Genomic DNA, 141,806 nt, shown 5'->3' on the forward strand with positions numbered 1-141,806 from the left:
TTCAGCAAATCAAGTCTCCTTCATGCCTGGACTCTTTTTGTCATTGTCTGCTACCATGGGCAGCTGGGCAAAGCCTTGCCTGAATTTAAAAAAACACTGAAAAAGTACTGCAATCATTTTAAATATACATAAATCACGCTATAATAATACTATGATAGCTCTATTTTATGATAAATAATATTGAAACAACACAGGGTCATAACACCGGCACACCAGCTTCTTCTATTAATTGTTTCATGAAACATGCATGATTCTGGAAGCATGCTGTTTGGAAATTAGCAACTTTCCCACCATTTCCTACATGTTTTGCGTTCATGTAATTTTCATCTGCTTGGCAAACACAGGCTGGGATTGTTGTGGCTAAGAGACTTCATCTATTGCTTGGTTCATGCGGCTTTCAGATCAGCGCTTCCTGTGATCTGCCTTCAGCATGACCAAAATCTCTTGCAGCCTGTAACTTGCTTGAGAGTGGTCAAAGAATGTGAAGAGGGACTAAAGGGATCACAGCCTTTTCTGGGGGCAGCTCCAACCTTGGCAGAAATAAGCTAACCTATGACCCTCTGGCATGAGGCTTTCCCAATACCACTGGCCCCAGCAAAGCCAATTCTCCTGTCCCATGGCTGAAGGTAGAAGTAAAAATGAGGAGAGCACAGGGAAAAGCAGCTGCAAAAGGTTGAGCGCTAGAGTGAAGTTGCTATGAATGACTATGAAATGACCTTACAAAATATTTTTGGGGTTGAAACCAGCTCCCCATCACAGTAATATGGAATTGTTTAGGTTGAAAAAGATGTCTAAGATTGTAGAGAGTCCAACCACAAACCTGACACTGACAAGTCTACCTTGAAACCATGTCTCCAAGTACTACATCCACACATTCCTTAAGAGCCTCCAGGGATAACACTACCACTAATACCACGGGCAGCCTTGACAACCCTTAACAACCCTGTCAGAGAAGAAAGTTTTCCCTAATACCCAATCTTAACCTCCCCAAGTCAACTTGAGGCCATTTCCTCTTGTCCTATCCCTTATTCCCTGGGAGCAGAGCCTGACCCCCACCTGGCTGCTCCACCCTTCTGTCAGGGAGGTGCAAAGAATGAGAAAGTCCCCCCTGAGCCTCCTCTTCTCCAATCTCAGAGATCTCCAATCTCCAATCCCAGCTCCCTCAGCTGCTCCTCATCGGACTTAATCTCCAGAGCCTTTCCCAGCTCTCTTCCCTTCCCTCTGCTCAGGCCTTTGCCATCACTGCTTTGGGACCTGTTGCAGCATTTCTCACTCCACACGGGCATGTTTTTATCTAACCCTTGCTTCCTCAGAGAGATTAACCCCCTTTCTTTGCAGTGACCTAACTTGCAGTCTGCTTGCTGGCTCTGTTTGTGTTTGTTTTCTTGCATTTTGCATCACCCCCACAAAAGAAAGGATCACAAAAGAAACAGCTGCTAGAGGGGAGTAGAGAAAGTCAGCAAGTACTTTGTGAGCAATTCACATCCTTTAATTATCAGTAAGTGTGATTTAGGCTAGTCAAACGATTGGAAACTGTTGTTTCCCTCTTCCCCTACTCAGGGTGCTTTAACAAGGCTAGGAATCAGCTAGAGACAAGGAAAGATTGATGTCCTGGAGAGGCCAAGCAATCTGCAACCATTCACTCGTTCTGCTTCTCCAGGACCAGAGTGGAATATGTAAACCTCTGGCTCCAGCTAGAGGCCACTCGTGGCTGGGTTTTTAAGCTGAACAGAGCTCTCCTTAGGAAGTATCCTGTTAAGGTGTATGGTACAATAGGCTCAGTCTCGAGAAGACCAGAGAACAGAGAAATTGCTTGCTTCCCAGGAAGTGGCTGAACATTTCTTTTCTATGAGAAGTAGAGAATAAGTGTTTTTTTTCCTCCTTTACTTTTGTGTGCACAAACTCTCAGCTTTTTCACTTCAGTAAACAGCTTTATCTCAACTTATTACTTGTTTTCCATCTTATTTTCTCTCCCCTGTCTCATTAGGAAGGGGAGTGATAGATGGCTTAATGAGCACCAGGCATTCAGGCAAGCTGAACCCACTACACCCATCTTAAAAGAGGGTAGAAAGGAGCACTCTGGAAATGACCAATGTGTCAGCCTCACCTCTGTGCCTGGGAAGACCACAGAACACATCCTCCTTGAAGCTATGCTAAGGCACATGGAGAACAGAGAGGTGATTCTGGACAGCCAAGAGTGAGTCCTGCCTGACGCACCATTGAGTGTCCTTCAGTGATGGAGTGAGTACATGAAGGGACAAGGGAAGGGCTACAGTTGTCATTCATCTGGACTTCTGTAAAGCCTTTACATGATCCTCACAACATCCTCTGTGAATTGGAGAGAGATGGATTTCATGCCTGGACTGTTGGATGGATAAGAAATTGCATGCACGGTTTCTTCCAGAGGACAACAGCTCAGTGTCAGGATGGACATAAGTGACCAGTGGTGTCCCTAAAAGGTCTGTTCTGGGAGCAGAGTTTCTTAATATCTTCATTAATGACATACACAAAGGGATCAAGGTTTTCCTCAGCAGATTTACTGATGTCACCAAGCAGAGTGGGGCAGTTGCCACACCTGAAGAATAATATGCCAAACAGAGAGATGTGGATGTGCTGAAGGAGTAGAACCATGGCAATCTTACGTGGTTCAAAAAGACCAAGTAGGAGGTGTTGCACCTGGGTCAGGGCAGCCCCAGGATACACCCAGGTGCAGTGTGGGCTGTGAGTGCAAACAGGATGGGAGCTCCTGCCTGTGTCCTCTCTGTCTGTTGGGTCTCGCCCAGGACAGCCAGGCTGAGGACCCTTCCAAGCCAAGCCATTCAGTGACTGTGTGATGATCACAGGGGCCGGGGGCAGCTGGGCTTGATTTCTGATTAGGACCAGCTCAGCACTGTCAGTTTGGTTGAGTTCAAGCAAGCAGCTCACGAGCCCAGATTCTCAGCAGGTGACTTTTACCAACACTCGAGGTCTGGCTGAGATCAATAAAGATTTGCACAATTCCAATTCTCCAATATTGTATTTTATTGAAACAAGATCAAAGGAGTTTCCAGGTTGCTGCTCATAAATGCACTAATTATAGAGCATTAATATGGGTCACCACAGATAGCGACCCTAGATACAGCTTTACTTGTATATAAAAATTCCATCATGTACATATTTTGTATAATATACATTATATAGTTATATTAATACATAACGACTATAGTATATCTATATCTACATCTTATGTGTTATAAATATATCTATTTGATGCAAATGTTCCTACACTTAAATGCGCTAAGAGCACTAGGACGTATCACAACAGATAGCGACACTAAATATGCGCTCTGTTATTTCAGAATTTCGGGTCGGCTCCGAGACAGTTTGTGCAATGCTGGTCTAAAGGTGTCCTTTCAGTGGACAAGGAGAGACACTGTCCATTGACTGATCCCGGCCAAGCAGCGCTGATTTTTCATCTTGGTCTTCTTTGTCCCGTTGCTTGCTTCTTTTTCTGTCCCCCTCTCCCGCTTCTTTCATATTCCAAATCTCGGTCATTCTCAACGGCCGGGAACAAGTGCATGTTGCAGGTGGGCTTTGGTGACTTTGGCCCTGCATGCACGGCGTGTCATCTCTTCACGCTCGTTCTTAGGAGTGGGGAAGTTGCAGCAGGGCTCTATGCAGATGGGGGTGCCTTTTTTGGAAATTGAAATGATCCAAGGAGGCAGAATAAACCCTGCTGTGGCTGTCCACCTGCTGAGGCGGCAGGAGAGGCTGTGGGAGCTTCGGCAGAGCCTTTGCACGCATCCTCTTCTCCTTAAAGCACCAGATTTGTATTATGAGGTGGCTCTGTGCTGCCGGCTGCGAGCAGCACGGGCACAGCTCTGTGCAGGCAAACCTCTTTCAATCATCAGGTTTGAGGACTGCCATGAGCTGTCGTTGCAGATGCCGGTAGTCGCCCATCCCCTGGGAGTGGGCCACAGGATCCATGGCCAGGTGGTGGAAGAGGTTGGGTGGCTCAGCCGTTTGAACATCCTGGGGCAAACGGATCTCCTCAGGAAGCCTCCGGTTGCCCACAATAAAGTGGTCGAGGCGCTTCACTTCCAGGGATAAGCGCAGAGTGTCGCTGATATCCATCAGTCGCCTCAGGAAATGTCTCCTGCACCACTTTGACACAGGAATGGTGATCAGGAGGTGCATGACGACGGTTTTCATGGTGTAGGTGGAAAAGCCTAGGCCCAGCAGAAGACAGGTGAAGAGCTGCAGGCATCTCAGGTGCAAACTGTCAGGGGGTGCCTGCCTGGCGATGTGCTGGAAGAACTTCATCTCTGCCACAGCACAGGTCTCAGGCCACAGAGTGCTTGGGGTTCCGGCATATGCAGGCAGGCTGCTCACAAAGATGTCGGAGTCGCCTCTCCGCACCCCAAACTGCATCTCAATCCTGAAGCTTTCTCGGCCATTGGTCACCCTGAATTGGCAGCAGCGTCTGGAGGGCAGCAGCGTTAAATACCAGTTGTGTGACTGAGGCAAAGCTGGCCAGATTGCTCTCACCAGCTGGTGGAACCAGCGGGCAGTTTTGTGCACATCGAGGTAGGAGTCGGTGCACTGGGTGTCTAGGAGGCTGGGATCCTGACTCCTCCTCAGCTCCTCCTCGGGCTGGTGCAGGAAGCACAGCACGTTCTCCCCCTGCTGCTCCTTGGTGCAGGTGCACTCCAGCTGCACGCGGACACGGAAGTTCCTCACCTGCCTGTGCTCTGCAGAGTCCAGCTCCAGGTGGAAGCTGTGGCCTCGGGGAGGAGTCATGGGTATGAGCACCTGGTACACAACATCCTGCTCACGGGGACTCCAACCTTCAAAGGCGCTGCCCACCCCGACGGCTCGTTGCAGGACGGGGTAGAAACTGTTTGCCAGGACATGTCTAAAATAGATGGCATATTTGCCCATCAGGTCAGTTGTCCACTCGCAGCCTTTCAGCAGGTCCTGTACAGGCCACTGTATGCGCTCCGCTAGCATCCTTCCTACTTTCCTTTGAAGACGTTTATCTACTTGATTTCCAGCATCGTCTCCTTCGTTTGCATTCACATTTTCTTCTTCATGCTCCTTTTGCACCACATCAGCCATAGGACCAAGACCAGGATCAGGAGCACAGCAACAGCCAGGAGCTGCAAGGACTGCTCCACTCCACTCTGCTTCAGGGCCAGCTGCTCCACCTGCCACTCCAGCCAAATCTTCTCCCATTCCATGTACTTTGCATGCACTTCCACGCGCAGACGTGTTTCCTCATCCTGAACATCACCCACGAGCTGTGGGTACTGGATGAGGGTTTTCAAGAGCACGAAGAGCAATACCAGGGAATTCATGGTCTGCGGGAGGATGGACAGAAGGCCTTGAATGGGGCTGTGAGGGAGGCAGCTAGCAGTGGGGGCAGCAGGGACAGGAATGCTCAGGGGTTTGAGGACATGAAGCACAGGGCACCACACAGCTGGCAGGCAGCAACGCCTGTCCCTCTTCCCCAGCAGCAGCAGCAGCAGCAGCAGCAGCGTATCCTGCCCAAGGCTCTCCCATCAGGGCTGTCCCTGCATGCAGTGGGAGAAGCCAGCCCCAGGTTCAGCGTTTCTGGGCTGGCCCTTGTGCCCAGCCCAGCCTCCCCACCACGTGTGCACTCACCGCTTGCTCAAGCAATGCAGGGCCAGCGTTGCCTGCTGCGGCCTTTTATAGCGGCCCCCATTGTGACACGTCCCCGTGGTGTCACAGGTGTCACAGCACATCACAAGGCAGCCAACCACACCCTTTGTCCCCGCCCTGGCTCAGCCACCCAGAGTGGCCCTGGTGTCCTGCTTAAGGCTGCATTTGACTGAATCTTTTTCAAAGAACTCCCACTGCGCTTTCTTTTGGATTGATTTCCATCTGCCCTCCAGTGGCAGTCTCCTCGATATCCATGTTAGAGAGCACCCTTGAGGATCATTGAGTCTAAGCTTTGGCACTACACTGGTTGACCTACACTTCAACCTCGGAGTCAGCGAGGTTGAAAAAGTCCCTGCAGATCACACAGTCCAACAGCAAACTCAACACTGCCTATTGCACCAATCAGCCAGGTCCCCAGTTGCCTCATCCACGTGACTTTTAATCCTTTCTGAGGTTGGGGACTCAGCCATTTCCCTATCCAGCCTGTTTCCCAAGCTTCGTATCCCTTTTGTTGAAGGAATATTTCCTAGAGATCCAATTGAAACCTGCCATGGATCAACCTGAGGTCATTTTCCTCTGCTCATTGGGTTTGTTCCCTGGGCTAATACAATGACCCGCACGTAGCTAAAAGCTCCCTTCAGGGACCATCTGCATTGTGTTAGGCCCTTGGGCTGAGAATCCAGCTCCTTTCAGGGGAGAGAAAGGTGGTGCTTTTGCACTGGGCTTCCTTCCCATGGTCCAGTGGGACAAAATGGGTTGCTGGTTGCTGGAAGAGTTTCAGGTTGCCTGGGAGCATTTCCATGTGAGGAGAACCATTGTGCCAAATCTATCAACCAAGGGAATCCAGCCCCTTGCAAGCAGAAGGAAAGATCCGAATTTTCCCAGTCGAAAGTGGAAAGGTTTGGAGTGAAAGTCGGTGCAGGAATGTCCCCGTGTGTGCCTGTGGGATTTGCTAAGCTGCAAGGCCAGACTGTGAAGAGGGGATCCCGGCAGACAAGAAATGCCCTCTTTGCTCTGGGGCCTTCCATGGCACCGGCAGCACAAGTGAGAGCCCTTCCTTGGCCTGTGCCTTCAGCAAGGCCCCAGTTTGGGCAAAGCCTGAATGGCCTGTGAAAGCAGCTCAGATTTACGCTGCCCAGCCTGGAGGAGGGATGCCAGAGCAGACACAAGCTCCACCAGGTCCGAGTGCAGCCCAGCTTAGGCCGCAGCTTTCTGCCCTTGTGTCTCTGGAGCCTTGGAGGGGAAGGCTGCGTGGCTTGCAGTGACTTTCCCCAGCTCTCCTGCTCACAGCGCTGGGCACCCCAAGGCTGTTTGGTCTCAGCACACGCAAGAGCAGGAAGAAATCCTCACCTGGCTTTGCAGACCCCTGAGATGAGCAAAGACCAGGAGTGTGCAGAGAAGAGACCATCAGGACTGCACAGCAACTTCTCTCCGCCCGCAGTCACAGAAAATTCAAACACTACTGTTTTGGTGTGGGGTTTTTATTGTCTTTTGTTTGCATCCTTTCCCCCCTCCGCAGGAAAACCTGTGACATTTTCTGTGCTGGAGAGCTGGATTTGAGTGGTCCCCTCTTGGTGCTGCCTGGATGGAACTCACAATTGTGCCTTTGCCCCTCTCTTTGCTCTCTTACCATGTGTCAGTCCAGGAGGTTGATGGGTTACAACATTTCTCTTTTCTCACCTTGTGCTCAGGAGCTGGGAGAATCACTGAGCCCTCTCCACTGCCCCAGCTTGACCCTGAAAGGGTTCTGCAGCAGGGGAAGGTGGCATGTTGCCCGTGGCTCAGCTGCCAGCATCTGGGCTGAGAGGTGCCCCACATCCATGCTGCCATCAATTCAGTGGGCACAAACCTGACACTGACAAGTCCACCTCATATGCATGTCCCCAAGTGCCACATCTACACATTCCTGACAGTGACTGCGGCCACGTGTGTCCCTGTGGCCGTGCCGGGCACTGCTGTCCCTGCTGTCCCTGCTGTCCCCGGTGCCAGAGCCCTGCTGTCCCTGGGCAGGGCCGTTCCCTCCCCGGGCACAGCCCCATGAGGTGCTCCCTGCTGCGGCCCGGCCTGGCCCCAGAGCAGGGTCCCCCTGCGGGTGGCCCCGGGGTGGCCGCGTGTCCCCAGCCGGCTGTGCCTGGGCAGCTGCCTCAGCCGTGAGGGATGCAGAGCTGCGGGAGCCCACGGCTCCGTGCCGGCCGCACTCCAGAGCTCCCTGCTCCTGCTGCCGGGGCCTGGGCGCCCGCCCTGTGCCCTCCCTCCCCGACGGCCGTGCCAGGCCCCGCTTGCTGCCCTCATGGTGGCGCTCCCGGCCCCAGGGCTGTCCCAGGGCTTCTCCAGGGACACCTTCCTGCAGCCATTCAGGGCCTGCGGGGGCCCAGCACAGGCCTGCAGAGGGACTGTTTGCAAGGGCCTGCAGGGACAGCGCCGGGGCCGGCGGCTTCCCAGTGCCACAGGGAAGGCTTAGGCTGCAGATGGGGAGGACATTGTGGCCTCTGAGGCTGCTGAGGCCCTGGCCCACGCTGCCCAGGGAAGCTGCGGCTGCCCCATCCCTGGCAGTGCTCCAGGCCAGCCTGGCTGGGGCTTGGAGCAACCCGGCCCAGTGCAAGGTGTCCCTGTCCTTGGCAGCAGGGCTGAACAAGGCAATTTCTAAGGAGCCTTCCAAGCCAAGCCATTCAGTGACTGTGTGATGATCACCGGGGCCGAGGGCAGCTGGGCTTGATTTCTGATTCGGACCAGCTCAGCACTGTCAGTTTGGTTGAGTTCAAGCAAACAGCTCACGAGCCCAGATTCTCAGCAGGTGACTTTTACCAACACTCGAGGTCTGGCTGAGATCAATAAAGATTTGCACAATTCCAATTCTCCAATATTGTATTTTATTGAAACAAGATCAAAGGAGTTTCCAGGTTGCTGCTCATAAATGCACTAATTATAGAGCATTAATATGGGTCACCACAGATAGCGACCCTAGATACAGCTTTACTTGTATATAAAAATTCCATCATGTACATATTTTGTATAATATACATTATATAGTTATATTAATACATAACGACTATAGTATATCTATATCTACATCTTATGTGTTATAAATATATCTATTTGATGCAAATGTTCCTACACTTAAATGCGCTAAGAGCACTAGGACGTGTCACAACAGATAGTGACACTAAATATACGCTCTGTTATTTCAGAATTTCGGGTCGGCTCCGAGACAGTTTGTGCAATGCTGGTCTAAAGGTGTCCTTTCAGTGGACAAGGAGAGACACTGTCCATTGACTGATCCCGGCCAAGCAGCGCTGATTTTTCATCTTGGTCTTCTTTGTCCCGTTGCTTGCTTCTTTTTCTGTCCCCCTCTCCCGCTTCTTTCATATTCCAAATCTCGGTCATTCTCAACGGCCGGGAACAAGTGCATGTTGCAGGTGGGCTTTGGTGACTTTGGCCCTGCATGCACGGCGTGTCATCTCTTCACGCTCGTTCTTAGGAGTGGGGAAGTTGCAGCAGGGCTCTATGCAGATGGGGGTGCCTTTTTTGGAAATTGAAATGATCCAAGGGGCAGAATAAACCCTCCTGTGCCTGTCCACCTGCTGAGGCGGCAGGAGAGGCTGTGGGAGCTTCGGCAGAGCCTTTGCACGCATCCTCTTCTCCTTAAAGCACCAGATTTGTATTATGAGGTGGCTCTGTGCTGCCGGCTGCGAGCAGCACGGGCACAGCTCTGTGCAGGCAAACCTCTTTCAATCATCAGGTTTGAGGACTGCCATGAGCTGTCGTTGCAGATGCCGGTAGTTGCCCATCCCCTGGGAGTGGGCCACAGGATCCATGGCCAGGTGGTGGAAGAGGTTGGGTGGCTCAGCCATTTGAACATCCTGGGGCAAACGGATCTCCTCAGGAAGCCTCCGGTTGCCCACAATAAAGTGGTCGAGGCGCTTCACTTCCAGGCATAAGCGCAGAGTGTCGCTGATATCCATCAGTCGCCTCAGGAAATGTCTCCTGCACCACTTTGACACAGGAATGGTGATCAGGAGGTGCATGACGACGGTTTTCATGGTGTAGGTGGAAAAGCCTAGGCCCAGCAGAAGACGGGTGCAGAGATGCAGGCATCTCAGGTGCAAACTGTCAGGGGGCGCCTGCCTGGCGATGTGCTGGAAGAACTTCATCTCTGCCACAGCACAGGTCTCAGGCCACAGAGTGCTTGGGGTTCCGGCATATGCAGGCAGGCTGCTCACAAAGATGTCGGAGTCGCCTCTCCGCACCCCAAACTGCATCTCAATCCTGAAGCTTTCTCGGCCATTGGTCACCCTGAATTGGCAGCAGCGTCTGGAGGGCAGCAGCGTTAAATACCAGTTGTGTGACTGAGGCAAAGCTGGCCAGATTGCTCTCACCAGCTGGTGGAACCAGCGGGCAGTTTTGTGCACATCGAGGTAGGAGTCGGTGCACAGGGTGTCTAGGAGGCTGGGATCCTGACTCCTCCTCAGCTCCTCCTCGGGCTGGTGCAGGAAGCACAGCACGTTCTCCCCCTGCTGCTCCTTGGTGCAGGTGCACTCCAGCTGCACGCGGACACGGAAGTTCCTCACCTGCCTGTGCTCTGCAGAGTCCAGCTCCAGGTGGAAGCTGTGGCCTCGGGGAGGAGTCATGGGTATGAGCACCTGGTACACAACATCCTGCTCACGGGGACTCCAACCTTCAAAGGCGCTGCCCACCCCGACGGCTCGTTGCAGGACTGGGTAGAAACTGTTTGCTAGGACATGTCTAAAATAGATGGCATATTTGCCCATCAGGTCAGTTGTCCACTCGCAGCCTTTCAGCAGGTCCTGTACAGGCCACTGTATGCGCTCCGCTAGCATCCTTCCTACTTTCCTTTGAAGACGTTTATCTACTTGATTTCCAGCATCGTCTCCTTCGTTTGCATTCACATTTTCTTCTTCAGGCTCCTGTCTCATCAGGCTCCTTTTGCACCCCATCAGCCATAGGACCAAGACCAGGATCAGGAGCACAGCAACAGCCAGGAGCTGCAAGGACTGCTCCACTCCACTCTGCTTCAGGGCCAGCTGCTCCACCTGCCACTCCAGCCAAATCTTCTCCCATTCCATGTACTTTGCATGCACTTCCACGCGCAGACGTGTTTCCTCATCCTGAACATCACCCACGAGCTGCGGGTACTGGATGAGGGTTTTCAAGAGCACGAAGAGCAATACCAGGGAATTCATGGTCTGCGGGAGGATGGACAGAAGGCCTTGAATGGGGCTGTGAGGGAGGCAGCTAGCAGTGGGAGCAGCAGGGACAGGAATGCTCAGGGGTTTGAGGACATGAAGCACAGGGCACCACACAGCTGGCAGGCAGCAACGCCTGTCCCACTGCCCCGGCTGCAGCAGCAGCGTATCCTGCCCAAGGCTCTCCCATCAGGGGCTGTCCCTGCATGCAGGGGGAGAAGCCAGCCCCAGGTTCAGCGTTTCTGGGCTGGCCCTTGTGCCCAGCCCAGCCTCCCCACCACGTGTGCACTCACCGCTTGCTCAAGCAATGCAGGGCCAGCGTTGCCTGCTGCGGCCTTTTATAGTGGCCCCAATTGTGACACATCCCCGTGGTGTCACAGGTGTCACAGCACATCACAAGGCAGCCAACCACACCCTTTGTCCCCGCCCTGGCTCAGCCACCCAGAGTGGCCCTGGTGTCCTGCTTAAGGCTGCATTTGACTGAATCTTTTTCAAAGAACTCCCACTGCGCTTTCTTTTGGATTGATTTCCATCTGCCCTCCAGTGGCAGTCTCCTCGATATCCATGTTAGAGAGCACCCTTGAGGATCATTGAGTCTAAGCTTTGGCACTACACTGGTTGACCTACACTTCAACCTCGGAGTCAGCGAGGTTGAAAAAGTCCCTGCAGATCACACAGTCCAACAGCAAACTCAACACTGCCTATTGCACCAATCAGCCAGGTCCCCAGTTGCCTCATCCACGTGACTTTTAATCCTTTCTGAGGTTGGGGACTCAGCCATTTCCCTATCCAGCCTGTTTCCCAAGCTTCGTATCCCTTTTGTTGAAGGAATATTTCCTAGAGATCCAATTGAAACCTGCCATGGATCAACCTGAGGTCATTTTCCTCTGCTCATTGGGTTTGTTCCCTGGGCTAATACAATGACCCGCACGTAGCTAAAAGCTCCCTTCAGGGACCATCTGCATTGTGTTAGGCCCTTGGGCTGAGAATCCAGCTCCTTTCAGGGGAGAGAAAGGTGGTGCTTTTGCACTGGGCTTCCTTCCCATGGTCCAGTGGGACAAAATGGGTTGCTGGTTGCTGGAAGAGTTTCAGGTTGCCTGGGAGCATTTCCATGTGAGGAGAACCATTGTGCCAAATCTATCAACCAAGGGAATCCAGCCCCTTGCAAGCAGAAGGAAAGATCCGAATTTTCCCAGTCGAAAGTGGAAAGGTTTGGAGTGAAAGTCGGTGCAGGAATGTCCCCGTGTGTGCCTGTGGGATTTGCTAAGCTGCAAGGCCAGACTGTGAAGAGGGGATCCCGGCAGACAAGAAATGCCCTCTTTGCTCTGGGGCCTTCCATGGCACCGGCAGCACAAGTGAGAGCCCTTCCTTGGCCTGTGCCTTCAGCAAGGCCCCAGTTTGGGCAAAGCCTGAATGGCCTGTGAAAGCAGCTCAGATTTACGCTGCCCAGCCTGGAGGAGGGATGCCAGAGCAGACACAAGCTCCACCAGGTCCGAGTGCAGCCCAGCTTAGGCCGCAGCTTTCTGCCCTTGTGTCTCTGGAGCCTTGGAGGGGAAGGCTGCGTGGCTTGCAGTGACTTTCCCCAGCTCTCCTGCTCACAGCGCTGGGCACCCCAAGGCTGTTTGGTCTCAGCACACGCAAGAGCAGGAAGAAATCCTCACCTGGCTTTGCAGACCCCTGAGATGAGCAAAGACCAGGAGTGTGCAGAGAAGAGACCATCAGGACTGCACAGCAACTTCTCTCCGCCCGCAGTCACAGAAAATTCAAACACTACTGTTTTGGTGTGGGGTTTTTATTGTCTTTTGTTTGCATCCTTTCCCCCCTCCGCAGGAAAACCTGTGACATTTTCTGTGCTGGAGAGCTGGATTTGAGTGGTCCCCTCTTGGTGCTGCCTGGATGGAACTCACAATTGTGCCTTTGCCCCTCTCTTTGCTCTCTTACCATGTGTCAGTCCAGGAGGTTGATGGGTTACAACATTTCTCTTTTCTCACCTTGTGCTCAGGAGCTGGGAGAATCACTGAGCCCTCTCCACTGCCCCAGCTTGACCCTGAAAGGGTTCTGCAGCAGGGGAAGGTGGCATGTTGCCCGTGGCTCAGCTGCCAGCATCTGGGCTGAGAGGTGCCCCACATCCATGCTGCCATCAATTCAGTGGGCACAAACCTGACACTGACAAGTCCACCTCATATGCATGTCCCCAAGTGCCACATCTACACATTCCTGACAGTGACTGCGGCCACGTGTGTCCCTGTGGCCGTGCCGGGCACTGCTGTCCCTGCTGTCCCTGCTGTCCCCGGTGCCAGAGCCCTGCTGTCCCTGGGCAGGGCCGTTCCCTCCCCGGGCACAGCCCCATGAGGTGCTCCCTGCTGCGGCCCGGCCTGGCCCCAGAGCAGGGTCCCCCTGCGGGTGGCCCCGGGGTGGCCGCGTGTCCCCAGCCGGCTGTGCCTGGGCAGCTGCCTCAGCCGTGAGGGATGCAGAGCTGCGGGAGCCCACGGCTCCGTGCCGGCCGCACTCCAGAGCTCCCTGCTCCTGCTGCCGGGGCCTGGGCGCCCGCCCTGTGCCCTCCCTCCCCGACGGCCGTGCCAGGCCCCGCTTGCTGCCCTCATGGTGGCGCTCCCGGCCCCAGGGCTGTCCCAGGGCTTCTCCAGGGACACCTTCCTGCAGCCATTCAGGGCCTGCGGGGGCCCAGCACAGGCCTGCAGAGGGACTGTTTGCAAGGGCCTGCAGGGACAGCGCCGGGGCCGGCGGCTTCCCAGTGCCACAGGGAAGGCTTAGGCTGCAGATGGGGAGGACATTGTGGCCTCTGAGGCTGCTGAGGCCCTGGCCCACGCTGCCCAGGGAAGCTGCGGCTGCCCCATCCCTGGCAGTGCTCCAGGCCAGCCTGGCTGGGGCTTGGAGCAACCCGGCCCAGTGCAAGGTGTCCCTGTCCTTGGCAGCAGGGCTGAACAAGGCAATTTCTAAGGAGCCTTCCAAGCCAAGCCATTCAGTGACTGTGTGATGATCACCGGGGCCGGGGGCAGCTGGGCTTGATTTCTGATTCGGACCAGCTCAGCACTGTCAGTTTGGTTGAGTTCAAGCAAACAGCTCACGAGCCCAGATTCTCAGCAGGTGACTTTTACCAACACTCGAGGTCTGGCTGAGATCAATAAAGATTTGCACAATTCCAATTCTCCAATATTGTATTTTATTGAAACAAGATCAAAGGAGTTTCCAGGTTGCTGCTCATAAATGCACTAATTATAGAGCATTAATATGGGCCACCACAGATAGCGACCCTAGATACAGCTTTACTTGTATATAAAAATTCCATCATGTACATATTTTGTATAATATACATTATATAGTTATATTAATACATAACGACTATAGTATATCTATATCTACATCTTATGTGTTATAAATATATCTATTTGATGCAAATGTTCCTACACTTAAATGCGCTAAGAGCACTAGGACGTGTCACAACAGATAGCGACACTAAATATGCGCTCTGTTATTTCAGAATTTCGGGTCGGCTCCGAGACAGTTTGTGCAATGCTGGTCTAAAGGTGTCCTTTCAGTGGACAAGGAGAGACACTGTCCATTGACTGATCCCGGCCAAGCAGCGCTGATTTTTCATCTTGGTCTTCTTTGTCCCGTTGCTTGCTTCTTTTTCTGTCCCCCTCTCCCGCTTCTTTCATATTCCAAATCTCGGTCATTCTCAACGGCCGGGAACAAGTGCATGTTGCAGGTGGGCTTTGGTGACTTTGGCCCTGCATGCACGGCGTGTCATCTCTTCACGCTCGTTCTTAGGAGTGGGGAAGTTGCAGCAGGGCTCTATGCAGATGGGGGTGCCTTTTTTGGAAATTGAAATGATCCAAGGAGGCAGAATAAACCCTCCTGTGGCTGTCCACCTGCTGAGGCGGCAGGAGAGGCTGTGGGAGCTTCGGCAGAGCCTTTGCACGCATCCTCTTCTCCTTAAAGCACCAGATTTGTATTATGAGGTGGCTCTGTGCTGCCGGCTGCGAGCAGCACGGGCACAGCTCTGTGCAGGCAAACCTCTTTCAATCATCAGGTTTGAGGACTGCCATGAGCTGTCGTTGCAGATGCCGGTAGTCGCCCATCCCCTGGGAGTGGGCCACAGGATCCATGGCCAGGTGGTGGAAGAGGTTGGGTGGCTCAGCCGTTTGAACATCCTGCGGCAAACGGATCTCCTCAGGAAGCCTCCGGTTGCCCACAATAAAGTGGTCGAGGCGCTTCACTTCCAGGGATAAGCGCAGAGTGTCGCTGATATCCATCAGTCGCCTCAGGAAATGTCTCCTGCACCACTTTGACACAGGAATGGTGATCAGGAGGTGCATGACGACGGTTTTCATGGTGTAGGTGGAAAAGCCTAGGCCCAGCAGAAGACAGGTGAAGAGCTGCAGGCATCTCAGGTGCAAACTGTCAGGGGGCGCCTGCCTGGCGATGTGCTGGAAGAACTTCATCTCTGCCACAGCACAGGTCTCAGGCCACAGAGTGCTTGGGGTTCCGGCATATGCAGGCAGGCTGCTCACAAAGATGTCGGAGTCGCCTCTCCGCACCCCAAACTGCATCTCAATCCTGAAGCTTTCTCGGCCATTGGTCACCCTGAATTGGCAGCAGCGTCTGGAGGGCAGCAGCGTTAAATGCCAGTTGTGTGACTGAGGCAAAGCTGGCCAGATTGCTCTCACCAGCTGGTGGAACCAGCGGGCAGTTTTGTGCACATCGAGGTAGGAGTCGGTGCACAGGGTGTCTAGGAGGCTGGGATCCTGACTCCTCCTCAGCTCCTCCTCGGGCTGGTGCAGGAAGCACAGCACGTTCTCCCCCTGCTGCTCCTTGGTGCAGGTGCACTCCAGCTGCACGCGGACACGGAAGTTCCTCACCTGCCTGTGCTCTGCAGAGTCCAGCTCCAGGTGGAAGCTGTGGCCTCGGGGAGGAGTCATGGGTATGAGCACCTGGTACACAACATCCTGCTCACGGGGACTCCAACCTTCAAAGGCGCTGCCCACCCCGACGGCTCGTTGCAGGACTGGGTAGAAACTGTTTGCCAGGACATGTCTAAAATAGATGGCATATTTGCCCATCAGGTCAGTTGTCCACTCGCAGCCTTTCAGCAGGTCCTGTACAGGCCACTGTATGTGCTCCGCTAGCATCCTTCCTACTTTCCTTTGAAGACGTTTATCTACTTGATTTCCAGCATCGTCTCCTTCGTTTGCATTCACATTTTCTTCTTCAGGCTCCTGTCTCATCAGGCTCCTTTTGCACCCCATCAGCCATAGGACCAAGACCAGGATCAGGAGCACAGCAACAGCCAGGAGCTGCAAGGACTGCTCCACTCCACTCTGCTTCAGGGCCAGCTGCTCCACCTGCCACTCCAGCCAAATCTTCTCCCATTCCATGTACTTTGCATGCACTTCCACGCGCAGACGTGTTTCCTCATCCTGAACATCACCCACGAGCTGTGGGTACTGGATGAGGGTTTTCAAGAGCACGAAGAGCAGTACCAGGGAATTCATGGTCTGCGGGAGGATGGACAGAAGGCCTTGAATGGGGCTGTGAGGGAGGCAGCTAGCAGTGGGGGCAGCAGGGACAGGAATGCTCAGGGGTTTGAGGACATGAAGCACAGGGCACCACACAGCTGGCAGGCAGCAACGCCTGTCCCACTGCCCCAGCTGCAGCAGCAGCGTGTCCTGCCCAAGGCTCTCCCATCAGGGGCTGTCCCTGCATGCAGGGGGAGAAGCCAGCCCCAGGTTCGGCGTTTCTGGGCTGGCCCTTGTGCCCAGCCCAGCCTCCCCACCACGTGTGCACTCACCGCTTGCTCAAGCAATGCAGGGCCAGCGTTGCCTGCTGCGGCCTTTTATAGCGGCCCCCATTGTGACACGTCCCCGTGGTGTCACAGGTGTCACAGCACATCACAAGGCAGCCAACCACACCCTTTGTCCCCGCCCTGGCTCAGCCACCCAGAGTGGCCCTGGTGTCCTGCTTAAGGCTGCATTTGACTGAATCTTTTTCAAAGAACTCCCACTGCGCTTTCTTTTGGATTGATTTCCATCTGCCCTCCAGTGGCAGTCTCCTCGATATCCATGTTAGAGAGCACCCTTGAGGATCATTGAGTCTAAGCTTTGGCACTACACTGGTTGACCTACACTTCAACCTCGGAGTCAGCGAGGTTGAAAAAGTCCCTGCAGATCACACAGTCCAACAGCAAACTCAACACTGCCTATTGCACCAATCAGCCAGGTCCCCAGTTGCCTCATCCACGTGACTTTTAATCCTTTCTGAGGTTGGGGACTCAGCCATTTCCCTATCCAGCCTGTTTCCCAAGCTTCGTATCCCTTTTGTTGAAGGAATATTTCCTAGAGATCCAATTGAAACCTGCCATGGATCAACCTGAGGTCATTTTCCTCTGCTCATTGGGTTTGTTCCCTGGGCTAATACAATGACCCGCACGTAGCTAAAAGCTCCCTTCAGGGACCATCTGCATTGTGTTAGGCCCTTGGGCTGAGAATCCAGCTCCTTTCAGGGGAGAGAAAGGTGGTGCTTTTGCACTGGGCTTCCTTCCCATGGTCCAGTGGGACAAAATGGGTTGCTGGTTGCTGGAAGAGTTTCAGGTTGCCTGGGAGCATTTCCATGTGAGGAGAACCATTGTGCCAAATCTATCAACCAAGGGAATCCAGCCCCTTGCAAGCAGAAGGAAAGATCCGAATTTTCCCAGTCGAAAGTGGAAAGGTTTGGAGTGAAAGTCGGTGCAGGAATGTCCCCGTGTGTGCCTGTGGGATTTGCTAAGCTGCAAGGCCAGACTGTGAAGAGGGGATCCCGGCAGACAAGAAATGCCCTCTTTGCTCTGGGGCCTTCCATGGCACCGGCAGCACAAGTGAGAGCCCTTCCTTGGCCTGTGCCTTCAGCAAGGCCCCAGTTTGGGCAAAGCCTGAATGGCCTGTGAAAGCAGCTCAGATTTACGCTGCCCAGCCTGGAGGAGGGATGCCAGAGCAGACACAAGCTCCACCAGGTCCGAGTGCAGCCCAGCTTAGGCCGCAGCTTTCTGCCCTTGTGTCTCTGGAGCCTTGGAGGGGAAGGCTGCGTGGCTTGCAGTGACTTTCCCCAGCTCTCCTGCTCACAGCGCTGGGCACCCCAAGGCTGTTTGGTCTCAGCACACGCAAGAGCAGGAAGAAATCCTCACCTGGCTTTGCAGACCCCTGAGATGAGCAAAGACCAGGAGTGTGCAGAGAAGAGACCATCAGGACTGCACAGCAACTTCTCTCCGCCCGCAGTCACAGAAAATTCAAACACTACTGTTTTGGTGTGGGGTTTTTATTGTCTTTTGTTTGCATCCTTTCCCCCCTCCGCAGGAAAACCTGTGACATTTTCTGTGCTGGAGAGCTGGATTTGAGTGGTCCCCTCTTGGTGCTGCCTGGATGGAACTCACAATTGTGCCTTTGCCCCTCTCTTTGCTCTCTTACCATGTGTCAGTCCAGGTTACAACATTTCTCTTTTCTCACCTTGTGCTCAGGAGCTGGGAGAATCACTGAGCCCTCTCCACTGCCCCAGCTTGACCCTGAAAGGGTTCTGCAGCAGGGGAAGGTGGCATGTTGCCCGTGGCTAAGCTGCCAGCATCTGGGCTGAGTGGTGCTCCACATCCATGCTGCCATCAATTCAGTGGGCACAAACCTGACACTGACAAGTCCACCTCATATCCATGTCCCCAAGTGCCACATCTACACATTCCTGACAGTGACTGCGGCCACGTGTGTCCCTGTGGCCGTGCCGGGCACTGCTGTCCCTGCTGTCCCTGCTGTCCCCGGTGCCAGAGCCCTGCTGTCCCTGGGCAGGGCCGTTCCCTCCCCGGGCACAGCCCCATGAGGTGCTCCCTGCTGCGGCCCGGCCTGGCCCCAGAGCAGGGTCCCCCTGCGGGTGGCCCCGGGGTGGCCGCGTGTCCCCAGCCGGCTGTGCCTGGGCAGCTGCCTCAGCCGTGAGGGATGCAGAGCTGCGGGAGCCCACGGCTCCGTGCCGGCCGCACTCCAGAGCTCCCTGCTCCTGCTGCCGGGGCCTGGGCGCCCGCCCTGTGCCCTCCCTCCCCGACGGCCGTGCCAGGCCCCGCTTGCTGCCCTCATGGTGGCGCTCCCGGCCCCAGGGCTGTCCCAGGGCTTCTCCAGGGACACCTTCCTGCAGCCATTCAGGGCCTGCGGGGGCCCAGCACAGGCCTGCAGAGGGACTGTTTGCAAGGGCCTGCAGGGACAGCGCCGGGGCCGGCGGCTTCCCAGTGCCACAGGGAAGGCTTAGGCTGCAGATGGGGAGGACATTGTGGCCTCTGAGGCTGCTGAGGCCCTGGCCCACGCTGCCCAGGGAAGCTGCGGCTGCCCCATCCCTGGCAGTGCTCCAGGCCAGCCTGGCTGGGGCTTGGAGCAACCCGGCCCAGTGCAAGGTGTCCCTGTCCTTGGCAGCAGGGCTGAACAAGGCAATTTCTAAGGAGCCTTCCAAGCCAAGCCATTCAGTGACTGTGTGATGATCACCGGGGCCGAGGGCAGCTGGGCTTGATTTCTGATTCGGACCAGCTCAGCACTGTCAGTTTGGTTGAGTTCAAGCAAACAGCTCACGAGCCCAGATTCTCAGCAGGTGACTTTTACCAACACTCGAGGTCTGGCTGAGATCAATAAAGATTTGCACAATTCCAATTCTCCAATATTGTATTTTATTGAAACAAGATCAAAGGAGTTTCCAGGTTGCTGCTCATAAATGCACTAATTATAGAGCATTAATATGGGTCACCACAGATAGCGACCCTAGATACAGCTTTACTTGTATATAAAAATTCCATCATGTACATATTTTGTATAATATACATTATATAGTTATATTAATACATAACGACTATAGTATATCTATATCTACATCTTATGTGTTATAAATATATCTATTTGATGCAAATGTTCCTACACTTAAATGCGCTAAGAGCACTAGGACGTGTCACAACAGATAGCGACACTAAATATGCGCTCTGTTATTTCAGAATTTCGGGTCGGCTCCAAGACAGTTTGTGCAATGCTGGTCTAAAGGTGTCCTTTCAGTGGACAAGGAGAGACACTGTCCATTGACTGATCCCGGCCAAGCAGCGCTGATTTTTCATCTTGGTCTTCTTTGTCCCGTTGCTTGCTTCTTTTTCTGTCCCCCTCTCCCGCTTCTTTCATATTCCAAATCTCGGTCATTCTCAACGGCCGGGAACAAGTGCATGTTGCAGGTGGGCTTTGGTGACTTTGGCCCTGCATGCACGGCGTGTCATCTCTTCACGCTCGTTCTTAGGAGTGGGGAAGTTGCAGCAGGGCTCTATGCAGATGGGGGTGCCTTTTTTGGAAATTGAAATGATCCAAGGAGGCAGAATAAACCCTCCTGTGGCTGTCCACCTGCTGAGGCGGCAGGAGAGGCTGTGGGAGCTTCGGCAGAGCCTTTGCACGCATCCTCTTCTCCTTAAAGCACCAGATTTGTATTATGAGGTGGCTCTGTGCTGCCGGCTGCGAGCAGCACGGGCACAGCTCTGTGCAGGCAAACCTCTTTCAATCATCAGGTTTGAGGACTGCCATGAGCTGTCGTTGCAGATGCCGGTAGTCGCCCATCCCCTGGGAGTGGGCCACAGGATCCATGGCCAGGTGGTGGAAGAGGTTGGGTGGCTCAGCCGTTTGAACATCCTGCGGCAAACGGATCTCCTCAGGAAGCCTCCGGTTGCCCACAATAAAGTGGTCGAGGCGCTTCACTTCCAGGGATAAGCGCAGAGTGTCGCTGATATCCATCAGTCGCCTCAGGAAATGTCTCCTGCACCACTTTGACACAGGAATGGTGATCAGGAGGTGCATGACGACGGTTTTCATGGTGTAGGTGGAAAAGCCTAGGCCCAGCAGAAGACAGGTGAAGAGCTGCAGGCATCTCAGGTGCAAACTGTCAGGGGGCGCCTGCCTGGCGATGTGCTGGAAGAACTTCATCTCTGCCACAGCACAGGTCTCAGGCCACAGAGTGCTTGGGGTTCCGGCATATGCAGGCAGGCTGCTCACAAAGATGTCGGAGTCGCCTCTCCGCACCCCAAACTGCATCTCAATCCTGAAGCTTTCTCGGCCATTGGTCACCCTGAATTGGCAGCAGCGTCTGGAGGGCAGCAGCGTTAAATGCCAGTTGTGTGACTGAGGCAAAGCTGGCCAGATTGCTCTCACCAGCTGGTGGAACCAGCGGGCAGTTTTGTGCACATCGAGGTAGGAGTCGGTGCACAGGGTGTCTAGGAGGCTGGGATCCTGACTCCTCCTCAGCTCCTCCTCGGGCTGGTGCAGGAAGCACAGCACGTTCTCCCCCTGCTGCTCCTTGGTGCAGGTGCACTCCAGCTGCACGCGGACACGGAAGTTCCTCACCTGCCTGTGCTCTGCAGAGTCCAGCTCCAGGTGGAAGCTGTGGCCTCGGGGAGGAGTCATGGGTATGAGCACCTGGTACACAACATCCTGCTCACGGGGACTCCAACCTTCAAAGGCGCTGCCCACCCCGACGGCTCGTTGCAGGACTGGGTAGAAACTGTTTGCTAGGACATGTCTAAAATAGATGGCATATTTGCCCATCAGGTCAGTTGTCCACTCGCGGCCTTTCAGCAGGTCCTGTACAGGCCACTGTATGCGCTCCGCTAGCATCCTTCCTACTTTCCTTTGAAGACGTTTATCTACTTGATTTCCAGCATCGTCTCCTTCGTTTGCATTCACATTTTCTTCTTCAGGCTCCTGTCTCATCAGGCTCCTTTTGCACCCCATCAGCCATAGGACCAAGACCAGGATCAGGAGCACAGCAACAGCCAGGAGCTGCAAGGACTGCTCCACTCCACTCTGCTTCAGGGCCAGCTGCTCCACCTGCCACTCCAGCCAAATCTTCTCCCATTCCATGTACTTTGCATGCACTTCCACGCGCAGACGTGTTTCCTCATCCTGAACATCACCCACGAGCTGTGGGTACTGGATGAAGGTTTTCAAGAGCACGAAGAGCAATACCAGGGAATTCATGGTCTGCGGGAGGATGGACAGAAGGCCTTGAATGGGGCTGTGAGGGAGGCAGCTAGCAGTGGGGGCAGCAGGGACAGGAATGCTCAGGGGTTTGAGGACATGAAGCACAGGGCACCACACAGCTGGCAGGCAGCAACGCCTGTCCCACTTCTCCAGCTGCAGCAGCAGCAGCAGCAGCAGCGTGTCCTGGCCTAGGCTCTCCCATCAGGGGCTGTCCCTGCATGCAGGGGGAGAAGCCAGCCCCAGGTTCGGCGTTTCTGGGCTGGCCCTTGTGCCCAGCCCAGCCTCCCCACCACGTGTGCACTCACCGCTTGCTCAAGCAATGCAGGGCCAGCGTTGCCTGCTGCGGCCTTTTATAGCGGCCCCCATTGTGACACGACCCCCGTGGTGTCACAGGTGTCACAGCACATCACAAGGCAGCCAACCACACCCTTTGTCCCCGCCCTGGCTCAGCCACCCAGAGTGGCCCTGGTGTCCTGCTTAAGGCTGCATTTGACTGAATCTTTTTCAAAGAACTCCCACTGCGCTTTCTTTTGGATTGATTTCCATCTGCCCTCCAGTGGCAGTCTCCTCGATATCCATGTTAGAGAGCACCCTTGAGGATCATTGAGTCTAAGCTTTGGCACTACACTGGTTGACCTACACTTCAACCTCGGAGTCAGCGAGGTTGAAAAAGTCCCTGCAGATCACACAGTCCAACAGCAAACTCAACACTGCCTATTGCACCAATCAGCCAGGTCCCCAGTTGCCTCATCCACGTGACTTTTAATCCTTTCTGAGGTTGGGGACTCAGCCATTTCCCTATCCAGCCTGTTTCCCAAGCTTCGTATCCCTTTTGTTGAAGGAATATTTCCTAGAGATCCAATTGAAACCTGCCATGGATCAACCTGAGGTCATTTTCCTCTGCTCATTGGGTTTGTTCCCTGGGCTAATACAATGACCCGCACGTAGCTAAAAGCTCCCTTCAGGGACCATCTGCATTGTGTTAGGCCCTTGGGCTGAGAATCCAGCTCCTTTCAGGGGAGAGAAAGGTGGTGCTTTTGCACTGGGCTTCCTTCCCATGGTCCAGTGGGACAAAATGGGTTGCTGGTTGCTGGAAGAGTTTCAGGTTGCCTGGGAGCATTTCCATGTGAGGAGAACCATTGTGCCAAATCTATCAACCAAGGGAATCCAGCCCCTTGCAAGCAGAAGGAAAGATCCGAATTTTCCCAGTCGAAAGTGGAAAGGTTTGGAGTGAAAGTCGGTGCAGGAATGTCCCCGTGTGTGCCTGTGGGATTTGCTAAGCTGCAAGGCCAGACTGTGAAGAGGGGATCCCGGCAGACAAGAAATGCCCTCTTTGCTCTGGGGCCTTCCATGGCACCGGCAGCACAAGTGAGAGCCCTTCCTTGGCCTGTGCCTTCAGCAAGGCCCCAGTTTGGGCAAAGCCTGAATGGCCTGTGAAAGCAGCTCAGATTTACGCTGCCCAGCCTGGAGGAGGGATGCCAGAGCAGACACAAGCTCCACCAGGTCCGAGTGCAGCCCAGCTTAGGCCGCAGCTTTCTGCCCTTGTGTCTCTGGAGCCTTGGAGGGGAAGGCTGCGTGGCTTGCAGTGACTTTGCCCAGCTCTCCTGCTCACAGCGCTGGGCACCCCAAGGCTGTTTGGTCTCAGCACACGCAAGAGCAGGAAGAAATCCTCACCTGGCTTTGCAGACCCCTGAGATGAGCAAAGACCAGGAGTGTGCAGAGAAGAGACCATCAGGACTGCACAGCAACTTCTCTCCGCCCGCAGTCACAGAAAATTCAAACACTACTGTTTTGGTGTGGGGTTTTTATTGTCTTTTGTTTGCATCCTTTCCCCCCTCCGCAGGAAAACCTGTGACATTTTCTGTGCTGGAGAGCTGGATTTGAGTGGTCCCCTCTTGGTGCTGCCTGGATGGAACTCACAATTGTGCCTTTGCCCCTCTCTTTGCTCTCTTACCATGTGTCAGTCCAGGTTACAACATTTCTCTTTTCTCACCTTGTGCTCAGGAGCTGGGAGAATCACTGAGCCCTCTCCACTGCCCCAGCTTGACCCTGAAAGGGTTCTGCAGCAGGGGAAGGTGGCATGTTGCCCGTGGCTAAGCTGCCAGCATCTGGGCTGAGTGGTGCTCCACATCCATGCTGCCATCAATTCAGTGGGCACAAACCTGACACTGACAAGTCCACCTCATATCCATGTCCCCAAGTGCCACATCTACACATTCCTGACAGTGACTGCGGCCACGTGTGTCCCTGTGGCCGTGCCGGGCACTGCTGTCCCTGCTGTCCCTGCTGTCCCCGGTGCCAGAGCCCTGCTGTCCCTGGGCAGGGCCGTTCCCTCCCCGGGCACAGCCCCATGAGGTGCTCCCTGCTGCGGCCCGGCCTGGCCCCAGAGCAGGGTCCCCCTGCGGGTGGCCCCGGGGTGGCCGCGTGTCCCCAGCCGGCTGTGCCTGGGCAGCTGCCTCAGCCGTGAGGGATGCAGAGCTGCGGGAGCCCACGGCTCCGTGCCGGCCGCACTCCAGAGCTCCCTGCTCCTGCTGCCGGGGCCTGGGCGCCCGCCCTGTGCCCTCCCTCCCCGACGGCCGTGCCAGGCCCCGCTTGCTGCCCTCATGGTGGCGCTCCCGGCCCCAGGGCTGTCCCAGGGCTTCTCCAGGGACACCTTCCTGCAGCCATTCAGGGCCTGCGGGGGCCCAGCACAGGCCTGCAGAGGGACTGTTTGCAAGGGCCTGCAGGGACAGCGCCGGGGCCGGCGGCTTCCCAGTGCCACAGGGAAGGCTTAGGCTGCAGATGGGGAGGACATTGTGGCCTCTGAGGCTGCTGAGGCCCTGGCCCACGCTGCCCAGGGAAGCTGCGGCTGCCCCATCCCTGGCAGTGCTCCAGGCCAGCCTGGCTGGGGCTTGGAGCAACCCGGCCCAGTGCAAGGTGTCCCTGTCCTTGGCAGCAGGGCTGAACAAGGCAATTTCTAAGGAGCCTTCCAAGCCAAGCCATTCAGTGACTGTGTGATGATCACCGGGGCCGAGGGCAGCTGGGCTTGATTTCTGATTCGGACCAGCTCAGCACTGTCAGTTTGGTTGAGTTCAAGCAAACAGCTCACGAGCCCAGATTCTCAGCAGGTGACTTTTACCAACACTCGAGGTCTGGCTGAGATCAATAAAGATTTGCACAATTCCAATTCTCCAATATTGTATTTTATTGAAACAAGATCAAAGGAGTTTCCAGGTTGCTGCTCATAAATGCACTAATTATAGAGCATTAATATGGGTCACCACAGATAGCGACCCTAGATACAGCTTTACTTGTATATAAAAATTCCATCATGTACATATTTTGTATAATATACATTATATAGTTATATTAATACATAACGACTATAGTATATCTATATCTACATCTTATGTGTTATAAATATATCTATTTGATGCAAATGTTCCTACACTTAAATGCGCTAAGAGCACTAGGACGTGTCACAACAGATAGCGACACTAAATATGCGCTCTGTTATTTCAGAATTTCGGGTCGGCTCCGAGACAGTTTGTGCAATGCTGGTCTAAAGGTGTCCTTTCAGTGGACAAGGAGAGACACTGTCCATTGACTGATCCCGGCCAAGCAGCGCTGATTTTTCATCTTGGTCTTCTTTGTCCCGTTGCTTGCTTCTTTTTCTGTCCCCCTCTCCCGCTTCTTTCATATTCCAAATCTCGGTCATTCTCAACGGCCGGGAACAAGTGCATGTTGCAGGTGGGCTTTGGCGACTTTGGCCCTGCATGCACGGCGTGTCATCTCTTCACGCTCGTTCTTAGGAGTGGGGAAGTTGCAGCAGGGCTCTATGCAGATGGGGGTGCCTTTTTTGGAAATTGAAATGATCCAAGGAGGCAGAATAAACCCTGCTGTGGCTGTCCACCTGCTGAGGCGGCAGGAGAGGCTGTGGGAGCTTCGGCAGAGCCTTTGCACGCATCCTCTTCTCCTTAAAGCACCAGATTTGTATTATGAGGTGGCTCTGTGCTGCCGGCTGCGAGCAGCACGGGCACAGCTCTGTGCAGGCAAACCTCTTTCAATCATCAGGTTTGAGGACTGCCATGAGCTGTCGTTGCAGATGCCGGTAGTCGCCCATCCCCTGGGAGTGGGCCACAGGATCCATGGCCAGGTGGTGGAAGAGGTTGGGTGGCTCAGCCGTTTGAACATCCTGGGGCAAACGGATCTCCTCAGGAAGCCTCCGGTTGCCCACAATAAAGTGGTCGAGGCGCTTCACTTCCAGGGATAAGCGCAGAGTGTCGCTGATATCCATCAGTCGCCTCAGGAAATGTCTCCTGCACCACTTTGACACAGGAATGGTGATCAGGAGGTGCATGACGACGGTTTTCATGGTGTAGGTGGAAAAGCCTAGGCCCAGCAGAAGACAGGTGAAGAGCTGCAGGCATCTCAGGTGCAAACTGTCAGGGGGCGCCTGCCTGGCGATGTGCTGGAAGAACTTCATCTCTGCCACAGCACAGGTCTCAGGCCACAGAGTGCTTGGGGTTCCGGCATATGCAGGCAGGCTGCTCACAAAGATGTCGGAGTCGCCTCTCCGCACCCCAAACTGCATCTCAATCCTGAAGCTTTCTCGGCCATTGGTCACCCTGAATTGGCAGCAGCGTCTGGAGGGCAGCAGCGTTAAATACCAGTTGTGTGACTGAGGCAAAGCTGGCCAGATTGCTCTCACCAGCTGGTGGAACCAGCGGGCAGTTTTGTGCACATCGAGGTAGGAGTCGGTGCACAGGGTGTCTAGGAGGCTGGGATCCTGACTCCTCCTCAGCTCCTCCTCGGGCTGGTGCAGGAAGCACAGCACGTTCTCCCCCTGCTGCTCCTTGGTGCAGGTGCACTCCAGCTGCACGCGGACACGGAAGTTCCTCACCTGCCTGTGCTCTGCAGAGTCCAGCTCCAGGTGGAAGCTGTGGCCTCGGGGAGGAGTCATGGGTATGAGCACCTGGTACACAACATCCTGCTCACGGGGACTCCAACCTTCAAAGGCGCTGCCCACCCCGACGGCTCGTTGCAGGACTGGGTAGAAACTGTTTGCTAGGACATGTCTAAAATAGATGGCATATTTGCCCATCAGGTCAGTTGTCCACTCGCGGCCTTTCAGCAGGTCCTGTACAGGCCACTGTATGCGCTCCGCTAGCATCCTTCCTACTTTCCTTTGAAGACGTTTATCTACTTGATTTCCAGCATCGTCTCCTTCGTTTGCATTCACATTTTCTTCTTCAGGCTCCTGTCTCATCAGGCTCCTTTTGCACCCCATCAGCCATAGGACCAAGACCAGGATCAGGAGCACAGCAACAGCCAGGAGCTGCAAGGACTGCTCCACTCCACTCTGCTTCAGGGCCAGCTGCTCCACCTGCCACTCCAGCCAAATCTTCTCCCATTCCATGTACTTTGCATGCACTTCCACGCGCAGACGTGTTTCCTCATCCTGAACATCACCCACGAGCTGTGGGTACTGGATGAAGGTTTTCAAGAGCACGAAGAGCAATACCAGGGAATTCATGGTCTGCGGGAGGATGGACAGAAGGCCTTGAATGGGGCTGTGAGGGAGGCAGCTAGCAGTGGGGGCAGCAGGGACAGGAATGCTCAGGGGTTTGAGGACATGAAGCACAGGGCACCACACAGCTGGCAGGCAGCAACGCCTGTCCCACTTCTCCAGCTGCAGCAGCAGCAGCAGCAGCAGCGTGTCCTGGCCTAGGCTCTCCCATCAGGGGCTGTCCCTGCATGCAGGGGGAGAAGCCAGCCCCAGGTTCGGCGTTTCTGGGCTGGCCCTTGTGCCCAGCCCAGCCTCCCCACCACGTGTGCACTCACCGCTTGCTCAAGCAATGCAGGGCCAGCGTTGCCTGCTGCGGCCTTTTATAGCGGCCCCCATTGTGACACGACCCCCGTGGTGTCACAGGTGTCACAGCACATCACAAGGCAGCCAACCACACCCTTTGTCCCCGCCCTGGCTCAGCCACCCAGAGTGGCCCTGGTGTCCTGCTTAAGGCTGCATTTGACTGAATCTTTTTCAAAGAACTCCCACTGCGCTTTCTTTTGGATTGATTTCCATCTGCCCTCCAGTGGCAGTCTCCTCGATATCCATGTTAGAGAGCACCCTTGAGGATCATTGAGTCTAAGCTTTGGCACTACACTGGTTGACCTACACTTCAACCTCGGAGTCAGCGAGGTTGAAAAAGTCCCTGCAGATCACACAGTCCAACAGCAAACTCAACACTGCCTATTGCACCAATCAGCCAGGTCCCCAGTTGCCTCATCCACGTGACTTTTAATCCTTTCTGAGGTTGGGGACTCAGCCATTTCCCTATCCAGCCTGTTTCCCAAGCTTCGTATCCCTTTTGTTGAAGGAATATTTCCTAGAGATCCAATTGAAACCTGCCATGGATCAACCTGAGGTCATTTTCCTCTGCTCATTGGGTTTGTTCCCTGGGCTAATACAATGACCCGCACGTAGCTAAAAGCTCCCTTCAGGGACCATCTGCATTGTGTTAGGCCCTTGGGCTGAGAATCCAGCTCCTTTCAGGGGAGAGAAAGGTGGTGCTTTTGCACTGGGCTTCCTTCCCATGGTCCAGTGGGACAAAATGGGTTGCTGGTTGCTGGAAGAGTTTCAGGTTGCCTGGGAGCATTTCCATGTGAGGAGAACCATTGTGCCAAATCTATCAACCAAGGGAATCCAGCCCCTTGCAAGCAGAAGGAAAGATCCGAATTTTCCCAGTCGAAAGTGGAAAGGTTTGGAGTGAAAGTCGGTGCAGGAATGTCCCCGTGTGTGCCTGTGGGATTTGCTAAGCTGCAAGGCCAGACTGTGAAGAGGGGATCCCGGCAGACAAGAAATGCCCTCTTTGCTCTGGGGCCTTCCATGGCACCGGCAGCACAAGTGAGAGCCCTTCCTTGGCCTGTGCCTTCAGCAAGGCCCCAGTTTGGGCAAAGCCTGAATGGCCTGTGAAAGCAGCTCAGATTTACGCTGCCCAGCCTGGAGGAGGGATGCCAGAGCAGACACAAGCTCCACCAGGTCCGAGTGCAGCCCAGCTTAGGCCGCAGCTTTCTGCCCTTGTGTCTCTGGAGCCTTGGAGGGGAAGGCTGCGTGGCTTGCAGTGACTTTCCCCAGCTCTCCTGCTCACAGCGCTGGGCACCCCAAGGCTGTTTGGTCTCAGCACACGCAAGAGCAGGAAGAAATCCTCACCTGGCTTTGCAGACCCCTGAGATGAGCAAAGACCAGGAGTGTGCAGAGAAGAGACCATCAGGACTGCACAGCAACTTCTCTCCGCCCGCAGTCACAGAAAATTCAAACACTACTGTTTTGGTGTGGGGTTTTTATTGTCTTTTGTTTGCATCCTTTCCCCCCTCCGCAGGAAAACCTGTGACATTTTCTGTGCTGGAGAGCTGGATTTGAGTGGTCCCCTCTTGGTGCTGCCTGGATGGAACTCACAATTGTGCCTTTGCCCCTCTCTTTGCTCTCTTACCATGTGTCAGTCCAGGTTACAACATTTCTCTTTTCTCACCTTGTGCTCAGGAGCTGGGAGAATCACTGAGCCCTCTCCACTGCCCCAGCTTGACCCTGAAAGGGTTCTGCAGCAGGGGAAGGTGGCATGTTGCCCGTGGCTAAGCTGCCAGCATCTGGGCTGAGTGGTGCTCCACATCCATGCTGCCATCAATTCAGTGGGCACAAACCTGACACTGACAAGTCCACCTCATATCCATGTCCCCAAGTGCCACATCTACACATTCCTGACAGTGACTGCGGCCACGTGTGTCCCTGTGGCCGTGCCGGGCACTGCTGTCCCTGCTGTCCCTGCTGTCCCCGGTGCCAGAGCCCTGCTGTCCCTGGGCAGGGCCGTTCCCTCCCCGGGCACAGCCCCATGAGGTGCTCCCTGCTGCGGCCCGGCCTGGCCCCAGAGCAGGGTCCCCCTGCGGGTGGCCCCGGGGTGGCCGCGTGTCCCCAGCCGGCTGTGCCTGGGCAGCTGCCTCAGCCGTGAGGGATGCAGAGCTGCGGGAGCCCACGGCTCCGTGCCGGCCGCACTCCAGAGCTCCCTGCTCCTGCTGCCGGGGCCTGGGCGCCCGCCCTGTGCCCTCCCTCCCCGACGGCCGTGCCAGGCCCCGCTTGCTGCCCTCATGGTGGCGCTCCCGGCCCCAGGGCTGTCCCAGGGCTTCTCCAGGGACACCTTCCTGCAGCCATTCAGGGCCTGCGGGGGCCCAGCACAGGCCTGCAGAGGGACTGTTTGCAAGGGCCTGCAGGGACAGCGCCGGGGCCGGCGGCTTCCCAGTGCCACAGGGAAGGCTTAGGCTGCAGAGGGGGAGGACATTGTGGCCTCTGAGGCTGCTGAGGCCCTGGCCCACGCTGCCCAGGGAAGCTGCGGCTGCCCCATCCCTGGCAGTGCTCCAGGCCAGCCTGGCTGGGGCTTGGAGCAACCCGGCCCAGTGCAAGGTGTCCCTGTCCTTGGCAGCAGGGCTGAACAAGGCAATTTCTAAGGAGCCTTCCAAGCCAAGCCATTCAGTGACTGTGTGATGATCACCGGGGCCGAGGGCAGCTGGGCTTGATTTCTGATTCGGACCAGCTCAGCACTGTCAGTTTGGTTGAGTTCAAGCAAACAGCTCACGAGCCCAGATTCTCAGCAGGTGACTTTTACCAACACTCGAGGTCTGGCTGAGATCAATAAAGATTTGCACAATTCCAATTCTCCAATATTGTATTTTATTGAAACAAGATCAAAGGAGTTTCCAGGTTGCTGCTCATAAATGCACTAATTATAGAGCATTAATATGGGTCACCACAGATAGCGACCCTAGATACAGCTTTACTTGTATATAAAAATTCCATCATGTACATATTTTGTATAATATACATTATATAGTTATATTAATACATAACGACTATAGTATATCTATATCTACATCTTATGTGTTATAAATATATCTATTTGATGCAAATGTTCCTACACTTAAATGCGCTAAGAGCACTAGGACGTGTCACAACAGATAGCGACACTAAATATGCGCTCTGTTATTTCAGAATTTCGGGTCGGCTCCGAGACAGTTTGTGCAATGCTGGTCTAAAGGTGTCCTTTCAGTGGACAAGGAGAGACACTGTCCATTGACTGATCCCGGCCAAGCAGCGCTGATTTTTCATCTTGGTCTTCTTTGTCCCGTTGCTTGCTTCTTTTTCTGTCCCCCTCTCCCGCTTCTTTCATATTCCAAATCTCGGTCATTCTCAACGGCCGGGAACAAGTGCATGTTGCAGGTGGGCTTTGGCGACTTTGGCCCTGCATGCACGGCGTGTCATCTCTTCACGCTCGTTCTTAGGAGTGGGGAAGTTGCAGCAGGGCTCTATGCAGATGGGGGTGCCTTTTTTGGAAATTGAAATGATCCAAGGAGGCAGAATAAACCCTGCTGTGGCTGTCCACCTGCTGAGGCGGCAGGAGAGGCTGTGGGAGCTTCGGCAGAGCCTTTGCACACATCCTCTTCTCCTTAAAGCACCAGATTTGTATTATGAGGTGGCTCTGTGCTGCCGGCTGCGAGCAGCACGGGCACAGCTCTGTGCAGGCAAACCTCTTTCAATCATCAGGTTTGAGGACTGCCATGAGCTGTCGTTGCAGATGCCGGTAGTCGCCCATCCCCTGGGAGTGGGCCACAGGATCCATGGCCAGGTGGTGGAAGAGGTTGGGTGGCTCAGCCGTTTGAACATCCTGGGGCAAACGGATCTCCTCAGGAAGCCTCCGGTTGCCCACAATAAAGTGGTCGAGGCGCTTCACTTCCAGGGATAAGCGCAGAGTGTCGCTGATATCCATCAGTCGCCTCAGGAAATGTCTCCTGCACCACTTTGACACAGGAATGGTGATCAGGAGGTGCATGACGACGGTTTTCATGGTGTAGGTGGAAAAGCCTAGGCCCAGCAGAAGACAGGTGAAGAGCTGCAGGCATCTCAGGTGCAAACTGTCAGGGGGCGCCTGCCTGGCGATGTGCTGGAAGAACTTCATCTCTGCCACAGCACAGGTCTCAGGCCACAGAGTGCTTGGGGTTCCGGCATATGCAGGCAGGCTGCTCACAAAGATGTCGGAGTCGCCTCTCCGCACCCCAAACTGCATCTCAATCCTGAAGCTTTCTCGGCCATTGGTCACCCTGAATTGGCAGCAGCGTCTGGAGGGCAGCAGCGTTAAATACCAGTTGTGTGACTGAGGCAAAGCTGGCCAGATTGCTCTCACCAGCTGGTGGAACCAGCGGGCAGTTTTGTGCACATCGAGGTAGGAGTCGGTGCACAGGGTGTCTAGGAGGCTGGGATCCTGACTCCTCCTCAGCTCCTCCTCGGGCTGGTGCAGGAAGCACAGCACGTTCTCCCCCTGCTGCTCCTTGGTGCAGGTGCACTCCAGCTGCACGCGGACACGGAAGTTCCTCACCTGCCTGTGCTCTGCAGAGTCCAGCTCCAGGTGGAAGCTGTGGCCTCGGGGAGGAGTCATGGGTATGAGCACCTGGTACACAACATCCTGCTCACGGGGACTCCAACCTTCAAAGGCGCTGCCCACCCCGACGGCTCGTTGCAGGACTGGGTAGAAACTGTTTGCTAGGACATGTCTAAAATAGATGGCATATTTGCCCATCAGGTCAGTTGTCCACTCGCGGCCTTTCAGCAGGTCCTGTACAGGCCACTGTATGCGCTCCGCTAGCATCCTTCCTACTTTCCTTTGAAGACGTTTATCTACTTGATTTCCAGCATCGTCTCCTTCGTTTGCATTCACATTTTCTTCTTCAGGCTCCTGTCTCATCAGGCTCCTTTTGCACCCCATCAGCCATAGGACCAAGACCAGGATCAGGAGCACAGCAACAGCCAGGAGCTGCAAGGACTGCTCCACTCCACTCTGCTTCAGGGCCAGCTGCTCCACCTGCCGCTCCAGCCAAATCTTCTCCCATTCCATGTACTTTGCATGCACTTCCACGCGCAGACGTGTTTCCTCATCCTGAACATCACCCACGAGCTGTGGGTACTGGATGAAGGTTTTCAAGAGCACGAAGAGCAATACCAGGGAATTCATGGTCTGCGGGAGGATGGACAGAAGGCCTTGAATGGGGCTGTGAGGGAGGCAGCTAGCAGTGGGGGCAGCAGGGACAGGAATGCTCAGGGGTTTGAGGACATGAAGCACAGGGCACCACACAGCTGGCAGGCAGCAACGCCTGTCCCACTTCTCCAGCTGCAGCAGCAGCAGCAGCAGCAGCGTGTCCTGCCCTAGGCTCTCCCATCAGGGGCTGTCCCTGCATGCAGGGGGAGAAGCCAGCCCCAGGTTCGGCGTTTCTGGGCTGGCCCTTGTGCCCAGCCCAGCCTCCCCACCACGTGTGCACTCACCGCTTGCTCAAGCAATGCAGGGCCAGCGTTGCCTGCTGCGGCCTTTTATAGCGGCCCCCATTGTGACACGACCCCCGTGGTGTCACAGGTGTCACAGCACATCACAAGGCAGCCAACCACACCCTTTGTCCCCGCCCTGGCTCAGCCACCCAGAGTGGCCCTGGTGTCCTGCTTAAGGCTGCATTTGACTGAATCTTTTTCAAAGAACTCCCACTGCGCTTTCTTTTGGATTGATTTCCATCTGCCCTCCAGTGGCAGTCTCCTCGATATCCATGTTAGAGAGCACCCTTGAGGATCATTGAGTCTAAGCTTTGGCACTACACTGGTTGACCTACACTTCAACCTCGGAGTCAGCGAGGTTGAAAAAGTCCCTGCAGATCACACAGTCCAACAGCAAACTCAACACTGCCTATTGCACCAATCAGCCAGGTCCCCAGTTGCCTCATCCACGTGACTTTTAATCCTTTCTGAGGTTGGGGACTCAGCCATTTCCCTATCCAGCCTGTTTCCCAAGCTTCGTATCCCTTTTGTTGAAGGAATATTTCCTAGAGATCCAATTGAAACCTGCCATGGATCAACCTGAGGTCATTTTCCTCTGCTCATTGGGTTTGTTCCCTGGGCTAATACAATGACCCGCACGTAGCTAAAAGCTCCCTTCAGGGACCATCTGCATTGTGTTAGGCCCTTGGGCTGAGAATCCAGCTCCTTTCAGGGGAGAGAAAGGTGGTGCTTTTGCACTGGGCTTCCTTCCCATGGTCCAGTGGGACAAAATGGGTTGCTGGTTGCTGGAAGAGTTTCAGGTTGCCTGGGAGCATTTCCATGTGAGGAGAACCATTGTGCCAAATCTATCAACCAAGGGAATCCAGCCCCTTGCAAGCAGAAGGAAAGATCCGAATTTTCCCAGTCGAAAGTGGAAAGGTTTGGAGTGAAAGTCGGTGCAGGAATGTCCCCGTGTGTGCCTGTGGGATTTGCTAAGCTGCAAGGCCAGACTGTGAAGAGGGGATCCCGGCAGACAAGAAATGCCCTCTTTGCTCTGGGGCCTTCCATGGCACCGGCAGCACAAGTGAGAGCCCTTCCTTGGCCTGTGCCTTCAGCAAGGCCCCAGTTTGGGCAAAGCCTGAATGGCCTGTGAAAGCAGCTCAGATTTACGCTGCCCAGCCTGGAGGAGGGATGCCAGAGCAGACACAAGCTCCACCAGGTCCGAGTGCAGCCCAGCTTAGGCCGCAGCTTTCTGCCCTTGTGTCTCTGGAGCCTTGGAGGGGAAGGCTGCGTGGCTTGCAGTGACTTTGCCCAGCTCTCCTGCTCACAGCGCTGGGCACCCCAAGGCTGTTTGGTCTCAGCACACGCAAGAGCAGGAAGAAATCCTCACCTGGCTTTGCAGACCCCTGAGATGAGCAAAGACCAGGAGTGTGCAGAGAAGAGACCATCAGGACTGCACAGCAACTTCTCTCCGCCCGCAGTCACAGAAAATTCAAACACTACTGTTTTGGTGTGGGGTTTTTATTGTCTTTTGTTTGCATCCTTTCCCCCCTCCGCAGGAAAACCTGTGACATTTTCTGTGCTGGAGAGCTGGATTTGAGTGGTCCCCTCTTGGTGCTGCCTGGATGGAACTCACAATTGTGCCTTTGCCCCTCTCTTTGCTCTCTTACCATGTGTCAGTCCAGGTTACAACATTTCTCTTTTCTCACCTTGTGCTCAGGAGCTGGGAGAATCACTGAGCCCTCTCCACTGCCCCAGCTTGACCCTGAAAGGGTTCTGCAGCAGGGGAAGGTGGCATGTTGCCCGTGGCTAAGCTGCCAGCATCTGGGCTGAGTGGTGCTCCACATCCATGCTGCCATCAATTCAGTGGGCACAAACCTGACACTGACAAGTCCACCTCATATCCATGTCCCCAAGTGCCACATCTACACATTCCTGACAGTGACTGCGGCCACGTGTGTCCCTGTGGCCGTGCCGGGCACTGCTGTCCCTGCTGTCCCTGCTGTCCCCGGTGCCAGAGCCCTGCTGTCCCTGGGCAGGGCCGTTCCCTCCCCGGGCACAGCCCCATGAGGTGCTCCCTGCTGCGGCCCGGCCTGGCCCCAGAGCAGGGTCCCCCTGCGGGTGGCCCCGGGGTGGCCGCATGTCCCCAGCCGGCTGTGCCTGGGCAGCTGCCTCAGCCGTGAGGGATGCAGAGCTGCGGGAGCCCACGGCTCTGTGCCGGCCGCACTCCAGAGCTCCCTGCTCCTGCTGCCGGGGCCTGGGCGCCCGCCCTGTGCCCTCCCTCCCCGACGGCCGTGCCAGGCCCCGCTTGCTGCCCTCATGGTGGTGCTCCCGGCCCCAGGGCTGTCCCAGGGCTTCTCCAGGGACACCTTCCTGCAGCCATTCAGGGCCTGCGGGGGCCCAGCACAGGCCTGCAGAGGGACTGTTTGCAAGGGCCTGCAGGGACAGCGCCGGGGCCGGCGGCTTCCCAGTGCCACAGGGAGGGCTTAGGCTGCAGATGGGGAGGACATTGTGGCCTCTGAGGCTGCTGAGGCCCTGGCCCACGCTGCCCAGGGAAGCTGCGGCTGCCCCATCCCTGGCAGTGCTCCAGGCCAGCCTGGCTGGGGCTTGGAGCAACCCGGCCCAGTGCAAGGTGTCCCTGTCCTTGGCAGCAGGGCTGAACAAGGCAATTTCTAAGGAGCCTTCCAAGCCAAGCCATTCAGTGACTGTGTGATGATCACCGGGGCCGAGGGCAGCTGGGCTTGATTTCTGATTAGGACCAGCTCAGCACTGTCAGTTTGGTTGAGTTCAAGCAAACAGCTCACGAGCCCAGATTCTCAGCAGGTGACTTTTACCAACACTCGAGGTCTGGCTGAGATCAATAAAGATTTGCACAATTCCAATTCTCCAATATTGTATTTTATTGAAACAAGATCAAAGGAGTTTCCAGGTTGCTGCTCATAAATGCACTAATTATAGAGCATTAATATGGGTCACCACAGATAGCGACCCTAGATACAGCTTTACTTGTATATAAAAATTCCATCATGTACATATTTTGTATAATATACATTATATAGTTATATTAATACATAATGACTATAGTATATCTATATCTACATCTTATGTGTTATAAATATATCTATTTGATGCAAAAGTTCCTACACTTAAATGCGCTAAGAGCACTAGGACGTGTCACAACAGATAGCGACACTAAATATGCGCTCTGTTATTTCAGAATTTCGGGTCGGCTCCGAGACAGTTTGTGCAATGCTGGTCTAAAGGTGTCCTTTCAGTGGACAAGGAGAGACACTGTCCATTGACTGATCCCGGCCAAGCAGCGCTGATTTTTCATCTTGGTCTTCTTTGTCCCGTTGCTTGCTTCTTTTTCTGTCCCCCTCTCCCGCTTCTTTCATATTCCAAATCTCGGTCATTCTCAACGGCCGGGAACAAGTGCATGTTGCAGGTGGGCTTTGGTGACTTTGGCCCTGCATGCACGGCGTGTCATCTCTTCACGCTCGTTCTTAGGAGTGGGGAAGTTGCAGCAGGGCTCTATGCAGATGGGGGTGCCTTTTTTGGAAATTGAAACGATCCAAGGAGGCAGAATAAACCCTCCTGTGGCTGTCCACCTGCTGAGGCGGCAGGAGAGGCTGTGGGAGCTTCGGCAGAGCCTTTGCACGCATCCTCTTCTCCTTAAAGCACCAGATTTGTATTATGAGGTGGCTCTGTGCTGCCGGCTGCGAGCAGCACGGGCACAGCTCTGTGCAGGCAAACCTCTTTCAATCATCAGGTTTGAGGACTGCCATGAGCTGTCGTTGCAGATGCCGGTAGTCGCCCATCCCCTGGGAGTGGGCCACAGGATCCATGGCCAGGTGGTGGAAGAGGTTGGGTGGCTCAGCCGTTTGAACATCCTGCGGCAAACGGATCTCCTCAGGAAGCCTCCGGTTGCCCACAATAAAGTGGTCGAGGCGCTTCACTTCCAGGGATAAGCGCAGAGTGTCGCTGATATCCATCAGTCGCCTCAGGAAATGTCTCCTGCACCACTTTGACACAGGAATGGTGATCAGGAGGTGCATGACGACGGTTTTCATGGTGTAGGTGGAAAAGCCTAGGCCCAGCAGAAGACAGGTGAAGAGCTGCAGGCATCTCAGGTGCAAACTGTCAGGGGGCGCCTGCCTGGCGATGTGCTGGAAGAACTTCATCTCTGCCACAGCACAGGTCTCAGGCCACAGAGTGCTTGGGGTTCCGGCATATGCAGGCAGGCTGCTCACAAAGATGTCGGAGTCGCCTCTCCGCACCCCAAACTGCATCTCAATCCTGAAGCTTTCTCGGCCATTGGTCACCCTGAATTGGCAGCAGCGTCTGGAGGGCAGCAGCGTTAAATGCCAGTTGTGTGACTGAGGCAAAGCTGGCCAGATTGCTCTCACCAGCTGGTGGAACCAGCGGGCAGTTTTGTGCACATCGAGGTAGGAGTCGGTGCACAGGGTGTCTAGGAGGCTGGGATCCTGACTCCTCCTCAGCTCCTCCTCGGGCTGGTGCAGGAAGCACAGCACGTTCTCCCCCTGCTGCTCCTTGGTGCAGGTGCACTCCAGCTGCACGCGGACACGGAAGTTCCTCACCTGCCTGTGCTCTGCAGAGTCCAGCTCCAGGTGGAATCTGTGGCCTCGGGGAGGAGTCATGGGTATGAGCACCTGGTACACAACATCCTGCTCACGGGGACTCCAACCTTCAAAGGCGCTGCCCACCCCGACGGCTCGTTGCAGGACTGGGTAGAAACTGTTTGCTAGGACATGTCTAAAATAGATGGCATATTTGCCCATCAGGTCAGTTGTCCACTCGCAGCCTTTCAGCAGGTCCTGTACAGGCCACTGTATGCGCTCCGCTAGCATCCTTCCTACTTTCCTTTGAAGACGTTTATCTACTTGATTTCCAGCATCGTCTCCTTCGTTTGCATTCACATTTTCTTCTTCAGGCTCCTGTCTCATCAGGCTCCTTTTGCACCCCATCAGCCATAGGACCAAGACCAGGATCAGGAGCACAGCAACAGCCAGGAGCTGCAAGGACTGCTCCACTCCACTCTGCTTCAGGGCCAGCTGCTCCACCTGCCACTCCAGCCAAATCTTCTCCCATTCCATGTACTTTGCATGCACTTCCACGCGCAGACGTGTTTCCTCATCCTGAACATCACCCACGAGCTGCGGGTACTGGATGAGGGTTTTCAAGAGCACGAAGAGCAATACCAGGGAATTCATGGTCTGCGGGAGGATGGACAGAAGGCCTTGAATGGGGCTGTGAGGGAGGCAGCTAGCAGTGGGGGCAGCAGGGACAGGAATGCTCAGGGGTTTGAGGACATGAAGCACAGGGCACCACACAGCTGGCAGGCAGCAACGCCTGTCCCACTGCCCCAGCTGCAGCTGCAGCGTGTCCTGCCCAAGGCTCTCCCATCAGGGGCTGTCCCTGCATGCAGGGGGAGAAGCCAGCCCCAGGTTCAGTGTTTCTGGGCTGGCCCTTGTGCCCAGCCCAGCCTCCCCACCACGTGTGCACTCACCACTTGCTCAAGCAATGCAGGGCCAGCGTTGCCTGCTGCGGCCTTTTATAGCGGCCCCCATTGTGACACGACCCCCGTGGTGTCACAGGTGTCACAGCACATCACAAGGCAGCCAACCACACCCTTTGTCCCCGCCCTGGCTCAGCCACCCAGAGTGGCCCTGGTGTCCTGCTTAAGGCTGCATTTGACTGAATCTTTTTCAAAGAACTCCCACTGCGCTTTCTTTTGGATTGATTTCCATCTGCCCTCCAGTGGCAGTCTCCTCGATATCCATGTTAGAGAGCACCCTTGAGGATCATTGAGTCTAAGCTTTGGCACTACACTGGTTGACCTACACTTCAACCTCGGAGTCAGCGAGGTTGAAAAAGTCCCTGCAGATCACACAGTCCAACAGCAAACTCAACACTGCCTATTGCACCAATCAGCCAGGTCCCCAGTTGCCTCATCCACGTGACTTTTAATCCTTTCTGAGGTTGGGGACTCAGCCATTTCCCTATCCAGCCTGTTTCCCAAGCTTCGTATCCCTTTTGTTGAAGGAATATTTCCTAGAGATCCAATTGAAACCTGCCATGGATCAACCTGAGGTCATTTTCCTCTGCTCATTGGGTTTGTTCCCTGGGCTAATACAATGACCCGCACGTAGCTAAAAGCTCCCTTCAGGGACCATCTGCATTGTGTTAGGCCCTTGGGCTGAGAATCCAGCTCCTTTCAGGGGAGAGAAAGGTGGTGCTTTTGCACTGGGCTTCCTTCCCATGGTCCAGTGGGACAAAATGGGTTGCTGGTTGCTGGAAGAGTTTCAGGTTGCCTGGGAGCATTTCCATGTGAGGAGAACCATTGTGCCAAATCTATCAACCAAGGGAATCCAGCCCCTTGCAAGCAGAAGGAAAGATCCGAATTTTCCCAGTCGAAAGTGGAAAGGTTTGGAGTGAAAGTCGGTGCAGGAATGTCCCCGTGTGTGCCTGTGGGATTTGCTAAGCTGCAAGGCCAGACTGTGAAGAGGGGATCCCGGCAGACAAGAAATGCCCTCTTTGCTCTGGGGCCTTCCATGGCACCGGCAGCACAAGTGAGAGCCCTTCCTTGGCCTGTGCCTTCAGCAAGGCCCCAGTTTGGGCAAAGCCTGAATGGCCTGTGAAAGCAGCTCAGATTTACGCTGCCCAGCCTGGAGGAGGGATGCCAGAGCAGACACAAGCTCCACCAGGTCCGAGTGCAGCCCAGCTTAGGCCGCAGCTTTCTGCCCTTGTGTCTCTGGAGCCTTGGAGGGGAAGGCTGCGTGGCTTGCAGTGACTTTCCCCAGCTCTCCTGCTCACAGCGCTGGGCACCCCAAGGCTGTTTGGTCTCAGCACACGCAAGAGCAGGAAGAAATCCTCACCTGGCTTTGCAGACCCCTGAGATGAGCAAAGACCAGGAGTGTGCAGAGAAGAGACCATCAGGACTGCACAGCAACTTCTCTCCGCCCGCAGTCACAGAAAATTCAAACACTACTGTTTTGGTGTGGGGTTTTTATTGTCTTTTGTTTGCATCCTTTCCCCCCTCCGCAGGAAAACCTGTGACATTTTCTGTGCTGGAGAGCTGGATTTGAGTGGTCCCCTCTTGGTGCTGCCTGGATGGAACTCACAATTGTGCCTTTGCCCCTCTCTTTGCTCTCTTACCATGTGTCAGTCCAGGAGGTTGATGGGTTACAACATTTCTCTTTTCTCACCTTGTGCTCAGGAGCTGGGAGAATCACTGAGCCCTCTCCACTGCCCCAGCTTGACCCTGAAAGGGTTCTGCAGCAGGGGAAGGTGGCATGTTGCCCGTGGCTCAGCTGCCAGCATCTGGGCTGAGTGGTGCCCCACATCCATGCTGCCATCAATTCAGTGGGCACAAACCTGACACTGACAAGTCCACCTCATATCCATGTCCCCAAGTGCCACATCTACACATTCCTGACAGTGACTGCGGCCACGTGTGTCCCTGTGGCCGTGCCGGGCACTGCTGTCCCTGCTGTCCCTGCTGTCCCCGGTGCCAGAGCCCTGCTGTCCCTGGGCAGGGCCGTTCCCTCCCCGGGCACAGCCCCATGAGGTGCTCCCTGCTGCGGCCCGGCCTGGCCCCAGAGCAGGGTCCCCCTGCGGGTGGCCCCGGGGTGGCCGCATGTCCCCAGCCGGCTGTGCCTGGGCAGCTGCCTCAGCCGTGAGGGATGCAGAGCTGCGGGAGCCCACGGCTCTGTGCCGGCCGCACTCCAGAGCTCCCTGCTCCTGCTGCCGGGGCCTGGGCGCCCGCCCTGTGCCCTCCCTCCCCGACGGCCGTGCCAGGCCCCGCTTGCTGCCCTCATGGTGGTGCTCCCGGCCCCAGGGCTGTCCCAGGGCTTCTCCAGGGACACCTTCCTGCAGCCATTCAGGGCCTGCGGGGGCCCAGCACAGGCCTGCAGAGGGACTGTTTGCAAGGGCCTGCAGGGACAGCGCCGGGGCCGGCGGCTTCCCAGTGCCACAGGGAGGGCTTAGGCTGCAGATGGGGAGGACATTGTGGCCTCTGAGGCTGCTGAGGCCCTGGCCCACGCTGCCCAGGGAAGCTGCGGCTGCCCCATCCCTGGCAGTGCTCCAGGCCAGCCTGGCTGGGGCTTGGAGCAACCCGGCCCAGTGCAAGGTGTCCCTGTCCTTGGCAGCAGGGCTGAACAAGGCAATTTCTAAGGAGCCTTCCAAGCCAAGCCATTCAGTGACTGTGTGATGATCACCGGGGCCGAGGGCAGCTGGGCTTGATTTCTGATTCGGACCAGCTCAGCACTGTCAGTTTGGTTGAGTTCAAGCAAACAGCTCACGAGCCCAGATTCTCAGCAGGTGACTTTTACCAACACTCGAGGTCTGGCTGAGATCAATAAAGATTTGCACAATTCCAATTCTCCAATATTGTATTTTATTGAAACAAGATCAAAGGAGTTTCCAGGTTGCTGCTCATAAATGCACTAATTATAGAGCATTAATATGGGTCACCACAGATAGCGACCCTAGATACAGCTTTACTTGTATATAAAAATTCCATCATGTACATATTTTGTATAATATACATTATATAGTTATATTAATACATAATGACTATAGTATATCTATATCTACATCTTATGTGTTATAAATATATCTATTTGATGCAAAAGTTCCTACACTTAAATGCGCTAAGAGCACTAGGACGTGTCACAACAGATAGCGACACTAAATATGCGCTCTGTTATTTCAGAATTTCGGGTCGGCTCCGAGACAGTTTGTGCAATGCTGGTCTAAAGGTGTCCTTTCAGTGGACAAGGAGAGACACTGTCCATTGACTGATCCCGGCCAAGCAGCGCTGATTTTTCATCTTGGTCTTCTTTGTCCCGTTGCTTGCTTCTTTTTCTGTCCCCCTCTCCCGCTTCTTTCATATTCCAAATCTCGGTCATTCTCAACGGCCGGGAACAAGTGCATGTTGCAGGTGGGCTTTGGTGACTTTGGCCCTGCATGCACGGCGTGTCATCTCTTCACGCTCGTTCTTAGGAGTGGGGAAGTTGCAGCAGGGCTCTATGCAGATGGGGGTGCCTTTTTTGGAAATTGAAATGATCCAAGGAGGCAGAATAAACCCTGCTGTGGCTGTCCACCTGCTGAGGCGGCAGGAGAGGCTGTGGGAGCTTCGGCAGAGCCTTTGCACGCATCCTCTTCTCCTTAAAGCACCAGATTTGTATTATGAGGTGGCTCTGGGCTGCCGGCTGCGAGCAGCACGGGCACAGCTCTGTGCAGGCAAACCTCTTTCAATCATCAGGTTTGAGGACTGCCATGAGCTGTCGTTGCAGATGCCGGTAGTCGCCCATCCCCTGGGAGTGGGCCACAGGATCCATGGCCAGGTGGTGGAAGAGGTTGGGTGGCTCAGCCGTTTGAACATCCTGCGGCAAACGGATCTCCTCAGGAAGCCTCCGGTTGCCCACAATAAAGTGGTCGAGGCGCTTCACTTCCAGGGATAAGCGCAGAGTGTCGCTGATATCCATCAGTCGCCTCAGGAAATGTCTCCTGCACCACTTTGACACAGGAATGGTGATCAGGAGGTGCATGACGACGGTTTTCATGGTGTAGGTGGAAAAGCCTAGGCCCAGCAGAAGACAGGTGAAGAGCTGCAGGCATCTCAGGTGCAAACTGTCAGGGGGCGCCTGCCTGGCGATGTGCTGGAAGAACTTCATCTCTGCCACAGCACAGGTCTCAGGCCACACAGTGCTTGGGGTTCCGGCATATGCAGGCAGGCTGCTCACAAAGATGTCGGAGTCGCCTCTCCGCACCCCAAACTGCATCTCAATCCTGAAGCTTTCTCGGCCATTGGTCACCCTGAATTGGCAGCAGCGTCTGGAGGGCAGCAGCGTTAAATGCCAGTTGTGTGACTGAGGCAAAGCTGGCCAGATTGCTCTCACCAGCTGGTGGAACCAGCGGGCAGTTTTGTGCACATCGAGGTAGGAGTCGGTGCACAGGGTGTCTAGGAGGCTGGGATCCTGACTCCTCCTCAGCTCCTCCTCGGGCTGGTGCAGGAAGCACAGCACGTTCTCCCCCTGCTGCTCCTTGGTGCAGGTGCACTCCAGCTGCACGCGGACACGGAAGTTCCTCACCTGCCTGTGCTCTGCAGAGTCCAGCTCCAGGTGGAAGCTGTGGCCTCGGGGAGGAGTCATGGGTATGAGCACCTGGTACACAACATCCTGCTCACGGGGACTCCAACCTTCAAAGGCGCTGCCCACCCCAACGGCTCGTTGCAGGACTGGGTAGAAACTGTTTGCTAGGACATGTCTAAAATAGATGGCATATTTGCCCATCAGGTCAATTGTCCACTCGCAGCCTTTCAGCAGGTCCTGTACAGGCCACTGTATGCGCTCCGCTAGCATCCTTCCTACTTTCCTTTGAAGACGTTTATCTACTTGATTTCCAGCATCGTCTCCTTCGTTTGCATTCACATTTTCTTCTTCAGGCTCCTGTCTCATCAGGCTCCTTTTGCACCCCATCAGCCATAGGACCAAGACCAGGATCAGGAGCACAGCAACAGCCAGGAGCTGCAAGGACTGCTCCACTCCACTCTGCTTCAGGGCCAGCTGCTCCACCTGCCACTCCAGCCAAATCTTCTCCCATTCCATGTACTTTGCATGCACTTCCACGCGCAGACGTGTTTCCTCATCCTGAACATCACCCACGAGCTGTGGGTACTGGATGAGGGTTTTCAAGAGCACGAAGAGCAGTACCAGGGAATTCATGGTCTGCGGGAGGATGGACAGAAGGCCTTGAATAGGGCTGTGAGGGAGGCAGCTAGCAGTGGGGGCAGCAGGGACAGGAATGTTCAGGGGTTTGAGGACATGAAGCACAGGGCACCACACAGCTGGCAGGCAGCAACGCCTGTCCCACTGCCCCAGCTGCAGCAGCAGCGTGTCCTGCCCAAGGCTCTCCCATCAGGGGCTGTCCCTGCATGCAGGGGGAGAAGCCAGCCCCAGGTTCGGCGTTTCTGGGCTGGCCCTTGTGCCCAGCCCAGCCTCCCCACCACGTGTGCACTCACCGCTTGCTCAAGCAATGCAGGGCCAGCGTTGCCTGCTGCGGCCTTTTATAGCGGCCCCCATTGTGACACGTCCCCGTGGTGTCACAGGTGTCACAGCACATCACAAGGCAGCCAACCACACCCTTTGTCCCCGCCCTGGCTCAGCCACCCAGAGTGGCCCTGGTGTCCTGCTTAAGGCTGCATTTGACTGAATCTTTTTCAAAGAACTCCCACTGCGCTTTCTTTTGGATTGATTTCCATCTGCCCTCCAGTGGCAGTCTCCTCGATATCCATGTTAGAGAGCACCCTTGAGGATCATTGAGTCTAAGCTTTGGCACTACACTGGTTGACCTACACTTCAACCTCGGAGTCAGCGAGGTTGAAAAAGTCCCTGCAGATCACACAGTCCAACAGCAAACTCAACACTGCCTATTGCACCAATCAGCCAGGTCCCCAGTTGCCTCATCCACGTGACTTTTAATCCTTTCTGAGGTTGGGGACTCAGCCATTTCCCTATCCAGCCTGTTTCCCAAGCTTCGTATCCCTTTTGTTGAAGGAATATTTCCTAGAGATCCAATTGAAACCTGCCATGGATCAACCTGAGGTCATTTTCCTCTGCTCATTGGGTTTGTTCCCTGGGCTAATACAATGACCCGCACGTAGCTAAAAGCTCCCTTCAGGGACCATCTGCATTGTGTTAGGCCCTTGGGCTGAGAATCCAGCTCCTTTCAGGGGAGAGAAAGGTGGTGCTTTTGCACTGGGCTTCCTTCCCATGGTCCAGTGGGACAAAATGGGTTGCTGGTTGCTGGAAGAGTTTCAGGTTGCCTGGGAGCATTTCCATGTGAGGAGAACCATTGTGCCAAATCTATCAACCAAGGGAATCCAGCCCCTTGCAAGCAGAAGGAAAGATCCGAATTTTCCCAGTCGAAAGTGGAAAGGTTTGGAGTGAAAGTCGGTGCAGGAATGTCCCCGTGTGTGCCTGTGGGATTTGCTAAGCTGCAAGGCCAGACTGTGAAGAGGGGATCCCGGCAGACAAGAAATGCCCTCTTTGCTCTGGGGCCTTCCATGGCACCGGCAGCACAAGTGAGAGCCCTTCCTTGGCCTGTGCCTTCAGCAAGGCCCCAGTTTGGGCAAAGCCTGAATGGCCTGTGAAAGCAGCTCAGATTTACGCTGCCCAGCCTGGAGGAGGGATGCCAGAGCAGACACAAGCTCCACCAGGTCCGAGTGCAGCCCAGCTTAGGCCGCAGCTTTCTGCCCTTGTGTCTCTGGAGCCTTGGAGGGGAAGGCTGCGTGGCTTGCAGTGACTTTCCCCAGCTCTCCTGCTCACAGCGCTGGGCACCCCAAGGCTGTTTGGTCTCAGCACACGCAAGAGCAGGAAGAAATCCTCACCTGGCTTTGCAGACCCCTGAGATGAGCAAAGACCAGGAGTGTGCAGAGAAGAGACCATCAGGACTGCACAGCAACTTCTCTCCGCCCGCAGTCACAGAAAATTCAAACACTACTGTTTTGGTGTGGGGTTTTTATTGTCTTTTGTTTGCATCCTTTCCCCCCTCCGCAGGAAAACCTGTGACATTTTCTGTGCTGGAGAGCTGGATTTGAGTGGTCCCCTCTTGGTGCTGCCTGGATGGAACTCACAATTGTGCCTTTGCCCCTCTCTTTGCTCTCTTACCATGTGTCAGTCCAGGAGGTTGATGGGTTACAACATTTCTCTTTTCTCACCTTGTGCTCAGGAGCTGGGAGAATCACTGAGCCCTCTCCACTGCCCCAGCTTGACCCTGAAAGGGTTCTGCAGCAGGGGAAGGTGGCATGTTGCCCGTGGCTCAGCTGCCAGCATCTGGGCTGAGTGGTGCCCCACATCCATGCTGCCATCAATTCAGTGGGCACAAACCTGACACTGACAAGTCCACCTCATATCCATGTCCCCAAGTGCCACATCTACACATTCCTGACAGTGACTGCGGCCACGTGTGTCCCTGTGGCCGTGCCGGGCACTGCTGTCCCTGCTGTCCCTGCTGTCCCCGGTGCCAGAGCCCTGCTGTCCCTGGGCAGGGCCGTTCCCTCCCCGGGCACAGCCCCATGAGGTGCTCCTTGCTGCGGCCCGGCCTGGCCCCAGAGCAGGGTCCCCCTGCGGGTGGCCCCGGGGTGGCCGCGTGTCCCCAGCCGGCTGTGCCTGGGCAGCTGCCTCAGCCGTGAGGGATGCAGAGCTGCGGGAGCCCACGGCTCCGTGCCGGCCGCACTCCAGAGCTCCCTGCTCCTGCTGCCGGGGCCTGGGCGCCCGCCCTGTGCCCTCCCTCCCCGACGGCCGTGCCAGGCCCCGCTTGCTGCCCTCATGGTGGCGCTCCCGGCCCCAGGGCTGTCCCAGGGCTTCTCCAGGGACACCTTCCTGCAGCCATTCAGGGCCTGCGGGGGCCCAGCACAGGCCTGCAGAGGGACTGTTTGCAAGGGCCTGCAGGGACAGCGCCGGGGCCGGCGGCTTCCCAGTGCCACAGGGAGGGCTTAGGCTGCAGATGGGGAGGACATTGCGGCCTCTGAGGCTGCTGAGGCCCTGGCCCACGCTGCCCAGGGAAGCTGCGGCTGCCCCATCCCTGGCAGTGCTCCAGGCCAGCCTGGCTGGGGCTTGGAGCAACCCGGCCCAGTGCAAGGTGTCCCTGTCCTTGGCAGCAGGGCTGAACAAGGCAATTTCTAAGGAGCCTTCCAAGCCAAGCCATTCAGTGACTGTGTGATGATCACCGGGGCCGAGGGCAGCTGGGCTTGATTTCTGATTAGGACCAGCTCAGCACTGTCAGTTTGGTTGAGTTCAAGCAAACAGCTCACAAGCCCAGATTCTCAGCAGGTGACTTTTACCAACACTCGAGGTCTGGCTGAGATCAATAAAGATTTGCACAATTCCAATTCTCCAATATTGTATTTTATTGAAACAAGATCAAAGGAGTTTCCAGGTTGCTGCTCATAAATGCACTAATTATAGAGCATTAATATGGGTCACCACAGATAGCGACCCTAGATACAGCTTTACTTGTATATAAAAATTCCATCATGTACATATTTTGTATAATATACATTATATAGTTATATTAATACATAACGACTATAGTATATCTATATCTACATCTTATGTGTTATAAATATATCTATTTGATGCAAATGTTCCTACACTTAAATGCGCTAAGAGCACTAGGACGTGTCACAACAGATAGCGACACTAAATATGCGCTCTGTTATTTCAGAATTTCGGGTCGGCTCCGAGACAGTTTGTGCAATGCTGGTCTAAAGGTGTCCTTTCAGTGGACAAGGAGAGACACTGTCCATTGACTGATCCCGGCCAAGCAGCGCTGATTTTTCATCTTGGTCTTCTTTGTCCCGTTGCTTGCTTCTTTTTCTGTCCCCCTCTCCCGCTTCTTTCATATTCCAAATCTCGGTCATTCTCAACGGCCGGGAACAAGTGCATGTTGCAGGTGGGCTTTGGTGACTTTGGCCCTGCATGCACGGCGTGTCATCTCTTCACGCTCGTTCTTAGGAGTGGGGAAGTTGCAGCAGGGCTCTATGCAGATGGGGGTGCCTTTTTTGGAAATTGAAATGATCCAAGGAGGCAGAATAAACCCTGCTGTGGCTGTCCACCTGCTGAGGCGGCAGGAGAGGCTGTGGGAGCTTCGGCAGAGCCTTTGCACGCATCCTCTTCTCCTTAAAGCACCAGATTTGTATTATGAGGTGGCTCTGGGCTGCCGGCTGCGAGCACCACGGGCACAGCTCTGTGCAGGCAAACCTCTTTCAATCATCAGGTTTGAGGACTGCCATGAGCTGTCGTTGCAGATGCCGGTAGTCGCCCATCCCCTGGGAGTGGGCCACAGGATCCATGGCCAGGTGGTTGAAGAGGTTGGGTGGCTCAGCCGTTTGAACATCCTGGGGCAAACGGATCTCCTCAGGAAGCCTCCGGTTGCCCACAATAAAGTGGTCGAGGCGCTTCACTTCCAGGCATAAGCGCAGAGTGTCGCTGATATCCATCAGTCGCCTCAGGAAATGTCTCCTGCACCACTTTGACACAGGAATGGTGATCAGGAGGTGCATGACGACGGTTTTCATGGTGTAGGTGGAAAAGCCTAGGCCCAGCAGAAGACGGGTGAAGAGCTGCAGGCATCTCAGGTGCAAACTGTCAGGGGGCGCCTGCCTGGCGATGTGCTGGAAGAACTTCATCTCTGCCACAGCACAGGTCTCAGGCCACAGAGTGCTTGGGGTTCCGGCATATGCAGGCAGGCTGCTCACAAAGATGTCAGAGTCGCCTCTCCGCACCCCAAACTGCATCTCAATCCTGAAGCTTTCTCGGCCATTGGTCACCCTGAATTGGCAGCAGCGTCTGGAGGGCAGCAGCGTTAAATGCCAGTTGTGTGACTGAGGCAAAGCTGGCCAGATTGCTCTCACCAGCTGGTGGAACCAGCGGGCAGTTTTGTGCACATCGAGGTAGGAGTCGGTGCACAGGGTGTCTAGGAGGCTGGGATCCTGACTCCTCCTCAGCTCCTCCTTGGGCTGGTGCAGGAAGCACAGCACGTTCTCCCCCTGCTGCTCCTTGGTGCAGGTGCACTCCAGCTGCACGCGGACACGGAAGTTCCTCACCTGCCTGTGCTCTGCAGAGTCCAGCTCCAGGTGGAAGCTGTGGCCTCGGGGAGGAGTCATGGGTATGAGCACCTGGTACACAACATCCTGCTCACGGGGACTCCAACCTTCAAAGGCGCTGCCCACCCCGACGGCTCGTCGCAGGACTGGGTAGAAACTGTTTGCCAGGACATGTCTAAAATAGATGGCATATTTGCCCATCAGGTCAGTTGTCCACTCGCAGCCTTTCAGCAGGTCCTGTACAGGCCACTGTATGCGCTCCGCTAGCATCCTTCCTACTTTCCTTTGAAGACGTTTATCTACTTGATTTCCAGCATCGTCTCCTTCGTTTGCATTCACATTTTCTTCTTCATGCTCCTTTTGCACCCCATCAGCCATAGGACCAAGACCAGGATCAGGAGCACAGCAACAGCCAGGAGCTGCAAGGACTGCTCCACTCCACTCTGCTTCAGGGCCAGCTGCTCCACCTGCCACTCCAGCCAAATCTTCTCCCATTCCATGTACTTTGCATGCACTTCCACGCGCAGACGTGTTTCCTCATCCTGAACATCACCCACGAGCTGTGGGTACTGGATGAGGGTTTTCAAGAGCACGAAGAGCAATACCAGGGAATTCATGGTCTGCGGGAGGATGGACAGAAGGCCTTGAATGGGGCTGTGAGGGAGGCAGCTAGCAGTGGGGGCAGCAGGGACAGGAATGCTCAGGGGTTTGAGGACATGAAGCACAGGGCACCACACAGCTGGCAGGCAGCAACGCCTGTCCCACTGCCCCGGCTGCAGCAGCAGCGTGTCCTGCCCAAGGCTCTCCCATCAGGGCTGTCCCTGCATGCAGGGGGAGAAGCCAGCCCCAGGTTCAGCGTTTCTGGGCTGGCCCTTGTGCCCAGCCCAGCCTCCCCACCACGTGTGCACTCACCGCTTGCTCAAGCAATGCAGGGCCAGCGTTGCCTGCTGCGGCCTTTTATAGCGGCCCCCATTGTGACACGTCCCCGTGGTGTCACAGGTGTCACAGCACATCACAAGGCAGCCAACCACACCCTTTGTCCCCGCCCTGGCTCAGCCACCCAGAGTGGCCCTGGTGTCCTGCTTAAGGCTGCATTTGACTGAATCTTTTTCAAAGAACTCCCACTGCGCTTTCTTTTGGATTGATTTCCATCTGCCCTCCAGTGGCAGTCTCCTCGATATCCATGTTAGAGAGCACCCTTGAGGATCATTGAGTCTAAGCTTTGGCACTACACTGGTTGACCTACACTTCAACCTCGGAGTCAGCGAGGTTGAAAAAGTCCCTGCAGATCACACAGTCCAACAGCAAACTCAACACTGCCTATTGCACCAATCAGCCAGGTCCCCAGTTGCCTCATCCACGTGACTTTTAATCCTTTCTGAGGTTGGGGACTCAGCCATTTCCCTATCCAGCCTGTTTCCCAAGCTTCGTATCCCTTTTGTTGAAGGAATATTTCCTAGAGATCCAATTGAAACCTGCCATGGATCAACCTGAGGTCATTTTCCTCTGCTCATTGGGTTTGTTCCCTGGGCTAATACAATGACCCGCACGTAGCTAAAAGCTCCCTTCAGGGACCATCTGCATTGTGTTAGGCCCTTGGGCTGAGAATCCAGCTCCTTTCAGGGGAGAGAAAGGTGGTGCTTTTGCACTGGGCTTCCTTCCCATGGTCCAGTGGGACAAAATGGGTTGCTGGTTGCTGGAAGAGTTTCAGGTTGCCTGGGAGCATTTCCATGTGAGGAGAACCATTGTGCCAAATCAATCAAGGGAATCCAGCCCCTTGCAAGCAGAAGGAAAGATCCGAATTTTCCCAGTCGAAAGTGGAAAGGTTTGGAGTGAAAGTCGGTGCAGGAATGTCCCCGTGTGTGCCTGTGGGATTTGCTAAGCTGCAAGGCCAGACTGTGAAGAGGGGATCCCGGCAGACAAGAAATGCCCTCTTTGCTCTGGGGCCTTCCATGGCACCGGCAGCACAAGTGAGAGCCCTTCCTTGGCCTGTGCCTTCAGCAAGGCCCCAGTTTGGGCAAAGCCTGAATGGCCTGTGAAAGCAGCTCAGATTTACGCTGCCCAGCCTGGAGGAGGGATGCCAGAGCAGACACAAGCTCCACCAGGTCCGAGTGCAGCCCAGCTTAGGCCGCAGCTTTCTGCCCTTGTGTCTCTGGAGCCTTGGAGGGGAAGGCTGCGTGGCTTGCAGTGACTTTCCCCAGCTCTCCTGCTCACAGCGCTGGGCACCCCAAGGCTGTTTGGTCTCAGCACACGCAAGAGCAGGAAGAAATCCTCACCTGGCTTTGCAGACCCCTGAGATGAGCAAAGACCAGGAGTGTGCAGAGAAGAGACCATCAGGACTGCACAGCAACTTCTCTCCGCCCGCAGTCACAGAAAATTCAAACACTACTGTTTTGGTGTGGGGTTTTTATTGTCTTTTGTTTGCATCCTTTCCCCCCTCCGCAGGAAAACCTGTGACATTTTCTGTGCTGGACAGCTGGATTTGAGTGGTCCCCTCTTGGTGCTGCCTGGATGGAACTCACAATTGTGCCTTTGCCCCTCTCTTTGCTCTCTTACCATGTGTCAGTCCAGGAGGTTGATGGGTTACAACATTTCTCTTTTCTCACCTTGTGCTCAGGAGCTGGGAGAATCACTGAGCCCTCTCCACTGCCCCAGCTTGACCCTGAAAGGGTTCTGCAGCAGGGGAAGGTGGCATGTTGCCCGTGGCTCAGCTGCCAGCATCTGGGCTGAGAGGTGCCCCACATCCATGCTGCCATCAATTCAGTGGGCACAAACCTGACACTGACAAGTCCACCTCATATCCATGTCCCCAAGTGCCACATCTACACATTCCTGACAGTGACTGCGGCCACGTGTGTCCCTGTGGCCGTGCCGGGCACTGCTGTCCCTGCTGTCCCTGCTGTCCCCGGTGCCAGAGCCCTGCTGTCCCTGGGCAGGGCCGTTCCCTCCCCGGGCACAGCCCCATGAGGTGCTCCCTGCTGCGGCCCGGCCTGGCCCCAGAGCAGGGTCCCCCTGCGGGTGGCCCCGGGGTGGCCGCGTGTCCCCAGCCGGCTGTGCCTGGGCAGCTGCCTCAGCCGTGAGGGATGCAGAGCTGCGGGAGCCCACGGCTCCGTGCCGGCCGCACTCCAGAGCTCCCTGCTCCTGCTGCCGGGGCCTGGGCGCCCGCCCTGTGCCCTCCCTCCCCGACGGCCGTGCCAGGCCCCGCTTGCTGCCCTCATGGTGGCGCTCCCGGCCCCAGGGCTGTCCCAGGGCTTCTCCAGGGACACCTTCCTGCAGCCATTCAGGGCCTGCGGGGGCCCAGCACAGGCCTGCAGAGGGACTGTTTGCAAGGGCCTGCAGGGACAGCGCCGGGGCCGGCGGCTTCCCAGTGCCACAGGGAGGGCTTAGGCTGCAGATGGGGAGGACATTGTGGCCTCTGAGGCTGCTGAGGCCCTGGCCCACGCTGCCCAGGGAAGCTGCGGCTGCCCCATCCCTGGCAGTGCTCCAGGCCAGCCTGGCTGGGGCTTGGAGCAACCCGGCCCAGTGCAAGGTGTCCCTGTCCTTGGCTGCAGGGCTGAACAAGGCAATTTCTAAGGAGCCTTCCAAGCCATGCCATTCAGTGACTGTGTGATGATCACCGGGGCCGAGGGCAGCTGGGCTTGATTTCTGATTCGGACCAGCTCAGCACTGTCAGTTTGGTTGAGTTCAAGCAAACAGCTCACGAGCCCAGATTCTCAGCAGGTGACTTTTACCAACACTCGAGGTCTGGCTGAGATCAATAAAGATTTGCACAATTCCAATTCTCCAATATTGTATTTTATTGAAACAAGATCAAAGGAGTTTCCAGGTTGCTGCTCATAAATGCACTAATTATAGAGCATTAATATGGGTCACCACAGATAGCGACCCTAGATACAGCTTTACTTGTATATAAAAATTCCATCATGTACATATTTTGTATAATATACATTATATAGTTATATTAATACATAACGACTATAGTATATCTATATCTACATCTTATGTGTTATAAATATATCTATTTGATGCAAATGTTCCTACACTTAAATGCGCTAAGAGCACTAGGACGTGTCACAACAGATAGCGACACTAAATATGCGCTCTGTTATTTCAGAATTTCGGGTCGGCTCCGAGACAGTTTGTGCAATGCTGGTCTAAAGGTGTCCTTTCAGTGGACAAGGAGAGACACTGTCCATTGACTGATCCCGGCCAAGCAGCGCTGATTTTTCATCTTGGTCTTCTTTGTCCCGTTGCTTGCTTCTTTTTCTGTCCCCCTCTCCCGCTTCTTTCATATTCCAAATCTCGGTCATTCTCAACGGCCGGGAACAAGTGCATGTTGCAGGTGGGCTTTGGTGACTTTGGCCCTGCATGCACGGCGTGTCATCTCTTCACGCTCGTTCTTAGGAGTGGGGAAGTTGCAGCAGGGCTCTATGCAGATGGGGGTGCCTTTTTTGGAAATTGAAATGATCCAAGGAGGCAGAATAAACCCTGCTGTGGCTGTCCACCTGCTGAGGCGGCAGGAGAGGCTGTGGGAGCTTCGGCAGAGCCTTTGCACGCATCCTCTTCTCCTTAAAGCACCAGATTTGTATTATGAGGTGGCTCTGTGCTGCCGGCTGCGAGCAGCACGGGCACAGCTCTGTGCAGGCAAACCTCTTTCAATCATCAGGTTTGAGGACTGCCATGAGCTGTCGTTGCAGATGCCGGTAGTTGCCCATCCCCTGGGAGTGGGCCACAGGATCCATGGCCAGGTGGTGGAAGAGGTTGGGTGGCTCAGCCATTTGAACATCCTGGGGCAAACGGATCTCCTCAGGAAGCCTCCGGTTGCCCACAATAAAGTGGTCGAGGCGCTTCACTTCCAGGCATAAGCGCAGAGTGTCGCTGATATCCATCAGTCGCCTCAGGAAATGTCTCCTGCACCACTTTGACACAGGAATGGTGATCAGGAGGTGCATGACGACGGTTTTCATGGTGTAGGTGGAAAAGCCTAGGCCCAGCAGAAGACGGGTGCAGAGATGCAGGCATCTCAGGTGCAAACTGTCAGGGGGCGCCTGCCTGGCGATGTGCTGGAAGAACTTCATCTCTGCCACAGCACAGGTCTCAGGCCACAGAGTGCTTGGGGTTCCGGCATATGCAGGCAGGCTGCTCACAAAGATGTCGGAGTCGCCTCTCCGCACCCCAAACTGCATCTCAATCCTGAAGCTTTCTCGGCCATTGGTCACCCTGAATTGGCAGCAGCGTCTGGAGGGCAGCAGCGTTAAATGCCAGTTGTGTGACTGAGGCAAAGCTGGCCAGATTGCTCTCACCAGCTGGTGGAACCAGCGGGCAGTTTTGTGCACATCGAGGTAGGAGTCGGTGCACAGGGTGTCTAGGAGGCTGGGATCCTGACTCCTCCTCAGCTCCTCCTCGGGCTGGTGCAGGAAGCACAGCACGTTCTCCCCCTGCTGCTCCTTGGTGCAGGTGCACTCCAGCTGCACGCGGACACGGAAGTTCCTCACCTGCCTGTGCTCTGCAGAGTCCAGCTCCAGGTGGAAGCTGTGGCCTCGGGGAGGAGTCATGGGTATGAGCACCTGGTACACAACATCCTGCTCACGGGGACTCCAACCTTCAAAGGCGCTGCCCACCCCGACGGCTCGTTGCAGGACTGGGTAGAAACTGTTTGCTAGGACATGTCTAAAATAGATGGCATATTTGCCCATCAGGTCAGTTGTCCACTCGCAGCCTTTCAGCAGGTCCTGTACAGGCCACTGTATGTGCTCCGCTAGCATCCTTCCTACTTTCCTTTGAAGACGTTTATCTACTTGATTTCCAGCATCGTCTCCTTCGTTTGCATTCACATTTTCTTCTTCAGGCTCCTGTCTCATCAGGCTCCTTTTGCACCCCATCAGCCATAGGACCAAGACCAGGATCAGGAGCACAGCAACAGCCAGGAGCTGCAAGGACTGCTCCACTCCACTCTGCTTCAGGGCCAGCTGCTCCACCTGCCACTCCAGCCAAATCTTCTCCCATTCCATGTACTTTGCATGCACTTCCACGTGCAGACGTGTTTCCTCATCCTGAACATCACCCACGAGCTGCGGGTACTGGATGAGGGTTTTCAAGAGCACGAAGAGCAATACCAGGGAATTCATGGTCTGCGGGAGGATGGACAGAAGGCCTTGAATGGGGCTGTGAGGGAGGCAGCTAGCAGTGGGAGCAGCAGGGACAGGAATGCTCAGGGGTTTGAGGACATGAAGCACAGGGCACCACACAGCTGGCAGGCAGCAACGCCTGTCCCACTGCCCCGGCTGCAGCAGCAGCGTATCCTGCCCAAGGCTCTCCCATCAGGGGCTGTCCCTGCATGCAGGGGGAGAAGCCAGCCCCAGGTTCAGCGTTTCTGGGCTGGCCCTTGTGCCCAGCCCAGCCTCCCCACCACGTGTGCACTCACCGCTTGCTCAAGCAATGCAGGGGCCAGCGTTGCCTGCTGCGGCCTTTTATAGTGGCCCCCATTGTGACACGTCCCCGTGGTGTCACAGGTGTCACAGCACATCACAAGGCAGCCAACCACACCCTTTGTCCCCGCCCTGGCTCAGCCACCCAGAGTGGCCCTGGTGTCCTGCTTAAGGCTGCATTTGACTGAATCTTTTTCAAAGAACTCCCACTGCGCTTTCTTTTGGATTGATTTCCATCTGCCCTCCAGTGGCAGTCTCCTCGATATCCATGTTAGAGAGCACCCTTGAGGATCATTGAGTCTAAGCTTTGGCACTACACTGGTTGACCTACACTTCAACCTCGGAGTCAGCGAGGTTGAAAAAGTCCCTGCAGATCACACAGTCCAACAGCAAACTCAACACTGCCTATTGCACCAATCAGCCAGGTCCCCAGTTGCCTCATCCACGTGACTTTTAATCCTTTCTGAGGTTGGGGACTCAGCCATTTCCCTATCCAGCCTGTTTCCCAAGCTTCGTATCCCTTTTGTTGAAGGAATATTTCCTAGAGATCCAATTGAAACCTGCCATGGATCAACCTGAGGTCATTTTCCTCTGCTCATTGGGTTTGTTCCCTGGGCTAATACAATGACCCGCACGTAGCTAAAAGCTCCCTTCAGGGACCATCTGCATTGTGTTAGGCCCTTGGGCTGAGAATCCAGCTCCTTTCAGGGGAGAGAAAGGTGGTGCTTTTGCACTGGGCTTCCTTCCCATGGTCCAGTGGGACAAAATGGGTTGCTGGTTGCTGGAAGAGTTTCAGGTTGCCTGGGAGCATTTCCATGTGAGGAGAACCATTGTGCCAAATCTATCAACCAAGGGAATCCAGCCCCTTGCAAGCAGAAGGAAAGATCCGAATTTTCCCAGTCGAAAGTGGAAAGGTTTGGAGTGAAAGTCGGTGCAGGAATGTCCCCGTGTGTGCCTGTGGGATTTGCTAAGCTGCAAGGCCAGACTGTGAAGAGGGGATCCCGGCAGACAAGAAATGCCCTCTTTGCTCTGGGGCCTTCCATGGCACCGGCAGCACAAGTGAGAGCCCTTCCTTGGCCTGTGCCTTCAGCAAGGCCCCAGTTTGGGCAAAGCCTGAATGGCCTGTGAAAGCAGCTCAGATTTACGCTGCCCAGCCTGGAGGAGGGATGCCAGAGCAGACACAAGCTCCACCAGGTCCGAGTGCAGCCCAGCTTAGGCCGCAGCTTTCTGCCCTTGTGTCTCTGGAGCCTTGGAGGGGAAGGCTGCGTGGCTTGCAGTGACTTTCCCCAGCTCTCCTGCTCACAGCGCTGGGCACCCCAAGGCTGTTTGGTCTCAGCACACGCAAGAGCAGGAAGAAATCCTCACCTGGCTTTGCAGACCCCTGAGATGAGCAAAGACCAGGAGTGTGCAGAGAAGAGACCATCAGGACTGCACAGCAACTTCTCTCCGCCCGCAGTCACAGAAAATTCAAACACTACTGTTTTGGTGTGGGGTTTTTATTGTCTTTTGTTTGCATCCTTTCCCCCCTCCGCAGGAAAACCTGTGACATTTTCTGTGCTGGAGAGCTGGATTTGAGTGGTCCCCTCTTGGTGCTGCCTGGATGGAACTCACAATTGTGCCTTTGCCCCTCTCTTTGCTCTCTTACCATGTGTCAGTCCAGGAGGTTGATGGGTTACAACATTTCTCTTTTCTCACCTTGTGCTCAGGAGCTGGGAGAATCACTGAGCCCTCTCCACTGCCCCAGCTTGACCCTGAAAGGGTTCTGCAGCAGGGGAAGGTGGCATGTTGCCCGTGGCTCAGCTGCCAGCATCTGGGCTGAGTGGTGCCCCACATCCATGCTGCCATCAATTCAGTGGGCACAAACCTGACACTGACAAGTCCACCTCATATCCATGTCCCCAAGTGCCACATCTACACATTCCTGACAGTGACTGCGGCCACGTGTGTCCCTGTGGCCGTGCCGGGCACTGCTGTCCCTGCTGTCCCTGCTGTCCCCGGTGCCAGAGCCCTGCTGTCCCTGGGCAGGGCCGTTCCCTCCCCGGGCACAGCCCCATGAGGTGCTCCCTGCTGCGGCCCGGCCTGGCCCCAGAGCAGGGTCCCCCTGCGGGTGGCCCCGGGGTGGCCGCGTGTCCCCAGCCGGCTGTGCCTGGGCAGCTGCCTCAGCCGTGAGGGATGCAGAGCTGCGGGAGCCCACGGCTCCGTGCCGGCCGCACTCCAGAGCTCCCTGCTCCTGCTGCCGGGGCCTGGGCGCCCGCCCTGTGCCCTCCCTCCCCGACGGCCGTGCCAGGCCCCGCTTGCTGCCCTCATGGTGGCGCTCCCGGCCCCAGGGCTGTCCCAGGGCTTCTCCAGGGACACCTTCCTGCAGCCATTCAGGGCCTGCGGGGGCCCAGCACAGGCCTGCAGAGGGACTGTTTGCAAGGGCCTGCAGGGACAGCGCCGGGGCCGGCGGCTTCCCAGTGCCACAGGGAAGGCTTAGGCTGCAGATGGGGAGGACATTGTGGCCTCTGAGGCTGCTGAGGCCCTGGCCCACGCTGCCCAGGGAAGCTGCGGCTGCCCCATCCCTGGCAGTGCTCCAGGCCAGCCTGGCTGGGGCTTGGAGCAACCCGGCCCAGTGCAAGGTGTCCCTGTCCTTGGCTGCAGGGCTGAACAAGGCAATTTCTAAGGAGCCTTCCAAGCCAAGCCATTCAGTGACTGTGTGATGATCACCGGGGCCGGGGGCAGCTGGGCTTGATTTCTGATTCGGACCAGCTCAGCACTGTCAGTTTGGTTGAGTTCAAGCAAACAGCTCACAAGCCCAGATTCTCAGCAGGTGACTTTTACCAACACTCGAGGTCTGGCTGAGATCAATAAAGATTTGCACAATTCCAATTCTCCAATATTGTATTTTATTGAAACAAGATCAAAGGAGTTTCCAGGTTGCTGCTCATAAATGCACTAATTATAAAGCATTAATATGGGTCACCACAGATAGCGACCCTAGATACAGCTTTACTTGTATATAAAAATTCCATCATGTACGTATTTTGTATAATATACATTATATAGTTATATTAATACATAACGACTATAGTATATCTATATCTACATCTTATGTGTTATAAATATATCTATTTGATGCAAATGTTCCTACACTTAAATGCGCTAAGAGCACTAGGACGTATCACAACAGATAGCGACACTAAATATGCGCTCTGTTATTTCAGAATTTCGGGTCGGCTCCGAGACAGTTTGTGCAATGCTGGTCTAAAGGTGTCCTTTCAGTGGACAAGGAGAGACACTGTCCATTGACTGATCCCGGCCAAGCAGCGCTGATTTTTCATCTTGGTCTTCTTTGTCCCGTTGCTTGCTTCTTTTTCTGTCCCCCGCTCCCGCTTCTTTCATATTCCAAATCTCGGTCATTCTCAACGGCCGGGAACAAGTGCATGTTGCAGGTGGGCTTTGGTGACTTTGGCCCTGCATGCACGGCGTGTCATCTCTTCACGCTCGTTCTTAGGAGTGGGGAAGTTGCAGCAGGGCTCTATGCAGATGGGGGTGCCTTTTTTGGAAATTGAAACGATCCAAGGGGCAGAATAAACCCTCCTGTGGCTGTCCACCTGCTGAGGCGGCAGGAGAGGCTGTGGGAGCTTCGGCAGAGCCTTTGCACGCATCCTCTTCTCCTTAAAGCACCAGATTTGTATTATGAGGTGGCTCTGTGCTGCCGGCTGCAAGCAGCACGGGCACAGCTCTGTGCAGGCAAACCTCTTTCAATCATCAGGTTTGAGGACTGCCATGAGCTGTCGTTGCAGATGCCGGTAGTTGCCCATCCCCTGGGAGTGGGCCACAGGATCCATGGCCAGGTGGTGGAAGAGGTTGGGTGGCTCAGCCGTTTGAACATCCTGGGGCAAACGGATCTCCTCAGGAAGCCTCCGGTTGCCCACAATAAAGTGGTCGAGGCGCTTCACTTCCAGGGATAAGCGCAGAGTGTCGCTGATATCCATCAGTCGCCTCAGGAAATGTCTCCTGCACCACTTTGATACAGGAATGGTGATCAGGAGGTGCATGACGACGGTTTTCATGGTGTAGGTGGAAAAGCCTATGCCCAGCAGAAGACTGGTGAAGAGCTGCAGGCATCTCAGGTGCAAACTGTCAGGGGGCGCCTGCCTGGCGATGTGCTGGAAGAACTTCATCTCTGCCACAGCACAGGTCTCAGGCCACAGAGTGCTTGGGGTTCCAGCATATGCAGGCAGGCTGCTCACAAAGATGTCAGAGTCGCCTCTCCGCACCCCAAACTGCATCTCAATCCTGAAGCTTTCTCGGCCATTGGTCACCCTGAAATGGCAGCAGCGTCTGGAGGGCAGCAGCGTTAAATACCAGTTGTGTGACTGAGGCAAAGCTGGCCAGATTGCTCTCACCAGCTGGTGGAACCAGCGGGCAGTTTTGTGCACATCGAGGTAGGAGTCGGTGCACAGGGTGTCTAGGAGGCTGGGATCCTGACTCCTCCTCAGCTCCTCCTCGGGCTGGTGCAGGAAGCACAGCACGTTCTCCCCCTGCTGCTCCTTGGTGCAGGTGCACTCCAGCTGCACGCGGACACGGAAGTTCCTCACCTGCCTGTGCTCTGCAGAGTCCAGCTCCAGGTGGAAGCTGTGGCCTCGGGGAGGAGTCATGGGTATGAGCACCTGGTACACAACATCCTGCTCACGGGGACTCCAACCTTCAAAGGCGCTGCCCACCCCGACGGCTCGTCGCAGGACTGGGTAGAAACTGTTTGCCAGGACGTGTCTAAAATAGATGGTATAATTGTCCATCAGGTCAGTTGTCCACTCGCAGCCTTTCAGCAGGTCCTGTACAGGCCACTGTATGCGCTCCGCTAGCATCCTTCCTACTTTCCTTTGAAGACGTTTATCTACTTGATTTCCAGCATCGTCTCCTTCGTTTGCATTCACATTTTCTTCTTCAGGCTCCTGTCTCATCAGGCTCCTTTTGCACCCCATCAGCCATAGGACCAAGACCAGGATCAGGAGCACAGCAACAGCCAGGAGCTGCAAGGACTGCTCCACTCCACTCTGCTTCAGGGCCAGCTGCTCCACCTGCCACTCCAGCCAAATCTTCTCCCATTCCATGTACTTTGCATGCACTTCCACGCGCAGACGTGTTTCCTCATCCTGAACATCACCCACGAGCTGTGGGTACTGGATGAGGGTTTTCAAGAGCACGAAGAGCAATACCAGGGAATTCATGGTCTGCGGGAGGATGGACAGAAGGCCTTGAATGGGGCTGTGAGGGAGGCAGCTAGCAGTGGGGGCAGCAAGGACAGGAATGCTCAGGGGTTTGAGGACATGAAGCACAGGGCACCACACAGCTGGCAGGCAGCAACGCCTGTCCCACTGCCCCAGAAGCAGCAGCAGCAGCAGCAGCAGCGTGTCCTGCCCTAGGCTCTCCCATCAGGGGCTGTCCCTGCATGCAGGGGGAGAAGCCAGCCCCAGGTTCAGCGTTTCTGGGCTGGCCCTTGTGCCCAGCCCAGCCTCCCCACCACGTGTGCACTCACCGCTTGCTCAAGCAATGCAGGGCCAGCGTTGCCTGCTGCGGCCTTTTATAGCGGCCCCCATTGTGACACGTCCCCCGTGGTGTCACAGGTGTCACAGCACATCACAAGGCAGCCAGCCACACCCTTTGTCCCCATCCTGGCTCAGCCGCCCAGAGTGTCCTGAAGCATGCAAGGCTGGATACACACAAAGTGCACACCAAACTGCAGTTTTAGTAGTGGTAGGACTACATGTGTGGCTTCTGTGAAAACCATCTAGGCGTCTTATGTTTGCAGCTTGAGCAGGTCTCCTGCTGACAGAATTCAGTGGAGTGGAAGAACTTAATGTGGTTGGTCCAAATTTGATACCTCTATATCTCCTCTGTATCTTTACTGATTAGGAGGAGTATCCACCCATCCTTTAACCCCTGGGCAGGAGGTCCCACATTCCTGAGCACACAGGACATGGAGAGGACACTTCTTTGTCAGTGTTGGAAATTGTTGCTGCTCCTTTCTCAAACAGAAAAAGCTCACTCTGGGAGTCAGATACAAAGATGAAGAGACTGTGGCAAGCAGCCTGGAAATAGAGTCCTGTTTCCACATGGACACTGCATGCCTCCCTTTCTTGAGAGAGTCCAATCCCTCTGAAAATTTCACCCTGTGCTAAGATGCCAATAAATGGCATGTTGATCAAATTCTTCCTCTGTTGATTGTCTGTGCCTAACTTTGACAGGGAATGTGGGCACCAGTACTCACTGCTTGTGGTTGGTTGGCCTTGGCTGAATGAGAGAAAATACGGACTGAAATTTGTGGGTTAAGAGAAGAACAGAGAGATTGCTCAGGCTCATCTGGAGGAAACATATTTAATTTGCTACCAATCAAATCAGACTGGGATAATGAAAAATAAAACCAAACCCTTAAAATATCTTTACCACACCTCTCCCTTCTTCCTGAGCTCAGCTGATCACCACTGCTGATGCTCTGGGCCAGGACTCACCCAGCACCTGGTTAGCTCTCCATGCTGGGTTGCCTGACACAACAGCCCTTACCTCCTGAACACCAGAGGTCTTAACCAGCTACCAAAGGCAAGTGACGAGCTTCAGGATTTTCTTCACTCATGAATATCAGCCCATTTCCTTGACAACTGATAGCTATCCACAGGAATTTTTCTTTGCAGACCTGAAATAACAAACTGGGAAGTATGAGGATCTCTGTTGATTCCAGCTTTAGCCTAAGTGTTTAATAATCTGGCATAAGATCACAGCATAAAAACCAAAATGACCCACTTTTGAAGACTGAATGTTCTGACCATTACGATGAATAGATATTTATAGGAGAACTGTAAGGAAGTATAAAAAAATACAGATCACTTAATGCTTTTAGCCCTAAGCACAAGAGGAAGTACAACCACAATTGCATGGTAAGTAATCCCCATGGAAACTGATAGTATTTTCCATTAAATTGGAATTTATTTCAGGCTATAATCTGCTTAAAGACACAGAGTATATAATGCTGCAGCAAGATACCGTATATAGAAAAAGAAAATGGCTAGACTGTGGATATGACTGGAGTGTGGAGGAGGAAAAGCAGGACTCAGCGTTAAGAAAACCCTGTCCCAGCACATGATTTTACAGGCAGGAAATGCTCCCTGCCCTGTATTACCTCTGGATCTCACTGCCTGGATTTCCCTGCAATGGACTGGGTAAATAATTCAGGTGGAAAAGTGGAAAAACAGCTCCTCCTTCCCTGGTCCCTTAACTGCGTCATGGATCCCTCCTAGCTCAGGAACAAAAAGTGTTAATTAACTGCCTTAGCATACACACTACCTCCAAGTCTGCCAAGGCTATGACTAGCCCACCTGAGCTTCCCTTCTATCCTTCCTGGCCCGGGATCCACCTCTAGCCCAAACCAGGGCTGTCAGTCCTTGTTCCAGTGGCACTACAGGTTGCCCATTCCAGCTTGCCCAGCCCAGCCATAGGTCCCAAAAAGCCGAGCCCACCAGGAGACCATGCCTGGCTCAGTCCCCACAGCCTTGCCTGGCTGAGCTGCAGGATGACTTCCTGATTTGGACCCATCCCGTCTCGACACCATGAACATGCTCCATCAACACTCAGCAGGGCTGTCTGAACCTGCTGAGAATCTCCAGGTCTGCTCTGCTCCCTGGATGGGGGCAGTGGGACAGACAGACCAGTGTTAGCACACTCAGCTCCCAGCTCCCAGGCTCTGAGGGAGCTGCCAGCCCTCACTGCACCTGGGCACAAGGTTTGCAGTGCCATGGTAGCCACGTTCTGCCAGCACCCCTTGCCAGGAAAGTACACCCCAACCCATCACAGCCTTAGGCAGCACAGTGGATCTTGTTGCTGTAACTACAAGCCATAGATTGGGCGGCAGTGGGGAACTGCCAAGGGAACTGGACCAGCAGAATTTATGGGCTGTGGAGAAGTTCTTGGTAGCTGGATCTACTGGTTTCCCACAGCTTAAAGCTACAATGATGAAGTCTTGCTTCCATTTCTTCAGTTCTTTTTTGAGAAACAAATACTCTTGAATAGGTCTGTCAGACCATATGGCCCAACGTGTCAGGGAAGACAAGAGAACAGATGCTGCAGTAGTAATTGGTTTTGATTAACAAGAAGGGTTCTATTAACTTGCCTGGAAGTGTTCAAGGCCAGGTTGATGAGGCCCTGAGCATGACCCTTCCTGATGTAGTGGGTGGCTCCCTTGCCCAAAGAAAGGGGGGGGTTGGAAGTAGATGATTTTTATGGTCCTTTCCAACCCAAACCGTTCTATGACTTCTTTGATTTCTATACTAACTTCTGTACTAACGTGCACCTAGGTGGAATGTATTCATGATCTCCCAGTGTACAAAGGTGATGGCGGCTGGTTCACCAGGTACAGCATCCTCACTTACCTTCCCAGCTACCTAGACAGGTTATCAGTGTGGTTATGAAGCAGGTGTGAGATGCCAGCGTCAGCCTTTGGATGAGGGTGTTGTACCTACGACAGCTCCCAGCACTTAGGAAATGCTCAGTTTTCATAACTGGGATGAATGGTGTCAAGCTGACTCAGTACCCAGCCCCCTGTGGGGAAACTGAGTCAATAATGGTGCTTTGTCTCAAGACCCTGACTCTCAATAGCTATAACAAGGGGCTTAGAGGGTTAGGCTTATATTCAAACTTAGTGTATATATACAGACTGGAGGAGACAGCATAAGAAAGATGAGGTGATGATGATAAGATGATGGCAGCTGCCATCAATATCAAAATTCTCATGATCTTCCACGAGTTTCATGTTTTTTCCATCCATTTTCCCCTCAGATGAACTGAGGAAATAATCCACTTGTATTACCTTCGTTTCTGTTGGGAGAATGATGAAGACGTTGCATTTGTACATATAAAGGGCTTTATCTTATCTCATGGGGCTGGGAGGCAGAGAAACAAAAGGATGGAGACATGGTTGTCCTTGTTTTAGAGCAATAATTTAAATCTGAGGAAGAAGCACACCTTTGACGTGTAGCTTCAAAAGAAGTGAAAGGAAACACGACACATCCTGTTTCTACAAACCCTTTTCCAGTAACCCTAAGGAAAATCTTCAAACATGAAAGGGTTTTGGAAGCTGCTTACCTTCATTCATAGTCTTCCTGTTTTCCTCTAAGGTCAAACAGATTTATATGTGAAAGGACAGACTGCAGTTGACAGAGTGAAGCCACAGAGTGCTGCTTCTTGTTTACACCAGCTCTGCAAAGCTAATCCCGGAGTCTCTGCCTTTTCTTGGTATTTTCAAACTCAATTAAAAAAACAAAGACTTGAAGAGGAGAATAGGTGGTACATTTTAAATGCTTTTTCAAAGGGTGATTTGCTTCAATGTGTTCTCATTATTTAAGTAGGGCATCTGCTGAAATAAAAAAGAAATTGTGCACAAAGCAAATGAAAATGCTGGGAAATATAAAGTCAGGAAAATTAATGAGTGTTAACAATGTCCATGGTGCAGCCAAGCTCAGACCTGTCTGCTGTCTGTTCCAAAATCAACATCTTCATTCAAGGACTTCACTCTCACCCTACAGATTCTTCTCAGTGGCACCCAAATTCTTCTTGAAGCTGATAGGAACAAGCTCTGACTGTTATATAAGTGACCTCTCAATGCATGAGAAAATCATGAGAATGTGCATTCTGAAATCAGCAGAGGCTCCATTGCTGTAGGTAACAGAATCAAAGTCACTTAGGTTGCAAAAGCTCCTCAAGATCGTCAAGTCCAACCATTAACCCAGCACTGCCAAGCCCACCACTAACCTGTGTCCCTAAGCACTGTGTCAGATGATCTTAGAGGTATTTTCCAACCTAAAGAATTCTGTGACTTTACGACTCGACAGTTCTGATGGCAAAGCCACTTATTTACCATTTAACTGTGCACCCAGTAGCAGTGTAATGCATTCCCTTGGATACACTGCAGAGGGATTGTTGGCGGAAGAACCTGTTCAGCTTTGGCACATGGGCAACCCACAGCCATTTGTCTGTGTGTCCAAGGTTTTGCTCTGAGCTGTTGAGGCTCTGCAGGGCTGCAAGCAGACAAGTGAAGCCCAAAAGAACAGTCCAGCTGCATTTCCCTTAGGCTGCCCCTGAGCACCGGGCAAGAAGGAGCTCCGGGGATCAGAGGCTTGCCCTGGAGTCCAGTTCTTTGACTCAGCAGAAGACACAGGAGGGCAAACAATGGCTTTCCAAGTAAACTCCCCTGCAGACTCCTTACAGAGTCTCCTCACCTGTCCCCAGAGCCTTCTGAGCAGGAGATGGACACCTGCCAGCTCCTCAAATCCTGACCCACTTTTCCTGAGAACTCAGCAAGGGAGAGTTTCACAGACAAAAGGAAATCCCTAAACAGCATGCAGCCCAGAGAATGGAAAGTTTTTTCTTGGGGGGGGGGGGCGGGGAGGGTTGGGTTCATTGTGGTTTCCCCCCCTCCAGCTTCCCAATGAATGCATCTGACAGCTCGCTGTCCCTGCCAGTGAGGAAACCAGAGCTGGGAGGGCTCTTCCTGCCCGGGGGAGGCTTCCCAGGAGTGTGAGGGATTTACAACCGCCACCTCTCGTTCCCTGCCCCTGCAGTGTCACACTGAAGGCCATGTGCAGTGGCAAGCTGCAGACATCCTTGCTGGTGGCCGGCTACTTTGTCTACCTGCTGGTGGGTGCTGCTGTGTTCCAGGCCCTGGAGAGGACCGCTGAGAAGCAGGAGAAAATGGCAGCTGCCCAAATGAAGGAGGCTTTTCTGCAGAACTTCACGCAGCTCACAGTGGCAGAGATGGAGCAGTTTATGAAGGTGAGTGGAGCCCTGCAGAAGTCCTTTCTCCATCCTGCTTCCCCAGGATGATGTTTCCTACTCATCCAGATGTTGTTTCCTACTTGTCCTGGCTACACACAAAATTCTCACTGCTTTCCTTCTGATTGTGGTCACTTGGATGCTTCCAGCAAACCCCTCTCTTGTGTGAGCAGGCAGCTCACTCTGATGGCAAGTACGACTTGTGTAGCTGGACAAAACCTTGTGTGTGTCACCTGTTAAAAATTTCCATCCCACAATATCCTGGATTTCTGGGGTCTTGCCTCCTGTTGGTTCTGCTTTTAGAGGGGTTGTGCTCATACACAATGGGAGGCATGGCAAGAAAAATGAGGTTGTCTGAAATGGATAGGTGTGGCTTGCCACAACAGCGTCATAGCACAAAGAACAATAAGGATAGGTCTGTATGGGATAAACAAAAAAAACCCCCTCCAAATAACTACAAGGCATGATCAGAGTTTGGTTTTTGAGGATGCTGCAGAAGTGAAACATGTAGCCTGGCCAGGGGAAAATATTTTTGGTCATGAAGATTAATATGGCTGTCTCTTCAGCTTGGATATTTCATGGCTCTATCTGCTATAACACAGGAAAAAAATGAGGAATTAAAGTCTTGCTGGAGACATTTCCACATGGAAAACTAGTAGAGCTCTTAATGTGCCAGTTCATAGAATAAAGAAATATGGGGAAGAACTGGTGTTTCTAAAACAAAACCAGCAATTCAGCCTGTTTCACCCTTTTCTGCATCCTCTTCACCTTGTTTTTTTATGGGTCGAGGAGAAGGTTTAAAAAAAAAAAAAAGCTTTTCAAGAAGGAAAAAATTTAAAAAAGATGAGCTTTTGAGACAAAGAAATCTTTGCACAAGGGGTATGGAAATTATTTTTGTTAGCCTCAATTTTCTGAGACACCAGCAAAAACATAGTGAGGGAAGAAGCAGGGAGTAAGATTTTGCTGGTGTAATTTACTCCAGCATGTGTCCTGCATTTGGTAGGGTTCTGTCCTGGATTTTATCTCAGCTGTTTCTGTACAAACCAGCCTGCCTTCCAGATGTCCAGTCCAATGTTCTCTGTTTGTTAAAGACAGGAACAACTAGATAGAGTTTGCTTTTTAAATTTCCTTTTAACTTAAAAAAAAAGATAAAAAAACACTATAAAAAATAACAGAACTTAGAATTAAAACCAAGGAAGAGTCTAAGAGTCTGAAAATGCATGAAGTGATAAATGGTAGCACTGGAGAGATGTAGAAGAAATATTTAGTCAAGCCTTGTGTGGAAGGGAAGTCTCAACTCAGCCCAAACCATCTCTGACAGATGTTCTTCTAACCTTCTCTCAGAGGCAACTTTGCAAATGTGTGCATAAATGTGTAAATTAATCTATGTGTATTCATGCATACGGTTTGGAGAAGACTGTGTATGTCTTTGTAAATCAATGCATTTTCTCTGAATTTACTTCTGTGACACTAATCAAAATACAGACTTGAAATTAAATTCTCAGTGTCTCTCATGTGTACCCTGCCACAGTTGACTGATGCACCCCTGGGAGGGATCAGAGCCACTGCTCATACAGGTGGGTGATCAGATCTTGGATTCACCACTGCCATCTCAAGTGCAAGTCCAAATCCAACAACCAGCCCCCCCCATCTCTTAAACCAGTACTCTGCCACATCCTAGTCACCTACAGGATCATGATTTTCCAAACTACTTGGCCTGAAAGAAACAAGGTCCTTGATTACACTAAAAGAAACAATTTCTCTCCAAACACACACTAGAGCAGTCAGCACAAACAGGGCAGAAGTTGAATGCTCAAAACCACTGGATAATGGCTTCCCAACCTTGGAGGTGAAGGTGTGAATAGTGTCAGACAATCTCTGAAGTGAGGTGAGTGGTACTTGCAGGAAAGGAGCAGCAGTTGGCTAAACCTGTAATGTTTTTGCAGCAAGCACTTGAGAAAAGCAGTCATGATGATACCAAACTTTGCTTTCTGTCCCAGAGCCTGATTGTAGCCATTCAGAATGGAGTATACCCTGTTGGAAATGAGTCACAGTTTGAAGAGAGCAACTGGGATTTCAGCAACTCCTTCTTCTTTGCAGGCACAGTTGTCTCCACAATAGGTAGGTCTAATGCTTTCCATTTATTTTTGCTTGTGTGTCAGTGAAGCTTATTATGTTTGGTTATTAGAACATGATTGGATAGCACTTTCCAGGATAAAAATTCCAGCCCTTTGTTGTCATGGGAGGCAAGCAGACGTGGACTTGGTCCTAAGACCTTGCCACTGCACAGCTCTTCATGCTTTATTTTGGCTTGTCAAGAATGAGTGGCCTTTCCTATTATTTCCCACTTGTTTATTCTTTTCAAGTCATCTGTTATAATGTTCACCGTGCTGATATTTTTGGGTGGGTGATAAACTTCACTTTCCTGGTGTTTGTTCCAGGCTTTAAATCTGAGAGTTTTGTAAAGCATAAAAAATGTAAGAAAAAAGGTGAATCCTGCTGGGGCCTGAGCACTGTCTCCATAACCTGTTTTGAGCTGTTAATTCATATATTCAATAAGTTACATGCCAGGAGGAAAAAAGTGGGAAGGAGTAAAGTCAGATGCTCAGAATTTTGCACTGCTTCTTCAAGCTGTTCTGACCTTTACAGGACCAGCCTGCCCCTACCTGCTTCATCCTTTCTTCCAAATTTACACCCCAAAGAGTGCAGGCCTACCAAATTTAAGGATAAAATCCATACTGTGAAGCACCTGCTTCACAGTCATGCAATGGAAGTCAGATCTATGTTTTTACAGAGTGGTGCTGAGGCTTCACTCCCACCAGACCCTAAGCACATCTGCCTCACTGTTTTGTTGAGTGTGACACGTCCCAAGGGCCCCAGTAGTGTCTCAGCATCATGGGAGCTGTGTAAGTGCTGCCTGAGCCCACAGGGGATGGTTCTGACCCATCATTGAAATTGGGATATTTCTGCAACAGGGAGCACATGCTCATGCATGTGCTCAAGACTGCTCATGCATTTGGCAGTCTAGTAGTTCAAAAATCACTCAGTTGTTTTGTCTTTTCCCTCAAAGAAAATGTAGCATTTTCAAAGTAATGGATGCCTCGAGATGAACTGTGGCTGGGAAATGCATTTTCCCACGGTCACTGATAGCATAAGGGCATAAACAAAGTTCAGTACTCTTGCACTCAGGGTACCTCATGGGGTCCAAGAGTCTTGAGACTAAAGGACGTTTGGGTTGTTCCACTACCTAGATAAATCCTCTCTTAGTAGGACTTAAAGACAAATGTCTCTCTGGCATGAATAAATCAGCCACCAGAAAGGTCTGCACTAATTAGCACCATTAATGCACACGGCACTGCCTTGGGACTGGAGTCAGTATCTGGACATAGCAACATACTGGGATGTAGCCAGGGGATCACTAACCCACAGGCAGAGAAACAAGAAGCTGGAGATGGCTGCATGTGATTCTAACAGCCTGAAACTCCAGCCTTGATGTCTTCCAGATCCCCAGACTTCTATTTTCTGACTTTCCATGTACTTGTTACAGGACTGAGCATGTTTCCCATAATTACTCCTTGATCGTGCTTTTGTTCCCACTAAGGCTGTGCTGGGAACACACAGTGCTCTCTGCATTCCCCCAAACATGCAGGGTGAACCATTTCATCTGCTTAATGCCTTTTTCAGAGAAAAAATAGTACATTTGGGCTGAGAAACATTAGCCACATCTTTTAGGGTCAAAGGCAGGCTGGATTGGAGTAGGGGTGAATGTGACTGAATTGCTCCAGTTCTTTGGAATATCTTCTGACACATCTTTTTTTTTTTTTTGTAGGCTATGGCACATTACATCCTAAAACTGCTGGGGGACAGATCTTTTGTGTATTTTTTGCTCTTTTTGGAATCCCTCTGAACATTGTTTTTCTGCACCGTGTTGGTAAGATGCTCTCACTGCTCTGTAAAAAGCTGGGCAAATTCCTGTATGAGAAAGGAATGAGAAAGGTAATTGGTTTTACTTACTCAGGCACAGCTATATTTTCATTTCTCCTGTTTTTCTCAAGTTTTATGCTGCTTTATCCTCAATCATATTTGCTCTTGTGCTGGGTTAGATGTTGTTCTAGGGCAAGAAAAGAGACATTCTTCACTTGCAGAGCTAAGCAGACATGTCAGCCATAGAGGAGATATTCAGATGAAGGGATGCATTTTGTCTTCCCATCTACATGGCAGAAATCCTACTCCCTTCAGCAATCAGTGGAGAAAGTGGGCAACCCACCCCACTTCTTGAGACACTTATCTCAAGGGTCAACACCCTAGGAAAGTGCATGCATCCCTTTAAAACCAGTAAGGGTGATTAAGCATCTCATCCTGAGGCAGCAAAAAGCAGGTGAGCTGTGCAAAGCTGTAAAAATTAGGTGAGGTGTAGATGTTTCAGTGGATTTTGACTCAATGCATAGTGTGTAAGCCCTCCTAAGTGATTACCCAGTCCTTTGGCCCCCCTCCACCCTTAGCTTTGACAGAAAGGAAGCATCAGGCTGAAGTTGTCCACTTGAGCCCCTTTGCTGAAAGATGAGCAGACACCTGTAACAAGCTACAGACAAGATGTCTTTTGTCTGGTTTATGCCCCAATTTATTTGCAGCTCCTCCCCTTCTCTCAGCACTGCTGAGGAAGTGCGAATAGCTTTTCTGTGTCTCCTACTGTAGTTCTCTTTCAGGACAAGGTATGATTGCTACAGATAACCCTGTTGAGACTGATGAATTTCCTGTCACATCTGGCAAACTTAAATAGAAGATATGGCTCAATCAAGCACGTACACAATACATGAAGGCATGAAAAGTTATCCAGCAGTTGCCATTAATTTCCAGGCAATCTGGATTTGGAAAATTCTATTCATAGAAACTATGTGTGTCTGTCTGATAAATCCCTACATAAAACAGGTCTTGTTCTCTAGTCAAAGCTCCTTCATGACTGCTGGGAAGTAGAATGGTTCAAAAATCACTGTCTAGGCTCTTCTTTATCAAGAGCTCATTAGTTAATTTTCTTTTATTTATTTTTTTTTTTTGTAGTAAGATATCCACTGGGTAGGAGCCAAGTTGTGGTATTGATGCAATGAGAAATGAAGTCAATAATCAAGACTCTTGAAGATAGTGCTCTCAGAAATGGTGCAATTATTTTTTATTTAAAAAGACTCTCTTCCCAGGCAAATCTGAATTTAGGTGCCAACCCTAAATACCTAAAAATGAAAAATGAATTTGAATGGTGATAAGTGGAAATGGTTTGACTCTGGTAAATATCATTACATAGGAATTCTTCCAATAGTCACAATCGCTGATACAATTAGATGAAAGACTACATCTTCCAGGGCCACTGTGGACATGCAACACCCACAACACCTGGCTTCCCCCTGCTTCTAAGCAAGACTAAGATATTTCCAGAGGAAAAGCACTCAGTAGAAATCCTTCAGTCCTTGTGATCTCAGATTGCCACCCAGTTTGAATAGACACCGTTATGTATAGCTTATTTGTGTTTCCAGTCATGATTATAATCTGACTGGTTTATTTTTCAGAAGAAGATCACATTTCTGACCCTTTTGTTCTTCCTGGCAACGGGGATCCTGGTTTTTCTGTGCTTGCCATCACTCTTCTTCCAGATAACAGAGGGCTGGTCCTACAGTGAAGGAATTTATTTTGCATTCATCACCCTCAGCACCATTGGCTTTGGAGATTATGTAGTAGGTAAGGTGGATTCCAGAGAGGAAAAACATCAAAACACCAGGATAATGACTGTAATTCCCGTGGGTTGACTGCATGTACTGTAGAGAAAAATCTGTCAAGATTTGCCTAGTCTTTGCCTTGAGCAGTTCAGGGATTATATATGCTGATAAAAGCCACAGAGTCATCAAAATATAAGGAAATTAGGTGCTTTGGGGTGCAGAGAAGGCAAGTGTTTTGGTGAGGGAAGGGAAAGTGGAATTTTTATTACCAAGATGGAACAGTTTCTGACAGTTGTACCAAACAAGGTTTGTATCACTGCTTTAGCCATCTCGGACTTATGTTTCACAGTCAGAGTGAAGAAATAAATGATCATGTTTCAGAATATATGACTTCACACAGCAGACTAAGAGGTGGAAATCCCTGTCATAGGAAATTGGGGAAATCTACTCCCAGTATTAGAAGTGGTGCTTAAATATATACATCACTACAAGAGTGGCCTTCTTTAGTCTCCTGAGTACCTCTGGAGGTTTTCTGTCCTCTAAGCCAGAGTTTAGGATTTCCCCTGAAGAAACAGTGTTTAAGCTGCACTCGAGCATGCTGTAATGCTTCTCCAAACATTTCTGTGGATCTGCTGGACAAAATACATTCTCCCATGGAATAAGTTTCCAAAGGAACTACAAAATGATTACCAGGAGCCAAATCAGTGTCCACAGAAGAAGCAGAAAAACTACTGAACTCCATGGAGAATCCAAGATTTCTCTACAACAACCTGTCCTGCCATGATCTTGCCAACCTGAACTTCTCCTCAGTGGGGATATGCAAAGAAAACTGTAGCTGATACTTGACCAGTGCTGTCCCCACAGAGGATCTGGAAGCCTCACACACCTTTCTGAGGGACAGACATCCACCACACAACAAACCCCAGGCTCTCAAGCCTTGCAGAAGTGCTAGACAGGCCTTGGAGACTCTCTGTGAGTTGGGAAGATTTCTGACATAAGGCTTTGGCAGAGGAAGCCCACAAACTTTTCCAGGCACTGATGTGTCACTGCTGACTGCAACTTCTCTAAATCTATTCCTTGAAATAGTCTGGTGTACAGAATGGTGGGGAGGGACTGGTGCCATGCAGGAGAAAAAAATGAATGTCAAAATGTGTATTTCCTTGTCCAAATCACAGGGGTCTTTTAATAATGACATCAAGTCACAGCCTGAAAACCCTGACTCCCGTAGCACTTTCCTCCTCTGCAGCCATATTGCTTTACAAACATAATTAATTGTATTTTAACTTTCTAACTGTTATTTACAAATAACAATTAGAGAGGCCTCATGGCTCTATGATTTCATCTTCATGAGGATGAGTTAACTGGAGCTGAAATATTTTTTTGTGCCGGTATTTATCTTAACTGGCCTTAACAACAGTAGTAAAATGTTGGTAAGTTTAGTGCTTCACACCTTCACAATGAAGCAAGCAGAATCAGTGACTGCTCTGAGAATTGTGCACTGACAATTGCTTACAGATGACAAATGGTTTTGTGCTGGCCAAGTGGAACAGAACAGGTTTGAATTTATTTGCATTTTAGTAATTCAAATCTGGTTTGTAGCTGAGGCTCTTTGGGGGAGGTAGACATGTTGGGAAGATGGCTCAGCCTGGGTTTAGCTGTTGGGAATACATGTACCCCTAGGTGATACTGTGAGTTGTTAACTGAACATTCCCAGCTCAAGTCCAGTTTTGGGTTAACATTACAAAGATATTACTTGTGGCTTTGCTAACCCTGCACCATGAACTTCAGAAAAGAGCACAACAAGGACATGCTTTGTACCAAGGCTGAGAATCTCTTTGCCAATTCAATGCCAGCAACAGAAAAAGAAACAGCTGTTGGATACCTATCATGAGGACAAGCCTGCCCACTGCTGCCCCATTTCCAGAGCTCTTGGATAAGAAAGAACAAAAATCCTGCACATTAATCTATACAATACAGGATACTGCAGGACTTGAAAAGAGTCGCCAGCACCCAGGCTCCTTCTGGGCAGGTTCCCCACAAGGTTTGTGGTGATCTCCCTGTCGGTGCACATTGCAGTGCTATCAGCTATGTGGAGTCACCTTTGGCAGTGACTTGAAGCACTCCACAAGCAATATCACCAATGTCTGCAGTTCCTGGAGATGCCAAGGCCACACCACCTGTATCATGATGATAATTCTGTGTGGGGCCAAGCAAATGATCTCTGTAGGCTGGGGGTGGGTTGCTGAAATCTGAAGGATCAAACAAAATGATGCATGCAGAACAGCAGGTGTGAGGTCCTGGCTGATGCTAAGAGGATCAGACTGCATGAAATAAGCTTTGGTCCACTGGTTTCCAACATAGGAAGTTCTGTTCTTGGCATGTGTCAGTGAATTCTCATCAGTCACATGGTTTTTTTAAGTGGAGGAAGCTCCTGAAGCCATTCAAAAGTGAGGTGGGAATTGCAGCTATTCTCTTCCTTGTACAGGTATCTGTAATTTAAAGGAAATATTAGGTTATAATCACACTCTATAGAAATACAGGGAATTACAATTACCCAGGTAATAAATGTTGTGTGGTTATAGTAGCCCACTGCGCTCTGCTTTTTGTGCTTTGGGAGTTTGGGTATAATTCCAAGATAATACAATGCAATTTAACACTACTTCCCACATTATTTCATTTACCTGTATGTGGAGCAGTTGAACTGGGATTGATATGCAGTAAGGGGGAAAAAAATAACCTGCTTTGATGGTAATTCACCTCAATCACAGAATCACTGAATGATTCACTTCAATTCCAGTGTTTCATTTGACAGGCCAGGATATTTGTATCATGTTTATTACATATATCAGTTTATTGCAGCAATAAGAAAATTGCCCAACCTTAACCTAGTGCTATGGAGCTGAGAGTCTCCATGCAGTGAAAAAGTCACCTTAAAGTACTCAATATAAAACATATTGATGAATGCATTAGGCTGTTCCACTTTATACTGACAAGGCAATTTTAACTTGTTAATTTTCTCCTTCTTTCTCCCCCCTTATCTTCAGGCAAACAGTCTGACAGGAAATATTTTTCCTACTATCGAGTGCTCGTGGCCATTTGGATTCTTTTTGGCCTTGCCTGGATTGCTCTGCTGTTTAATTTATTAACAACAGTACTAGAAGATACTGAAAAAATAATTGTCAAGGATCTCCAGCAAATTGGAAAGGTGAGTAAGGACAAAGTAGGAAGCCAGCAAAGAAGATGCTGGCCTGTTCAATTTATTCCAGAAGAAGAACTGCTACCACCACGTGCTGGAGGGGATGCACATAAAATGGAGTCATTAACAGCAGATTCTGAACATACAAAACATGAAAAAAAAGTGTTTTCTAATAGCAAAACTATTGCCATAACATGTGAGTTATGAATTGAATTCTTCATTGGAGAATTGCTAGTTAATTATTCTAAAGAAATAACTTTATTTCCCATAGAAATAAAATTTCTCCTACCTTTTGCTGAGATATGACCTTTTAGAACTCAACACTTAGAGTTACACAAAGCCTGAATATTAATGGTCAGAAGTTTGCTCCTCAGTTTGCAGCTAGGTTGTGCTAACAGCCTGAGAAGTGCACTTGCTTTGCAAGGTGTTTTTAAGGTGCTTTCACAAAAATGCAGAGCAGGGGCATGGAAGAGCTTGCTGAGTTCTGTTTGGATTTTGCAGCTTGCAAGAAATCATGTCTCTTCCAGGAACTGACATGCACAAACTTTTCTGAGGCACTGCATAGCACTTTTGGAAGAAGAAATAAGGGTGTATAACTTAATAGACGCCTGACTTGAGCCATCATATTGGATAAGGTGTTATGGTCTGAAAAACACATTTAAATGACAAGACCTGAACTCAGTTCAGAGACACTAGAAGCATCTAATGGACAGGGTTATGAAAAGGTTAGCATGTTAGAAATTATTGATTCTACCTCTTCCTGTTTTATACTAAGATAAATAAAGGCAATTTCAGCTTTTATTCCTGTGGCTCTGAAAACCTTTCTGATGGTGTTTATAAAGAAAACATAGACCACGTGTTTAATTCAATTTTATAAACATTTTATTCCGTAAGTTTTTCATAAGAACAGAGATCAGTTTGAAGGGAGGGGTCCTTGCTGCTATGTTTTGATTCCATAGGAACTATGAAGCCATTTAGCAATGATCCCATGGTGCTGTTGCTTTCCAAGGGTAAGTGGTATCTAAACCTTCTACTGAGTTAAAAAAAAAAAAAAGGATGTTAGATCTAGGCATGGTTTTTCAGATGTGTTGTCTGGCCTGCAGACCACCTCTGGGTGAAGACTCTGACCTTCAAAGGGTGGATCTATGTGTCACAGGCTTTCTGTATACCAAAAATGCATGAAAACCCAACCCTGAAGAGCTGGCAAAGCAGCTGGGGTAGACACAGTCACAGAGGTGAAACATCCCATGTGTGTTTATGGTCACAGCAAAAGTCAGACCAGCCCAACACCATCTCTGACCATGCCTGACGCGTCCCCCAGCAGTGAAAGGATCAGGCAGCTCTGCCATACCCCAGAGCAGGGGGACGACCCCTCTGCCAGCAGATGGTGGCTGCCCATGCAGGAGGTGGGGTCTGTACATCAAAATCCATGAACTTTCCCAAATGCTGAACTTGCCTCAGCACCCACAGGACCCCCTAAGGCAGCTGTAGTACACCAGGCCCCTCACTCTGAAGTGCTGAACCTGTCACTAGACAGGTTATTGTAAGCCCCTCAAACTCCTGTTTTGTCAGACTGAATAATAATTCTTTTCTCTGAGTGTTATTTACAGCATGATCAACCCATGACAAAGTTATTCCTGTATGAAAGGGAGAATAAATTACAGCTATAAAGCAATTTCAGGTCATAAAGATGCAGTCAGCCTTGAAGTTGGATTCATAACTTTTTCAGTCAAACAGAACCATGCTTCTTGCCAAAGCACTTCTGCTGGCAAGACCTGGCATGTAGACCTGGCTGAATATGCACTTTATTTCCCTCCATGAATTACTTTCCAGTGTTGCTCTCAAGGCTGACTTCTCACCTCATACGTCTCACTGTCAGAAAACATTTCTGAGGCAGCAGGAAGAGGACCTGACTGAAATCAAGGAAGGTAGCAGGGGTATCATAGGACACAGAGGTCCTTGTACAAGCCAGAATCCTACTGCTGTCACTAGACAGCACCAGAGCCAGGCAGAGAAAGCACCTGGATGCACCCAGGCTCCCCTCTCTGTTTTCCCCTCTCACTGAGCATTAACCCACATTATTATTTTCCAATCATCCTTCTATTATCTTTTTTTTTCCCCCAGCCCTTCCTGCAAGCATCGTTAACCTCACTCCCAGTCTAATGTCGGGACTGTCAGGGCTGGTTTAGGGGGTATGATAGTCCTGGCATGGGGTGCAATAGTAATTTTGTACAGCCTCTCATAATTCCTTCCATGTCAGTTCCTGGTGTCTGACAACACCCAGACGTAACAGGGGGTATCTTCAACTTCTTCCCACCACTCCCTGTTGTGACAAGTAACACAACTCATCCCTGGAACAAGCTGCTCATGTCCCACTGTAACACAGAGTGACCAAAGACGCTCTTTTTTTGACATTTCAGGAAGGGCAAGAGAGATATCCCATGGACTCTGACTATAAACTTCAAGCACAGAGCCAGGCAGTGGCCCTTGGAGCAAAATGGGACAAATTCTCATTCCTTTCCCTGTTGGGTATTTAACAATGAGTCTTGAAACCCAAGAACTTCCCACCTCCAGGAGTCCCTCTGTTCTGTGTAGTTATTGCCATAGGGTGCAGGCATTTTAACTCATTCCTCCTGCATGCTCCAGGGTAGCACAGAGGGGCTGAAAAAGCCACCCAAGGCAAGAGGATCCAGGAAACATTAGCCAGGAATCCATCCTCAGATGGGGCTGTCCATCCTCAAGGCACTAAGAATTGAGGTGTCCCTTCAGCTGTAGATGCCAGCCTGGGAACACAGAAAACACACCTAAAACATTATTATAGGATTAAAAAAATATAAAAATAAAACCTCCCAGGAGAAACTCGGCTTCTCTGAGAAAGAAGGCTGCCCATTCATAAATCCTGCAGAGGCCTTTTGGAGAAGGGTCTTAGCTTTGCTCCTTGTGCCCTCCAGTGGCTATGTGTGCTGCAGACCCTTTCCCTTCACATCCTTGCCAGGTTCGGGCAGCTTTTCTCCACCTCCCACTCTGCAGCTCCGTTTTGCCAGTGGGAACCAGAGGGCACCGCCCTGTATTTCTATCCAGTTCACAAGAGCTTGTGAAAAGCTAAAAAATGCCTTGTTCTCCAGAAAGAGATGGAGATGAGCACCTCAGACTGGTCCAGCCGAGGTCCCTGCCTTGTGCCCACACTGAGACAGTTCTGTAGAGGCCAGCTGAGGATGTGATGGCTTTCTGTCACCAAATCATCACGAGAAGGATCCTCACTGGCAGCACACACGGTGCTGATGGTGGGGAACACTCCCAGCACACACCCTGTGCCCAAGTTTCCCATGCACAAAATCTGTTTCAGGGTCAAGGCACACATTCCCACCCCCTGTCCCACAGGGAAAGGGATTGGTCTGGAAAAAAATGTGGAAAGAGGCATGTTTGTGTGCAGGATCTGGGGGCTGGGGAGGCTGGCCCCCTCTGCAGCAGCCTGGAGGGCAGGCAGTGCCTCATGCAGTACCCGGGGTGGAGATAGGAGCTGCAGATATGTGGAAGGAAGAACCAGCACCAAAGGGTGTGTGGTCCTCTCTGCTGGGAAAAGCAAGGGGAAAGCCTGGGAAAGCTGCAAGCCAGGGTGGGAGAAGAATTTTTTTGGATGTAATATTGTTCCTCGTTCTTAAGCCGAATGATAAATCTGCCTCCAGAAGGGCTTAGGCAGAGTAACAAATCTCTCCAGGGCTGGAGCAAGCACTTTCCAGCATTATCATCCTCAGAGCATCGCATAGCAGCAGCAGAAATTGTCCTCACATCACCCCTGAAAGGGGGAATTGTTGATTCCTGTGCAGCTAACAGGGCCCCAGAGAAAATTCAGTGTAGCCCAAACTCATGCATCAGACCTCTGGCTCTCTCAGCCAGGACCAGGTGTCCTGGTATTGCTTACCTATAAACTAGATCCAGAAAATGGTTCTGTAGTTGTTGAGGTTAAAAAAAAATAGACTTGAATTGAGAGCAGAATTAGAGCAGAGATTCTGCTCTACATCTGGAGATTTAAAATAATCCCAAGATTTTAATTTCATGAGTGTAAACCAAGCTTTGCTGTTGTTCTGCACGTTCTCTTTGCCCAAGGGACAGAAACCAGGAATAAATCCATTCCAAAATCCCTGTTCTGCCAAGTGACAGAGTGACAGAAATCCTCTGGAGATCAAGCAGAAGGGTTCTCCACTGGCACATCTGTACAGCCTGCAGTCTTTTCTGGGAGCTGCTCAAAGCCCTCTCTGTGACCCATTCCCACTGTGCCACACAGGGGAATCCAATTTTCACAGAGCAGCCTCCTGTGCAACTGCCAGCTCTCCCACTGCAGCTTGTTTTCAAACGGGAAACATTTCCAAGGCAAGCCAAATACTTTCCAATACATTAAACTAGTTGTTGAAAAACTCCAGGAGTAGGATTGTGAAATATATTATCTGGGATTAAATGGCAGCAGCTTGTTCCTGCATTCATTCTGTGCTGCTCCTCATACATCACCCACGTCTTTGCTGCCAGCTAGGAAACAGTGTGCACTTCTGCACTTGAAACCAAGGAAAAGCCACGAGGAATTATTTTTCCCGTCAGAAATTCAATTGCCTCCAGAGAGAACAGGAGAAACTGCACTTTGATCTGTCTTTAATTAGTATATGAGCTGTTAGGGATTGTTTGAGGTCTCCCTCAATTAATATCCAGTTCATTCAGAGAGATTTTTTTTTTTTCTGGAAGCAGAGGCACTCCTCAAAGCAGCAGAACACCTTGGCTAATGTAATATCACACAGCTAGTGGGATATTTTTTTTTACAACAATTGCTAATCACAGGCCACACACATGCTGTTTTCCACTCTGTCACACTTGGACTTGTGCTTTCTCGCCTGACTCGTGACCAAAAGGCTGGATCCAGCTCAGAACTGGTTTAACAAATGTAACTAATCACTCTACAAAGGCTTGCTTGTAATGCATCCCTCATGATCACACCCAAAGAAACAAAACCCCCAGGTTTTGGTGCCAGCCAAGCCCCCGGTACCATTCCGGCAGGATTCCAAGTGGTGTTGAACACAGATTGTACACCAGATATCACACTGTGAGGAAAGGGGATCCTTTGGGATCCTCACATGGATGTCTGAGGACCAGCCTGGGGCATCACTGACTTTGCTACATCAAAAGTAAAGTCAATATTTAGCTGTTCTGGGGCTAAAGAGTTGGGGGAAAGCAAAAACGCTGCCTCCAGAGAGCTTTGTCCATGCTCTTGCATCCCTGCAGCCCATCTCACCTCCAACCCAGAATGAGAACTCAAATCTGCTTGGAAAATTCAGCATTTACTATCATAAGTGGTTCTGGACTCAATTAGCGTAATTCTCAATCATGGGTTTGGAAAAGCTCATTATGCTGAGTTAAAATTAGGGCAATTATTGAATCCATTTGATTACCAGTTCAACATGATTTAGGAGACATGTCTCCCAAATAAACACTTTCCAAATTTCTCTATCAATTACTTTTACATTTGTGGTTGAAACTACATATGTACTTAGTGGTGAGATGCTGAAGCATGAAATAATACATCCCCAAAAAATGAGATACCCTGATAAGCAGAACAATGACAACAAGCATGAGTCATTGAAAAATGAAGGGAGGTACAATTTGCAATTTGCAATTGATGGCTTCCTTGAGAGGGATTAGCCAGAAAGATGCTGATGTTCTCAAAGAACAAATGTGGTTTGAGGTGAATCCAGCTTCTCAAAGTGAAATATGATAGTTCATCTTTTGGCATGGAGAAAATCATGCATCAAGACCAGAAGAGCATAAGTCAGAATTTGTAATGAAAGTCCCCCAAAAATTACTGTTCCCTTCATTTAAATGACTCACTGAATACTTTAGAAGCAAGGTTAAGGTCTTAAACTTAAAATGGCTTTGGAGATTTACTGGAAACCAAGAATGAAACCTAAGCAGGTTTCCTCTATCTATTCTCAACTTCAGAAGTCCAGGCATTAATCTCAAAATAAAATATACACTGCCTGAGAATTAGAAAGATACAAGAAGCCCAGTATGAGTACCTTCCAGTTGCTGGACACCAATTCTCCCTATCCAAGCAGTCTGCCTCTTCACAAAGCATGTAGGAGCTATTCAGCATCTCTGTTGTGCAAGTCTGTTGCAAATCACTGCTGTATATTGCCTCAAAGTAGATATAAATCAATTAGAGGTCAATGCCAATCTCTGCAGAACTTCAGCCACTTTCCCAGTTTCTAACACATAAATTTTAAAAGTCCAACACATAAATTTTTTAAATATATTTTTTTCCTTTCTTCCTTTAATTGGTGATTTCTTTCTTCTCACAGCCTTCAAGCAGGTGATGGGATGAAAAATGGATGCAGCAGAGCTCACTACAGTCCCAGAAATGCATGGGCAGCTCCTGAAGAACATGGCCCAGCAACAAGGTCTGCAAGTACTTAAAGGCTGAGTGTAATGACAACAGTGATAGCACAATTGAGGGATGCCAAACAGCCAAAAATTGCAGGGGAAACAAAAAAGAGGAATTCCCAGCAGTGTTTGCAAAAGTCTATTCCTTGCTCGCAGCAGGTCTCTGAGCGAAAGCCTGGGCACAAGCTGCCCACACTTCTTGCTCAAACATGGTCATTTTTAGGGCTGGGGTTTGGTAACAACACTTCCCAGCCTCACAGGTCTCTGCAGAGGCTCAGCCTGCCTTGGCAAACCAACCAGTGAAGGCAGAGAACATCCTCTAGGGATGGCAACGGAGAAACACAATTTTTGGTGCATGAAATTTGTGTACTGGCATTTGTAGTAGTGATCAGCACTCAACCATACCGGAGTGGGAAGGGCTTTGGTGTGACAGGCAGAGTGCCTTCCACTTCCTCTCTGGGAAGTTAAAACATGACAAAATTTCCATACAGACCCCTGCTTTGGCACATGGCTTTCTCAGTGAATGTGGCTCAAGGACAAAACCAGAGAATGGTAAATATACTAAAACCCTCAAAGCCCATGATTACTTCACACAGGCCAAAAAGCAGAGCAGTGAGTTACAGAAATGAGAAATGTTGTCACTCTCCCACTAAGGCTATCTGTGGTGACAGCAGGGTGAAGAGAGGTGGTATAAAGAAGACAGACAGAGCACTCTCCCCTGTGGGATTATGGATAGTGGTGATTTTTAGGGATCAGCCTACACAATAGGTAAACTCCCTTTATGCACCGGTGTCCATCAGCTCAGACAAAAAGTGCATTGTGGCTGTAGAGGGGCTTTTTAAAAGAACATGGAGGGACAAGACAAGGTGAAACGGACTTCAAACTGACAGAGGGCAGGGTTGGGTTAAATTTTAGAAGGAAATTACTCCCTGATAGGGTGTTGAGTTCCCGGCACTGTTACCCTGAGGAGCAGTGAGTGCCCCATCCCAGCTCTTTCCCAGGCCAAGCTGTATGGATGGGGCTTGGAGCAACCTGGTCTAGTGGGTGTCCCTGCCCACGGCAGGGGTTTGGAACAGGATGGTATTTTAGGTCCTTTCCAGTCCAAACCATTGTGTGTTTCTAGGATTCTGTAAAGTCACTGTGCACACACGCGACAGAGCCTCCAGATGTCACCATCAACCCAAGCAAGAAAGAGGCACAGCACAAACCGTGCAGACAAACCCCACTCACAGACATCTCCCTCAGTCCCTGCTCCCCTGCCTGGGACAGACAGACAGGAGGGTTTCCAGTCCACCTGGGCAAAGTGCTCGAATCACAGACAAAATCAAGGAATGTGGTCTACATTTTGTATGCACATTATGCTGCTGCAGAGCACATGGGTGCTTCCCTCTGTGTAGGTGCTCATTAGTTTTACATATATATATAATCACCTATGTATATATATCTATAAAGTTATAGATATAATTTCATAACTTTTGGTCTGAAGAATCACAAGTTCCTTGCCAACAACTTGACCTGAAGGTAAAAGCAAGGCTGTTCTCCAGTGCCTTTTCTCACGGTATACATATTCATCTCTTCCAGTACCCATTCCTGTGTCCCATCCAGCTGATGAGCTGAGAAATGGAGCAATCACCCCTGTATAAAGGATTTGAGAGCATAGGCACGGGTGTTCTCAGAGAAGGAAGACAGTATGCCCTCAAGCCTGTGTGGTAAGGTCAGTGTTGACTTTTCAAGGAATTGAGGTTGTCTCCTCTATTTCCCTTGGCTTGTTGAGTTCATTTTATGGCTCTCTTTCAGCAATCTAAATTTGCCTGTTAAGAAAAAAAAAAAAGGCTGAAAAAAATCCCACCTCTGCCTCTTCTTCCCTTGAACTCTGCCCTCTCCTTACTGCCCACAAGATTAAGTGCATTCAGCATTTCTGGGGAAGGAAAAGGCCCTCAGCTCCGCTCAAAGCAGGCATTTACATCGTCCCTGTCACAGCGTGGAGCTGTGATGCAGAATAGAGTCACAAGCAGAGCTAAGCATTGAGGCAGCAGAGGTGTGGAACCCAAGGGCACTGCTGGTCACCCTTCCAGGGCTGCAGAGGGGTGTGCAGGGTGGCAGAGCACCCTCCAACCTAACCTTGTACCTGCAGATAACCAGGGGGATATTCAGGAGCTGTTTGTTTAAACAGTCCCTTCCTCCTGAACTGCCCAAAAAACCAACAACTACAACAACAACAAAACAAACCAACCAAAACAAAACAAACAAAAAAAAAAAACAACAACAAGAAAAAAAGAAACACCAACCCCATGAGAAACACATTACCGAAGGAAATGCCAGATTGGGCTGGGGAAAGCCTGTAGGGTACAGAGGTGTTGTTTTTACATGAAAAGACCCTCAGGGTTCTCCTGCACCAAAGTGTTCATCCTCACAAAGTTTGAGCAGGGCCTGCAGGGATGGTGACACACAAGATTAATGGATCTCTCTCAGCCATAGGTTGTCAGTTAAGTCAAGCACTGCTAATGAAGGATGCTGTCCCGAGACCTCTGTTAGCACAATGACGAAGCTTTTTTTAAAGTCCTCTGTGTAAAAGGCATAATCCTTGTATGCCAATGGATCATATCCTCAAGATCCCTAGGGAGCAAGGCAAATGTGGAGAGAAAGGGAAAGGAAATCCCTTATTTCATAATGGTGCAAACAGACATGTCAGGAAAATTACATCAATATGCAGCACATGTGAAATTTAATACTTCTCCTAATGCATTTAGATGAGGCAAAATGTAAAGTCTGTACTGCCTCTGGGAATAATTCTGGTAGGAAGCTTTCACCACTAGGAACCAAGGCCTTTCTACTTACTCTGGAATTTGAGCCTTTGTTTTCAAAGCCTTCCTAAGAGACTTCAAAATCAAGTTTGTTACGTGTACATTACTCTTTGAAGATCTGTCTTCCAGAATGAAACACTGGTGCTCTTCCCAGCCGTGCTGGTGTAAATGAAGAGCAGCATGGTTGAAAATCAGTCAAATATTCACAAGGGCCCATCCAACCTGCAGAGGAGGAGAGGCTTTGCACTGCAGAAAACCAAGATAACAAACACAACAGAGCCCTTATGCTTTGTCTGTAATCATCTGGAATTGCTGCAAGAGTGCATCAGACCTGCATGGACTTCCACCAGCTTTGACTATGGCCCATAAGACTCTCAAAGGCTTATAAACACAGTATTTGATTTGGAGTTCTTGCAGACAGGAGGAGCCTGAAGTCTTCTCACTGCTTTCCCTCCCTTTTATCAAACCATGGATATGGAATTCAGCGAAGGATACAGCTCAGATGTGGCTTGAATTCAGACAAGTGACTTGAAGTGATGATTTCCCCCCCTACCAGGCTGCAGATGATCGATGTATTATGCATGAAAATAGTGCCAGGCACAGATGGGGTGGGAGTAGAAGGTGTGAGCTGATAATGACAGCAGCCAAGTTCTGCTAGAAAAGGCTCTACAACACTCTTGCATGTTGGGCACAAAAAGGATGCAACATGCATGAGAGGCTAGACATGGTTTAAAGGGTCAAACCAATTAACTACAGTCAAAACTGAGATTTATGCAAAGATTTGAGTGGCATGGTTGTCAGAGGGAACAGGGGATTAGCCTTGATGATTCAAAGAAACATCTTCCAATTTTGTGTTCTTGAATAACCATTAGGGAGCTGAGTAAAACACGTTTTCTGGGGTTTAAAAGCTGAAGACAGGGAATCCAAAGGGGTGACATAGTACTGCATCAGATATTGCCTTCAGCAGGATCCTGGCTCATGCTCAGCACAGTGCTGAGAACTTGGCACCGGGTCCAAAGCTGAAACAAATAGGAATTTCTTCATGGACATTTCTAGGGTTTGGATCCAAGTCACTGAAGACCAGCATGCAGTGCTGAATCCCATAAAAACAGTCAGTGTTTGGATGGGAAACACATCACTGAGTTGGAGCCAGGTAGGTACAGACTTCCGTGGGAGGATGAGTCAAGACAGCTCTGGCATCATCTGCAAAAGGACCTGATGCTGTGGGAGAGAGCTTAGCAAGTGTAAAAACCCATGAGGAAGCAGTGATGGTCCAAAGAAAAGCCCACAATTTCCCTGGTTGTCCTTGGAACACTCTGGAGACCATTGCAAAACCAAGCACTTGAAATAAGCTGCTTCCCTTCTACCTCTGAACCATAAGAAGGGGATAGTCTGTTCCTCACACAGCTTCTCTGAAGAAACTCCAGCCTTGAGCACAGACCTGACAGCTGGCAAGATGCCATTGGCTTTGCCAAATCTGACCACAGCTGGTCCCTGATGCAATAAAATGTTGAATCACCAGAATCTGAGAATGTGTTTGTCTGGAGGGTCACCAAGAAAAATCAGCAAAGACTTGCTGGCAGCTTCCAATGCATTTGCCAGTTCCAGGCTCTGTGGAAACCTAACCTGTCAAATTTCCTCCAAACAGGGCTCAGATGCTCAAATTTACCAGTGGGAATAAGCATTTCTGATAACACTGCCCAACTTAAGTTTGCAAAGAAACCTCCCATAGAGACAGCATCACAAGGAATAAGGGTTTGTCTCACATGCCCCAAGGGGTTGCAACCCTCTCACCAAAAGCCAAGAGTAAATGTGTGACAGAAAGGATGCATTGGAATACTGGAATAGCTCAACATCCATGGGAGTTCATGAGTGACCTGTCAGCTCTGCCAGCCACTGCTTCCCTCCATTTGCCAGCTTGGCAAGCCATCTCCACAGGGATCCACACATATCCTGAGACACTTTCAAACAGGCTTCCCTGCCACTGCAGCCCAACACAGTCTCCCTAAAGTACAGAAGGAGCTGAAGGGCTTGAGTAAGCTCAGTTTCACTCGTTGCCCAGAAAAAGCTGTGGCTTCCCCATCCCTGGAAGAGCTGGATGGGGCTTGGAGCAGCCTGGTGTCATGGAAAGTGTCCCTGCCCATGGAACTGTCAGGGGATGGAACTGGGTGGTCTGTAAGGTCCCTTTCAACACAAACTATTCAGTACTTTCAATGATTACTATGATTTCTTTAGTTTTACACCCAGTCAAGACCTGCCATAGACTAGTAAAAGCCCCTTCATTCCCACTCTAGTTGTCCTTAAGGTGACATTTTGTGTTGCTAGCACCACCAAGACCTGCACATCAGTCTGGATACAGCCTCCATCTATCCTGCATCCTTATCTCATGCATTTTCAAGGAGCTTAGCAGAAATTTATGGATCAAAGCTAATCGATAATACCAGAGCCCTTTCACCATATTGCTTTCACTAAATTACTGCATCCTTTAAAAACAGAAATCTTAGCAGACCGCAGTACAATGCCAGACAGACTGTCACTTCCAAATTATGTTTATTTATTCTCCCTCTGCCTCTTGGCTGGCCCCATTACCAGCATATCTCAGTGTCTCTCAGTCATCAGCATATTTGCCTCTCCTCCCTTCCCCCTACCCCGAGGTGCATGTCTCCTCTCAAGTACAAAGTGGACTGACACGGCAAGTTTCTGAGCCTATTTAACACTGCCTTTACCTGAGGAGAACTAGATTCAGTGACAGAGCTTCAGAATTAATTACATGAAGGTGAATTCCTGTCACAGAGCCTGGCACGGTGTCACCGCAAACATTTTAACAGCCAGTCCCTGGCCCTCAACTGCCTTTGTGCAGTGTAAAGCAATTATTTGTACCTGCTTGGTGAAATGTGTCAGCCCCTTCAGAGGTGCTGTGACACAGCAAACACGTTCCAACCCTTGTTATTCACAAGGAAAAGGGTGTGTGGTGGATCTTGGCTGTGCACAAAGTCACTGGTGCTGTTCTGCTCAAGCTCTTCAGGGATCTGAATGCTGTTTGTGTATAATCTACACAGAGAATACCTTGCAGATGAGATGCAGACAGGACCAGTGATTTGGCCAAAAGTATAAATGGGACTCGAGGTAAAGGAAACAAAGTGTAAATCTCAAACAAGCATGTCCTTGCTGAGCCCCACCAGCAGGGAGGAATGGAAGACTGGACCCCCTCTTTCATCTCCCGTTTGTCAAGTATTTTTAGTCTTTTTCTCTCCCTTTCACCTCCTGTACCCCAAGGGTACCACTGGTGGAAACTCTTTTCAACTCTCACCCCAGGTCCAACTGCTTCCCCTTTCTGTGCTGCAGCTGTTACAGCTGACACATTCCTACCACATTTCTTCTTTATTCTCACCCCCCCCACCCCCCCCAAAAAAGTGTTCTGGAGTTTTCTTTACATACCCGCATTACAAATTTGCACAGAGCTGAGCTGACTCTGGGGTTAACCTGTAAAGTTTGTTAGAGGTGATCCTAGGAGACCACAAAGGGAAAATAAGGAAAGTTGCATTACAGACTGGAGCAAGGAAGGGAAAGTGTGTTTATGGCTTCCACTGAAGCTTGGTCCAGGGAAAGGAAGGAGGGATAAAGTTTGTTACAGTGGAGAGCAAAGGGAATTGACTACATAAAGGAGAGATTGGGGCACAGGGCAGAAACAAGCATTGGAGGGAACATCTCTGACTTTCCTGGAGGAAAGGACCTGTCTGCACATCCCAAATTCTCTCTCCATTGGGACTAGCAGGGACTGTGAGACTCTTTTAAGATGAGAAGCAGATCAGATTTACCCAGGGCCTTTGGGGTTTAGTCAGATTTCCTGGACCTCCCCAAACTGAAGATCATCTGTGGAGCACCTTGAGGGCAGAAGTTCTGAAGATCACATTGCTCCTGGGCAGAAGGTTCCACTGGGGGGTATGTGGTGGCCTCCCCATGCAGAGGGGGACAGGACGAGCCATCAGCGCAGCCCCAAGAGGGGAAGTTTTGCAGCTGATGGGCAGGAAAATGGGGCTATTCTCAGTGAGCTCAGAAACAGAGTCCTTTCTCATTAGGGAGGAATTCAATGGGCCTCTCTGGGAATCAGTGCTGCAAAAGGTCAGGTCTCCTTCTGGAAGCCTTTTCTCCTTCGGCCAGCAGGAAAAATATTTTAAAATATCCCCTAAAGAGCCCTGTTCCCCCGTACTCCCTTCCAAATACAAAAAAGAGGAAATGGCCTCAATGTGGGGAGCGGTGCTGTGGTGGGGATGGCAAATCTCCCTGTCCAGCCCATGGGACCCACGTTCCCTTTGCACCTGACAGCTTTGTTATTAAAAGACCATGGCTAATTAAGAAGAGAAGGAACAATGGGAACATCCTATTCCTTTCACAGGGCACGGTGCAGAGATTGCCACATCTGTGGAGACCCTGCCAGCATCAGCTGCCACAGTGTGGCTGTTGGATGGGAGACTTTTTAGGGGTAATTCAGCCTGTTTGGTTGTCCCAATCTGTTTGTACTGTCATTGGCCTGGGTCTGCCTGCCCAAGTCAGTGTAAGGTCTCCCAGTGCTGCAATAACCTATAGAAATGTGCTTTCCTGTCTTATCTTGGGGTGAGGACACATGGAGTCCTCTCTGGCAATCAGAGCCATGTCAACACAAAGGTTTCTCACCTTCTTGACCAGCTACCACCACTCATTTCTGCTTTTGTAGCCTCTGAAGAATCAGATTCCTCAAGACCCATGGAAGTCCACTGTCATGTCCCATAGCCCAGCACATCCAACCTTTGCTGAAATAATTTTGAATCCATGTTACATGGGAAAACTGAAAATTATCTGTTGTCTATTGTCATCTTTCTGTGCCAGTCCCCTTTGATTCTCAAATTGTTTGTGAATGTGAAATTCCACTTCTGTGATCTAGGCAAATTATTTGCTCAAGATAATTTACAGTTAGTCTAAACTCAGCATGTTGACTAGGTAGTTTTATGGATTTTCAAATGGACTTGTAGAGACCTTTAATCACACATTGTCCAAACCCCAGGATCTGAACTGAAGGAGTTTTGTTTCAGCTCCCATCAGCTACAGAGGTCACAGTTAAGTAAAATCGGCTTAAGCTGGGATTGGAAAGCAGTGTCTGCTACATTAGCAGAGAGATCAGATGACAGATTTGGTCTGGCCTCATTATCTAGCCATAAAAATGTAAGGGCCTGAAGTATTTAGGGAATAGGAATGCAGAGAGCAGGAGGGATTTCTGGAGGATCTCTATGCAGTATTTGCTGTCTGGGAAAATGAGACCAAAGGACCCCCCCACCCAAGCTGTCTGATGTGAGCTCTTATCTCCAACAACAAACTGAAAGCAGGAGAATCAGTCTCTTCCTCTTGCAAACAGTTCAGGGTACAGGGGCTCCTGTATGTCTACAACATCTTGCATTTATTTTTAGCTTCATCTGTTTGGTTAGTGAGGTCACTGGAGCCCAGGCTTAAACATGTTCCCCTGACCTGCCAAAGCTCTGGCTTGCCTGTAGCTATGCAGACCCCAAAGAAACAGAGCTAATGTGGAAGACAATTATATATCAGTACTTCATGCTAGACCTCAAATCACTCATTTATTGCAACATTCTTCTTTGGGTATGAAAAATTCCAAAATACATTTTGAGCAGTTTTGATCCAAAAAACATTTGACGGGGCTATTTGCTGGCTGAAGTAACCCCTGTGCCTTTTCCAGTCATTCTGCATTTAGGATTTAATTTACACAGTTCGGAGATTAAATCACAATTTCCAGCCTTTGGTATAAGAATAAACAAACAAACAAAAAAAATCCAGCCTTCCTTCCCCCCAGAGTTGGGAAGCATTATCCAAATCACTGCTAGGAAATAAATGTCAGGGTACCTGGAGCCAGCACCTTCCATCATTTCCATCCTCATCTAAGCTAGAAAATGACTCTGTGGGGGAAAACTTTCTCATGGAGCTGCAGAGGTATTAGCAAATAATGCTTTTTGGAACGATAGCTTGTTCTGCAAATGCAATAAATTCCTAATGGAGTCCCCAAGCCCAGGGCTGGAAGCATGCCAGGACAGGGGTGCTGGAGAGGAGGCAAAATTCATCACTGCTCCACCAGTCGGGAGAAGCTGAGGAGCCTGCAGGAAGCTCAGCAGGTGAGAGGGGAGGTAGCACAGCCCTGGGTCTTACAGGGTGAACTCTTGTCCTGACAGGCTTTTTGAGTGCTCTGCTGGGAACCACGAACACACTGGCTTAAATCTGGCCTCCACAGCTCCTGCTCAGAGAAAAGATGTACCCCAAGGAAAAAAAAAAACAAACAAAAAAAAACAAAAAAAACCACCTCCAGAAGTGTGCATCTGTCCTTATTTTCACTCCTTGAGTAATTCTGGTAAAAGCCCTTTTCTAAATGCTGACATAACCCTCTCTTTCCCTAGGGAAATACTCATATAGCTGCAGGTGACTGAATTAGGGAAGCTCAGAAAAAGTTCCTGTCAACAAAGTAAGCCACAGGGACTACCCCTGTGCAGATTTTAGAGCTTCTGCAAATGCAAAACAAAATGTCCCTGCAGGGTGGGTGACTGGAGCTAATGTTCTTTTCTTTACATTTGCCTTTGGCTCAGGGTCACACAGAGGCTTCTTGTTGGGGCAAAAGTGATAAAGACTTAAGCTCCTATTACTCAACTGCTTGGAAGTACTTGCTATATCTCTGGTGGAAAAAATTGTTGAAGAAAAAGCACACCTCTTCCTCATATGGAACCAGAAACTGTTAAAGATTTGATTCAGCTCTCCTCTCTGCTCAGTGTCTCAAGTTCACACACCAAGAAGAAAATTCCACGTTTCTATTAGCAGAATAACAAATATTTCTGCAAGCAATGCTATTCATCCAGAGAAGGCATGGTCACTGCCATAGCAGATTATATTAATCAAGGTACTTAACTTAGAAAAAAGACAATTTGTTGACTTTCATTAAGACTTTCTGAGTGTTTTTTTTCATTATTTCTGTCTCCTATCCTAAATTGTTGAGAAATATCACCTCTTTCCCAGAATGCCAAGATAATGATTTATCATGGAGCCATAGAATCATTGAATGGTTTGGGTTTGAAGGGACCTGGAAGATCTTCTCATTCCAAGCCCCTGCCATGGCCAGGGACACCTTCCACTAGTTCAGGGTGCTTAGAGCCCCATCCAAGCTGGCTTTGAGCATTTCCAGGGATGAAGCCTTATTAGGGGTGCAGATATGGATATCCCCATGGATCTGCTACCTATTTGCTATTCACTGGTCAGAACTGCAGAAAATCCGTGATTTAGTTAATTCTTGAAAAGATTTGATAATCAGATTAGCCAGTGGGTGACAGCATAAATGGCACATACATGATGGACAGTTGTTCAGGAAAACTCACAGTAAGCTGCTTGGAGACCTGTGCTGTGGAAAAGAAGACATTTAAGATTTCCAGCCACACAGACCTAAGTATCCAGGCTCATTCTGAGTTGTTTGAGAACGGGCAGGAAAAAATAGAAGAAAATCCTCTGATAATTCATCTGTGGAGGGTAATTTACTGGGTCTAATCAGAGCAAACATCTCTATGGCTGGAATGCTGAAATAAATTAAATATAAAGCCTTCAAGGTCATAGCTTCCCAAGCTAATAATGCAGCACTGCTGCGCTCAGGTGGAGACACTCTGCTCTCCACAGTGAAAAATCTCCATCAGCTGGATGGAATGGGAATATTTCAAGCAGTTATCAGGCCTGCCTGAAATAAAATGGAGTGAATAGAAGATACAAAGGATTTAATCTTCAGACTTTAGCAGCCCAATAAATGAAGTTTAGACACTTAGATTGGAAATAAAATGCATTAAAAAAATACATTTATGTTTGGGGTGGGGGAGAGGTAGTGAGGAGAGTTTGTAGAATGTTGCTAACAAGTGTAAGATGTAAGATGCAAATCTTGCTGTTCTGCTTCTAAATGCTGATGCAGAAGCAATAGGATATTTCAGGAGTGGCCACATGACACATCCCAGCTCCTGCAGGGACCATCCCCCTGGATCAGAGGTTTATAACCCTCAGGCAGCCCCAGCTGCCCCATCCAGCTGATCAGAGCTTACCAACCCACCAGATGTGCAGCACAGCCATTTCTCTGCCTTTCCAATCCCAGCCCTCAAGAAATGAGGCTGCAGGAACCACAAATATCACCTTAACATGGAGCAGGGCTCGGCTAAAGGCAGCCAGAGGAGATGGATCAGGCAGGGGCAGATGAGGCAGGAAGCAGTGGACACCACAGGCACACAGCAGTGCAGGAGGGTCTCCTGGCCCAGACAGGTGGGTGGGCACCCTGGAAGGACCCTGGTTTCTGGTGAAGTCCTGAGCCTTTGAGGTCACCTTGGTTATTGCCACCCTGAAATTCCTCTGAGTCTGCCCTGTGCCAAAATGAGATGCCCTGAGATTTCTTTGCTACCACAGGTTATTTTTTTACTGTTCTGTAAATTTTGATGTCAGCAGATGATCATTCCGTAGCAGGATTGGAAATGTCTCTGGTTTTGTTTTATTTTATTATTCTATTTCCATTTTTTATTTTGTTTTATTTTATTTTGATAAATATGCATTTCACAGCCACCCTCAGCTTCACATACTCATGCCTGTGAATCTCACCATTCAAAATGACTGCTTCACCCTAGCTGTTGATTTAAAATTAAATCCTGTGCCTACACACACACACACACACACACACACACACACACACACGCAGTGTGTGTTTAGTCTACTTTGGTTTAGTCTCCTCTGCATACATTATAGCACAGTCTTGAAAGATGTGACCACAGACCTATTTGTCTGCCCTCCATCAGACCCTGCTTTGCTCCATCCATAATGATCCAGATCCTCACACAGGGTGGTCGCAGGGTATTTCTCTCCCTGTTCATCACTCAGCCTCACATTCTCATTCCCTTTGCACACCTTTCTAACCCTGGGCTCACCATTCCTATGAAGTGCTCTCTCTTTGAGACTGAAAACCTCACCAGCACTAATGGGTGTATCTTCAGCAGAGCCCTGTGCCACAAAACAATACCATTATCCTCATTTTTGGAGAGGAGGGGCAGAGTTGCAGAGATAGGAAGGTCAACAGCATTAAAAGCATCTGCTAATTTGAGAAAGCACAAGGCTGGATATTTCAGAGTGCTTTTTTCCACAGCACTTTTCTTGGTCAGAGTACAGGTGGCCTTTGACTGCCTCTGCAATTGTGAGAGCTTCACCCTGGTGTCTGGCAGAAGGGGGTCACAAGCTGGGGACCAAAGCCACCAGCAGCATGTAATTAGTGCCATCTCTGAGGGGTCTGACCTGACCAGAGACTCACAGCAAAATCCCCATCTGAAGCAGGCTGGGCTGGCATAGCTCTTAAAAAAACAAACACTGCATCTTCTGATGGAAAATATCACATCTCTCAGCTGTGCTGAATAGTTTCTAACTTGTGGCTTGTTTCTCTGGGAATTCAAGCCTACCAGGAAGCTGCTTAGATAGCTGTAAACCATTCATGCCTCCACCATTAAAACCTGGGTGTGAATATCAAAGCTGTGAAAACCACCAAATTTTGCACAGATGCCATGATAATAAGAAATAAAGAGCAGGCAAAAGGCTTTTCAATGAGCTGGTAGACTCATCAGCTGAGTTGTCAGCTGGAAAACAGGCATTCCCTTTTTTCCAAAGCAGGAGGTTCTTTTTGCCAAAACCCATCTGGGTTGAAGTCTATCATGTTGGGGATGCTGCTTCTTCCTCTTCTCCGCTCTTTTTCCCAGCACAGCCATAAAATCTGATAGTTTAAGCTCTGTTGTGGTTGTCTTCAATATCTAGACACCCTGGCAGAAAAAAGTTGTCCTACATGTTCAGAGAAAAAGTTAAGAACAAATGGACTGAAAATCCAAGGGGTTGGGAGGAGGACCTTATCCCTCTGCTTCCTGTGGTTACACAAATTCAAGTATTTTAATAAAAGTATGTAATTCCCCATTTTCTGCCAAACTTCCCATTGTTTCTTTAACCCGAGGTAAGACTACATGGCTTTTTTGTGTGCTTTCCTTTTTTGCTTATGCACAGCAATAACTGTACCAGTGCAGGTTTCAGCTGGTGCTTACATAAAATTCCACCTGTTCACGTTTATGATCCAGGTTTGTTAAAATAAAACTAGTTTCATCAGGCTCAGTACTAGATAAGGGCATGTGCTGGCCAAAAACTGAAATGCTATTGAAGAATTTGGTTTTCATGCTTTCCAACCTATTTCTGAATTTGCCAGGGAAGGAATAAAATCGATAGAAAGCAAATTGGTTTTGATATTCCCTAAGATTAACTGTTTTCATTTAGAAAATGGTGGGAGTTTCCCCACAATGTTCAAAACAAAAAGAGTAAATTGCAATGGAAAATTCATGCAATTTCTGTTTCTGGACCTTATGTAGAGGTTCCTCTTTTTTGCCTTGTCCGATGCTGAGACTTCAGGGACGTGTCCTGATTTCAAGCAGGTTGCCAGCCTTGTTTCTCACCTTTATTTGGCTGCGTGTCCATTGACTTTGAGCCCTTACAGCCTTTTTCAAAGCCCAGAAGCACCATCAGAGGGATTTCTCAATAATCCAAGGAGCCTTAGGTGTGGATGCCAGTTTATAAAGCTGTGGTGGAGAAGAAAGGCACTGAGGGAGGTGGGGATCTGCTCTGGCACTCCAGGGTTAAGTTTAGGTAAATTGTGCTCACAAAGTAAAGTGTAGGAAATTAGGACAAATGACAGTTTGGCTCCAAAAGGACCCATTTGGGTTAAAGCAGACTGTTGATGCAGCTGCACCCATTAGGAGCCACCTCGCCTTGGAAATGCAGCTCTGAGAGCCCCCCTTGGCAGAAAATCAAGTGGTTTCAAGGAGAAAACTCTCCTTCAGGGAGATGTGGTCCCCACCTGTGTTTCATCAATCCCCTCAGCAAAATCTAGCAAAAGCAGCAGAATGACCAGTTTTTTGCCTCATCTGCTCATTCCAGCACCAGCCTGATCCCAGAAATGGGGATCTGGTGAGGCAGGACCGGGAAGGAAAAACCTGTTTTTAAGGAGCTAATGAGAAAACCACCTTACTGATTTTGGCACATGTATTACTCAAACCACAAGAAGAGTAAAGTCTTTGTTCCACCCTCATCGTCATTCATATCTAGTGAATTGGCACAGATTTAGGACATTGCCAGTATTTCCACATATGCAAAAAAACCCCCACTACCCCCTCCAAGAAAACTCTGTAGGTCATTACTCACATCCCCAGAGAAATCATAATAAGAGACACAGAGTTTACCACCTTCAAGCAGGAAATAGCTGCCTTTCTAATGCTTGCTAATTGCTTCACTTAAAACTAGTTTGATTACTTGGCACTGAGACAGTATTTTAAACCTGAATTATTGCTTGGAACTTTCCTTTCACCTACCAAGAGCCCAGGCCATTAAAAATGTGTAGCAAAGGTCTCCCTGCGAGGTGCAGGATTGCCTGTTAACTCTTTCATTAATTATAAGAGATGTCTGGCATCTGGGATGTTTTTTTCTCTTGTTATATTTTATTAAGAGGTGCTATTTCTTAATACTGGCTGCTGAAGGAAGTCGTACTATGGAGTCATATTTGGAATATTCCAAAAAGCTTTTACCTGGGGTAGGATCATATTTTCATGTTCTGAAACCCGTAGGATAAATTAATCACTCTAAGATTCATGTGAAAACAAATGATTTTTTAAATTTGGCTTGACTTTTCCCAGTCAAGCTGTGCTATTTTAGGGGGTGAAGGACATCAGGGCAGGAGTCACAGGAGGATGAGCTGCACATACTGACCCGGAGAAGCAGAGTGGCTCGGTTGTGCCAAACACTGTCATTAAAAATGTCTTTGTCACAGCACTTCTTTAGGATCAGAAATTAGCTTGCATTTTGTATTTGACAGGAAGTCATTAAGAAATCTCCGCTGCTACAATAACGCTGATGCTTAAATTGCAATCTTTCAAAAAGGAATTTGAATCTCAATACCAAGCATCAATAAGGTAAGCAGCAGCTATGGAGTTGGCACATCCCTGAAGTGTGTGTTCCTGGAAGTCTCCCTTTAGGTGAGACTCAGGTCTGAAGCAAAACCAGGCTCCACAGCCAGGGAGGAGCCAACAATGATCCACCTCCTCAAACCCAAACCCATCAATTATATTTCCCATCAAATTCACTGTGAAGTTCCTTTATTCTCTTGGCAAATGAAGATTTTTCACAGCTACACAGGAGCTGCCCCGTAGAACAGGGAACAGCTGTGGCTTTCTCCTCACCCACTCCACTCAGGAGCAGCCAACTGTGACCTCCACTTTATCTCCGAGGATTTGGGCAGCCTTGCTTCAGAAAGCCAGTGGGGGGAAAAAAAAAAAAAAAAGTATGGAAAAAATGGTGGTGACGTGGATGTAGAACACAGCCTGGATCTAACACAGGATGTTTTGAGGCAATTAGTCAAAATATGTGGAAGAGGGTGGGCTTTGCTATCATGCCATCACTTTTTTTAGGCAGGAGGCATCCAGAATAAAATTGACACCGGAAAAAGCGTATCTTAAAAATGCACATCAGAAATATTCATCCTAAGTGCTACTCAGCTACAGAGAAAAGGCTTCCAATGAGGGCCTGCACGTAGGTCTATACCCAGAAAAAGCAGGGAATTATATATATATATATAGCCCATGCTTATGCACTGCACTGGCTGGGGCCATGCTGCCTATTTCTGCTCTCACCACGGTAATTTTTGAGTAAATTAGAGAATCTCTAGTGGCCAGGAGAACGTTCTGAATAGGGTCACTAGCTAAAATTGGCCTATTGATCAGGAAGCAATCAAAAGGAACAAAAATATCTGGGCTTACGTGAAGTGCAAGGAAAATAACACATTTTCTTTTCATCTTAGCAAGCCACTTGCAAAGCTTTCCATGGGAAGCAGGCAGATAAAATAGGCAGATCTAAGTGAAGAAGTGCTTAGTGCACCAGCCATGTCCCTGACTGGGAGATGTCTCATCTAATCTCTAGAGTCAGCAATGAGTTTTAGTGAGAAAAGGCACTGGAAGGACTGAAGAGGACTCGAGTCTGCATGGAAAACACCAGTTTCAGCTTCTTCAACACCAGCTTTGGCACCCAGCATGACAGTAATGGGTGCAGGATTGATTGAGAACACCATGTTTTTAGAAGAGCCCCTTCACTTGCTGTGTAGAAAAGGCCACTCCATACCTCCAGGATAAATATTTGTGTTCCTATGATCTTTCCTCCTCCTCAGCCCACTTCCTGCATCCTTTGCCATCTCCTCATACACTTGATGAAAGACTTACCAAGCTCGTGGCAGGAACTGAAACTTAACATTTTTGTTTTCAAGCTTCAAAAATATTTCCCGAACATCTCTTATTTCTCTACAGGAAATCCCTTTAAAAACATTCTCCAGCGAGCAGTTACGAAGTTGAACCAACACACATCTCATCTCAGGTTTCTGCTGGTAATTAATAAACCAACTGAATATCTGGCAGGATGGCAACTTTTATCATTCCTAGATAAATGTCAATGCATCTGGTTATTTACAGACCTTTGCTGATATGATCAGAAAAGCAAATCAGATGGTGTTGTAGCAGTCTGCCTGACATTTCTTCTTTTGTGCTATTACTGTTAATTTATTCCTTTAAGCCAATTTTTGCTCTGTCACTACTGTGAAGGTTTTCTCAGAAATTTAATTACAAATAAGAACCCTCCAATATGAAACTGCTACAGGATAAAAATCCATATTTAAGGTGTCATCTTAGAAACAGCTCATACCTTCTCTGTGTATGAGAGAGAGGGAACATGTGCACACACCCATCAAGCTTATTTGAATGTGCAAATTTATAAACTCTCCTCTTTTTTTTTTTTTTTTGTAAGAAAAACATTTGCCTTGATGTTCTATCATCCTTAGAACTAAATGTTTCTTGGTTGACTTAAAACACATTTTTGCTCTGCAGAAAATAAAAAGATTTTATTATCCCTTAAAAATCCTGTACATCTGAGGAGGTCCAAGATTTTCTGAGAACCCAACATTTTCTAAAGATTTTTGAGCGTGCATAATTTTTTTGCCCATAAATGCCACCCACTCAGAAACAAAGGAACCAAAGTAGGCTGTAATTACTTTGCTACACAATGGATTCCAATTGCTTCTATCAAGAAATTATTACATAATTATTATAACTTAGGGCTGTGATTATATATTTGCTCAAAGAAGAATCACACATAATAGCAAGCAGCGGGACTTATGGCTCTATGCCTATTGTGTCAACTCATACATTTAAATTATTTGATTAGAAAACTAAATAAAGACCTTGAGTCCTAAACACTTTCTCATCAGTTGTCAGGATTGAAGGAAGTGATAAGTGATGGGACAGGCATATTTGTGTAGGAAAAGTGGAGAAGTAGGAGAGGAGAAGTTGTGTTTCTACTTCTGTCCTTACATCCATCCATGTCCATCCCTCCATCCATCAGGGTCTTGGTCATCCTCTTCGTGTACACCTCACAAGGAATTTGCAAGGAGCTGATAAGAAAGATCATCTCTCCATATAAGACAGTGACAAAAGTCAGCCCGTGGAAGATGTCAAGAAAAATCAAGCCCTCCTTCTCATTTTCTTCTTCATGTTCTTGCAGCCTCACCCTCTCCCCTCCCTCACACCAGCTGGATTCCTGGCTATTTGAACATTTCCCAGTGGAAGCAGGGCCTGCCCGTGCTGGGATGTGGGAGGATGAGGAGGAGGCAAGGCTTCACAGGGGCTCGTCCTGTTTCTCAACAGTTCTGCATGTGGGATTTAAATGGTTCATTTCTGATGCTCACAACTCACGCCTCAGATAACCCACGCATCCTGGATGTCACCAGCACTTCGGATGAGTCCTCCAGCTCTATATCCTTGGATAACCTGAACAAGATAAGAGACAGATGGCCATCAAAACCAGGACAAGCTATCAGTTAAAGAGGGCAGACTCTGAGGATCAGATGCTGCTGTAGGAGATGCCTGAAGGTGACTTCCCCTCGCAGTCAATGTTCCCTTGGTGCTGAAGTGCAGATGTCTCCATGCAGTCACCTGTTGCACTTGAGACAGCAACAGTTTGCGTTTTCTGAAAATCAAGAAACAGAATAATAATTTTTAAAAAATTATAGGAGGATCCATTTTGGCCCTGCAAAACTGGGAGGATTCCTTTCCCCCCAAAACAAACCCCAGTCACTGCTGGTCATAGTAGCCTGAGAGAAAGGAGGGCACTGATTCAAATTTTGGCAGCAAGACCAGTGTCTCTGTTAGCACAAAGGGTCCAGCAAGGCAGCTGTGAATTCTCACTGGCACTGGGCCACAGCAACTTCAAAGAGAAATGCCATAGGAAGCTGATTTTTCATGTGTGAGTGTGTGTGTTCTTTTATTAGGAATTTTTGTATTTCTGCCTCATAATAGCAGAAGGAATATCACGATTTCCCAAGTGTAACAAATTCAATGTGTCATACATGCTGGATGGAAGTAATTTAACATGAGCACTCTTTAATTTCATCGATCTCTGGCAAATGGGTCCTGGTTAATGATCGGGGGTTTGCTGTTTTTTCCTTTTTAAAGTCAAATCTTTTAAAGTCCAGATGGAGAGGGTTTGCTACAGCTGTGCAAGAACACTGACACTGATACATGCTGAACTCTGCCGGTGGTATTAAAAATCTGTCATCTGCTTTAAAGGGATTTTTTGAAAGTCATTTTAAAGGGACATCATCAATTTGAAGATCACTCTGGTTCTCATAATATTACATGTAATATTTCAGACTATCACATGAAGCCAGCTGTGGGGACAGAAATTGATGCTATGTGCCAAACAAGTCTCTTTATATTTTCATGATATTTTACGCTGGATTTTTTTAAATCTTCCAGGGAGAATTTGCAGCCTTGTTAACTCCTACTGGATGGCCGGGTAAGCCCCAGCACTGGTCACAGGCTGTTACATCAAGCCCAGCACTTTGAGCAGCAAAAAAGGGCTGGGACCAGCCTCATCCTGTGCTGAGGGGGACCTTCTTGGCAGCAGCCAGAAGCAGAGAAATGCTGGTGTGGATTTCCAGAAAAGAACATTTGTCTTTTGCAACACTCCTCAGCATTAGGACAACATTTAGAGATGCAGGGAAGCCTCCTGGTCCCAGCTGCTTTGGCTCCCACTGTGACCTCCTTTGGTTTGTATTAAATCATGGTTAGGACTGTTCGTTGTTCAAGGTGAGAGCTCTGATTTACAAGGGGCTGAGGCTGCACTTTATCCACAGAGAGCAAAAATGCTTCACAAAAGGAAAGCTCTCCCCATCTGAGAAGCTTCTGGAGTGGAAACAATGACCAAATCACTTGGAAAGGTAAATCCCAGCACAGGGAAACACTAGCCAGATTGTGGTCTAGAAGGGGATCAAGGAAACAAAACACTTTACAACTGAAAGGGTATTTTAGAGCAGGCACAGGCAACACATTTTTGTGCCTTTTCACAACCACCTCTGTTGGCTCACCACATAACCTGATGGGCATCATTGCAAGCTCAAAGGGGTTTTATGAGATGAATCCATCTCATCTCAGGTTGCAGAAGAAATGAGGGACATCTGGGCATGGTGGTCTCCAGTGGGACTGGGATGGACTGGGACAGGGCTGGATCCATCCTCTTTTGGCACCCACACTTCCAACCTAAACCATTCTGTGATTCCATGATCCAAGCCAAGAGGGGAGGTCTAGAACTGAAGCTGTGTGTTGGTCTGTGCTTTTTTTTCCCCTTCAGAGCACCTGGTACCTCCAGAGGTCACAAGGCCGAATTAATTAGAGGACTGGGAAACCATCAGGTACTACGGGAATTAATATGATGGTGGAAATCCCTATTCATCATTTTCTGCTGTCCTCTGGATTGATCAGCTGGATTCCAGCAGCTGATAACTAGTCCTCAGTATCTGCATTTGCTGTAGGATCATTGTGTGACATGCATTCTAAAAAAATACTCTTCCATTTATCGCAATCTTTTTGCATAAATTTAAATAACTGGATTTCATTTATTTAGTTGAAAGCATTCTGCACGACACATTTCGCTTGACGTTACAGCTGCAAGTCTTAAAAGCCCCCAGCAAGAACCACAGCTTATGGAAAGCTTCCCCAGCACACCATAAACACGGAGAGGACCGTGGGGACCGTGCTGTGACAGGGAAAGGAGCCCCTGCCAGGCACCAAACCCACCCTCCTGGGGAAGCTGTCTCCTGGGGAACCCCAAAAGCTCCCTGGGGAGATGTCATTTCCCTGACTGGAGCACAGCGATGCAGGGATCTCTGCTGCAGGTACACAGAGCAGACCAGATGAGGGTGGATGCTGATGCACAAGGCAGCTCAGAGCAGCAGGAGCTGAAGATGTGGGCAGAAATCTGGGAGCGAGCACAGAGGGTTCCCAGCTGGGTGGTGTGGTCGGAGCTCCCTCTCCTGACAGGCCAGCATCGTGATGTGACCTCGGCTTTTAACCTCTCTGAGGGATGGATGCAGAGCCAGGATTTTTCCTGGTGTCCCTCAGCTCTCTAGGAAGCGCCTGATTTTACATCCAGACTCCTCTCTGCTCAAACAGCAGGCAGGAATATAAAGCAAATGCATGTATCTTGAATTAAATTCCAGGCAGCACTAGTGCTGCTTAATCTTCAGAAAAGAGCCAGCACTGCTATTTCCCTCATAAGCTGGAGTTTCCTTCCAGCCTGACAAGGTGAGACACTGCAGCCCTTTATTTGAGGAATGGCACATTTTATTTTTCTATTCCTTTCCCTGATGATCTGTGTGTAATTTCATTTAGCCACACCAGTGTGCTAGGCTGCCTGGATGGGAAAATCCTCACACTTAAAGAACTGATCCAGAGAACCAGTTCCTGAGGAGCAGCCAAACCTCTTTTGCAGCATCTTGGCTGATTGAGACTTTTCTAATTTGGCTTTACATTTCCTAGAAATTTTTGAAGAAGTGTGTGTGTCAGTGAGGCTGCAGACCCAGAGGAGCACCCAGCTTGTCACCATTTATTTTAGCCTCTCATTTCTTTTGGACTTCAATTAAACTCGTCATAGGAGTAGAGAAACAAACCCAAAAATCCCCACTAAATAAAAAAAGCCATAGATACATTATGCAGCCATTGTGTTTTGCAATCTAATTACTTTAACACGTAGAGATGGAGGAGGGTGTTATTGCTCGTAATACCGGAAAGCTTTCGTGGAATAACACAGAATTATTAAACTTTTCAGAAAGAATCCAGTTTGCAGTTCCCACTGCACGTTTACCTGGGCGATTTTTCCTTTTCCTGTGGCCGAGAATCACTTTGTATTACACTTTCCTGCCTATAAAAGAAGCCCTTGTTCATAGCTGCCCTGAGGTGCTCATAATGTTATTGGTTCTGTGCTAAGAAGTTGGGGTTGCTGTGAATTCCTGCCTTGTGGCTCTCCAGCTCACAAAAGTAAACACATTTACTGAGTTAGCTCGGCTTCACGGTGCCCAAAATCCCACAGGGAATGAAAAGTCCTATCGAAGGAAGCTTTGAAACCCTACTTGCTCTACACCACTTTTCTCGGGCAGGAGAGCACACAAAGCATGCTTCTGTGCTGTATTTACTGCTGTTTTTTTTTTTTTTTTTTTTTTTTTTTTTTTGTGGATCCAGTGCATAAGAGCTGCATTGAATCTTGGCAGAGGAGAAAGGGCTCCCCTTGGAAACGTGCAGGATGCAATGGAAAAAAAAAATCTGTGCTTTTCAATGCTTACTGAATCCCTTGTGCCCAGCACACAGGTGGCTGCCTGGAGATGAAAAAATCACTCACGGGTGAAGGGAGAAGCAGCCAAAACAGTAATTTTCCTGGCTCAGATGCACTTAATAAGAATTAAATAGGTAAAGCCAAGGCCAGTCAGGGCAGGGGATGCCTGGGGAATGTGTATCCCTGCTGCCACAGCAGCTGAGCACTGTAGGAACCCCTCTCTGTGATGCTTAGAGAAGGGACACGCTGGGGATCTGACCCCTGACATGCATCCTGCTCTTCCTGCAGAGTGTCTCCCTTCAATGTACACCCACAGGCAGAAGAACCTCTGAAAAATGCCTGCTCCAGACACAGCTTCTCAAAATCTTCATTTTCTTCCAGCTCTAATTGGATCCAGGTGGATGTTAGTCTGGGATTTGGGTGGGGGAGTGTGCAGCAGGAGGAACCAGATGAGCACCAGTTCATGGAGTTGAGAGGGTGCTGCCCAATTAAAAATCATCAGTACTAGTACGAGATTTTGTTTTGGAGGGAGGATGTAATTTGCTGATCCAGATTTTCTCCAGCACAGCTCCTGCAAGAAATTAAAGCACCTGGGACCAGTTTCCCGGAGAAAGTCCCTCTCTAGAATGACATCAACCTACCCTGGAGCCCTCTCCTTCCATTGAAAACATGGGACAACCTCCTGGGATGGGGAGAACCAGAGGGGATGCTGATTGCCAGGGACATGGCCTAAGGTGACAGCATCCTGCTGGCACCCCAAAGGGCAGAGTGTCCTCTCCTTCCTGTGGTGATATCTGTGGGGCAGTGGTGCGGACAGCTGGCATGGGATTATCCTGGGAATAAGGGCATTGCCAAGGATGTCTCCACACCAGCCCTGCTTGGCAGAGCTGTAACATGTCCAACAGCTCAGCCTCACCCCAGGAATGGTGCACGTGTCCAGGACACGTTCCAGCTGCTCATCCTTTGTGCTGGATCACTGGTGACGCCAGCGTGCTCACACCCCCAAAGCACATGGGCAACACAAACTGGCACACTATTCCCCCTCTTCTCGTGAAATGCCCTTTCTTCCTTAGGCTCCTTAATCTGAAATTAAATTCTAGCTGGGCTGTGGCTGATGGCTGAGCAGGGCATGGGGAGGCTGAGGAGCAAATCGCAGCTCAGCGCTCCAGATGTTGGCGCTCGCTCCCGACGCCCATGTCGTGTTCCATCAGACACATTCCAGAAGTCTTCATTTTCTAGGCATGAAAACGTTTTAACAATAAACAGAAATTCTTCTGATTACATGGTTATATTTGGCTGCTGGAAACAGACTCTTATTAAGTGAGGCAGAGAGCAATTAATGTCATGTAGAGAGCAGTCTTTCACATTGCAAAAAGTGGGACCAATATATCTTTCCCACATCCAGCAGCTGGGACCATGAGTTAAAGGCTTCAAGTTTGCAAAAGCTGATTAAGATGCTTGTTGTACGGATGTGAGCAGCTCTACTTAAATTGGAGCCTGGCAAAAATCTCTCTGTAATGAAATCCATGGAAGTTTTAGCACTGACTTTAGTGGGAACAGTATTTTGGAGGTACTCTTCAAAGGGGTTTTTAACTCAGTTTCACCCCTTCCCACCACCAGCAGCCTGGATGGTTCATTCTTAATTTACATTCTGGACATTGAAATGAAGTAGAAAACATAATTGAGCTGGAAGATCTTCACCAAAGGAGTCTTGAGGCTATACCTATGTGTCTGCAGCTCCTGAAGGAAAGGAAAAAAACAACATAATGAAACTGAGCCGCAAATAGCTTCACAATTATTTTTACCACCTAATTTGGTGCACGAGGCTGGAGGCTTGCTCTTTGCATACCACACTCCTGCTGCAGACTCAAGAAGAGCCCGAAAGGCCACGGAACAGACGAGAAATTCATTATCATCTCTTTCATGTTGCAGCTGTGACAGAGGCCCTGGAGAATTTGCCCAGCATGATATTTGCAAATGCCTGCTTGCCTCTTTATTAGCTCAACTTGAGAACTGCAGCTGAGGATGGCATTCCTCTTCCTGCCCTACTCCCATCCAGCCAGCCCAGCCCTACCACCTGGGAAGGGCAATCTGGACCAGCTTCCAGGGGAGTCTCCGCTCAGTCTGTCCTGATGGCACTCTTGGGGACGTGGAGCAATGATGCCACCACAGCTCAGGCTGGAGTCACTCACGCTCAGCAAGCCAGAGGCTCTGGATGCTGCAGGAGTTACAGATTTTTGCAGTGAATTATGGCGCTCTTTGATGAGACAGGGAAGCTACAGTAAAACCACCAGCTCCACAATGAAAGGGCTTTTATACACTCTGCTGCAGTGGTGGCTATGGTTGCCAACTTAGCACAATTCACTTCCAAGCACAAGAGCAGCACAAACTGGTTTAAGACAATTTCTGAATGATGAATGCTGACTTGAAAGGTTTCCAGTACAACATAATTACCCTGCATTAATGTGCCATACACAATGGTCTATATGTATCTCAGTGGGAATCTCAGTGGGACTTGGTGGGCTCCGTTCCAAGTAACCTCTGCTGGGAGTCATGCTCAGAGTTTGACAGGCTGACCCACAAATAGGTCCCATATTCATTCCCAAATTACTCCTGTGCAGGATCAGACTTGAGAGATCCAGGGCCATATGCAGTGGTGTGTGGCAGCACACAATTGTACTCAGCTGTAGTGCTGAGCCTGGGTTGTTTTGACTACTTGGCCTGATGCATTTTCCTTGGGCTAATGTATGCACACCTTAATCTTTAGTTGCTCTGAGACAGACAGCTCTAATGAACTCCTCGAAGCTTCAAAGATAAGTGAGATCAGGGAGAAGAGAACTCAACCACTTGTCCTGAGCAAAGGCCAAACTGAATGAAAAATTCATTTACTTATTCCCAGTTAACCAGCATGTACTGTGAGATTTCACCTAACCCTCAAAATGCAATGAAATTCTCTACAATTACTGTTCTTCTACTGAAAAAGTAGATTTAGATTCAATATTAGGAAACTGTGAGGATGGCAAGGCACTGGCACAGATTGTTCATAGAAGCTATGACTGCCCCATCCCTGGAGGGGTTCAAGGGCAGGCTGGATGGAGCAAAAGCTGATCAGGATGGGATCTAGATTAGCTTTTGAATATCTCAACATCTGGCTTGTTTTGCCACTGCCAGAGGCCCAGGGATCCTGGCAATAAGCAGAGGATAAATGCATTCAGGGGAAAAAAAAAAAAAAACCAAAAAACACTCGCTAATCAGTTCTTGGTCCTGGGCTAAAACTTCCTTCCAAAGCTCAGAGCTGTTTGAAGCAGGGATTTTTCCCCCTGGGCTCATTTCCAACCAGCATGATGGCTGTACTGGTTTTGTCCCACTGTGCTGCTCTCAGCCCTGGAGACATGGGCAGACTCCTGCAGTTCTTGTGGGAAAGAGGCAATGAGACTCTGGGCAAAGGAAAGAATTCCTCATCACAGCCAGCAAGTCCTCATCCCAGAGCCAGGGTCTCCAGCCCACGGCATGGAGGGGGAATATTTAATTAACAGTAGGGTGATTCCACTTCCCTGTTTGGTTTTGCACTGCCAAATGCTTGTGGTGGAGGCAAAGGCAGCTGTGAAGGGGCTGTTAAAATGACTTGGAGAAGTAAAAACAGCAGTGCAGGGAAATGCACTGCAGATAGGCAGCTTCAAAGGCACGCAGGTAACAATGGCTGGACACATCCCAGGTGGAGAGAGTTACTCTTCACAGAGCTGAGCTTGGGATCAAAGTAGATCTCAAAGCTCCAAGACCCTGGAAGGCAGAGCAGGTTTGGGTGGTGGGTGGTGGCAAAAGGAGCTGGAGAGTGAAGGAGGATTCGCTTTGACTTAGTCAGGGCAAGCTGTGAGCAGATGAGTTCATTATTAACTGCAAGGAATTGGCTGCCTGGTACACAGCTAGAGAACGTGAAGCTTGTGCAGAAGGAGTAGGAGCCATTTTTACCTCAGGAAACAAGGTTTATATGAGGATACAGCCTGTTGGTTCCTCTCCACCCTCAAACTTTTGAACCAGCTTGCCAATTTTAACCACATTCGAAAGTGGGGCAGATGCCTCCCAGATAAGGCTCCCACTGATTTGTTTCTCAGTTAAGAGACAAAGAGAAACTCATCACCTGCACAAAAAGGAGGGAAACCCAACCAAGCACCCCTGAAAGAGGAGGAATGTCTCTATCTGTTCCCATTAGCACCTGGATGACTGGCAGATCACCTGCCCTAATCTCCCACCCAGCCAGGACACAGAGGAGAAAAAGAATTATGACCTAAAGTGGTTTCTGAGTCATTATTCATCAGTTGATGCCCTAGGCTTTAATGCAAAATCTTTTAACAGGCTCAAAACATACTAAATTCACAGCAGGGGTAAGGTGGGGAGGGTTAGTACACTAAGCTTTTGACTAGGTGAGGAATGGTGCCTGGGAGGGGAAAGTTTTGAATCAAGCACTCCGAGAGACCTCTAGGATAATTTACTCCATACTGAAATAGCAAACCATGTGAAACAAATAAATAAAATGGGATAAGGAATGGATGAAGCTGAACTGTTTGGCTCCTGCAGCAGCCCTAGTAAAGAAGGAACAGGGACTTGAGACCTCTTGAAGGGCAAAGGGATGTTCTGGCAATTAGGATGTTCACTTGGAATTTAAGACGTCCAAGAGCAGCTCTCTGACACAGGTTTCCCAAGTGGCCTTGTGCACGTTGCCTGCCCTCTGCCAATTCCCCACCTGTTGAACCTCCCCACCTCAAAATCATCAGTAAATCACTAGAACTCTTTCTGATCTCATATTTGAGGTCTTTGGGTTTGTTTCTGTTAAGGTAACAATACTGTTAAGTGCATTGATACAGTTTTACTTTTATTGAAAACATGCTGCTGTAACCTCAAGACTGACTCAAAATCTCTTTGCCCAGAAATATTATACTCTTCCAGCTCTTGAAACCCACAGGACTCTTCCCTTTTTTTTTTTTTTTTTTTTTTTCAGAGTTGTGGAGCCAAAGCACTTTAATCTGCATCCCTGGCTTCTTGATCCATCTCCATATCTGCTTTCAGGGGTTTGTTTTAATTATTCTTTCCTTATCAACCTAGTCCCTAAAGGTCATATGTAGCCATGCCGTCACCAGAAATCTGTTTAAACAAACAACACCTGGTGAAAGCCCTTGTGACAATGCACATTACACATGGTGAGAGGTCAGGACCATCTCAAATACTCTGCTCCCTCAGGGAATGCTTAATCTTTCCAGGCCAGGTTTATAGGAAGCAAATGATATAATTTGAAAAAGCTCATTATTTCAAAAGTTCATTTTTTTTTTTTTTCAGGAACAAGCATTTCCTCAGGCTTGAAATATTAGCCTTACAAACCACAACAGCTAAGCACTTCATTTTTATACTGGCAGGGTGATGAGCCAGGAAGAAGAGAGCTCTTCTGTGGCTCAGAGCTTGTCTTCCTTTTGTCAGAGACAGATATCTTGGGGTTCAGCCCAGTTTCCCGTTCCTGGGTGTGGTGTTGAGCTGAAACCCCACTGAGGATATGTGAAAATGCAGCTGGGGCTTGTTTAATCCCATTTGCAGAGGACAGGTCTCCTTTGTGGACCCCACCTGTCCCTAGATGTCTGAGGACCCCATTAATGCAGTGGGGCTGTTTGCACAGACCAGCAGGAAGCCCTCTTTGGCCAGTGAGAGGAAATATTACCAGTCTCTTTGCAGCATGGTTTCTGGCCTGTCTCCACTCTGCTTTTCAGTTTAAAGTGCTGTCCTTTGGCACTTTCCATCCTCTCTCCAAGCACACCATCCAGCACTTGCAGATGTGCCAGCAGCCCCCTCAGCATCTCAGGGATGGTCCCCCAGCCCCATCCCCTCCCATCTCACCCCACTGGATCCAAGGCACAGCAGTGGAATGCCATGCACAGATTTCAAATGACACCCTTAGAACAATGCAAACCCGTTGGCAGTGCCACTTTTAGCAGCTCCAAGGCCAGGGAAAAGAATGGATGTGTCTGTTCTCCACTTTGTTTGTGGAGGAGGCTGAGTGAGCCTGGTGCAGGTGAAGCCAAGTTTGCAGCTCTTTTCCAAAGCCCAAAGGACCATCACCTTTGGGTCTCCAAATATCATATTCCAGCTCCTCTATAACCTTCACCCTGCTACCCAGACAGCACCCCCCAGACTGGGTATTTTTGGTTGGATTATCCCTGGAAGTGTCCCATGCCAGGCTGGATGGGGCAAGCTGGTTGAGTGAAAGGTGTCCCTGCCCACATCTGGGGATTGGAACTGGATGGGCTTTAAGGTACCTTCAACCTCAACCATTCTGTGATGCTGTGATTATCAGATTTATGTTTCTGGATGCAGGAAAATTCAAAAGTGGGTCAGTGGACTTAAAGCCTTTAAGTTTTAGTGGTCACAGCTTCCAACCTGTCTTGAGTTCAAGAAGAATTTGGATAACACTCTCAGGCACATGGTGAGATTCTTGGTGCTGTCACGTGCAGATCCAGAAGCTGGACTCAATGATCTTTTTTGGGTCTCTTCCAGCTCAGGATGTTGTGTGATTCTGTGAGATCCAGGTCCACCTGAGAATTTGCCTGAGGCAGTGTGGTGGAGGTGAGAAGGGAAACAGCAGATTTGGCCAAGGAGGGTTTGCTCAGCCAGCACAGGTTGTCCCAAGTGCCTTCCTGCTGGAGCTGCTCTCAGGTGTAAAAGGCAACAGGATTTCCACTGTGTTTTAAATTCTGACAATACGACCAAACTTTTTGTCAGCTCTCCAAAGACTTGTCTTCACTAGTGAAAAACAGTTCTTTTCACTGGAAGGTAACTAATGGCCAGCAGCTCTCTTCAGGTAAACAACACAGCCAAGATAGAGGGCTTGGGTTTTACTGTGGGTCAACTCACCAAGGTCAGTGCTGTGATCTCGCTTGAAGTTGATCTCTGCAAATTTATCTCACAGGGTGCTTCGGTTTTACTGCCTTGTTTGTGTTTTTACCTCAGGATATTGGACAAGCACTTGCTCCCCTGGGGTTGGGGAAAAAGAATTAAAAAAATTTAGCAGTAAAGACAAGACCAAACAATCCTCTTGAAGGGGAAAATATCTCTACAGGGGCTAAAACAGCTGTTCTTTGTATAAGTTGACTGACACAGATGTATTATGCTTTCCCCACTGGCAGAAAACAGTGTAAACTAAGGAGACAAGCCTGCACCCTGTAGGAAACATGATTACCAGAAAAGAAAAAAGTGTCACTAGTAAAAGTGTGTTCAGCTTATATGAATCTACCAGCTCCTTCATAGAAAAACGATGGAGGAAGAAACAGTGCCAGCAAGTTAACAGCACTTTTACAGGAAATACTCTACTCCTGGTTACAGCCCAAACACAAAAACACAACCTCGGATTTAGGGCCAATAAAATTAATGTGAAATTGGAAAAAAACAAAGCTCTTGCTGTTTGCAAAATTACATTATGCTTTGTTATGAGTAATTACACAATGAGAGGTTGTTTGTTTGTTTTTTTTTTTTAATAAAAAGCCTGTCTCCAACACAAGACTGCTGAAAATCATTTAAGAGTTGTGTCTTAGAAGGATACACAGGGTTGAAAAGTGAATTAAATCACATTTTGCCCTCTGCCATGCACATGGAAATACCAAGTGATACAGCTGAAACCAGGAAGCTGTTGGTTGCTTTCCAAAGCACTTGTAGAGACTTTGGCCCACCAATATTTTAAGACTGATTCAGAAAGGGAATGTGGATGTCTGTGCCCTGGGTTTTTGAAACACTAGTGTAGAGTTCTGGAAAAAGTTGTAGGGATTGTCTCTGCCATCATCACTTCCTAAAAAAGATCAAACAAACAAAAAGTTTAGATAATAGTGTCTTTAACCTAATGGCACTTGAATTTTCATCAAGACATTTCCAAATCTAAATAATATATTTATTTGACCCAAGCAAAAGAAGTAAAAGTTAAGGAGAGTGCAGAACTCCCAGCATATTTTTCCCTTTCTTTGCCCTTTCTTGCATAATAAAACTACTCTCAGTCACAGATATTTTCAAGTTACAGGGCAGTACAAACACAGCCCGTATCTCTGATGTAGGTGGGGCAGGAAGTTATATTATCTTCAGCTAATATAAATGAGCATAAAATATAAATGAGCATAAAATAACAGCAGTCTTGATGTATTTACATAGCTGCATATCTACCCTCTGACCATCCATGCCCTCCTGTCTTCTGGAAAATCCCCTTGGGCTCAGAATGTACATCATCAAGACACAGGGACAACACAAGCCCATTATTTAGGTTGTGTGTCATGGGAGGAATGAGGATACTTTCTTTAATAGGGCATTTGCTGGCTGTTTGCTGAAGAAATTGTCTCTTGCTGGAGGTCATTTTCAGATGTGCTCTGAGAACAGCTTTAAGGAGACTCTTTAGTGCAACCAGAGCAACGTTGGGAAGGTCTGAAAAAAAAGTTTTCCAAAGGTATTTTTTTTTTGTTTGTTTTTTTTTTTTTTTAAACAGAGGAAGTTCCTTTAACCTACATACCTACTCAGAATACATATTTTATGTTCCTAGATTATTTGACTTTAGGAGAACAATAAATTCACAAGAGTTCTTAAAAAGATCAGTCATGCCTCTTTGTTTTAATGGCATATTTTGAAGTTTTGCCTCCAGAATATTGATAAGAATCAAAGTAACTTTTGATATATGGCGTTAGATATGCTCCAGGAATAAGTTCCCTCTCAAGTTAGGCTGTCTGCAGACAACTCAGACCACCCACTTTCAGCTTAAACACAGCCCGTTCAAAGTCTGCAGCAATTCAGATCAGAGCAGTAGCTGTCTGCTCAAACTGTGAGATCTTGGCATTCATCAGACATGTCCAGCACACATCTGATAACACAACTTAAACTGCCCAGGGCCATTGGAAGGCAGGTGAGAGAAAGCTAGGAAATATCAAAGTTGGAAACAACCTAATCTTCAACTCAGCACAGTACACATTTTGAATTTCACACGCATTCCACAAAATTCCCCAAGTCCCAGAAGCTTTAATCCAGTCACTTTGCAACATATGTGTGTTTTATTTAAAAATAAATTATTCAGTATTACTTCTCCTTTCTTGTATCCAGCTGGCAACATTTTCAGTTAGTTCTACAGGAGCCAACACAACCTCCTATTAGCTGTGGTATTGTCTATTTGTCTGCATCTTCAACCAATTCTCTGCAAAGCCTTTGGACAAGGCTCCCAGTTAACCCAGTGCCCCAGGGGCTTCCCAGTGACACTTTTCTCACAGAAGCTGTGGTTGCCCCATCCCTGGAAGTGTCCAAGGCTAGGTTAGGTGGGGCTTGGGGCAATCTGGGACAGTGGAAGATGTCGCTGCCCATGGCAGGGGGTTGGAATGAAATGGTCTTAAAGGTTCCTTCCAACCCAAACCTTTCTATGATTCTGTGGTTCAGTGAAACATCAGCATGGAGGTTGGTAACCTCTGACAAGGGGAACAGTGAAATATTCCATCAGGAATGGAGAATTAGCCAGAAATCCTTGCTGAACAGATCTATGATTGGCCTTCACCTTGAATATTGTGTTTCTTTGCTGTTTGATCTCAGAAGCCTGGGGTTTTTGAGCTTTCTGTGCTTTCTGGCACTGACCCCCTGGAGAACACTGTTTTTGACCTAAGGCCTTGGAGAAGGCTTCCAAATTTGAGTAATGGAGTTAAAGTCATGGGTGTGTAGTTAAATAGAAGTGTGTGATTTCACATGGTGAAGGCTTTTAAATTTGAGGGTTTTATAGTATAATGATAGGGATAGGACAAGATGGAGGATTTTGGGTGTTGTTTCTTTCTATGTTCTTCCTTCTTCGTGGTTTCAGGCAGTAGTTTCTGGTTGGACAATTAGTGCTGCACTGAGGGTCACAGGAATTTGGTTATTGGGTCAAAAGTAAAAATAATATAGGTGTTAATTCTCTATTGGACTGTTGAAGAGACCTTGTAACTAGCTAGATTCAGCTCCATTTTCCTCACTTCTAGCTGGTGGCTAGAAGTGTTGCAGAACTCTCTGTATTTTAGATAAGATTTAATAAACAACTAAGCCTGAACACGAGAAAATTAATCTCTTTTGTGCTTTTAGTCCTGACTCAGAGTGAAGACAGAAGAAAATGAAGACAAACCACTAATTAAGTGGTACAGATACCACATTTACACTTTGCCTTTCACCATCTCAGCAAGATGAACCAGATACAGTACAGAGGAGGGTGCCCCAGTTCCAGGGGTTCAGAGCTGCTCAGCACCAGGAGATTGAGACACCCCAGAAAGGAAAATAGGGAGGAACCAAAGAGGATAAATGACCCAAAGGATGTGAATGAGGAGGTACTCCTCAGCACCACACATACTACAAAAACTGATGGTCAGCCTGTGAAATTATCAGTGGCAGATAAATCAGCAGCAAAAATTGCCACAATTAAAAAAAAAATACAAACAAAAAACCCCCAAGAGTTGCTCCATCACCCTTTGTGGGTTTTAATGTGGTGCTCCCCACTCTGGGGCACAGAGATAGCTGGAAGTTTCTTTTGAGCCACGTTTACATAGAAAAAAAACCCCTCTGGATCTTTTACAAAGATACTCACTTTGACCTGTGAACTCTCTGCTTTGCAGCACCGTGGAGGAGTCTATCAGAGAATGATCACTACATGCAAGTTTTGTCCTGCTGCTTTTCCCCAGGCATGTGCTGCTGGCTATGGTTGAAGGTAAATCAAAGTGTGTTTTTTTTACAGCTCAGTGTGCTTGTCACCCAGCACAGTACAGCTGCTACACCTGCAAGTGGGACCTGACCCCCCCTCCAGATAAGACATCCTTTCTGCACCCACTGTGATCTATAATTTCTACTTCAGCTGCTGGTGGAGATTATCCTGTCCTGCAGAAATTCACCACTGAACTGGAAAGACTTTTGCCACACAGGTTTGCCTTCTTGCCTGCTCAGGAATTTTCTGCAAGGAAGCAGCACAGGAAGCTGGACAAGGTTTTACAACTTGCACATTTGTGATGTTCGAGAAAGGCAGGGAGAGTCCTCTGAGGATTTAGTCATGACTGACACGATGGGAGTGTTGGAATTGATGCAGATGTGTGCAGACAAGGCTGGTGGTGTCACTGGGAGGAGAGAGACTCCTGGGGTGTGCTGGGGACTGAACAGAGACTGTGATGTACATGACAACACAGCAGCAGGAAAGGTGATGGGCTTTGTATTGCCATTCCAGGAGGTGCCAGAAATCCCTCTGGAGTCCTGGAGCAGCTGTGTGTGGCCTTGGGTAAGAGTGTTCCTCCTGCAAGGAAAGGCCATTGAGGTGCTACCAGAGCTGGACCTTGTGCCCTGAGCCAGACAGAGCCAGCGAGGCCAATCTTCCCTCTCAAACCACTGTCTCTACACATCCCCAAGGAGTTGAGGACATTGCTGGGGTGTCTGTGGAAGAGTGGAGGCAAATGGCTATTCCACAGTTCCCTACGCTGGTCCTGCCATGTGGGCTTGTCCAGTTTTCCAGGCGCTCTGCCTCTTCAATGACTCTTCAGCCTGCCCTGACTCGCCAGGCTCAATAGGAACAAACCCACCACAGGTCATGATGGGGTGAACCGGGGTGACACGTTCTGTCAGACAACATTATTTTCCACTATCCAGCAGGAGACAGCATTATTCTGCAAAAACTGGTACCTTTCCAAAGCCAGATTTGTGTTCTATCATGGTATTTGCCTTGCTTTTCATGATCAAGAGCAGGCTGGCCAGCACCCTGGTGCCTGTTCAGCCTCTGCCCCCTCCAGAGCAGGGAGGACAGAGCCTGGAGGATTGTTTCCTCCACACACCGTTGTTTGAGAGTCACCATGCATGTCTGCAGCACTCATGATGGGGAACTCTTCTGCCTGTGGGCCAAGCTGAGCTGAGATCCCAGAGATGAACACATGGAAAATGCTGCAGAGTGCAAGAGGGAGGGGAGAAGGGAAGCTGGAAGGAAAAACCTGAACTTCCTAACTCCTAGTGAGGAAAGCAAGAGGTGTGAGGAGGTGATATTGTGAAGCCAGGTAGAGGCAAGTCACCAGGACCAAAAGGATCCCTACACAGGATGGGACAGAGCTGCAGTGGGCATGGGACAGTCCGTCCCTGCCACCAGCTTGAACACCCTGCCTGTGCCTGCAAGTTGAGGTTTTTCTTGAGAAACAATTTTTCCTCCCATTTCTCACCCTTGACTTTCACCCCAGGCCATCTGCATCTCACCTCCTGCCCACCCAGGGCTCCTTTGTCACCCCAGCCTCTCCCACATGCTGACCTGGAACAGAGACTAGGCAGAGCAAAAGGGATAAAACAGGGATTTATTGAAAGGATCCACCTTGGGCAGTGCAAGAGCCTGGCTGGGGCTACACCCAAATCACATCCAAGATGGATCCTGCTCACGAGTTTTTACACTTTTATAAGTTTTGGTTCCTCTGCACATTGGGGTCAATTGTCCAACCACAGCCCCAGGCTCTGCAGTCTCAGCCCCTGCCTTGCCCCCTTTCCCTCACTGTGGTTTCTGTTTTTTGGGTACTGGTTGTCCTTGGTTCTGAAGCTGGGAAGGGATTCTTTTGTCTGACTCCCCTGGGAAGAGAACTTACTGACACCTAACATGAACTTTCAGAGTTACACACCAAGCAGCAGAGATTCTGAAAAATATAAAAGTGAAACCCCAAGGCATCAGTGCCACAAGGAGACACGTTCTGTCTGTAGATGTGAGGAGACACCCAGCAGCAGGCAGTGATGAAATGGCTGTTTCACCAGGCCAGAGGCAGCACTGAGAGTTATTGCAGGTCCAGCCCATTTATTTTCTGCAGCTTTACATATTTTCAATAGCTGCTCAGCCACATCCTTACCTGTATAACACAGGGCTGCTTTGAGCAGTGCTCATGGGAGGAGGGCTTGCAAATCAAATGTTGTTTCTGAAGGAGCTCTTTTTGCTCCAGGGTAGCCTGGCTTTCACTTAGTTTAACAAGTTTTCTAAGAGGGTTTCCAGCTGTGCTTGGAAGGAGCTGCAGGACTGATCAGAGCTGAAGGGCTCCAGGCTGTCACCAGTAGCTGAAGACACCTCCAGGCCAAGCAGGGACTGTGGAACTGTGAATGCTCCTGGAGAAGAAAGGCATCTGCAAGGTCCTGCCCCAAAATTTCCTTGCTTTGACTTATAGGGCCATCTAGGATGCTCCATACCTGTTCTATGTCAGCTCTTACTGTTGTTCAAGAGCATGAGCACGAGTCTCAGCCACTGGAAGCAGAGTGAATATTTTTTTTTCCTGTGTAGAAATCTTTTATTCCCCTCTGCACTCTGGAGGAAAAAAAAACAGAACTTATAGACTCACTGCAATAGAAACAGGATCCAGCTGCACTCCAGAATGTAGAGGAAAGTAGCCAGAAATTAAAAAAAAAAAAAAGGTGTAATATATTACACTAAATTTGATCTTTTGGCCCCAGCAAATCAGGTTTTGGGAGTTTTGCTATATATGCACCAAAATTCCTAGCCCAAATATTGGCTAGAATTAAAAAGTGACCAGAAGCAATGTGGAGAGGCCTCAGGGTATGAACAGGAGTCCCTCAAGCTGTGTCAGCTCCAGTGGTGACTCCTGGCTGGGGATGTTGCACAGAGGGATCTGTTGATGGCACATGGGGAGGAATCCCCTCCCTGGACCATTTTGCAGAAGCTCAAAGTTTACATGAGACTCTGACCCCACTCATACCCCACCTCTGTCATGTCAACCTCTCCTCTGCCCTTCAGCTTTTTGTTCTCTCCAGTACAGAGCAAGAGTGGTCATTGCTGGAAAACATAATATCTGGTTTTACATAGAAGGTCACGGAAGAAAATACCCCTGCATTGGATTTTGGGGTCAGTGCTGGAATGGCAGAAAGATCCAGCACCAACGTGAAGCAAATTATTAAATATGAAAATGAGATTTTAAAATGGTATTATTGATTTTACATAATGGAAAGCAGTTTCCACGTTCTGGTTAGAAAGAAAGAAATCCAAATTAGACAGCCCCTTATTAAAATCCCTCCACTCTATTTCTTGGTCTAGTGAAAATCCCAAGTGCGATTTTTTTTTATTCTGCTGTCTTAAATGATTGTCTCCTTTTAATCATCAGTGAGAAAATTAACCTGCTGAACAAAGACACTTTCAGCATTTTCATATTCAGTCGCATAATAAAAGACAAACTTATGCTAAAACATCAAAATTGCTGTAAAAACCAAAAGAGAGACAAAGACATTCCACAGGGAAAGGGGGAAAAAAAGGAAAAAGCTGTGTCCCAGAAGTGCAGCAATGCAGTAAACTTCTCTGAACCCCCACCTGCACAACCCTTCACTCATCATGTCCCATCCCCACCTCAAGCAGGAGAGTTAATTTCTCACTGCATCACTTCGTTACTTCGTTAGGAATAAACAAAGCCAAGCCCACGCCTATTAAAACCACATTTAAGGGGATAATCAAAGCAGGATACCTGAGCAGCTTGGGGCTGCAGGAGGGAGCAGAGTGCCAATCTGGTGTTTTTATCATCGCTGTAACAATGATGGCAGGGCTGGAAGGGGATGCTCAGTGCAAAGTGAGCTGAACTCAGCTGGCATCACCAGCTCTTTAATCTGCAGCTCCCCGGGGAGGTGAGGTGGCTGGGGTTTAATCAGAGCCATCTATTTGTCCCCAGGTGTCCCTTCCCTGGCTGAGCAAGGTCATTGTGCAGTGCCCGAGTACGAGTGCTCATTAGTATTCCCTGCATCACACCAGCTAAATTTGCCATTTCATTTAGAAGGCTCCTGTTTGCATTTTTCCTTCCATATCTCAGACCTCATCAGAAGAAACAGGTGCTACTGGGTAAGATCCAATAAGGATTTATACATATTTACAGAAAATGTTGGACACAGCTTTTCTTTTTTTTTTTTTTTTTCCTTAATATTCTGAATATTCAATGAGCGGCTCCATCTTATGCATTACAAAAGACAGAAAGGCTAATTTGGAATCAGCACTGTAAATATTTGCAGGGAATGAAGGATAAAAATCACAGCAGAAAGAAATTGTGCAGTACACCAGGGTGGGAAGGAATGGCCCCGAGACACACTGGTTCATAGAATCACGGAATGTCCTGAGTTAGAAGGGACCCACGAGGATATTCCAGTCCAAGCCCTGACCAGAGCTAGCCTGGATCTGATTCAAGGCCCATTTCAGGAGGGCAGCACCTCGAGATGCAAATCACCACATCCTGCTGTGACAGGGCTGCTTTAGACCCCAGTAAATCCAGTGGCCAATACTTCACCAGCATTTATTCCAAATGCCTGATGAAACAAGGCACTAATGAGCTCATGCACTCATGCATTGAGTGTAGCACAGTCCAGAGCAGACTCTAAGTGGGTATTTTCTTTCTGTTGCAGCTCCCGTAGTTCCTTGAGTTCTCACTTCCATAAAACAGCACTTGCAGGTAATTTGGGCGCCAGTGCAAAAAACAAGCTTTAAGGGGTTCCTGGATCCAGGCAGATCAACGCTGGATCTGTTCCAAATTATCCTCCAAACTGACAATTTGGCCCATTTTTCATCATTTTTTTCTGCAATAGCAGCCAGGACAAATGGCCACCAGGCAGGATGACTCCTGCCCAGGTTGGCGTGAGCAGGGTACACCCACTGGAACATCTCTGCTCCACAAACCCAAAGTAGAGGCAGAGCTGTCACAGTGATTGAGATTTCTGCAGTGTCTGATCCAGCTGCAAGCTCTTCTTTCTTTTTTTTTTTTTTTTTTTTTTTAATAATTCCAGAGGTGCTTTTTGCCAATATCTATTTCTAGGTCTAATTCATTACAAACCCCACCCTGTGCCATTGAGGGTGTCAACCATTTTTGCATTTAATTGCCTATTCCAATCATTAATGTGTGCCCATGTTCTTAGGGAGACTGTTAAAAGGAAAGCTCTTAAATTTCCCAGGCTTTCGTAATAACACAGAAAATACCATTTTTCACACTGGCTAGACTGGTGCCACAATTATACATTGACTGGCTTGGCTTTAACATTATATCCTTTCCTGGTATTCGAAATATTCAGTTAAAAAAAAAAAAAAAGTAAATAAATAAAAAAATCTAGTCCCACCAGGAAACAGAGAAAGTCCCAGAGCCTCTGTGTCTCCTTACAAAGAACTCCCTTAAAATCCTTCCATAAAAAAAAAAAATTAAAAAAAAAAGGGAAACACAGCTAATAATACTTTTCCACATAAATAATGTAGATTATAACTAGCCTTTGGAGAAGCCTGAGTATAACAGAGGTCTCTTTGTAAGGCTGAGCACTGATTACATGCTGCTGAGCCCTTTCATGATGATAGCTTTGCAAACTACAGCATCTTTAGCACACTTAAAATGAACAAGCCAGTCTGCCTCCTCCGGGGCTCCACCATCCCAGAAGATGTGTTTGAGATGGATGCAACCCTGGCAGATGCCATGTGAAGGGACCATGGGCCTTTCCCAGTGGCATTTCCAGGCTGCCTGAGCTCAGGTCCCTGATGGTGTTCGTCTCTGCCCTTGTACAATAATAAAAGGATTAAAAACATGTCTACCTGCAACGGCAGGAGACAGGATTTGGTGACCCCTGAGCTTGCCCCTGGTCCTATTCCTTAATGAAGCAGGGAGATAAGCCCTAATGCATACACATCTTTGGGACAGGAGGTTTCTATTGGAGCTGCTTGTGAGGGATTTAGTCCCAGAGGTGACTCTGCCGTGGCCATGAGCAGCCCAGACAGCAAAGCCCTTCCAAAATAATCAGTGTGTCCCTGTCCTCCCTCCCCTCTGTATTACATATGCAAAAATAACCCTTTGTTTTTCCAGTTTCCAGTGGGAAGGTGTGGATGCAAAGTGACACCAAGATCCCAGCCCTGGCTGGAGCTGCAGTCAGGAGCAAAGCTGACCTGTGCAAACCTTTGCTCTTGCACCACCCAAGTTCATCACCCAGTTTTTGAGATGCTGGGGACTCCACAGTCTCTTGTGTGAGTTTGACAGACCCACCTCTCCTAACAAGAGATATTTACCTGGTCTTTAAATCTATGATGCTCAGCTTTAGGTACCACTTTGAGACAGTTTGGTCCACTTGGCTGACTCTACAACAAAGTGGCAAAGAGTTTGTCTCTTTGAAACACATAAAATATTCAAAGAAAGCCAAGTTTCCTATCATAAATGAGAAGCAGAATGTCTAAATCAGTAGCTGGGGGCCAAAAGGCACCCAAGGGCCCAGACTTGAGGGTTTGGCTTGCAGCTGTATCTAGAAGGGGGAAAAAATGAAAATTCTCATGTCCTTTCATAGCAAGAAATCCTTGGCAGAAATCATCAAAGTTTTCAGGCAAAGGCAGATCAGACACTTGGACGTGTGTTGTATTGATAGGTTATTGCTGTGAAGAGATTCCAAAGCTAAAGCTGAAAATAGCTCCCTTCTAAATGCAAGCATGAACCTCGAAATTAAGCACAATATTGTCTTGCTGCCACAAAAGAGCTCTATTTTCTGACAACCAACATCCCAAATTAAACAGCTTCCACGTGTGTCAATAAAAGGCACTGGCTTCATTATTTGCAGTCCCCCAGTGATAATTTCCAGTCCCCTTTAGTAAATGTCATTGCAGTTCCAGACAGACATCTGCACCATGGGCAAACTGACTGATAAATGCTCCTTGCTGGAAAAACGATTTGAGAGGGAAGGGAGAATCGTGATGCTGTGGGCAAGAAGTGTGGGCAGCCTCTCCCAGAGCTGCATCCTCTGTGCCAGTGGAGAGAGACCCTCAGGTGTGCACAGGGAGCTGGGAGAAACTGAGCTGGTGTGCAAAACACCCTGCTGCAAAGGCACCAGAAGGCAGAGGATCTGAATTTTCCTGTTCCAGTTCTCCTCCTGCTCACTCTGGGTTTTCTACAACTCTTCTCCAAGTGGTTTCAGCTCCTTTCCTCACTCTCCACAGCTTGCTGAGCTCTAGACATACCTCCTCCTTTTCTGTTCCTCACCAAAGTGAATCAGCAGATAACTGGAAATCATGGATTCTTTGTTCCCAGTGTGATGCAGCTGTGAGCACTCTCTTGATCCCAAATGGATCCTCTCGAGGAAACCAAAGGTCTCACCTACAGCTTGCACTCTTCTGGTGGGTCCCAGGACAGGAGCTGCAGCTCTGGTGAGCACCACAGACAAGATCCAGACCAGGCAAAGAGGGACAAACTGGATTCACCTGTCTCAGAAATGACATGTCCCTTTTTCCTGCTTATCCCCCGTCTCATGACTTTATTCTTACACAGCATTGTGCAGTATCTCCTGAATAAAAGGTGCAGAACAGGAGAGAAGGAGCTTATACCTTTGGTCCAGGACAGCTGGCAAGGCTTTCACCTTGTATTAAAAACTCATATTGTGTTAAGCAAACCCTCACTCGGGCCTCCTTTCCCTTCAGACTATCCCACACACAGTAAATCTACCTGAACAGTGAGCAAGGAAGACAATTTAGTTCATTCCCCAAAAGAAAAGTCTTGATTAAAAACCCCTATTTGCCAAGTTGGAGTTTCTAATAGATCAGCAGAGCCACTGTTAGCCCGGGTTGTTGGCAGGGGCAGCAGACCATTCCTGACTCGTGCTGTCGCTGCCACATGGGAAAAGACACAAGGAAAGCAGTGGGGCTGACTCTGTCCCCACTCTCTGCACTGGTCCAGGACTGATTCCAAATTCCATAACTAACAGCTAAAGCAGGCCCAACATTTTCTGTACCACAACTGTCTTTGTGTTGAAAAATTACCCGCTAAACTCTGCTTTCCAGTAAATGCCAGACTGCTTTTCACTCACCCCACTGCTACAGACCTTCTTAGTTTATTATTTATGTCTCCTTTCACAATTTCCCACCTGCACCATCTCTATCAATGTGCATGAAATAAAAATCAATAGCAGCTGGTTGAACAGCACAGCAGCAGCTCTGGTGTTAGATCCCAGCCAGGAACCAGTGGGCCATCCTGCTGAGAAAACAGGATCATTCTGTAGATGCACAGTGGTTAATTCCTCTGCAGACCAGGACATTCTGGGGGTTTGATGTGTGGGAAGTGAGAAACAATTGATCTTTAGGGATATGGGGAGCTGGTCATACACTTGGAAGACTGCAAGGAGCATCATACCTGGCTGGTCCCTTATCCCTGATGCATCCCTGGTTCATTCCTTCCCAGCAGAGACCTGTTTCTCCAAACTGCCATCAACAGGGATTCCTACAGGCAAAATACAGGTGTTTCACTGTCCCCCTCATGAATTTTTCTTCATCTCTAGCACTTTGATTCAGCCAGTTTTGGATGCTATGGGTCAGTCCCCTATAGCACTGGGAGGCTGGGGCTTGAGGTACATGGCTAAGCCTGCATGAAATTCCAGTTCCACTTTGCAGAAGTATTTATGCTGTCATGTGGTTAAAAAAAAATTATATCCCACCTGGAATGAGTGATCCTAAGTCTTTTAAAGCAATGGTAGCTGGAGGTGTATGTGTTGCAAAGAGTGCAAAAGAGCAGAGGATAAATTTGGCTACTATTCCTAGCAGAGAAACTGGAGAAGGTATTTGGTACCTCTGGTGTCTGCAATGCAATATCCAACTCAGTCAGTGACATCCTGTTGCAATAGGACAAGGGGTACTGGTTTTAAACTAAAAGAGGGTAAATTTAGATTAGATATAAGGAAGAAGGTTTTTTACTATGAGGGTAGTGAGGTACAAGTTGTCCAGAGAAGGTGTGGATATGGATTCCTGGAAGTATTCAAGGCCAGGCTGGAAGAGGCTCTCAACAACCTCGTTTAGTAGAAGGGGTGATGGGAACTTAAGGATGGTCTTTAAGGTCCCTTCCAGTCCAAAATGTCATAGGATTCTGTGATCAGTCCCAAGAGACTCCCAAAATGACTCAGTAGCCACAGCCAATGCCAAGCAGGAGGATGCATTAATCACAGCAAAACACAAAGGAGGCCTTGGGAGTGCTAAAGAAGCCCACAGTACAAGAGGTTCTCTTTTAAGCTGTACTTTCCCCCTTTCCCACCAGTTTCATCTCCCTGCGTGCTGTTTTGCCTCGTTCCCTGTGGCACCAGCCTTATTTTCACCAGGAATGAGCACAGCCCAGCTCAGACAGGGAGCAGCTTGCTGAGACCTGGCACCTCCTGCATCAGTGGCATTTATTGCTAAGCACCTCAGGATGCTCTGGGAATACCATGGAAATAATGGGATTTCTGATGGCTGCCAGGTGTTCCCCATGTTCTCACCTTGAGAGCTCTCCCCCAGGAGATGGCAGAGATCTCTGTTTGGGTGTGCAAATGGACTGGAGGGCACCAAACCTGGGCAGGCACCAGTGCAAGACACATAGAGGTGGAAGGAGGGAGGGTGTGAGTGAATGGAAGTGCTCCATCCCCAGCTGCACTGCTCCCCACGAACCTGTACACCAGCACAGAGGCACTTGGAGCTCCCTGGGACCACAAACAGGCCCTGACAAAAGCCTGCTATGGAGAAATGAAGGGCAAAATGGAGAAAGGAAAGAGCAGACCTGAGATTGAATGAAATAATCTCTGAATCCAAGTAATTCCTCTACAACCGAGAGGATTATTAATAGTCAAGGTAGCTCATGGCTCCTAAACTGCCTCCTTCCCTCTGAAGGAGGCTGCACATGTGCTGTGCTAATTGTTTGAACTGATGGTCTTAGAAATCTTTTACAGCCTTAATGATTCTATGTACCTGCCTCCTGTGTATGGAGATCTTTGCACATGTCACTGTGAGATTTAGGGCTGGAAAGAAGTGGGGCAGCTTCAGGATTCTCTGTCAAGTCCTACCTCCAAGACAGGAACCAGAGCTGCAGGTGTTGAGCCTCAGAGGGTTCCTGTGCAAATTCAAGAGCTCTGCAAATAAAGGGAAAAACTTCCCACATTACCAAAGAGAAGCTCTGGGATGCAGCTGGGCCCAAGAAAGAGAGACACAGCCCACAGACACTTGGTGCTGAGGGCACATCCCTCCCCTAGCAGGTATTCAGAGCACCCGTAATTGGTACACCAGACCTTCTTGTCCTCCTCCTCACACTTGCTGGCAGTGGAACATAGGAGGGTTTGGACAAAACCTCAAATTCAAACAGGATGTATTGGCCTGAAAACCATTCACCAAGGTTTAAAGGCAATGCTTGACAGGCTGTGTTCCTGCTGGGGTAGAACTTCCCCAGGGGGAGCAAAAGAAACCAACACCTCTGAAGAGGGCAAGGAAAGTATCCAGAAAGAACTATGCATGAGGTTTTCAGGAGAAAAACATGTCTGTGGGGGATTCCACCCCCATGTGCTCCTGGTACTGAGATGGGACTACACAGGACTCCTGGGATGACTGTTCAAAAAGCAGCATCCCCTCTCTGCCTCTAACTCAGACCTAATCTAGGAGCAGCAGACTCCAGATTTTATGACTTGTAAGGCATAAGCATACCCACAAGAATTTTTAAAAATAGTGTAAAAAGCCTCGCATTCTATAAGGCAAATGAATAGTTGGGATCTGTTTCTCTCTTTTTTTTTTTTTTTTTGTACAAAGCACTCTTGCACTTTGCTGTTCCAACCTTTAAAATAAACCTGTGCTATATTTGCAAGAATCAATTTGCCATCACAAGGGAGAGAAGAAAGGGAAGCCTTACAACAAAAATTCACGACTTCCACAGAAATCACACCTTCCTGAGCACCAGAGCTTGGTGTGAGAGGCAGCTCTTCTGTTTGCAGGAGCAGAGATGGAAATGGGAAATGCTGAAAACACGGCATGGCTTCTGCTGTGCCATCTCCCAGCAGAGCACAGCCCAAGTCCAGCTGCACTCAGAGCTACCAGGCCAGCAAAGTTCAGGAATTACCCCAGGGCTTCATGAGAGCCCTGTAAGTCCCTGCTGAGGTCCTGCCTTTGAGGGAAAAGCCATCCTTTCCAGTGGCAGCACCCGGCTGAGACCTTGGTGTGCCCAGGCTCCCCAAACCACACATCTGAAGTGTGAGTCCTGCCTCCTCAGCAGTTACCAGCAGCAAATTACACCAGCCTGGGGTACCCTAGGGCCACCATCTCTTGTCTCTGTCCTTGGGAGGGTGGGGCAGAGCTCTACAGCTCTCTGAAAGGAGGTGGCAGCCAGGTGGAGGTCGGTCTGTTCTCCCAAGTAACAAGGGACACGACAAGAGGCAACAGCTTCAAGTTGTGCCAGGGGAGATTTAGATTGGATATTGGGAAAAACTTCTTAATGGAAATGGCAATCAGGCATTGGCACAGGTTGCCCAGGAAAGTGGTGGAATCTCCATCCCTGGATGTCCTCAGAAGATGTGTGGGTGTGGCATTTGGGGACATGATTTAGTGGTGGACCTGGCTTAATGGTTGGACTCTATGATTTTAAAGGTTTTTTCCAACCTCAATGGTTCTACAATTCTATGAAATGTGAGAAAGGAGCTTTGGCTGCAGGGCTAACAGGACCAGGATTTCATCTCTCCAAGGACATAATTCTGTTTAACTTTGGAGCCCTGAGCTGAAGCAGCCCCAGCAGAGACTTGTGGCCTGTGCTGGGATGGGGAGAGGTTTGTGTGCAGACTCCAGCCAGTCTGCAGGACAAACAGCTCTTTGGAAAAACAGCTCATTACAAGCAGGTACTTTGTCTCAGACTTCCAGTTTGCTGTGCTCTGTTGGCCTCCTCACTGCTCTAAGGCCAGGAGTTTTGACATCTTCTTTGTCCTTGTGTTTTAACAAGCCAGAGGAAGCATCCTCCTTTTTCTCCCTTTTATCCTACAAAGGAAGGCTCTGCAAACCAGTGGGAGCAGCTACCAGCACTGCTGGGACTCGTGGTCTGTCTCCATCCTGTGGCAATATTTCTGACTGCTGTACCCCCTGGACACCCAAAATATGGGTCCAAGCACAGCCTATCAGTCCTGGCTGGAGCTGAACATTACCTCAGTTGTTAAGTTGCTTAAAGAAACACAGGAAAAACCCACTTTAAGACTAGGAATACTCAAGGATGTGCTTCTTCATCTCAGTCTGCTGCTGGAATTATGTCAAGTTACCTCAGCAAGTGGAGAGGAGACTGCAGCATCCATTAACCCAGAGATGTATTTATTTGAATGTTTCCTTCTCCCTCTGCCCACCAGTTGGCTCTTGAGGGTTTTGTAAAAATGACTTCAGCTGCAAAGAATCAGCTTTAACATTTTCCATGCCAGCTGCCCTGAGCACAAACTGCAGCCTGCACCCTGCATCCAGCAGGAGAAGGTGGAAGAGGTGTTAAACCAGCATGTGATGGACGCTAGTGCTGTCAATAAGGTCTCAGCCCCACTGATGATGAGAAGAGGAGGAAGACATACATTGAGGACAAAATCTGTCTTGTCAGGACAATTTTGTCAAGCCTTGATGTGGGAATTTACTGGCTGGTTTGTACAAGCTGGATTGAAGCTTGAAACAGCTTTCCCTTGATGGCTCTGGTTTTTCTGGCTTCAGCCCCAGTTCCTGAGCTCCCAGTCTGTTTCCAGCTCCTCCAGACCTGGGATAAGGTACACAGGGGAAGTTCTTACTCCACTACATCACCCCAAATGTTTATGGCTGGAGGAAGATCAAGAACACCTCCCTGACTCTCAGGCAGTGGAAGCCAAAGTCAAGAGTAGGTCATGCTCAGCCTTGGATCTGAAGAGCCCTGGGAAGGCAGTAGGGTGGACAACAGTTAGGTGGGGACATGGTAGGGACCTTGCACAGCTGGTAAAGAAATTATAAATCAGGAAAAAAATATAAATCACACACGAATGCAGACCCTGCTGCCAATAATTCCCAATCTTGGCTCAATTACCACCGCTCTTCTTGCAGCTGCACACATGCAGTCATTACTGAGCATTTTGGCTAAACTTATTTTGTCTTCTTTTAAAGTCTGCCAGCTGAATCAAAGGTCTCCATGCAAGTAGTGTGCATCATGACACAATCCATGACACTTTCCTAGGGAGCTCTGAATCCCATAAAGCAATAAATGGATTACAGCATGGAAAACATACAAAAACCTCATCTCTCCTCTCTGGAAAAGAGACACAAGTGTGGTCCTCATGAAAAGCTACATCTCATCCTTTCAGAGGAAAAGCACCACCCCTGAGCTGGAATAATGTGAGTTATTGCTAATGTGATGAACTGAGGTCATAAATAAAAACTGCCTTCCCTCAAGGATAATTTTCTGGCAGTGGTCTCTGAGCACACACCTTGCTTCCACTTTCCTGATGTGAGATGTGCCACGCACAAGGTCAGAGGGTTGCATGGTTCTAACCCCACACATCAGATGCAGCATGTTGGGGAGGGAGAGGAAGGAAGGGCACAACAAGGGTTATTTTATGCCCCCAAATGTGGAAGGTGGTAGCACAACAAATCAACATGGCCACAGCCATCAGAACACAGATCTGCCCGACTCAAGAGGAGGTGGCTGTGGAAGAGTCACTGATAGAGGGAAACAGCCATTCCAGCCCTTTTTAGCACAAGGGTTTCCCAAGACAGATGTGGTTTCTGTGCATCTCTCTTGTGTGAACATCTTCAGTGTTTGCTGGAGCCCTCAACAATATTTTGGCACCTGTATCCACAGCTGATCAAGGCACTGAGGTTGTCCCACAAGCACTGGCCTTACATGGGAAGGTGCACTCCTTTTGTGTGTGCTGAGTTTTCTCTCACTTCCTTCTGATCTTTGTGGTGAAATTAAAAAAAAGGAGTGAAAATCCAGTTCCAGTCCTTGCTGGCAGTGCCAGTATGTTTCCAACATTTAAGGGGCAGCCTGCCTGGCACACACAGCCCTGGTGAAGTTTATGAATCAAGCTTTTCCTTGTCCCACTAAGTTTTCCAGAATAGGTGTCTCAAGATGCCCATCTAACAAAGCTAGAAGACATAATTGTCCTGACACTGATAAACACATTTGTAACCCTAATCCTAATTGCTCTGTGACCTCTGTGATATTTATGTCATGGGAAGGCATGCTGGTTTAGAGTTCCCTGGGGTAAAACCATGCCAAACTTCTGGTGAATTACTGTCATCTCATGTTAAGGCTTTCTCAAAGGAACTTGTCCACTGCCAGCAATAAATCTGAAATAATGGGAGAATTCAGTCAAAGTCTTGGTGTATCTACTCCTGAGAAACCATTTCAAACAGAAACCTCCAGAATTGCCCAGGCAGGTTTGACACAAACTTTGGCCTTGACATCCAGATTTCAGGAATAGCTGGTGGCTGTCTAGAGGACATGAGGGTTTAGACATATGAAACCCCTCCAGGTTGCAAATCATTAAACCCAGAGCAAAATGAGGCCCTGCAGGGAGCTGCAGCACTCCCTGCATGATGAGTGACCCTCCTTCACTTTTTCCACACAAGCTGACGTGAGCAGCAGGACACCCCAGAGGTGAGACTCTGACCTCACATGTGCTTGGCTCTGTAATGCTGTCCGTATCTGCAGAAAACAGGGAGTGATGAAGGAAAAAGTCAGTCCAGGAAGCTTTGTATACAGATTAGGAATCCTATATAAATAACCAGCTTGCTTTTTTTTTTTTTCCTCCAGTATTCAGCTGCTGGAAACTGCAAGAGCACGCCAGAGAAACGTCTGGCATGGAAGGGTTCCATGGAAAACCAGGTTGGATGGGGATTGGAGCAACCTGATCTAGTGGAAGGTGTCCATGCCCAGGGTAGGGGGGGTTGGAAAGAGAATCCTGAAAATCCCTTTCTACCCCAAACCATTCCATGATTCTGTGATTTTATGAAAGTCTGTTTTCCAATTCAGACCTGGTCCTAAGCAGAAGTTTGGGGCTTTATAAGTGGTCACAGGGTGCACTGTTCTCATGCTGCCATCACAAATCCTGCTTAGCAGAACCATCTTTAGTCCTAGAGAGGAATATGCACTTGGTCTGTTCTTTTCTGACAAAATTCATCTGTAAAAGCAAGGTGTTCTTTGAACCTTGACAGTGAAAGTGTTCTGGAAGGTGAGCTAACTAAGAGAACAAAGGATGACCCTTCAAAAGCATTGAGATTTAAATATTACAGGATGATTACACAACCCTATAAGGTCCCAGTGAATAAAACAGTGTTCCTTCTTAGGAGAGACCTGAGCTCACAGTTTTATACTGGAATTGTCCCAGACACAACAGCAAAGATTTAAAATGTAAATTGATGTGTCTATCAAGCTTATCCAGCATTATCATGTTCAAGAAGACTTTTACACCTAAAAGTTTAAACTAACTCTTGTGAGAGAGCAGGAGGGAATCAAACACCAGGAGAACACACCTGCAGGTGGACACTGAGATGGTCCTTCAAGGATGTCCGTGCTAAGAGTTCACAGGTGTGCAAATCTTTTTGGGGTCTCTGTTGGATTCATTTTGTCTTTCTTGGGTTTGTTGGGAGGGAATTTGCTTCTTCTCAGCTTTTTGCCTCCTCCTAAGATGGCACGTTTCACCTCTGTGTCTTCCTTAGGAAATACCATGCTGCTCACAGAGACTTTCACTGGACAATATCCAAGTTATCTGGTGTCCTCCCTTTATCCCCTGCCTTCTCTTCCATTTCCCAGGACTACAGACAGCCTGTAGCAAGGAAATCCCATTCTTCCTGCTTGTTTGGAGACCAGCTAGTCTCAAGGTCACTTTTGTATATAAATTGCAGGTACCATATTAGCACTACTATTCAGGCATTCAGAACCAAGCCTAGGCAGGAGAGCTCATCAATTCAGCTGTCTCATGGCTAGACCTTCACTATTATGCCTGGCTTCCTTTCCTTATTGATTACAGTACAGCAGATTCATTATTATTCTTTTTAATTTGGTTATATACAACTGCATGGTGTCTTTTAATTGCCTTTTTATTTTTCCAATTGAGCCACTAAGGGATGTAAGCAAATTATATGGCTTAACAATTCTGCCTGCTGCAGACAGACTTGTGTGGCCAACACACCAAAGACACTGTGAAAACATTACCTTTTACTGGAAGTGTAAACTCAATAAACCCCCAGGAGAGCAATAAAAATGCAGTAGCCAGCAGATTTAACAAGGACATGCTCAGTGCACAGTGTAATCTTATTATGTGCTTAATGCCCAGTGGAATTACAGGAATTTGATTTAGCAACATCAGATTTCAATTTTTCAAATTATACTGACTGCTTATAAATTAAGACTGTGATTTGGGATAATTGCTTTTCATTTGCATTGGCAAAGCCCATATATTATATTTATTCTCACTACGCTGTTTATATGTTTGAAGTGTCACAGAACATTGCCCTTGGGACCTAAACTGGGGTGATGGAGAGCTTTCCTTTGCATCAACAACACTCATGTTACTTCCCCATTAAATCTGGGTGAATGTTCTACCCTGGTGATCTTTATATGCTTGAAAGGTCTATTTTATAGTTTCCCAAACCTGACTGAACAGAGTGAAAGATGAGTGAGTTCTGGAGAAGGACTCTGTCTTCCTCTCCATCAATTTGAGCTGTGACATGTTCACTGGAAAGCCACTGACCTGCAGATGTACAGGGAAAGAATAAGCACAACAGTGTCCTCCCAACCACACCAGCATCATTCTTGGGAGGGTTTTCTCTTCATGTGACCATTTTTTAGGCTCTGCCACAGCTGGGTGTGAATGAAGTGGGGAGAATGAGGCAGTGAGTGATTAATTACCTCTGGGGAGGGAAGGGGTGATGTCAGCAGGGCCACCAGAGGACTGGCAGGTAATGCTTGCAGGGCCATGGAGTGTATCAGTAAATGGCTATTGAACTGCATGAGCACATTATGAGCACTTGAACTCTGGGACAAATCATTTCATCTCAAGAGAAATGAACAAAATAATTAAATATCATGAAATGAGCAAAGGGCACAGGAACAACTCTGGAAGAAGACAGGAAATACCTTTGCTGCTGATTTTGGCTTCCATGTCTCAGACATCTGTAAAATCTTAAACAACCATCTCTGTGCAAACTACAGTGTACAGTAGAATGACTTCATTTACTGAGGATCATTCAAACTGCCTCCCAAAGCCCCAGGTTATCAGCATATCCTGGTCTGGAAAACCTCTACTGCCCCAAAGTCATTAAAAGATTATAATGAGTTGATTAAAAAATTAACAAGGCAACAATTCAATTAAGCCTTGTACCACTGGGCAACAAATGTTTCTGCAGTTGGTAAACAAAACAACAAATTACTGAGCACAATGCATGTGTCTTTGCTTTTTGCATGTGAATCCAATGGCTCTCACCCAACGATGGGGGAGTAAAGTGTCATTTAAGTATTTTGGGGTGGCCATGGATATTTGGTGTGAATCACAAATATCATCCTAGTTTTGATGAAGTAGAACTAATCCATCAAGCCCTTTAGCCTGAGATCAGGCTTAGGTGGCAGATCAGCTGTAGATAACTCAGAGACAGCTGCAGAATTTTTCCTGACTCCAGACTTATTTAGGTATCTAACTTATTCCTTAACAATATTGTGTGAAATTACAACGAAGTCATCTAACATTTTCCTAGGTTTCAACTCATATTTGCTAAAGGAACAAAAAAAATTGAACACTATCCCAGTAGCTGCTGGAGCAAGACTGCAGCCTGGGGCTTTCTTGGATTTTAGGGAGCCTTTTTCCAGGGTGAGTAAGAGACTAGGACACCATTTCTGCAGCCCTGAGCTCCTCCTTGGGCACTGCAGAATACCTGTGCTGGTGGTTAGCACCAGCCCAGTGCCATCTCACAGTCTGTGCTGGGATCAGCCCATGCCACCTCTCCACCTCAGAGGCTCCACAGAGGCAATTTCTCTCACCAAAATGGTTCCCCTTGGCAGAGCAGAGCCCCAGCATCCCCCTAAAGCCCTGGAGAACCCAACCAGGTGCGCTCAGAGAAATACTACACTGGAGCTGGTCTTTAATAAAAGCTCAGAAAGGTTCACCCAAGACCAGCAAGAAAGACAGAAAGCCAAAACGTCACATTTACCTCAGTGCTCCTGGCAGCTGAGAGCAGGGAGACCCATTATAGCCGTTTTTTGTTTTTCATTTCTCCAGCTCTGGTTCCCAGAAGGAGTGTGTTCAGAGCTGTTTCTGGCAGTGTTCTGCATGCAGTTTTAATCTGCCCCATCTGCACTCGGGGAGATGCCGTTCAGCCGCCGTCTCCAGCGTCGCTCCTGGCAGATTTATGCGTGTCGGCTCTGCACTGCCGTGCTGCACTCTGCTGTTAACCCTCATTAAGATGTTTTAATAATTGAATAAACGATGTGCCAGACATGCAGTTTAACCTCAGAGCGTAACGAAACTGAGGACACGATATTAACTGTAGCCCTGGAACAAATATCACCATAAATACCCCTAAGTAGGTATCACACTAAAACACCTGCCCTTGACATTAAAAAACATGCTCAGCCACACTGGAGGGGAAGACAATACATGATACATTACATCTTATCTGCATCTCAATGCTATTAAATGAGCATGGTTAATGCTTTAATAATCTGCCAGGGAGCACTGGGCTCTACATCTGAGCTAACCCATAAAAGAGGAAACTCTCTCATCTGTTGCCTCGAGCAAGATGAAATACCACGGGCCTCCCTTGGCAAAGAGGGGGCTTTTTTGTGCAATGACAGAGAGAGGGTTCAGGAGGACTTCTGTCACTGGCGATACTTCAAAGAGTAACATGGAGTTAGGGCAGGAGGACATACTCACAGAGATGCTTATTCATCCCCAAGGAGCAAGGATAAGGGATCCCATGGGAAGTGAGGATGTGTTGGGGAAGTGTGTAAGAAATGAGGACAAGGGGCCTTTCCCAGGGTCTTTCACTGCAGATCTATCTGCTGCTGAGCAGGTGGCCATCTTCCAAATCCCTGTTTGCACCTGATGGCCAGAGGTGGTTCTGTCACTCATAAATGTGTTTCTCTGCTGTAAACCCTTTCAAAATCTTGGCTTCTACAGTTACACAATGCAGCACCACCCTTTTCTGCCTCACTCTTGAAATAAATAGTCCTTGAGGTTTTGCACCCTCCTAACATTCTCTTGGACACTGATGGCCTTTAAGGAGTTGTTGTTGCCTTGTTGTACTCCACACCCTGCACGACTTCACAGATCTCCTTCACACCCCTCTCCCAAGATTTCCCTGTGTTCCTGTTTCTGACAGATTTTATCCTTTTAGTCAGTGAGGCTGGATCCACCATTCAGAGCCTCCTTGCTTGGCCAGCTCCAATTCTGGGGAAGGTTGGGCAATAAAGACACTTTGGGACAGGGTGGGTTTCTCTGGATGTGCACAGTAACCAGCAGGGCAAGGACATTCAGCTTGCCAGAGCTCACAGGCCAGGTTGGGGATTAATTTTCCAGCTTTTAATTTATCTGTCTCACCCAGGAGTTCACTGTTTTCCCATCTTTAAATAAATATTTTTTTTTTCTTGTGCTTATAATTTTTTGGGTAGCAATAAAACAGCTTCAAAGATCAAAAGCTCTTGGGGGGTCTTTCGGCACCTTCAAGGAATTTTAAAAAATGAGCTGGGTTAGAGGGGGCAGCCCTGCTTCCAAGCAGACTTGCAGGCACACATGTTTCCAAGTGATGCTTTCATTTTGAAAGGAAGAAAGGAAAACAACTTGAAAGTCAGTAATTTTCTAATTTTCTTCTATGGGATAAAAAAAAAAATTAAAAAATCTAATGAAGAGTTTTTGTTAGAAGATTTGGGAGGGTAAAATCCTGAGCCAAAGTGCAGGTATGATGCTTTCCTCATTTGCATTTGCACCTGCTAGCAATCAATCTGGAATTTGCTGGGATCTAACACTTCCTGATCCCTTTCATTTTACTCTAAAGGAATTCCAGATGTGGGAATTGCCAAGTAAATTTTAAACTAAATTTCTAATTTTTAACTGAAACGACCCTTTATCTGGGTCCATTTCTGGGAGCCATTTCTGTTTATTTGCCCATTGTAAGGGCTACTGGTCCTGTGAAGGAAATCAGCAAAACTCAGTAGAAACCAATTGCAAGACTGAGCTGTAGAGGAGGGGAAAAAAAAGGAAAGAAAAAAAAAAGCAGTGTCCCTTTGGGAAAAAGTGCTGGTGCCATTGAAATCCACATCAAAACTTCCAGTGAGTTTAATAAGGGCATGATTAGGCCCCATGCCTAGTTCTGCTGGCAAAGGAGAGTTATCAGTAAAATGCTAAGGAGCCTCAATGGAGCCTGATTTCAGCAAGAAATGAATATGCAAGGCTCCCCATTCTAGCTCTAATTTTGGGTACTGCAACATGTGATCCCAATCCGAACTGGGAAGGAGAAATCTGTAAGTACAAAAGCCATTACACTCCATGTTTAGAGAGTAGCTGGCGTGCCTGAAGCAGAGATTTTGATCAAGCTGTGCTTACCCAAAGGAGTTTTCTGCATGTTACAAGCCCCAGCAGATTTTCTTCTGGGACAGAATCACTTTCTGCATAGTTGTTGGGCTACGTGGAAAGTCACACCCCACACTGATTTTTCTGTCACCAGCACACAGAACAGCCAGTCCTAGCTCAGCTTTGGCTCCTATAGGATTCATTTTATTGTGCTTAGGCTGAATTTTATCCACCTTCCATAACATTCCTTGTCATCCTTATTCATCCTTTAGGAACCTGGCCCCACACCCTCTAGGCTTTCCTCTGTGTCCAGGGAAGGGACAGCCAAGCTGGGCACAGGTGGCAGCCCTGGAAACATGTATTGAAGGATGTCAGGAGATGGAAGAGAGGGACACATCCCAGCCACATCTCCTGGGCCCCTTCACTGGAAGGAGTCAGAGACCCACTCAGGCAGGAGGGCAGCCCCTCTTTTATCTCTGAGAGGGTCTCCAGCAGCATGGTGGGATGGAATAGAGAAAGCAAACCACTCATTCAACCTGTTTGCAGGGGAGTTGAATATGAAATTTAGATTAAACAAACCATGCAATGAAACGTCCTGGATTCCCATTAACGGAAATCATAGCTGCAATCAGGATGGTTGAAGCACAGGGTCACATTTCCCCTTCTGGCATGTCCCTCTCTCACACCCACCCTCGAACACCACACACCCTCACAGATGCACAAACACACAGTCTTTCTCCTCCTGACACACTCCCTGTGTGGATGGGGGGGATGTGCTCTCTAAGTGGTGACCCACCACACCACAGCCAGGACAATGACACAGAACAGCCCACTTGCCTTGGGATTGCCAGGGCTCTTAAAAATGTTCCACAACTTAGCATTCCATAACAAATTTAAAAGTTAAAATCCAGGTGAGGACAGTTCCTTCACATTGGTAGCCACTTCTGCAAGCCACTGACCCCCCTGAGCATCCCCACTGCCTTTCACAAGCCCCAGTTGCACACCCTTCATCCCATTCCTCTGTTGGACCCGACTTCACCTTCCAAAACGCCTCTCCAAGAAGCTTTGCATGCCTGAACCTAATTGTTTTATCAGAGCAAAGCTTGAATTACACTTTTAAAGTAGAGAAGACTCAGCAGAAGAGAGGTTAAAGCACAGGGGGCTGCAGACCTCCCTCCCCACCAGCGTCCTGACGTGCCGGAAGCATCCCGTGAACTCGGGCTTGCAGGATGTCTCAGATCCTGCTGTGCCTGGCTCCACCTGGACAGCAAAGAGCCGCCCACACCGTGCTGGGAACAAGCTGAATTGAACAAACACCATCTGCCACCGCTGCTGTCAAGCAGAAAATGCTCACCATGCTGCAAACACTGATGGAGCCACGGAACGTCAGGAGGGTCAGCGAGACACCGCCGTGTGCACGAGCTCTAACCTCGTTATGTCTGTGCCAGGTGGCTGGAAAGCTTTTACTGGGGTGGGAGACCTACAGTTCTCCACAAATGATCTTTCCAGAGGGGCAGATTTTCTGTGTTTTAACTTCTCGCCATGCAGCTCCTGGTGAAGGTCATTGGCTTTATGCCACGGTGGTTTTAGGGAGAAAATCTGAGTGAAGCTGATTTAGTCAAATCTGTGAATGAGCTGGGGACCAAAACAGCTTATTTGGACATGGCAAAAATTAGTAAAATTGTAGTTTCACAAAGGAATGGAAAGGTTCAAATGACAACCTCATCTGTCATTCCTAATTTCCAAGCATTTGGAGAAACTGCAGCCCCCGTCTTGCTCAAATACAGCAGGTGCAGGGCTTAGATGGATGAGGTGAGACTGCAAGGGCAGCTCAGACATCAAGTAACCAGCCAGCCCTTTCTCCCCCAAAAACATCCTCCAAAGGCAAAGGATTCCCAGACAATTCATCAATGAGCAGCAGCTTTTATTGATGATTGTTTATCTAGAGGCCAAATTCTCAAGCCAGACTCGGGTAATTCAGACCTGCTGAAAAACAACCACAACAAAAAACACCTTTAAAATTACAGAATCATTAAGGTTGGAAAAGATCTAACCATTAAGTCCAACCATTAACCAGCACTGCCAGATTCATCACTAAACCATCCTAAGCACCACATCTACATCTTTTACAAGACAGAGACAGCGATTCCCCCACTTCCTCAGGCAATGTCCCAATGCTTGGCCACCCTTTCCATGAAGAAATGTAAAAATCCCAGAGAATATTTTTTTTTTTACAGGATGGCAAACCCACAAAGACATATTGCCAGTGTCAAAGCACAAACATGACTAAAATTAGAAGGAACAAGTGTGTCCTGACCACATGGATCTGTGGTAGTGGGACCTTCATAACTGTTCCCTTGAGATATTTCTGCTCACAGGCTCCTGCATGGCCACAGGTCTCCTTTCAAGAGCTGGGAACACAGAATGTTCATTCCCTTCCCACTGAGGCCACACTTGGGGCACCCGGAGATGAACACCATCCCCTCTGCCCCTCTGGCTGCTGCTTCCATGGGGTGAAGCCCTTTGGGTGGAGCACTTTGTTCAGCTTTCAGCCACTTGGATGGTTCTGCCCCTGCTCATTTTAATGGACGCTTTGCCCAGCTGAGATATTGTCCTGGTTTACAATACAAGATATATATTCTATTACCATCTGAGAAGGGTGATCATCCTTATCTCTGTGGGAAATGTCCTCTGTTAATGGGCCATTGAGTCCTATTGTATAACTGATAAGATTACATCATCCCATTGGGAGATGCTCCAGCCAGGAGGACGAGCCAAGCCTTTCCTACCTAGATAAAAAACTGAGGTTTAGAACACCAAAGGCAGCCTTTTTCCACTGGATTCCAGAGGAAGAACCAGGCTTTTCCCACATCATCTCTGGACCCTTTGGAGGAAAACTGCACCAGCCCCCTGACTGACAGGGTATCAGGTTGTATTCTGACTCTGTCAGTGGTTTTATTTTTATTATTGCATGTATTTTGTTTTCCCTTTTTCTCTTCCCTGTTAAAAATTGTATTACTGACTTGAAGTCTCACTGGTTTTGCTTTTCAAACCAGTACAGATGTGGTGTTTGGCCTGCCATGAATTCAGCTCTGCTGGTTTGGAATCAAAGCACTTAGCGTGACTGTCCTCCAGCTCAACTGGACTCTGCAGTGAAAACACCACAAGCAAAGCACAAACACAAACACACCCAAGTGCATAAACATTGTTCCCCCTGCCTGCCTCTTTCTAGGATGCCAAAATCAGAGGGGGAGGGCAAGACCTAGTGTGGAAAATAACTCCTTTTAATCATCCAGAACTACATTTCTGAAGGTTTCAGCGGTGCTGTTCCACATCAGTGACAGATTTGTTCAGCTGGGGTTACAGGAAGGTGGTTGTTTTCAGGGTACAAGGGCCCTTCTGCTTTCCAGCCAAATAGCTGCATCTAGCAAAAACATTGCTGGTAAATCATGTGTCAGCAACTTATTCCTGATATAATCCAACCAGGTTTATTGTTGGCAGAAGAAAGATTTCAGCAAGGCACAATATGATTTTATCAAAAGGCCACACCTAATTTACTGCATGTAAAGTAACAGTCATTATTCCTTTTTCCACAGCAGAAACTAAACAAACAGACACACTGAGCAAGAAGAATTGAGATTTTTCTTTTCCCTGATTGCCTTCTGCGTCCCAGAGGCTGAGTTTTGCCTTTTATTATGAATTAGTTGACTTTTCCCAGACTGTCAATTCGCAATCCTTTTTGATTTCACATCTTCCCTGAAAGCTCCTCATGCAAAAGCTCTCCCCCATTTCCTCAGGGAGCTCTTCCCAATATCAATATGCAAAGGCTGAGATCACAAACCCCTTATTCAATCCACGTACTCCAGTAAAGACAAAACAGAAGACAAGCATTGCCTGCATCCTCATCTACAGTACCTGTCCTGCTACATCGAGGTCAGCCCCTTGTAGGAAATTTTGTTAATTGTATTTTGTTAATTGACCTGCTTGCAATCTGCTGGGATAATCCTTTTCTTGCTAGGAAGCTGTATCTAACTTCTCTCCAGCAAATCTTATGTTGCAGCTTGGTAGGAAAGACCACATCTGGCCACATCTGGGTGCTTTTGTCACTTCACACGAAGCATCGTGTTACAGAGATAATTTATTTCGCCCCAGATAACAAACAGACACTCCATTGCTAATATCTTTGACAATATTTTCACCCTCCTGTAAGCCACCAAGAAAACACTTGTAGATCATTGCTTCTGTGTAAATCTCTTCATTTGGTAACTCCATATAGCTGTCTCCTGAAAAGCCCCTGTGGCTCTTTAAAATGCTAATTAACCTGTAAATGGCTTTTTCTTTTTATATCAAACCACCACTTATACTTTCTTCTTATTCTCCTATAAACAGTAGAAGCTCCCAACAGATACATGGAAAAGTTTTCCTAGGTTTGTCATCTAACAGGCATAAATGTCTCTCCCATCCCTTTTCCAGGCTGTATCTTATACCCAGAGGCTGGACGTGAGCTGGACACTGCTCCATGGCCAGGCAATTCTCAGGAAGCTGAGGGAGCAGCCAGAGCCCTCAGGGTGCCTATTTCCATGTGGGTCAGGAGAGGTGTGAGCCCAGCACGGTGACTGCTGCCACCCTGATGCAGTGCTGGTGTCTGTAACCATTTGGGACACTGATTGCTGTGACTCGGTGTGTGCTCCTCAGCCAGCTGACAGCATCATAGCACAAGGAGGGAAATCATTGCTGCAAGGTACTGCAACAAAAGCCATCTCAGGGCTCCTGTTCCATTTTGGCATCTGTTCCACACAGCATTACTCATCATCTACAGAGACCTCTTAGTCTATTAAATGAGGAAATGGAAGGCTTAGTCTTTACCAATCACTGTACCATGAGTGCAGCTTGAGGAATGAACACTCAGCCCAGCTCCCCTGTCCCCACCCAGCCTGTCTTCCCCTCCTCATGCCAAATGCATTAACTCTGACAGAAAATATTTACCTGCATTAAATTTGGTGGGACCTGGGATCCCGGCCCCTGAAAGAGAAAAAAACAAATATACATTAAACTGTAATAGAGACAACTGCATGTTCTGCAGCTTGGAGGCGTGTAACATTCTCTAATAAAAACCTAAACAGCAAATAAGTTAATTGTACATGGCAACAACAGGAACTAAACCTGGTCTTTGTTTTCAAGGCATCCTAATTGAAACCAGACCTGAGTTTGCACTTCCTTTGTGGTCCAGGTGGGCACTCGTCCTAGGATCATAATGAAGGTGCTACAAAGGCTTTTCCCAGCCCTGCAGCCCCTGTTCAAGATCAGAGCAACTTGCTGGGTTTGAGAGCTTTCTTCCTCTGGTTACACAATGCGGGGAGAGGAAGCAGGGGTTGTTATTGCTGCAGAGAGCTCGGGCTTTTGATAATATTAAACTGTTTAGGTTGGATCAAAAACCTGACTTTGTTGAGGACCATATGGTGCTTAAATGATGTTGCCTTGCAAGTCTGCAGGGTGGAAAACAGGGCCAGATTCCACAATATCTGCAGATTACCAAAGATGTGAATTTAATGAAGAAGGAAGAAAGATTAAGGGAGTTCTGTCTTTGGTGGCAAAGGTATTTCACAGGAATATCCAAGGGGGAGAGAAGAGGCTGCTGCAGTAAATTACAGAGCATGCTCAGGTGTGGATTTAATTATGAGCAATAAGAAAGAAGGATACTTGAATGCACTCAGAGCCCAGAAGCCTTAAGCTGAGATCTCACCTTTCACAGGCTGATGGGAACATCATCACCATACATCTTCTTTAATAAGTATAATAATCATCACACTTTTCAAAACTTTATTTGGTCCCAATAATCCTCAACAGTGACCACTTGCAAGCTTTTTAAGTTTCCATTTTATTATAACACAGCATTTGCAGCATCAGCCTTCTGTCCTTAATAGATGACACTGCACCAGAGAGACCTCAGTCAGGATCTGTGGGACCACAAGACACTCTCACAAATGTTCCTGCTATTTTCTGCATCTTTGGCAGTGCTGTATGTAGGTGGTGAATTGTCCCAGCATCCTTTAAGATGAGAAGTGTTATGTATGTGTAAAATAATACTGTTAACTCAGGGAGGAAAATGTGCACTCAGAGAGAGCCCAAAAGCATGCCACAGCATCAGGAATCACCAATCCAGGCTTCCTGACAAGTAAGAAGAGCAATGGGATTAGTTTTCCCCAGTGTGCCCAGATTATATATTATTTTTCTGCTACATCAAGGACTTTTATTTAAAAAAAATTAGAAAACAATACAACAACAAACAAAAAGCAAAAGGGTGTTTTTTAAAAGGGTCTTTTAAAATTCTCCTTTAATTTATTATATTCATCTTGGGAAAGGCAGAATTACAGGAAGAAACACCTTTGATGTAAGAAAGACTATGACAGAAGCAGAGCTGGCAGATGAATCCATTGCCTTCCCCTCCTGGAGCATGGGAAAAGCCCTCAGAGGGCTCTTACTAGAGGACAGAGGTGAATTCCTATAGCCCAAGGCTTACAAGAGGTGCACAAAAATTGAAACTATTCAGATAGTCTGACTGGTGTCTACAGCCAACTCCAGCTGTAGACAACATCTCAAAGAGGACATACCCATCCCTTCCAAAAAAAGTGCCTTCATGGCCCATTGCTGATAAAAACCCAAGGAAAAGACCCAGCCCAGGTGTTCTGCTGTCAGGCAGCAGTTTCAGTTCTCTGGAGGTGAACACCTGGCATGGTGTGAACAGGACCCAAGAAGCCAAGTGTGGACACCCCACAGCCACCACACTCTGCAATCCTTACATTAAAAGTTGGGACTAATATTTAGTCTTGCTTCAAGGTCAGGTTTAGCTTGTTTCTTTCCTTTTTGCAGCTGCTTTTGGTACCTGAAGACCATCAGGGCCAAAGGATCCCCAGCTAAATGGCAGCCTTGCCCCAGCTGTGATTCTGCCATCAAGTAAGGGACAAGTTTCTGTGCACCAGGTGGACACTTATCCTATATTAACACCGTCATCACTTTCTGTCCCTCATTTTCTTTCCCACCATTCACTCAATCTGAACTCAGCTCCGTGCCAAGCAAGCCATTCTCATTGCTCTCTGCCTTTATGAGCTCCAGCCACCTAATTTCCACACCACATTTCCTAATATTTCAGGACTGTATTAACTATTAATACCCACAGTCATCTCTTTTCCTCCTTTTTTATCTGAACAAGGGAACTGGGCACTCTTATGGGAATTCCCATGATTCTGCAGCCATGCCATGCCATCCCATCCCATCCCATCCCATGCCATCCCATGCCATCCCATCCCATCCCATCCCATCCCATCCCATCCCATCCCATCCCATCCCATCCCATCCCATCCCATCCCATCCCATCCCATCCCATCCCATCCCATCCCATCCCATCCCTCTTCCTTCTCTCTCCAAAGTCACCCACTTCTCCCCAGAAGATATTTCAGGATTTTGTGCCAGGGACAGCTCATGCTGTTCCAGCTGTCACCAGCTCACTGACAACAAATCAGACCTCATTTCAAAGCCAGGTTTTGAGGCACTTCCCCAGCAATTTTTCCCTACC

General features: G+C 49.2%; 12 protein-coding genes across 12 annotated transcripts; 1 reads left to right on the forward strand and 11 right to left on the reverse strand.

Annotated features, from left to right (window-relative positions):
- Positions 1-3,879: 3,879 nt before the first annotated feature.
- On the reverse strand, positions 3,880-9,070 carry LOC134045588 (inositol 1,4,5-trisphosphate receptor-interacting protein-like 1). Its single transcript, XM_062495410.1, is given in 5 exon segments — positions 3,880-5,072; positions 5,075-5,420; positions 5,422-5,552; positions 7,726-8,022; positions 9,019-9,070. Coding segments are annotated over 5 exon segments (2,019 nt in total).
- Positions 9,071-9,389: 319 nt separating this feature from the next.
- On the reverse strand, positions 9,390-11,073 carry LOC134045589 (inositol 1,4,5-trisphosphate receptor-interacting protein-like 1). The gene is given in 2 exon segments (XM_062495411.1): positions 9,390-10,946; positions 10,948-11,073. Coding segments are annotated over 2 exon segments (1,683 nt in total).
- A 3,832-nt stretch (positions 11,074-14,905) lies between these two features.
- On the reverse strand, positions 14,906-16,589 carry LOC134045590 (inositol 1,4,5-trisphosphate receptor-interacting protein-like 1). The gene is given in 2 exon segments (XM_062495412.1): positions 14,906-16,462; positions 16,464-16,589. Coding segments are annotated over 2 exon segments (1,683 nt in total).
- Positions 16,590-20,410: 3,821 nt separating this feature from the next.
- LOC134045592 (inositol 1,4,5-trisphosphate receptor-interacting protein-like 1) lies at positions 20,411-22,106 on the reverse strand. The gene is given in 2 exon segments (XM_062495413.1): positions 20,411-21,967; positions 21,969-22,106. Coding segments are annotated over 2 exon segments (1,695 nt in total).
- Positions 22,107-25,928: 3,822 nt separating this feature from the next.
- On the reverse strand, positions 25,929-27,624 carry LOC134045593 (inositol 1,4,5-trisphosphate receptor-interacting protein-like 1). Its single transcript, XM_062495414.1, is given in 2 exon segments — positions 25,929-27,485; positions 27,487-27,624. Coding segments are annotated over 2 exon segments (1,695 nt in total).
- A 3,822-nt stretch (positions 27,625-31,446) lies between these two features.
- LOC134045594 (inositol 1,4,5-trisphosphate receptor-interacting protein-like 1) lies at positions 31,447-33,142 on the reverse strand. The gene is given in 2 exon segments (XM_062495415.1): positions 31,447-33,003; positions 33,005-33,142. Coding segments are annotated over 2 exon segments (1,695 nt in total).
- A 3,822-nt stretch (positions 33,143-36,964) lies between these two features.
- LOC134045595 (inositol 1,4,5-trisphosphate receptor-interacting protein-like 1) lies at positions 36,965-38,648 on the reverse strand. The gene is given in 2 exon segments (XM_062495417.1): positions 36,965-38,521; positions 38,523-38,648. Coding segments are annotated over 2 exon segments (1,683 nt in total).
- A 3,833-nt stretch (positions 38,649-42,481) lies between these two features.
- On the reverse strand, positions 42,482-44,165 carry LOC134045596 (inositol 1,4,5-trisphosphate receptor-interacting protein-like 1). Its single transcript, XM_062495418.1, is given in 2 exon segments — positions 42,482-44,035; positions 44,037-44,165. Coding segments are annotated over 2 exon segments (1,683 nt in total).
- A 3,832-nt stretch (positions 44,166-47,997) lies between these two features.
- Positions 47,998-53,172, reverse strand: LOC134045597 (inositol 1,4,5-trisphosphate receptor-interacting protein-like 1). Its single transcript, XM_062495419.1, is given in 5 exon segments — positions 47,998-49,190; positions 49,193-49,538; positions 49,540-49,658; positions 51,828-52,124; positions 53,121-53,172. Coding segments are annotated over 5 exon segments (2,007 nt in total).
- A 320-nt stretch (positions 53,173-53,492) lies between these two features.
- LOC134045598 (inositol 1,4,5-trisphosphate receptor-interacting protein-like 1) lies at positions 53,493-55,176 on the reverse strand. Its single transcript, XM_062495420.1, is given in 2 exon segments — positions 53,493-55,049; positions 55,051-55,176. Coding segments are annotated over 2 exon segments (1,683 nt in total).
- Positions 55,177-59,008: 3,832 nt separating this feature from the next.
- LOC134045599 (inositol 1,4,5-trisphosphate receptor-interacting protein-like 1) lies at positions 59,009-60,704 on the reverse strand. The gene is given in 2 exon segments (XM_062495421.1): positions 59,009-60,565; positions 60,567-60,704. Coding segments are annotated over 2 exon segments (1,695 nt in total).
- A 5,027-nt stretch (positions 60,705-65,731) lies between these two features.
- On the forward strand, positions 65,732-75,179 carry LOC134045503 (potassium channel subfamily K member 16-like). Its single transcript, XM_062495306.1, is given in 6 exon segments — positions 65,732-65,760; positions 65,762-66,071; positions 68,072-68,192; positions 69,901-70,067; positions 71,630-71,798; positions 74,821-75,179. Coding segments are annotated over 6 exon segments (1,155 nt in total).
- Positions 75,180-141,806: the final 66,627 nt, after the last annotated feature.

Source organism: Cinclus cinclus, chromosome 6, assembly GCF_963662255.1.
Source record: "Cinclus cinclus chromosome 6, bCinCin1.1, whole genome shotgun sequence".
Classification (NCBI taxonomy): Eukaryota; Metazoa; Chordata; class Aves; order Passeriformes; family Cinclidae; genus Cinclus; species Cinclus cinclus.